Raw genomic sequence first — 144,179 nt, forward strand, 5'->3', positions numbered from 1 at the left:
TGGATAAAATAAAATGGGATAAAAAAAAATTAAAAATAAAGGATAAATAAAATAAAGGGATACAAATAAATTAATAAAGGGATAAATATAAAGGGACAAAAAATAATATTTTTTTTTTGTTTGTAGATATTTTGGAAGTTCGACAGAAGCCAATCCTGATGTCATAGCAGATAACGTTGGCACTGCCTTTGGGAAAACTGAATTTTCACTGCCATAGTGCCTAACCTGACCTGCAGTGTTTTTCATGAGCAACACTACCACCTAGTGTCCACCCAGTGTACCTGCACCGAACAAAAGACCAGCGACGAGAAGCTTGTGCTCCCTGCTGCTGACGACCACAGTAGGAAGGAATTACCAGCCAGTCTAAAGTGCCTCTTTTTAACCCTTTCACCCAACCTCGCTCGCGCCATCTAGTGGTCCGGTGGGACTTTCTATCGAAAAAATAAAAAAAAGAACAAAAAAAAAGGGGCCGCGTTTAGAGACGATCACGCTTTATAAACGATTTCTTATACCTTCTTTTACTGCGGGGGGAGGAGGGGAGAGCAGGCTGTGTACGGACGCCGGTCCAAGATTTTCAGTGAATGTGGGCTATGGACTACGCTGTGTTTCCGTGTCTTCGTCCCCCTCCTGTTCTGCGAGAGAGCGAGAACACAAGTCGTGTGCAGATGTCCGCGTCCGGTATTATTTTTTTTTTGTTCCGTATTTTCTATACTTTTTTTGTGTGTAAAAGGGAAAAATTGAGCAAAAGGACAATTTTCATCTTTGACTTTTTTTTTTGGCTTTGTGAATTTAAAAAAAAACAAATTTATAAATGTATTAATGATGTGATTGTTGTACCTTGCGCAATACAGACGAGGTCTCCATAACTGGAATCCAGTGACTTATTGGTAAGCAAAGATGTAATGGAAGTGATGATACCAGATCACTGTGATGAGGGGCGGCCATTGGTGACCCGGACTATAGGATGGAAAGGAACACTGAACCCAAAAATGACTGACATTAACGCACCATGCTCAGTACTCGTAACTAGTGATGAGCGGGTACTACCATGCTCGGGTGCTCTGTACTGGTAACTAGTGATGAGCGGGCACTACCATGCTCAGGTGCTCTGTACTGGTAACTAGTGATGAGCGGGCACTACCATGCTCAGGTGCTCAGTACTCGTAACTAGTGATGAGCGAGCACTACCATGCTCGGATGCTCGGTACTGGTAACTAGTGATGAGCGGGCACTACCATGCTCAGGTGCTCGGTACTCGTAACTAGTGATGACCGGGCACTACCATGCTCGGGTGCTCAGTACTCGTAACTAGTGATGAGCGAGCACTACCATGCTCAGGTGCTCAGTACTCGTAACTAGTGATGAGCGGGCACTACCATACTCAGGTTCTCAGTACTCGTAACTAGTGATGAGCGGGCACTACCATGCTCGGTACTGGTAACTAGTGATGAGCGGGCACTACCATGCTCAGGTGCTCGGTACTCGTAACTAGTGATGACCGGGCACTACCATGCTCGGGTGCTCAGTACTCGTAACTAGTGATGAGCGAGCACTACCATGCTCAGGTGCTCAGTACTCGTAACTAGTGATGAGCGGGCACTACCATACTCAGGTTCTCAGTACTCGTAACTAGTGATGAGTGGGCACTACCATGCTCGGATGCTCGGTACTGGTAACTAGTGATGAGCGGGCACTACCATGCTCAGGTGCTCGGTACTCGTAACTAGTGATGACCGGGCACTACCATGCTCGGGTGCTCGGTACTCGTAACTAGTGATGAGCGGACACTACCATGCTCGGGTGCTCAGTACTCGTAACTAGTGATGAGCGGGCACTACCATGCTCAGGTGCTCGGTACTCGTAACTAGTGATGACCGGGCACTACCATGCTCAGGTGCTCGGTACTCGTAACTAGTGATGAGCGGACACTACCATGCTCGGGTGCTCAGTACTCGTAACTAGTGATGAGCGAGCACTACCATGCTCAGGTGCTCAGTACTCGTAACTAGTGATGAGCGGGCACTACCATGCTCAGGTGCTCAGTACTGGTAACTAGTGATGAGCGGGCACTACCATGCTCAGGTTCTCAGTACTCCGTAACTAGTGATGAGCGGGCACTACCATACTCAGGTTCTCAGTACTCGTAACTAGTGATGAGCGGGCACTACCATGCTCGGATGCTCGGTACTGGTAACTAGTGATGAGCGGGCACTACCATGCTCAGGTGCTCGGTACTTGTAACTAGTGATGACCGGGCACTACCATGCTCAGGTGCTCGGTACTCGTAACTAGTGATGACCGGGCACTACCATGCTCGGGTGCTCAGTACTCGTAACTAGTGATGAGTGGGCACTACCATGCTCAGGTGCTCAGTACTGGTAACTAGTGATGAGCGGACACTACCATGCTCGATACTCATAACAAACAGTCAGGTGCTTGGGCGGGCCTAACTTGTGTACCGAGTACAGTAAAAGTCATGGGGAACTTGAGCATTTTGCAGGGAAATCTTCTGTATTTTATCTTTCACGAACGACACATCCGAGCACCTGCGCTACTCAGCCCGATGATCGCGAATCAAGCTGCACCGAGCTCATCACTACTGCTTACGTAAAAAGTTGTTACTGTGTATATACATTACACTACTTATCTGTATTATACTTCAGAGCTGCACTCACTATTCTGCTGCTGCAGTCACTGTGTACATACATTACATTACTGATCCTGAGTTACATCCTGTATTAGGCTATGTGCGCACTGGGAAATGGAATTTTCTTGAGAAAATTCCGCATGTCCTCAAAGATTACCGCACCCGCGGTAAAAAACCGCGGGAAACCGCAACCGAAAACCGCATGCGGTTTGCTGCGGTTTTACCACGGTATTATTCGCGGTATTGCCGCGTGCGGGTTGGGATGTGCTTTATTGCATTCAATGCAATAAAGCACATTGAGAAAAAAAAACAAAACTTAATTCTGAGATAGTAGACAGATGAATAGATAGAGGGATAGATAGATAGACAGAGGGATAGATAGAGGGATAGATAGATAGAGGGATAGATAGAGGGATAGATGGATAGATAGATAGATAGATAGATAGAGGGATAGATAGAGGGATAGAGGGATAGATAGATAGATAGAGGGATAGATAGATAGATAGATGGATAGATAGAGGGATAGATAGAGGGATAGATAGAGGGATAGATAGAGGGATAGATGACAGATCGCTGCATTTCTCCCGGTTGGCAGTGAGTTCACATTACCGGCCGTGGGAAATGACCGGTAATTACCTCTGCGGTCTGCTGCATTCAGCGCTGTGTCTGTGACAGTCGCGGCTGGATGGAAGCAGCGCAGGACGCCGGAGCGGTGGATTACGCCGGAGCTTTGGTGCGGGAGGGGTTAATAAAAATGGTGAACGAGGCTTGTTTGTTTTATTTAAAATTAAAGGATTTTTCGGTGTCTGTGTTTTTTCCACTTTACTTACGGGTTGATCATGTCAGCTGTCACATAGACGCTGCCATGATCAAGCCTGGAGTTAATGGCGGTGGTCCCTCACCATCATTAACCCCTTGTATTACCTTGCTGCCACTGCTACACGGTGGCAAGAAGAGCCGAGGACACGCCGGTAGTGCCGCATAATGCATGCGACAGTGCCGGGGCAGCTGCGGCTGATATTCTCGGCTGCGGGAGGTGGGAGTGAGGCGGGGGACATTATCCCTGCCCCTCTCCCTCCCCAGCCTGAGAATACCGGGCCGCCGCTGTGTGCTTACCTCGGCTGGACGGTGAATATGCAGCGGAGCCCACGTTCTTTGTTTTCTATATTTCCGTTTTCTTTCTATGTGTCTGTGTGTGTGTGTGTGTGTTCACTCTCTGCTTTGCTTCCTCTTCCTGTAATGACATCACTTCCCTGCAAAACCGCAGACAAGCGATGTACATTACCGGAGGTAAACCGCAAAATACCGCAGGGAATAACGCAGGAAAACGCAGTGAACCGCACAGAATTTGCTGCCTGCGTTATTCCCTGCGGGATTTTATGATTAACATTGGAGTCAATGGAGTGAAATCCCGCAGCGATGTGCGAAAAAGAAGTGACATGCACTTGTTTTTGCTGCGGGATTCCCGCAGCAAAACAAGCAGCTGTCAAATTCCGCCCAGTGCGCACAGGATTTTTTTTCCCTCCATAGGATTTGCTGGTGATTCACTGCAGAGATGTTATGAACATATTTTCTGCAGCGAAACATGCAGCAAATCCGCGGCAAAGAAGGGAATTTTGTTTACTTACCGTAAATTCCTTTTCTTCTAGCTCCAATTGGGAGACCCAGACAATTGGGTGTATAGGCTATGCCGCCGGAGGCCGCACAAAGTATTACACTTAAAAGTGTTAAGCCCCTCCCCTTCTGCCTATACACCCCCCGTGCTCCCACGGGCTCCTCAGTTTTGGTGCAAAAGCAAGGAGGAAAAGAATTAAAAACTGGTTTAAAGTAACTTCAATCCGAAGGAATATCGGAGAACTGAAACCATTCAACATGAACAACATGTGTACACAAAAAAACAGGGGCGGGCGCTGGGTCTCCCAATTGGAGCTAGAAGAAAAGGAATTTACGGTAAGTAAACAAAATTCCCTTCTTCTTTGTCGCTCCATTGGGAGACCCAGACAATTGGGACGTCCAAAAGCAGTCCCTGGGTGGGTAAAATAATACCTTGTAAGAGAGCCGTAAAACGGCCTCTTCCTACAGGTGGGCAACCGCCGCCTGAAGGACTCGTCTACCTAGGCTGGCATCCGCCGAAGCATAGGTATGCACCTGATAGTGTTTCGTGAAAGTGTGCAGGCTCGACCAGGTAGCCGCCTGACACACCTGCTGAGCCGTAGCCTGGTGCCTCAAAGCCCAGGACGCGCCCACGGCTCTGGTAGAATGGGCCTTCAGCCCTGAGGGAACCGGAAGCCCAGCCGAACGGTAGGCTTCGAGAATTGGCTCCTTGATCCACCGAGCCAAGGTTGATTTGGAAGCCTGTGACCCTTTACACTGGCCAGCGACAAGGACAAAGAGTGCATCCGAGCGGCGCAGGGGCGCCGTACGAGAAATGTAGAGTCTGAGTGCTCTCACCAGATCTAACAAGTGCAAATCCTTTTCACATTGGTGAACTGGATGAGGACAAAAAGAAGGTAAGGAGATATCCTGATTGAGATGAAAGGGGGATACCACCTTAGGGAGAAATTCCGGGACCGGACGCAGAACCACCTTGTCCTGGTGAAAAACCAGGAAAGGGGCTTTGCATGACAGCGCTGCTAGCTCAGACACTCTCCGAAGTGAAGTGACTGCTACTAGAAAAACCACTTTCTGCGAAAGGCGTGAGAGAGAAATATCTCTCATTGGCTCGAACGGTGGTTTCTGAAGAACCAGCAGCACCCTGTTCAGATCCCAGGGTTCTAACGGACGCTTGTAAGGAGGGACGATGTGACAAACCCCCTGCAGGAACGTGCGTACCTGTGGAAGTCTGGCTAGGCGCTTCTGGAAAAACACAGAGAGCGCTGAGACTTGTCCCTTAAGGGAGCCGAGCGACAAACCCTTTTCCAGTCCAGATTGAAGGAAGGACAGAAAAGTGGGCAAGGCAAAAGGCCAGGGAGAAAAACCCTGAGCAGAGCACCACGACAGGAAAATTTTCCACGCCCTGTGGTAGATCTTGGCGGACGTTGGTTTCCTAGCCTGTCTCATAGTGGCAATGACGTCTTGAGATAACCCTGAAGACGCTAGGATCCAGGACTCAATGGCCACACAGTCAGGTTGAGGGCCGCAGAATTCAGATGGAAAAACGGCCCTTGAGATAGCAAGTCTGGTCGGTCTGGTAGTGCCCACGGTTGGCCGACCGTGAGATGCCACAGATCCGGGTACCACGACCGCCTCGGCCAGTCTGGAGCGACGAGGATGACGCGGCGGCAGTCGGCCCTGATCTTGCGTAACACTCTGGGCAACAGTGCCAGCGGAGGAAACACATAAGGGAGCTGAAACTGCGACCAATCCTGAACTAAGGCGTCTGCAGCCAGAGCTCTGGGATCTTGAGACCGTGCCATGAACACCGGTACCTTGTTGTTGTGCCGGGACGCCATGAGGTCGACGTCCAGCACCCCCCAGCGGCAACAGATCTCCTGAAACACGTCCGGGTGAAGGGACCATTCCCCTGCGTCCATGCCCTGGCGACTGAGAAAATCTGCTTCCCAGTTTTCCACGCCTGGAATGTGAACTGCAGAGATGGTGGAGGCCGTGACTTCCACCCACATCAAAATCCGCCGGACTTCCTGGAAGGCTTGCCGACTGCGTGTGCCGCCTTGGTGATTGATGTATGCCACCGCTGTGGAATTGTCCGACTGAATTCTGATCTGCTTGCCTTCCAGCCACTGCTGGAACGCCTTCAGGGCAAGATACACTGCCCGTATTTCCAGAACATTGATCTGAAGCGAGGACTCTTGCTGGGTCCACGTACCCTGAGCCCTGTGGTGGAGAAAAACCGCTCCCCACGCTGACAGACTCGCGTCCGTCGTGACCACCTCCCAGGATGGGGGTAGGAAGGATTTCCCCTTCGATAATGAAGTGGGAAGAAGCCACCACCGAAGGGAAGCTTTGGTCGCCTGAGAGAGGGAGACGTTCCTGTCGAGGGACGTTGGCTTCCTGTCCCATTTGCGTAGGATGTCCCATTGAAGTGGACGCAGGTGAAACTGCGCGAACGGAACTGCCTCCATTGCTGCCACCATCTTCCCCAGGAAGTGCATGAGGCGCCTCAAGGGGTGTGACTGGCCTTGAAGGAGAGATTGTACCCCTGTCTGTAGTGACCGCTGCTTGATCAGTGGAAGCTTCACTATCGCTGAGAGGGTATGAAACTCCATGCCAAGATATGTCAGCGATTGGGCCGGTGTCAGATTTGACTTTGGAAAATTGATGATCCACCCGAAACTCTGGAGAGTCTCCAGGGTAGTGTCGAGGCTGTGTTGGCATGCCTCTAGAGAGGGTGCCTTGATCAACAGATCGTCCAAGTACGGGATCACCGAGTGACCCTGAGAGTGGAGGACCGCTACTACAGTAGCCATCACCTTGGTGAAAACCCGTGGGGCTGTTGCCAGGCCGAACGGCAGTGCCACGAATTGCAGGTGTTCGTTTTCTATGGCGAAGCGCTGGTGCTCTGGAGCAATCGGTACGTGGAGATATGCATCCTTGATATCGATCGATGCAAGGAAATCTCCTTGGGACATTGAGGCGATGACGGAGCGGAGGGATTCCATCCGGAACCGCCTGGTCTTTACGTGTTTGTTGAGAAGTTTCAGGTCCAGGACAGGACGGAAAGACCCGTCCTTCTTTGGGACCACAAACAAGTTGGAGTAAAAACCGTGACCCTGTTGCTGAATAGGAACAGGGACCACCACTCCTTCTGCCTTCAGGAGTGCCCAGCGCCTGCAGAAGAGCCTCGGCTCGCTCGGGAGGCGGGGATGACCTGAAGAATCGAGTCGGGGGACGAGAGCTGAACTCTATCTTGTAACCGTGAGACAGAATGTCTCTCACCCAACGGTCTTTTACCCGTGGCAGCCAGGTGTCGCAAAAGCGGGAGAGCCTGCCACCGACCGAAGATGCGGAGTGGGGAGGCCGAAAGTCATGAGGAAGCCGCTTTGGTAGCGGCACCTCCGGTGGCCTTTTTAGGACGTGACTTAGACCGCCATGCATCAGAGTTCCTTTGATCTTTCTGAGGCCTTGTGGACGAGGAGAATTGGGACCTGCCCGCGCCCCGAAAGGACCGAAAACTCGACTGCCCCCTCCTCTGTTGGGGTATTTTCGGTTTGGGCTGGGGTAAGGATGTATCCTTTCCCTTGGATTGTTTGATGATTTCATCCAAACGATCGCCAAACAATCGGTTGGCAGAAATTGGCAAACTGGTTAAGCGCTTTTTGGAAACAGAATCTGCCTTCCATTCCCGTAGCCACAAGGCCCTGCGGAGTACCACCGAATTGGCGGCTGCAACCGCCGTACGGCTCGCAGAGTCCAGAACAGCATTAATAGCGTAAGACGCAAATGCCGAAGTCTGTGGTTATGGACGCCACCTGTGGCGCGGATGTGCGTGTGGCTGCGTCGATTTGCGCTTGACCTGCTGAGATAGCTTGCAGCGCCCATACGGCTGCGAATGCTGGGGCAAAAGAAGCGCCGATAGCGTCATAGATGGATTTCAACCAGAGCTCCATCTGCCTGTCAGTGGCATCTTTGAGTGAAGCCCCGTCTTCCACTGCAAGTATGGATCTAGCTGCCAGTCTGGAGATTGGAGGATCCACTTTGGGACACTGAGCCCAACTTTTGACCACGTCAGGGGGAAAGGGATAACGTGTATCCTTAAGGCGCTTAGAAAAACGCTTATCTGGACAAGCATGGTGATTCTGGACTGCCTCTCTGAAATCAGAGTGGTCCAGAAACATACTCTGTGTACGCTTGGGAAACCTGAAACGGAATTTCTCCTGCTGTGAAGCTGACTCCTCCACCGGAGGAGCTGAGGGAGAAATATCCAACATACGATTGATGGACGCAATAAGGTCGTTCACTATGGCGTCCCCGTCCGGAGTATCAAGATTGAGAGCGGCCTCAGGATCAGAATCCTGATCAGCTGTGTCCGCATCATCAACTAGAGATTCCCCCCGCTGAGACCCTGAACAATATGAGGATGTCAAGGGAATTGTCAAGCGAGCTCGCTTAGTCGGTCTGGGGCCGGGGTCTGTGTCAGAACCCTCAGCCTGGGATCCATGAGACACCCCAGGAGGACATTGTTGGTCCAACTGAGGTGGGCCAGGGGACAAAGATTCAACAGAGTCCCTGTGCTGAGATACCGGCCTGGACTGCAAGGCTTCTAGTATCTTAGCCATAGTCTCAGAGAGTTTTGCAAACTCTGTCCCCGTCACCTGAACAGTGTCAGCAGGTGGCTCCCCCTGGGCCCCCCTTAGCAGAGGCTCTAGCTGAGTAAGTGCCACAGGGGCCGAACAGTACACAATGAGGGTCAGTGGAACCTGCCGGTAGCGGGGTCATACATGCGGCGCAGGCAGCATAATAAGCCTGTGTTTTGGCACCCCTGCCTTTCGTGGGCGCCATGCTATTATCTTCCCTGAGTAACACAATAGGGTATATAGCCAGAAATCAACTGTGCACCATACAGTGTAAAACATATATACCATAAACATATAATGTTACACTACTGCACAATGGGGCTAGCACCACAGGTGCTGCTTACCACCTGCTTAAAGCGGTTGTGAGGCCACCAGAGTCCCTGCCTGAGTCTCCCAGACTTTGTCCCCCTCTGTAGCGTCCAAGGAGCTGACAGGAATGGCTGCCGGCGTCCTGAGGAGAGGTGGGAGCCTGGGCGTGGCTCAGAAAGTGCGGGAGCTGGTGCCTGCACTGTGCACAGTGAGGGGAGTGGAGTATGCAAAGCATGCTCCAGCCCTCAGTGCTGCTCGTTCTGTGCAGCGTCCCGCCCTTCCCCTGCCTGTCAGGGCTGTGGGCGGGAGGAAAGGAAACTAGGCCGCAAAAAGCCGGGGACTCTAGTAATAAACGCGGCCGCCGTAAAAGCGCGGCCGGCGCGAAAGTCCCCGGCGCACTACAAGTCCCAGCCGCGCCGCAGTGTTTCCCTGGCAGCGGCGGTTAGTGCGGCAGTCCCTATACATAAACACACTCAGCAGCGCTGAGTGTGTAATGGCACATATTAACCCGGTCAGCGCCGCGGTCCCCGGTGCACTAGCACACCCAGCAATGCTGGAGTGTTGCTGTGCGCGGTCCCCACGGGGACACAGAGTACCTCCAAGTAGCAGGGCCATGTCCCTGAACGATACCCGGCTCCTATCCAGCAGTCTCCCAGGAGTTGTGGATGAAGCACGGTCTCAGTGCCTGGAGACCGATAGGATCCCACTTCACCAGAGCCCTGAGGGGGATGGGGAAGGAAAGCAGCATGTGGGCTCCAGCCTCCGTACCCGCAATGGATACCTCAACCTTAACTACACCGCCGACAAGAGTGGGGTGAGAAGGGAGCATGCTGGGGGCCCTATATGGGCCCACTTTTCTTCCATCCGATATAGTCAGCAGCTGCTGCTGACCAATCTGTGGAGCTGTGCGTGCGTGTCTGACCTCCTTCGCACAAAGCAAAAAACTGAGGAGCCCGTGGGAGCACGGGGGGTGTATAGGCAGAAGGGGAGGGGCTTAACACTTTTAAGTGTAATACTTTGTGCGGCCTCCGGAGGCATAGCCTATACACCCAATTGTCTGGGTCTCCCAATGGAGCGACAAAGAAATCCGGTAAGTGCGCACATAGCCTTATACTCCAGAGCTGTACTCATTATTCTGCTGGTGCAGTCACTGTGTACATACATTACTGATCCTGATGAGGGAGCGTGCTTGCAGCTTTTTTTCAGCTAGTAAACATGCTGCCATTACCTGTCAATCACAGTAATACTATAGCTATATGAGCCACTGGCATTACTGTGATTGGTCTTAGTGACCCAATGCTTGGCAAACTCCACCCCAGAAACAGTATAGGGCGAGCTGCTGGAGAAGGGATAGTGTATTAGTTTAGTATTAATGACATATAGGCAGGGATTGTTGCCTTACAGGTCTTGTGGCTGCTGCAACGTAAAAGCAAAAGTCCTTTTCTTTGTCGCTCCATTGGGAGGCCCAGACAATTGGGTGTATAGCTATGCCTCCGGAGGCCACACAAAGTATTACACTAAAAGTGTAAAGCCCCTCCCCTTCTGCCTATACACCCCCCGTGCCTCACGGGCTCCTCAGTTTTTATGCTTTGTGCGAAGGAGGCAGACATGCACGCATAGCTCCACAGCTTAGTCAGCAGCAGCTGCTGACTAGGTCGGATGGAAGAAAAGAGGGCCCATAACAGGGCCCCCAGCATGCTCCCTTCTCACCCCACTGTGTCGGCGGTGCTGTTAAGGTTGAGGTACCCATTGCGGGTACACAGGCAGGAGCCACATGCTGTTTTCCTTCCCCATCCCTTAATGGGCTCTGGGTGAAGTGGGATCCTAATCGGTCTCCAGGCACAGGGACCGTGCTCCCTCCGCAGCCCCTGGGAATCTGCTGGATAGGAGCTGGGTATCGTCAGGGACAAGGCCCTGCTACTGTGAGGTACTCTGTGTCCCCGTGGGGACCGCGCATGGAGCGCTTGTGCCATACACATTACAGCACTGCTGGGTGTGTTAGTGCGCCGGGGACTACCGCGCATGGAGCGCTTGTGCCATACACATTACAGCACTGCTGGGTGTGTTAGTGCGCCGGGGACTACCGCGCATGGAGCGCTTGTGCCATACACATTACAGCACTGCTGGGTGTGTTAGTGCGCCGGGGACTACCGCGCATGGAGCGCTTATGCCATACACATTGCAGCACTGCTGGGTGTGTTTGTGCGCCGGGGACTACCGCGCGGCCGCGCTTATTGTCGGCCGCGCTTATAACTTTAGTTCCCGGCTTCTGCGGCCTAGTGTCGTATATTCCCGCCCACAGGCCTGCCAGTCAGGGGAAGGGCGGGACGCTGCACAGATCGTCAGCGCCGAGGGCTGGAGCATACATTAGTATCCTCCCCCCTCCTCACTCAGTACCCTGGGGCACTGGATTCCCGCACTTTTCTTGGGCACGCCCACGGTCCCCTCCTCCCCACAGAACGCTGGCAGCCATTCCTGTCAGCGATTCAGACGCTGGAGAGGAGAGATAACACAGGGAGACCCAGGCAGGGAATCCGGTGATCACACAACCGCTCTAAGCGGTCGGTAAGCAGCACCTGTGGTGCTGGCCCCACTGAGTACCGAAGTGTATATATATATATATATAGGCTTAAGGCTATACATTTGCACTGTACGGTCGCTCTGTCGATTTTTGGCTATATACCCTCCTGGTTGCTCTCAGAGGAGACAACATGTCATCCGCAAAAAGCAAGGGTGCCAAAGCACAGGCGTACTTTGCAACCTGTACCTCATGTACAGCTAGACTACCGGCAGGTTCCACTGACCCTCATTGTGTGCAATGCTCGGCCCCTGTGGCACTTACTCAGCCGGAGCCTCTGCTACTGGTGGCCCAGGTGGAACCACCTGCTACCACTGTCCAGGTGACAGGGACGGAGTTTGCAGCCTTTGCTGACAAACTGTCTGAGAGTATGGATAAATGGTCTGCTAAAATACTGGAAGCATTGCAGTCCAGACCGGTGATTCAGGCCCCGGGCACTGTCCAATCCTTGACCCCTGGTCCCCCTCAATTGGAACAGCAAAGTGCCCCTGGGGTGACCCATAGGTCCCAGGGTGAGGTCTTTGACACGGACCGCAGTCCCAGGCCGCCCAAGCGGGGTCGCTGGGAAATTCCCTCCACTTCATCACACTGTTCAGGGTCCCAGCAGGAGGACTCTCTGGAGGATGAAGCGGAGGTATCAGATCAGGATTCTGATCCTGAAGCCGCTCTCAACCTAGATACACCTGAAGGTGACGCAGTAGTGAATGACCTTATAGCGACCATCAATCAGGTGTTGGATATTTCTCCCCCAGCTCCTCCAATTGAGGAGTCAGCTTCTCAGGAGAAATTCCGTTTCAGGTTTCCCAAGCGTACATTAAATATGTTTCTGGATCACTCTGACTTCAGAGAGGCAGTCCAGAAAAACCGAGACTGTCCAGACAAGCGTTTTTCCAAGCGCCTTAAGGACACACGTTATCCCTTCCCCCCCGAGGTTGTCAAGGGCTGGGCTCAGTGTCCTAAGGTGGATCCTCCAATCTCCAGACTGGCGGCTAGATCCATAGTTGCAGTGGAAGATGGGGCTTCACTCAAAGATGCCACTGACAGACAGATGGAACTATGGTTGAAATCCATCTATGAAGCTATCGGCGCGTCTTTTGCTCCAGCATTCGCAGCCGTATGGGCACTCCAAGCTATCAGCTTGTCAGGCGCAGATTAATGCAGTAACACGTACATCTGCCCCGCAAGTGGTGTCCTTAACTACCCAGGCGTCGGCGTTTGCGTCCTACGCCATTAATGCTATCCTGGACTCGGCGAGCCGTACGGCGGTGGCATCCGCCAATTCGGTGGTACTCCGCAGGGCCATGTGGCTACGTGAATGGAAGGCAGGCTCTGCTTCCAAAAAGTTCTTAACCGGTTTGCCATTGTCTGGCGACCGCTTGTTTGGTGAGAGATTGGATGAAATCATTAAACAATCCAAGGGAAAGGATTCATCCTTACCCCAGTCCAAACCAAACAGACCTCAACCACGGAAGGTACAATCGAGGTTTCGGTCCTTTCGGACCGCGGGCAGGTCTCAATTTTCCTCGTCCAAAAGGCCTCAGAAAGGTCAGAGGAACTCCGATGCATGGCGGTCTAAGTCACGTCCTAAAAAGACCGCCGGAGGAACCGCTCCCAAAGCGGCCTCCTCATGACTTTCGGCCTCCTCAAACCGCATCCTCGGTCGATGGCAGGCTCTCCCGCTTTTGCGACGCCTGGCTGCCACAAGTAAAAGACCGATGGGTGAGAGACATTCTATCTCAAGGTTACAGGATAGAGTTCAGCTCTCGTCCTCCGACTCGTTTCTTCAGAACATCTCCGCCCCCCGACAGAGCCGAGGCTCTTCTGCAGGCGGTGTGCACTCTGAAGGCGGAAGGAGTGGTGATCCCTGTTCCTCTTCAGCAACGGGGTCACGGTTTTTACTCCAACTTGTTCGTGGTGCCAAAAAAGGACGGATCCTTCCGTCCTGTTCTGGACCTAAAACTGCTCAACAAGCATGTGAAAACCAGGCGGTTCCGGATGGAATCGCTCCGCTCCGTCATCGCCTCAATGTCCCAAGGAGATTTCCTGGCATCAATCGACATCAAAGATGCTTATCTCCACGTACCGATTGCACCAGAGCATCAGCGCTTCCTGCGTTTCGCCATAGGGGACGAACACCTTCAGTTCGTGGCACTGCCTTTCGGCCTGGCAACAGCCCCACGGATCTTCACCAAGGTTATGGCAACAGTGGTGGCAATCCTACACTCTCAGGGACACTCGGTGATCCCTTACTTAGACGATCTACTTGTCAAGGCACCCTCTCAAGGGGCATGCCAACACAGCCTGAACATTGCTCTGGAAACTCTCCAGAGTTTCGGGTGGATCATCAATTTTCCAAAGTCAAATCTGACACCGGCCCAATCACTGACATATCTTGGCATGGAGTTTCATACTCTCTCAGCGATCGTGAAGCTTCCGCTGAACAAACAGCGTTCACTACAGACAGGGGTGCAATCTCTCCTTCAAGGTCAGTCACACCCCCTGAGGCGCCTCATGCACTTCCTAGGGAAGATGGTGGCAGCAATGGAGGCAGTTCCTTTTGCGCAGTTTCATCTACGCCCACTTCAATGGGACATTCTCCGCAAATGGGACAGGAAGTCGACGTCCCTCGACAGGAACGTCTCCCTTTCTCGGGCAGCCAAAGCTTCCCTTCAGTGGTGGCTTCTCCCCACTTCTCTGTCGAAGGGGAAATCCTTCCTGCCCCCATCCTGGGCGGTGGTCACGACGGACGCGAGCCTGTCAGGGTGGGGAGCGGTCTTTCTCCATCACAGGGCTCAGGGTACTTGGACTCAGACAGAGTCCTCCCTTCAGATCAATGTTCTGGAGATAAGGGCAGTGTATCTTGCCCTAAAGGCATTACAGCCGTGGCTGGAAGGCAAACAGATCCGAATTCAGTCGGACAACTCCACAGCGGTGGCATACATCAACCACCAAGGCGGGACACGCAGTCGGCAAGCCTTCCAGGAAGTCCGGCGGATTCTGCTGTGGGTGGAAGCCACAGCCTCCACCATATCCGCAGTTCACATCCCGGGCGTAGAAAACTGGGAAGCAGACTCTCAGTCGCCAGGGCATGGACGCAGGGGAATGGTCCCTTCACCCGGACGTGTTTCAGGAGATCTGTTGCCGCTGGGGCATGCCGGACGTCGACCTAATGGCGTCCCTTCTTGTACATAGGGGGCAGTATTATAGTATATTCTTGTACATAGGAACAGTATTATAGTAGTTATATTCTTGTACATAGGAGCAGTATTATAGTAGTTATATGCTTGTACATAGGGGCAGTATTATAGTAGTTATATTCTTAAACATAAGGGCCGTTTTTCAACCTGACTGTGTGGCCATTGAGTCCTGGATCCTAGCGTCTTCAGGATTATCTCAAGAGGTCATTGCCACTATGAGACAGGCTAGGAAACCAACGTCCGCCAAGATCTACCACAGGACGTGGAAAATATTCCTGTCGTGGTGCTCTGCTCAGGGTTTTTCTCCCTGGCCATTTACCTTGCCCACTTTTCTGTCCTTCCTCCAATCCGGATTGGAAAAGGGTTTGTCGCTCGGCTCCCTTAAGGGACAAGTCTCTGCGCTCTCTGTGTTTTTTCAGAAGCGCCTAGCCATACTTCCACAGGTACGCACGTTCCTGCAGGGGGTTTGTCACATCGTCCCTCATTACAAGCGTCCGTTAGAACCCTGGGATCTGAACAGGATGCTGATGGTTCTTCAGAAACCACCGTTCGAGCCAATGAGGGATATTTCTCTCTCACGCCTTTCGCAGAAAGTGGTTTTCCTAGTAGCAGTCACTTCACTTCGGAGAGTGTCTGAGCTAGCAGCGTTGTCGTGCAAAGCCCCTTTCCTGGTGTTTCACCAGGACAAGGTGGTTCTGCGTCCGGTTCCGGAATTTCTCCCTAAGGTGGTATCCCCTTTTCATCTCAATCAGGATATCTCCTTACCCTCTTTTTGTCCTCATCCAGTTCACCAATGTGAAAAGGATTTGCACTTGTTAGATCTGGTGAGAGCACTCAGATTCTACATTTCTCGTACGGCGCCCCTGCGCCGCTCGGATGCACTCTTTGTCCTTGTCGCTGGCCAGCGTAAAGGGACACAAGCTTCCAAATCAACCCTGGCTCGGTGGATCAAGGAACCAATTCTCGAAGCTTATCGTTCCTCGGGGCTTCCGGTTCCCTCAGGGCTGAAGGCCCATTCTACCAGGGCCGTGGGAGCGTCCTGGGCCTTGCGGCACCAGGCTACGGCTCAGCAGGTGTGTCAGGCAGCTACCTGGTCGAGCCTGCACACTTTCACGAAACACTATCAGGTGCATACCTATGCTTCGGCAGATGCCAGCCTAGGTAGGCGAGTCCTTCAGGCGGCGGTTGCCCACCTGTAGGACGGAGCCGTTACGGCTCTATTATGAGGTATTATTTACCCACCCAGGGACTGCTTTTGGACGTCCCAATTGTCTGGGTCTCCCAATGGAGCGACAAAGAAGAAGGGAATTTTGTTTACTTACCGTAAATTCCTTTTCTTCTAGCTCCAATTGGGAGACCCAGCACCCGCCCGTTTTTTGTGTACACATGTTGTTCATGTTGAATGGTTTCAGTTCTCCGATATTCCTTCGGATTGAATTTACTTTAAACCAATTTATAATTTTTTCCTCCTTCTTGCTTTTGCACCAAAACTGAGGAGCCCGTGATGCACGGGGGGTGTATAGGCAGAAGGGGAGGGGCTTTACACTTTTAGTGTAATACTTTGTGTGGCCTCCGGAGGCATAGCCTATACACCCAATTGTCTGGGTCTCCCAATTGGAGCTAGAAGAAAAGGAATTTACGGTAAGTAAACAAAATTCCCTTCTTTAATCCTTCTCTATCCTAGTCCCTATCATCTAGACTTAAGTTCCTGTCTTCTTTTGCTGGTTGATGCAGGACACCACTGTTGAAGCCTGAACAGTGCGAGCAGGTTGTGGGCTGGATGGCAGATGTTTCCAGTCTGTGTACCACCACCACCCGGTCTTCCACCACATAATCTGGACCACATAATCCTCATTCCTCCTACCAGGGTGAGTCTCAGGAGACAGGTGACCTCACACTTGGCCATTCCGAGCTTTTTACCTTTCCATTAATGGCTCCTCCAGGTCTCTCGTCGCACACGTTTCAAGAGGAACAGGAGATCGTGTGCAGTGACACCCAAATATTTGAGTAGCCATGGTCATAAGAAGCTGAAGAAGGGCAATTACTGTCTGAAGAGGTGGATGATCATGAGACACAGTTGGCAGCAAAGTCAGATAAAGTCTATGTCAGGAGGAGGAATAGAGTGTGGAAGACGAGGTGGTGGATGATTACAGGGAACCTGTCAGGTGTAATATGCCAGCAGAACCTCGAGCAGTTCTGGGTGTACATTACTAATCCCTGCCTAACCGTCCCTGTGTACACTAGCATACAGTCATATGAAAAAGTTTGGGCAACCCTATTAATGTTAACCTTTTTTCTTTATAACAATGTGGGTTTTTGCTATTTCAGTTTCATATATCTAATAACTGATGGACTGAGTAATATTTCTGGATTGAAATGAGGTTTATTGTACTAACAGAAAATGTGCAATCCGCATTTAAACTAAATTTGACCGGTGCAAAAATATGGGCACCTCAACATAAAAGTGACCTTAATATTTTGTAGATCCTCCTTTTGCAAAAATCACAGCCTCTAGTCGCTTCCTGTAGCTTTTAATGAGTTCCTGGATGAAGGTAGATTTTACAAAACAATTCCAGTTCAGTTAAGTTTGATGGTCGCCGAGCATGGACAGCCGCTTCCCATCATCCCACAGATGTTCAATGATATTCAGGTCTGGGGACTGGGATGGCCATTCCAGAACATTGTACTTGTTCCTCTGCATGAACGCCTGAGTAGATTTGGAGCGGTGTTTTGGATCATTGTCTTGCTGAAATATCCATCCCCTGCGTAACTTCAACTTCGTCACTGATTCTTGCACATTATTGTCAAGAATCTGCTGATACTGAGTTGAATCCATGCGACCCTCAACTTTAACAAGATTCCCGGTGCTGGCATTGGCCACACAGCCCCAAAGCATGATGGAACCTCCACCAAATTTTACGGTGGGTAGCAAGTGCTTTTCTTGGAATGCCGTGTTTTTTTGCCTCCATGCATAACGCCTTTATGACCAAACAACTCAATCTTTGTTTCATCAGTCCACAGGACCTTTTTCCAAAATGTAACTAGCTTGTCCAAATGTGCTTTTGCATACCTCAGGCGACTCTGTTTGTGGCGTGCTTGCAGAAACGGCTTCTTTCGCATCACTCTCCCATACAGCTTCTCCTTGTGCAACGTGCGCTGTATTGTTGACCGATGCACATTGACACCATCTGCAGGAAGATGATGCTGCAGGTCTTTGGAGGTGGTCTGTGGATTGTCCTTGACTGTTATCACCATTCTTCTTCTCTGCCTTTCTGATATTTTTCTTGGCCTGCCACTTCTGGGCTTAACAAGAACTGTACCTGTGTTCTTCCATTTCCTTACTATGTTCCTCACAGTGGAAACTGACAGTTTAAATCTCTGAGACAACTTTTTGTACCTTCCCCTGAACAACTATGTTGAATAATCTTTGTTTTCAGATCATTTGAGAGTTGTTTTGAGGAGCCCATGATGCCACTCTTCATAGGAGATTCAAATAGGAGAACAGCTTGCAAGTGGCCACCTTAAATACCTTTTCTCATGATTGGATACACCTGCCTATGAAGTTCAAAGCTCAATGAGGTTACAAAACCAATTTAGTGCTTTAGTAAGTCAGTAAAAAGTAGTTAGGAGTGTTCAAATCAAGAAAGTGATAAGGGTGCCCATACTTTTGCACCGGTCAAATTTTGTTTAAATGCGGATTGCACATTTTCTGTTAGTACAATGAAGGGAATTTTGTTTACTTACCGTAAATTCCTTTTCTTCTAGCTCTAATTGGGAGACCCAGACAATTGGGTGTATAGGCTATGCCTCCGGAGGCTGCACAAAGTATTACACTTAAAAGTGTTAAGCCCCTCCCCTTCTGCCTATACACCCCCCGTGCTCTCACGGGATCCCCAGTTTTGGTGCAAAAGCAAGAAGGAGGAAAAAATTATAAACTGGTTTACAGTAGATTCAATCCGAAGGAATATCGGAGAACTGAAACCATTCAACATGAACAACATGTGTACACAAAAAAACAGGGGCGGGTGCTGGGTCTCCCAATTAGAGCTAGAAGAAAAGGAATTTACGGTAAGTAAACAAAATTCCCTTCTTCTTTGTCGCTCTATTGGGAGACCCAGACAATTGGGATGTCCAAAAGCAATCCCTTGGTGGGTAAAATAATAAAATAATACCTCGTAATAGAGCCGAAAAAACGGCCCCTTCCTACAGGTGGGCAACCGCCGCCTGAAGGACACGTCTGCCTATGCTGGCATCCGCCGAAGCATAGGTATGAACCGGATAGTGTTTCGTGAAAGTGTGCAGGCTCGACCAGGTAGCCGCCTGACACACCTGCTGAGCCGTAGCCTGGTGCCTCAAAGCCCAGGACGCGTCCACGGCTCTGGTAGAATGGGCCTTCAGCCCTGAGAGAACCGGAAGCCCAGCCGAACGGTAGGCTTCGAAAATTGGCTCTTTGATCCACCGAGTCAAGGTTGATTTGGAAGCCTGTGACCCTTTACGCTGGCCAGCGACAAGGACAAAGAGTGCATCCGAGCGGCGCAGAGGCGCCGTACGAGAAATGTAGAGTCTGAGTGCTCTCACCAGATCTAACAAGTGCAAATCCTTTTCACATTGGTGAACTGGATGAGGACAAAAAGAAGGTAAGGAGATATCCTGATTGAGATGAAAGGGGGATACCACCTTAGGGAAAAATTCCGGAACCGGACGCAGAACCACCTTGTCCTGGTGAAAACCAGGAAAGGGGCCTTGCATGACAGCGCTGCTAGCTCAGACACTCTCCGAAGTGAAGTGACTGGTACTAGAAGAACCACTTTCTGCGAAAGGCGTGAGAGCGAAATATCTCTCATTGGCTCGAATGGTGGTTTCTGAAGAACATCAGCACCCTGTTCAGATCCGAAGGTTGTAACGGCCGCTTGTAAAAAGGAACGATGTGACAAACCCCCTGCAGGAACGTGTGTACCTGTGGAAGTCTGGCTAGGCACTTCTGGAAAAAACACAGAGAGCGCTGAGACTTGTCCCTTAAGGGAGCCGAGCGACGAACCCTTTTCCAGTCCAAATTGAAGGAAGGACAGGGAAGGGGGCAAGGCGAATGGCCAGGGAGAAAAAAGCCTGAGCAGAGCACCACGACAGGAATATTTTCCGCGTCCTGTGGTTAGACCTTGGCGGACGTTTGTTTACTAGCCTGTCTCATAGTGGCAATGGCTTCTTGAGATAATCCTGAAGACGCTAGAATCCAGGACTCAATGGCCACACAGCCAGGTTGAGGGCCCCAGAATTCAGATGGAAAAAACGGCCCTTGAGACAGCAATTCTGGTCGGTCTGGCAGTGCCCCCGGTTGGCCGACCGTGAGATGCCACAGATCCGGGACCACGACCTCCTCGGCCAGTCTGGAGCGACGGGGATGACGCGGCGGCAGCCGTGGCAGTCTGCCGTGATCTTGCGTAACACTCTGGGCAACCGTGCCAACGGTGGGAGCACGTAAGTAAGCTGAAACTGCGACCAGTGTTGAACGAAGGCGTCTGTCGCCATAGCTCTGGGATCTTGAGACTGTGCCATGAACGTCGGAACCTTGTTGTGGTGCCGGAACGCAATTAGGTCGACGTCCGGCATGCCCTAGTGGCAACATATCTCGTGAAACCCGTCCTGGTGAAGGGACCCTTGCTCTGCGTCCATGCCCTGGCGACTGAGAAAGTCTGCCCCAAGTGTTCCACGCCTGGGATGTGAACTGCGGATATGGTGGAGGCTGTGGCTTCCATCCACAGCAGAAGCCGCCGGACTGTAAGCCACCGCTGTGGAGTTGTCCGACTGAACTCGGATCTTCTTACCTTCCAGCCACTGCTGGAACGCTTTTAGGACGAGATACACTGCTCTGATCTCCAGAACATTGATCAGAAGCGAGGACTCAATGGTGAGTCCACGTACCTTGAGCCCTGTGGTGGAGAAAAATTGCTCCCCACGGAAACCTACTCACGTCCGTCGTGACCACTGCCCAGGATGGGAGAAGGAAGGAATTTCCCCTCGACAATGAAGTGGTATGCCTGAGAGAGGGAGACGTTCCTGTTGAGGAATGTCGGTTTCCTGTCTCCTTGCGTAGGAGTCCCTTTAGGACGCTGATGAACACTGCGTGAAAGGGACTGCCCCCATTGCTGCCACCATCTTCCCGAGGAAGTGCGTGGGGCGCCTCAAGGGGAGTGACTGACCTAGAGATTGCACCCCCGTCTGTAGTGAACGGTGTTTGTTCAGCGGAAGCTTCACTATCGCTGAGAGGGTATGACAACTCCATGTCAAGATATGTCAGCGATTGGGCCGGTGTCAGATTTGACTTTGGAAAATTGATGATCCACCCGAAAGTCTGGAGAGTATCCAGAGTAGCGGTGAGGCTGTGCTGGCATGCCTCTTGAGAGGGAGCCTTGACCAGCAGATCGTCTAAGGAAGGGATCACCGAGTGACCCTGAGAGTGTAGGATCGCAAGTACTGCAGCCATGATCTTGGTGAAAACCTGTGGGGCTGTCGCCAGGCCGAACGGCAGTGCCACGAACTTCAGGTGTTCATCTCCGATGGCGAAGCGCAGGAAGCGCTGATGCTCTGGAGCAATAAGTACGTGGAGATAAGCCTCCTTGATATCGATCGATGCAAGGAAATTTCCTTGGGACATTGAGGCGATGACGGAGCGGAGGGATTCCATCCTGAACCGCTTGGCTTTTACATGTTTGTGGAGCAGTTTTAGGTCCAGGACAGGACGGAAAGATCCGTCCTTCTTTGGGACCACAAACAGGTTGGAGCAAAAACCGTGACCCTGTTGCTGAAGAGGAACCGGGATCAGCACTCCTTCTGTTTTCAGAGTGCCCAGCGCCTGTAGAAGAGCATCGGCTCGCCCGGGAGGCGGGGATGTTCTGAAAAATCAAGTCGGAGGACGAGAGTTGACTCTATCCTGTGACCGTGAGACAGAATGTCTCTCACCCAACGGTCCTTAACCTGTGGCAGCGAAATGTCTGAAAGGCGGGAGAGCCTGTCTCCGACCGAGGATGGGGTGTGAGGGCCGTAGGTCATGAGGAAGCCGACTTGGTGGCGGCACCTCCGGCGGTCTTTTAAGGGCGTGCCTTAGACCGCCATGGATCGGAGTTCCTCTGACCCTTCTGAGGACGTTTGGGCGAGGAGAATTGGGACCTGCCCGCACCCGGAAAGGACCGAAACCTCGACTGTCCCATTCTGTGTTGGGGTAATCTTGGTTTGGTCTGGGGTAAGGATGTTTCCTTTCCCAGGATTGGTTGATGATTTCATCCAGCCTCTCACCAAACAAACGGTCGCCAGAAAATGGCAAACCGGTTAAGCACTTTTTTGGAAGCTGAGTCTGCCTTCCATTCCCGAAGCCACAAGGCCCTGCATATTGCCACCGAATTGTCGGCTGCAACCGCCGTACGGCTCGCAGAGTCCAGGACAGCATTAATAGCGTAGGACGCAATGCCGAAGTTTGAGAGGTTACAGACGCCACTTGCGGCGCAGACGTACGTGCAAGTGCATCAATTTGCGCCTGACCCGCTGCAATAGCTTGGAGCGCCCATAGGGCTGCGAATGCTGGAGCAAAAGGCGCGCCGATAGCTTCATAGATGGATTTCAACCAGAGCTCCATCTGTCTGTCAGTGGCATCCCTGAGCGAATCCCCATCTTCAACTGCCACTATGGATCTAGCCGCCAGTCTAGAGATTGGAGAATCCACCTTGGGACACTGAGTCCAGCCCTGACCACGTCAGGGGGGAAGGGATAAAGTGTATCCTTAAAGCGCTTGGAAGAAACGCTTATCCGGACAAACTCGGCGTGTCTGGACTGCATCCGAGACGTCAGAGTGATCCAGAAACCTACTCGCTGTACTCTTGGGGGACCTTGAGACGGTGACCCTTCTGCTGGATGAGCCTGAGAGAGAAACATCCAGCATCATTTTTATGGACGCAATAAGAGCATTCACTATGGCGTCCGCCTCAGGGATATCAAGGTAGAGAGCGGCATCAGGATCAGAATCCTGATCAGCCACCTCCTCTTCTGATACAGAGAGTCATTTCTCGGAGACCCTGAACAATGTGATGAGGTCGAGGGGGTGTCTAAGCGAGCTCGCCTAGGCGGTCTGGGACTGCGGTCCGTGTCAGAGCTTCACCCTGGGACCTATGAGACACCCCTGGGGAACATTGTTGTTCCAACTGAGGGGAATAGAGGGCAGTGATTGTACAGTGCCCATGGTCTGAGATACCAGTCTGGACTGCCAGCTTCTAGTATTTTAGCCATAGTCTCAGAAAGTCTGTCAGTAAAAACTGCAAACTCCGTCCCTGTCACCTGGATCTGTTTGGTTGTTGTCCCTGGGACCCCTTGAGCAGAGGCCAGAACAAATGCCACAGGGGTCCACCATGAGGGTCAATGAAACCTGCCGGTTTGCACATGCAGCGCTGGCAGCTCAGTAAGCCTGTGTTTTGTTGCCCCTTGAGCCACACCACAGGGTATATGACCAGAAAGAAGGGAATTTTGTTACTTACCGTAAATTCCTTTTCTTCTAGCTCTTATTGGGAGACCCAGACGATTGGGGTATAGCTACTGCCCTCCGGAGGCCACACAAAGCACTACACTAAAAAGTGCAAGGCCCCTCCCCTTCTGGCTATACCCCCCCCGTGGTATCACGGGTACTCCAGTTTTAGTGCCAAAGCAAGAAGGAGGAAGCCAATAACTGGTTTAAACAAATTAACTCCGAGAAACATCGGAGAACTGAAAAACCGTTCAACATGAACAACATGTGTACCCGCAAACAACAAAAAAATCCCGAAGGACAACAGGGCGGGTGCTGGGTCTCCCAATAAGAGCTAGAAGAAAAGGAATTTACGGTAAGTAACAAAATTCCCTTCTTCTTCAGCGCTCTATTGGGAGACCCAGACGATTGGGACGTCCAAAAGCTGTCCCTGGGTGGGTAAAGAAATACCTCATGTTAGAGCTGCAAAAACAGCCCTCCCCTACGGGGATGTCACTGCCGCCTGCAGGACTCTTCTACCTAAGCTGGCATCCGCCGAAGCATAGGTATGCACCTGATAATGCTTGGTGAAAGTGTGCAGACTGGACCAGGTTGCTGCCTGGCACACCTGTTGAGCCGAAGCCTGGTGTCGTAATGCCCAGGACGCACCCACGGCTCTGGTTGAGTGGGCTTTTAGCCCTGAAGGAACCGGAAGCCCCGCAGAGCGGTAGGCCTCTAGAATTGGTTCTTTGATCCATCGAGCCAGGGTGGCTTTAGAAGCCTGCAATCCCTTGCGCGGACCAGCGACAAGGACAAAAAGTGCATCGGAACGGCGTATGGGCGCCGTTCGGGAAATGTAGATTCTGAGTGCTCTCACCAGATCTAGCAAACGTAATTCCTTTTCATACCGGTGAACCGGATGAGGGTAAAAGGAAGGCAAGGATATATCCTGATTAAGATGAAACGAGGATACGACCTTAGGGAGAAACTCCGGAATGGGGCGCAGCACTACCTTGTCCTGGTGGAACACCAGGAAAGGAGCCTTGGATGACAAAGCTGCCAGCTCAGACACTCGCCGAAGCGATGTGATCGCGACAAGAAACGCCACTTTCTGTGACAGGCGAGAAAAGGAAACGTCCTTTAGAGGCTCGAAGGGCGGCTTTTGCAGAGCAACAAGTACTCTGTTCAGATCCCATGGATCTAACGGCCGCTTGTACGGGGGCACAATATGACAGACCCCCTGTAGGAACGTGCGCACCTTAGGAAGACGTGCTAGACGCTTCTGAAAAAACACCGACAGTGCCGAGACTTGCCCTTTAAGGGAGCTGAGCGACAAGCCCTTTTCCAACCCCGATTGCAGGAAGGAAAGAAAGGTGGGCAATGCAAATGGCCAAGGGGATACTCTCTGTGCAGAGCACCAAGATAAGAAAATCTTCCACGTTCTGTGGTAGATCTTAGCAGACGTTGACTTCCTAGCTTGTCTCATTGTGGCTACGACTCCTTGAGATAATCCTGCAGACGCTAGGATCCAGGACTCAATGGCCACACAGTCAGGTTCAGGGCCGCAGAATTCTGATGGAAAAACGGCCCTTGGGACAGTAAGTCTGGTCGGTCTGGCAGTGACCACGGTCGACCGACCGTGAGATGCCACAGATCCGGATACCACGATCTCCTCGGCCAGTCTGGGGCGACGAGTATGACGCGGCTGCAATCGGATCTGATCTTGCGTAACACTCTGGGCAAGAGTGCCAGAGGTGGAAAGACGTATGGGAGCCGGAACTGCGACCAATCTTGAACCAATGCGTCTGCCGCCAGAGCTCTTTGATCGCGCGACCTCGCCATGAATGCCGGGACCTTGTTGTTGTGCCGGGACGCCATTAGGTCGACGTCCGGCACTCCCCATCGGCGACAGATTTCCTGAAACACGTCCGGGTGAAGGGACCATTCCCCTGCGTCCATGCCCTGGCGACTGAGGAAGTCTGCTTCCCAGTTTTCTACGCCGGGGATGTGAACTGCGGATATGGTGGAGGCCGTGGCTTCCACCCACATCAGAATCCGCCGGACTTCCTGGAAGGCTTGCCGACTGCGTGTCCCCCCTTGGTGGTTGATGTATGCCACCGCTGTGGAGTTGTCCGACTGAATTCGGATCTGCCTTCCTTCCAGCCACTGCTGGAAGGCTAGTAGGGCAAGATACACTGCTCTGATTTCCAGAACATTGATCTGAAGGGTGGACTCCTGCGGAGTCCACGTCCCCTGAGCCCTGTGGTGTAGAAACACTGCTCCCCACCCTGACAGACTCGCATCTGTCGTGACCACTGCCCAGGATGGGGGCAGGAAGGATCTTCCCTGAGACAATGAGGTGGGAAGGAGCCACCATTGTAGAGAGTCCTTGGCCGTCTGGGAAAGAGAGACTTTCCTGTCCAGGGACGTTGACTTCCCGTCCCATTGGCGGAGAATGTCCCATTGAAGTGGGCGCAGATGAAACTGCGCAAAGGGAACTGCTTCCATGGCTGCCACCATCTTCCCGAGGAAGTGCATAAGGCGCCGTAAGGGGTGCGACTGGCCCTGAAGGAGGGATTGCACCCCTGTCTGTAGTGACCGCTGCTTGTTCAGCGGAAGCTTCACTCTCGCTGCTCGAGTATGGAACTCCATGCCAAGATACGTTAGTGACTGTGTCGGAGACAGATTCGACTTTGGAAAGTTGATGATCCATCCGAACGTCTGTAGAGTCTCCAGTGTAGCATGTAGACTGAGTTGGCATGCCTCTTGAGAGGGTGCCTTGACAAGTAGATCGTCTAGGTAAGGGATCACCGAGTGTCCCTGAGAGTGCAAGACTGCTACCACTGCCGCCATGACCTTGGTGAAAACCCGTGGGGCTGTCGCCAGACCGAATGGCAGAGCTACGAACTGAAGATGTTCGTTTCCTATCACAAAACGTAGAAAACGTTGATGTTCTGTAGCAATTGGCACGTGGAGATAAGCATCTTTGATGTCTATTGAGGCAAGGAAGTCTCCTTGAGACATTGAGGCCACGACAGAGCGGAGGGTTTCCATCCGGAACCGCCTGGCGTGCACATGTTTGTTGAGCAGCTTTAGATCCAGAACAGGATGGAACGAGCCGTCCTTTTTTGGAACCACAAAGAGATTGGAGTAAAACCCTCGCCCTTGTTCCTGAGGCGGTACAGGAACCACTACTCCTTCCGCTCTTAGGGAGTCCACCGCCTGCAGCAGGGCATCTGCTCGGTCTGGATGTGGGGAGGTTCTGAAGAACCGAGCTGGAGGACGAGAACTGAACTCGATTCTGTACCCGCGAGACAAAATGTCTGTCACCCACCGGTCTTTGACCTGTGACATCCAAATGACGGAAAAGCGGGAGAGCCTGCCCCCGACCGGAGATGCGGAGGGGGGGAGCTGGAAGTCATGAGGTAGCCGCTTTGGAAGCGGTTCCTCCATTTGCTTTCTTGGGGCGCGCGTGAGCCCGCCAGGAATCTGAGCTTCTTTGCGTCCTCTGAGTCCCTTTGGACGAGGAGAATTGTGTCTTGCCCGAACCTCGAAAGGACTGAAACCTCTGCTGCCACTTTTTCTGCTGAGGTTTGCTTGTTCTGGGCTGGGGTAAAGAAGAGTCTTTACCCTTGGACTGTTTAATGATGTCAGCCAATGGTTCGCCAAACAGTCTATCTCTAGATAAAGGCAGGCTGGTTAAACATTTTTTGGAACCAGCATCTGCTTTCCAGTCCTTTAACCACAAGGCTCTGCGCAAAACTACCGAATTGGCGGACGCCATTGAGGTGCGGCTGGTAGATTCTAGGACCGCATTGATAGCGTAAGACGCAAACGCGGACATCTGCGATGTAAGGGACGCCACTTGCGGCACCGCTGGATGTAAGATAGCATCCACTTTTGCTAAACCAGCTGAAATAGCTTGGAGTGCCCATACGGCTGCGAATGCTGGAGCAAACGACGCGCCGATAGCTTCATAGACAGATTTTAACCAGAGGTCCATCTGTCTGTCATTGGCATCCTTAAGTGAAGCGCCATCCTCCACTGCAACTATGGATCTAGCTGCAAGTTTGGAAATCGGGGGGTCAACTTTTGGACACTGGGTCCAGCGCTTGACCACATCAGGGGGGAAAGGAAAACGTGTATCCTTAGAACGTTTAGAGAAACGCCTTTCTGGATGAGCGTCGTGTTTCTGGATTGACTCTCTGAAGTCAGAGTGATCCAAGAAAGCACTTAATTTACGCTTGGGATAGAGGAAACGAAACTTCTCCTGCTCTGCAGCTGCCTCCTCTGCTGAAGGGGCTGGGGGAGAAATATCTAACAGTCTATTGATGGCTGAGATAAGATCGTTTACCATGGCGTCCCCATCCGGGGTATCCAGATTGAGAGGGGTTCCAGGATAAGACTCCTGATCACTCTCATCAGACGCATCACAGGGAGACTGATTGCGCTGAGACCCTGAGCAGTGTGATGACGTTGAGGGTCTTTCCCAGCGAGCTCGCTTAGGGTGGCTGGGGCTATCATCTGAGTCATAATACTCAGCCTGTGAAGCCGGGGACCCCCTTGTAGTCTGGATTAAATCCAACTGAGGGGGATTAGAGGACAGAGACCTCGCCGTGTCCATAGACTGAGCCCCAGGCATGGATTGCAAAGTTTCAAGGATTTTTGCCATAGTCACAGACATATTATCAGCAAAAGCTGCAAAGTCTGTCCCTGACTCCGGGGCAGGACTTACAGGCGTCTCAGCCTGGGTCACTATCTCTCCTGACTCCGGCTGGCGAAGCAGCACCGGATCTGAGCATTGCACACAATGGGGGTCCTTGGAGCCTGCTGGTAGAGCAGCCCCACATGCAGCACACGCAGTGTACACAGCCCTAGCCTTGGCAGCCTTGCGTTTTGTGGATGACATGTTGCTGCCTCCTCAGAGCGATCTGGGTATACAGCCAGGAAGCGACCTCACAGTGCAAGCAATAAGGAAATATATATATGTCCAGTGACACAGTACACTAATACACAGTGAGGCACTAGAGGGGCCAGCTGAAAAGCCGCTTACCGCCCGCTTAAGAGCGGGTGTGTGATCTCCAAAGCCCCCTAGTCCAGGTCTCCCAGAGCCTTGCGTCCTTCCTCCAGCCAGACATGCATGTAATGGCTGCCGGCGTCCTGAGAGAGGAGGGGGGGCGGGCCCTGGGCGTTCCTGACTAAGAGCGGGAAGCCTGCTTCCCTCTGTGCCTAGTGAGAGGGCTGGAGCATGTAAATCAGGCTCCAGCCCTCGTCGCTGCCGTGAAACAGCGTCTCTCCCCTACCCTGATTGACAGGGTGGGGGCGGGAACGAATCGGAGATGCCGGCGTCCTAGGCCGCAAAAGCCGGGGACTCGATTTATAAACGCCACCGCCGTAAAAGCGCGGTCGGCGTGTCCCCGGCGAACTAAAAGTCACAGCAGCGCCGCCGGTCCAGCGGGGGTCGGCGCTGCGTTCCCACAACACAGAAAAAAGTCCCCCAGTTAAACTGTAGGAACACTAGCTCTAGCGTTACGGTCCCCGGCGCACTACAACACCCAGCCAGCCCGGAGTGTGTCTGTGCCTGCCGGGGACACAGAGTACCTGTATGATGCAGGGCCATGTCCCTGATGGTACTCCTGCTCGGCATCCACCAGGTTCTATGGGTCTGTGGATGGAGCCCGGCGTCAGAGCTTTGAGGCCGGCAGGATCCCACTTCCACAGAGCCCTACAAGGGGATGTGGAAGGAAAACAGCATGTGGGGCTCCAGCCCCTGTACCAGCAATAGGTACCTCAACCTTACAACACCATCCACGGGTGAGAAGGGAGCATGCTGGGAGCCCTATATGGGCCCTCTTTTCTTCCATCCGAAATAGTCAGCAGCTACTGCTGACTAAAATCTGTGGAGCTATGCATGGAATGTCTGACCTCCTTCGCACAAAGCTTGAAAACTGGAGTACCCGTGATACCACGGGGGGGTATAGCCAGAAGGGGAGGGGCCTTGCACTTTTTAGTGTAGTGCTTTGTGTGGCCTCCGGAGGGCAGTAGCTATACCCCAATCGTCTGGGTCTCCCAATAGAGCGCTGAAGAAATTGACTGTGCACCATACAGTGTAAAGTATAGCAAAGATATAAACTCTAAACACACTACTACACCAGGGAAATCAGCACCTCAGGTGCTGCTTACCGCCCGCTGAAAGCGGTCGTGTGGCCCCCTGAACTCGTGCCTGGGTCCCCCAGAGTTTGTCTCCCCTCTGCAGCGTCCTAGGAGCTGACAGTAATGGCTGCCGGCGTCCTGAGGAGATGAGGGAGTCGTGGGCGTGACCGAGAAAGAGCGGGAGTTGGAGTCACAGTGTGCACAGTGAGGGGGGTGGAGTATGCAAAGCATGCTCCAGCCCTCAGTGCTGCTCGACCTGTGCAGCGTCCCGCCCTTCCCCTGACTGGCAGGGCTGAGGGCGGGAAGAACGGAGACTAGGCCCAAAAAGCCGGGGACTCTAGTTATAAGCGCGGCCGCCGTAAAAGCGCGGCCAGCGCAGAGTCCCCGGCGCACTACAAGTCCCAGCCGCGCCTCAGTAAAAACAATGGCGGCGGCGGTCAGCGCGGCCGTCCCCATACACAAATACACTCAGCACCGCTGCAGTGTATAATGGCACCAAAGGCGGTCAGCGCCGCAGTCCCCGGTGTACTAGCACACCCAGCAATGCTAGAGTGCTGCTGTGCGCGGTCCCCACGGGGACACAGAGTACCTCAAAGATGCAGGGCCATGTCCCTGATCGATACCCGGCTCCTATCCAGCAGGCTCCACAGGAGTTGTGGATGAAGCACGGTCTCAGTGCCTGGAGACCGATAGGATCCCACTTCCACCAGAGCCCTGAGGGGGATGGGGAAGGAAAGCAGCATGTGGGCTCCAGCCTCCGTACCCGCAATGGGTACCTCAACCTTAACAACACCGCCGACAAAGAGTGGGGTGAGAAGGGAGCATGCTGGGGGCCCTATATGGGCCCTCTTTTCTTCCATCCGAAATAGTCAGCAGCTGCTGCTGACTAATCTGTGGAGCTATGTGTGCAGGTCTGCCTCCTTCGCACAAAGCAAAAAACTGGGGATCCCGTGAGAGCACGGGGGGTGTATAGGCAGAAGGGGAGGGGCTTAACACTTTTAAGTGTAATACTTTGTGCAGCCTCCGGAGGCATAGCCTATACACCCAATTGTCTGGGTCTCCCAATAGAGCGACAAAGAAAAACCTCATTTCAATCCAGAAATATTACTCAGTCCATCAGTTATTAGATATATGAAACTGAAATGGAAAGAAGGGAATTTTGTTTACTTACCGTAAATTCCTTTTCTTCTAGCTCCTATTGGGAGACCCAGACAATTGGGTGTATAGCTTCTGCCTCCGGAGGCCACACAAAGTATTACACTTAAAAGTGTAAACCCCTCCCCTTCTGCCTATACACCCCCCCGTGCATCACGGGCTCCTCAGTTTTGGTGCAAAAGCAGGAAGGAGGAAACTTATAAATTGGTAAATTCAATCCGAAGGATGTTCGGAGAACTGAAAACCATTCAACATGAACAACATGTGTACACAAAAGAACAACAGCCCGAAGGGAACAGGGGCGGGTGCTGGGTCTCCCAATTGGAGCTAGAAGAAAAGGAATTTACGGTAAGTAAACAAAATTCCCTTCTTCTTTGTCGCTCCATTGGGAGACCCAGACAATTGGGACGTCCAAAAGCAGTCCCTGGGTGGGTAAAATAATACCTCGGTAATAGAGCCGTAATACGGCCCCTTCCTACAGGTGGGCAACCGCCGCCTGAAGGACTCGCCTACCTAGGCTGGCATCTGCCGAAGCATAGGTATGCACCTGATAGTGTTTCGTGAAAGTGTGCAGACTCGACCAGGTAGCCGCCTGACACACCTGCTGAGCCGTAGCCTGGTGCCGCAATGCCCAGGACGCACCCACGGCTCTGGTAGAATGGGCCTTCAGCCCTGAAGGAACCGGAAGCCCAGAAGATCGGTAGGCTTCAAGAATTGGTTCCTTGATCCACCGAGCCAAGGTTGACTTGGAAGCCTGCGACCCTTTACGCTGGCCAGCGACAAGAACAAAGAGCGCGTCCGAGCGGCGCAGAGGCGCCGTACGAGAAATGTAGAGTCTGAGTGCTCTCACCAGATCTAACAAGTGCAAATCCTTTTCACATTGGTGAACTGGATGAGGACAGAAAGAAGGTAAGGAGATATCCTGATTGAGATGAAAAGGGAACACCACCTTAGGGAGAAATTCCGGAACCGGACGCAGAACCACCTTGTCCTGGTGAAACACCAGGAAGGGGGCTTTGCATGACAGAGCTGCTAGCTCAGACACTCTCCGAAGTGATGTGACTGCCACTAGGAAGACCACCTTCTGCGAAAGGCGTGAAAGAGAAATATCCCTCATTGGCTCGAAGGGTGGTTTCTGAAGAGCCGTTAGCACCCTGTTAAGATCCCAGGGTTCTAGCGGACGCTTGTAAGGAGGGACTATGTGACAAACCCCCTGCAGGAACGTGCGTACCTGTGGAAGCCTGGCTAGGCGCTTTTGAAAAAATACAGAGAGCGCCGAGACTTGTCCCTTAAGGGAGCCGAGAGACGAAGGGAATTTTGTTTACTTACCGTAAATTCCTTTTCTTCTAGCTCTAATTGGGAGACCCAGACAATTGGGTGTATAGGCTATGCCTCCGGAGGCAGCACAAAGTATTACACTCAAAAGTGTTAAGCCCCTCCCCTTCTGCCTATACACCCCCCGTGCTCCCACGGGCTCCTCAGTTTTGGTGCAAAAGCAAGAAGGAGGAAAAAGAATTATAAACTGGTTTAAAGTAACATCGATCCGAAGGAATATCGGAGAACTGAAACCATTCAACATGAACGACATGTGTACACAAAAAAACAGGGGCGGGTGCTGGGTCTCCCAATTAGAGCTAGAAGAAAAGGAATTTACGGTAAACAAAATTCCCTTCTTCTTTGTCGCTCTATTGGGAGACCCAGACAATTGGGATGTCCAAAAGCAATCCCTGGGTGGGTAAAATAATACCTCGTAAGAGAGCCGTAAAACGGCCTTTTCCTACAGGTGCGCAATCGCCGCCTGAAGGACTCGTCTACCTAGGCTGGCATCCGCCGAAGCATAGGTATGCAACTGATAGTGTTTCGTGAAAGTGTGCAGGCTCGACCATGTAGCCGCCTGACACACCTGCTGAGCCGTATCCTGGTGTCTCAAAGCCCAGGACGCACCCACGGCTCTGGTAGAATGGGCCTTCAGCCCTGAGGGAACCGGAAGCGCAGCCGAACGGTGGACTTCGAGAATTGGCTCCTTGATCCACCGAGCCAAGGTTGATTTGGAAGCCTGTGACCCTTTACGCTGGCCAGCGACAAGGACAAAGAGTGCATCCGAGCGGCGCAGGGGCGCCGTACGAGAAATGTAGAGTCTGAGTGCTCTCACCAGATCTAACAAGTGCAAATCCTTTTCACATTGGTGAACTGGATGAGGACAAAAAGAAGGTAAGGAAATATCCTGATTGAGATGAAAGGAGGATACCACCTTAGAGAGAAAGTCCGGAACCGGACGCAGAACCACCTTGTCCTGGTGAACAACCAGGAAAGGGGCTCTGCATGACAGCGCTGCTAGCTCGGACACTCTCCGAAGTGAAGTGACTGCTACTAGAAAAAACCCTTTCTGCGAAAGGCGTGAGAGAGAGAAATATCTCTCATTGTCTCGAATGGTGATTTCTAAAGAACCAGCAGCACCCTGTTCAGATCCCAGGGTTCTAACGGCCGCTTGTAAGGAGGGACGATGTGACAAACCCCCTGCAGGAACGTGCGTACCTGTGGAAGTCTGGCTAGGCGCTTCTGGAAAAAACACAGAGAGCGCTGAGACTTGTCCCTTAAGGGAGTTGAGCGACAAACCCTTTTCCAGTCCAGATTGAAGGAAGGACAGAAAAAATGGGCAAGGCAAAGTGCCAGGGAGAAGAACCCTGAGCAGAGCACCACGACAGGAAAATTTTCCACGTCCTGTGGTAGATCTTGGCGGACGTTGGTTTCCTAGCCTGTCTCATAGTGGCAATGACGTCTTGAGATAATCCTGAAGACGCTAGGATCCAGGACTCAATGGCCACACAGTCAGGTTGAGGGCCACAGAATTCAGATGGAAAAAACGGCCCTTGAGATAACAAGTCTGGTCGGTCTGGTAGTGCCCACGGTTGGCCGACCGTGAGATGCCACAGATCCGGGTACCACGACCTCCTCGGCCAGTCTGGAGCGACGAGGATGACGCGGCGGCAGTCGGCCCTGATCTTGCGTAACACACTGGGCAACAGTGCCAGCGGAGGAACACATAAGGGAGCTGAAACTGCGACCACTCTTGAACTAAGGCGTCTGCCGCCAGAGCTCTGGGATCTTGAGACCGTGCCATGAACGTCGGTACCTTGTTATTGTGCCGGGACGCCATGAAGTCGACGTCCGGCACCCCCCAGCGGCAACAGATCTCCTGAAACACGCCCGGGTGAAGGGACCATTCCCCTGTGTCCATGCCCTGGCGACTGAGATAATCTGCTTCCCAGTTTTCCACGCCTGGAATGTGAACTGCAGAGATGGTGGAGGCCGTGGCTTCCACCCACATCAAAATCCGCCGGACTTCCTGGGAGGCTTGCGGACTGCGTGTGCCGCCTTGGTGGTTGATGTATGCCACCACTGTGGAATTGTCCGACTGAATTCTGATCTGCTTGCCTTCCAGCCACTGCTGGAAAGCTTTCAGGGCAAGATACCCTGCCCGTATTTCCAGAACATTGATCTGAAGCGAGGACTCTTGCTGGGTCCACGTACCCTAAGCCCTGTGGTGGAGAAAAACCGCTCCCCACCCTGACAGACTCGCGTCCGTCGTGACTACTTCCCAGGATGGGGGTAGGAAAGATTTCCCCTTCGCTAATGAAGTGGGAATAAGCCACCACCGAAGGGAAGCTTTGGTCGTCTGAGAGAGGGAGACGGTCCTGACGAGGGACGTCGGCTTCCTGTCCCATTTGCATAGGATGTCCCATTGAAGGGGACGCAGGTGAAATTGCGCGAAAGGGACTGCCTCCATTGCTGTCACCATCTTCCCCAGGAAGTGCGTGAGGCGCCTCACGGGGTGTGACTGGCCTTGAAGGAGAGATTGTACCCCTTTCCGTAGTGACTGCTGTTTGATCAGCGGAAGCTTCACTATCGCTGAGAGTATGAAACTTCGTGCCAAGATATGTCAGCGATTGGGCCGGTGTCAGATTTGACTTTGGAAAATTGATGATCCACCCGAAACCCTGGAGAGTCTCCAGGGTAGCGTCAAGGCTGCGTTGGCATGCCTCTACAGAGGGTGCCTTGATCAGCAGATCGTCCAAATACTGGATCACCGAGTGACCCAGGGAGTGTAGAAGCGCTACTACAGTAGCCATAACCTTGGTAAAAACCCGTGGGGCTGTCGCCAGGCCGAACGGCAGTGCCACGAATTGCAGGTATTCGTGTCCTATGGCGAAGCGCAAGAAGCGCTGGTGCTCTGGAGCAATCGGTACATGGGGATAAGCATTTTTGATATCGATTGATGCAAGGAAATCTCCTTGGGACATTGAGGCGATGACGGAGCGGAGGGATTCCATCCGGAACCGCCTGGTTTTTACCCGTCTGTTGAGCAGTTTCAGGTCCAGGACCGGGCGGAAAGACCCGTCCTTCTTTGAGACCACCAACAAGTTGGAGTAAAAACCGTGGCTCTGTTGCTGAAGAGGAACAGGGATCACCACTCCTTCAGCCGTCAGAGTGCGCCGCGCCTGCAGAGGAGCCTCGGCTCGCTCGGGAGGCGGGGATGACCTGAAGAATCGAGTCGGGGGACGAGAGGTAAACTCTATCTCGTAACCGTGAGACAGAATAACTCTCACCCAGCGGTCTTTTATTTGTGGCAGCCCGGTGTCGCAAAAGCGGGAGAGCCTGCCACCGACCGAGGATGCTACTAGCGGAGGCCGAAAGTCATGAGGAAGCCGCTTTGTTAGCGGCGCCCCCGGTGGTCTGTTTAGGACGTGACTTAGACCGCCATGCATCAGAGCTCCTTTGTCTTTCTGAGACCTTGTGGACGAGGAGAATTGGGACCTGCCCGCGCCCCGAGAGGAGCGAAACCTCGACTGCCCTCTCCTCTGTTGGGATATGTTTGGTTGGGACTGGGGTAAGGATGTATCCTGTCCCTTGGATTGTTTGATGACTTCATCCAGACGCTCGCCAAACAACCTGTTGCCACAAATTGGCAAACTGGTTAAGCGCTTTTTTGGAAGCAGAATCTGCCTTCCATTCCCGTAGCCATAAGGCCCTGCGGAGTACCACCGAATTGGCGGCCGCAACCGCCGTACAGCTCGCAGAGTCCAGGACAGCACTAATAGCGTTGCCGAGGTTTGGGAGGTAATGGATGCCACTTGTGGCGCGGCCGTGCATGTGGCTGCTTCAATTTGCGCTTGACCTGCTGAGATAGCTTGTAGCGCCCATACGGCTGCGAATGCTGGGACAAAAGAAGCTCCGATAGCTTCATAGATGGATTTCAACCAGAGCTCCATCTGCCCGTCAGTGGCATCTTTGACCGAGGCTCCATCTTCCACTGCAAGTAATGATCTAGCCGCCAGTCTGTGAGATTGGAGGGTCCACTCTGAGACACTGAGTCCAACCTTTAACCACGTCAGGTGGAAAAGGACAACGTGTATCCTTAAGGCGCTAAGAAAAAACGCTTATCTGGACAAGCATGGTGATTCTGGACTGCCTCTCTGGAATCAGAATGGTCTAGAAACATACTCGGTGTACGCTTGGGGAACCTGAAGCGGAATTACTCCTGCTGATAATCTGACTCCTCCGCCGGAGGAGCTGAGGGAGAAATATCCAGCATTTGATTGATGGACGCAATGAGATCGTTCACTATGGCGTCCCCGTCTGGAGTATTACGATTGAGAGCGCCCTCAGGATCAGAATCCTGATCAGCTGTCTCCGCATCATCAACCGGAGATTCCCCCCGCTGAGACCCTGAACAACATGATGTCGAGGGAAATTCTAAGCGAGCCCGCTTAGTCGGTCTGGGGCTGGGGTCTAAGTCAGAACCCTCAGCCTGGAATGTATCCCGGGAGGACATTGTTGGTCCAATTGAGGGGGGCCAGGGAACAATGATTCAACAGAGTCCCTTTGCTGAGATACCGGCCTGGACTGCAAGGCTTCTAGTATCTCAGCCATAGTCTCAGAGAGTTTTGCAAACTCCATCCCCGTCACTAAGGACCGTGTCAACAGGTGTCTCCCCCTGGGCCCCTCTTAGCAGATGCTCTGGCTGAAGAAGAGAGTCACAGGGGCCACACATTGCACACAATGAGGGTCAATGGGACCTGCCGGCAGCTGGGTCGTACAAGCGGCGCAGGCAGCATAATAATCCTGTTTTTTGGCACCCCTGTCTTTGTGGGCGCCATGCTATTGTTTTCCCTGATTAACACAAAAGGGTAAATAGCCATAATGAACTGTGCTCATACAGTGTAAAGTATATAGTAATAACACAGAATGTATCAATACACTACAGCACCATGGGGCTAACACCACAGGTGCTGCTTACCAGCCGCCTAAAGCGGTTGTGAGGCCACCAGAGACCGTGTCTGGGTTTCCCAGGGTTTGTCCCTCTCTGCAGCGTCGGAGGAGCTGACAGGAATGGCTGCGGCGTCCTGACGAGAGGAGGGAGCCGTGGGCGTCTCACACAGTGCACAGTGAGGGGAGTGGAGTATGCAAAGCATGCTCCAGCCCTCATGCTGCTCGTTTGTCCCTCTCTTCCGTGCAGCGTCCCGCCCTTCCCTGCCTGTCAGGGCTGAGGGCGGGAAAAAGGAAGCTAGGCCGCAAGAAAGCCGGGGACTCGAGTATAAGCGTCGCCGCCGAAAAAGCGCGGCCGACGCCGAAGTCCCCGGCGAACTACAAGTCCCAGCCGCGCCGCAGTTTCACATGGCAGCGGCGGTTAGCGCGGTAGCCCCTACATATAAACACACTCAGCGACGCTGAGTGTGTAATGGCACATATAGACCCGGTCAGCGCCGCGGTCCCCGGTGCACTAGCACACCCAGCAAAGCTGAGGTGTTGCCGTGCACGGTCCCTACAGGGATACAGAGTACCTTCAAGATGCAGGGCCATGTCCCTGAACGGAACCCGGCTCCTATCCAGCAGTCTCCACAGGAGTTGTGGATGAAGCACGGTCTCAGTGCCTGGAGACCGATAGGATCCCACTTCACCCAGAGCCCTGAGGGGGATGGAGAAGGAAAGCAGCATGTGGGCTCCAGCCTCCGTACCCGCAATGGATACCTCAACCTTAACAACACCGCCGACAAGAGTGGGGTGAGAAGGGAGCATGCTGGGGGCCCTATATGGGCCCACTTTTCTTCCATCCGACCTGGTCAGCAGCTGCTGCTGACCAATCTGTGGAGCTGTGCTGTGCATGTCTGCCTCCTTCGCACAAAGCATAAAAACTGAGGAGCCCGTGGGAGCACGGGGGGTGTATAGGCAGAAGGGGAGGGGCTTAACACTTTTGAGTGTAATACTTTGTGCTGCCTCCGGAGGCATAGCCTATACACCCAATTGTCTGGGTCTCCCAATAGAGCGACAAAGAAAAACAACCTTTTTCCATTCCGGATTGAAGGAAGGACAGAAAAGTGGGCAAGGCAAATGACCAGGGAGAAAACCCTGATCAGAGCACCAGGATAGGAATATCTTCCACGTCCTGTGGTAGATCTTGGCAGACGTTGGTTTCCTAGCCTGTCTCATAGTGGCAATGACGTCTTGAGATAACCCTGAAGACGCTAGGATCCAGGACTCAATGGCCACACAGTCAGGTTGAGGGCCGCAGAATTCAGATGGAAAAGAAGGGAATTTTGTTTACTTACCGTAAATTCCTTTTCTTCTAGCTCCAATTGGGAGACCCAGACAATTGGGTGTATAGCTACTGCCTCCGGAGGCCACACAAAGTACTACACTTAAAAGTGTAAGGCCCCTCCCCTTCTGGCTATACACCCCCCCGTGGGATCACGGGCTCCTCAGTTTTAGTGCAAAAGCAAGAAGGAGGAAAGCCAATAACTGTTTTAAATACAAATTCAACCCGAGAAACAACCTCGGAGAACTGAACTGTTCAACATGAACAACATGTGCACCCGAAAAAAACAAACTTCCTAAGAAAACAGGGCGGGTGCTGGGTCTCCCAATTGGAGCTAGAAGAAAAGGAATTTACGGTAAGTAAACAAAATTCCCTTCTTCTTTGTCGCTCCTAATTGGGAGACCCAGACAATTGGGACGTCCAAAAGCAGTCCCTGGGTGGGTAAAGAAGGGAATTTTGTTACTTACCGTAAATTCCTTTTCTTCTAGCTCCTATTGGGAGACCCAGACGATTGGGTGTATAGTACTGCCTCCGGAGGCCACACAAAGCATTACACTAAAAAGTGTAAGGCCCCTCCCCTTCTGGCTATACACCCCCAGTGGGATCACTGGCTCACCAGTTTTAGTGCAAAAGCAAGAAGGAGGAAAGCCAATAACTGGTTTAAACAAATTCACTCCGAAGTAACATCGGAGAACTGAAAACCATTCAACATGAACAACATGTGGACCCGAAAAACAACCAAAAATCCCGAAGGACAACAGGGCGGGTGCTGGGTCTCCCAATAGGAGCTAGAAGAAAAGGAATTTACGGTAAGTAACAAAATTCCCTTCTTCTTCGGCGCTCCATTGGGAGACCCAGACGATTGGGACGTCCAAAAGCTGTCCCTGGGTGGGTAAAGAAATACCTCATGTTAGAGCTGCAAAGACAGCCCTCCCCTACGGGGCGGCAACTGCCGCCTGCAGGACTCTTCTACCTAGGCTGGCGTCCGCCGAAGCATAGGTATGCACCTGATAATGTTTGGTGAAAGTGTGCAGACTCGACCAGGTAGCTGCCTGGCACACCTGTTGAGCCGTAGCCTGGTGTCGTAATGCCCAGGACGCACCCACGGCTCTGGTAGAATGGGCCTTCAGCCCTGATGGAACCGGAAGCCCAGCAGAACGGTAGGCTTCAAGAATTGGTCCTTTGATCCATCGAGCCAGGGTGGCTTTGGAAGCCTGCGACCCTTTGCGCTTACCAGCGACAAGGACAAAGAGTGCATCCGAGCGGCGCAGGGGCGCCGTGCGGGAAATGTAGATTCTGAGTGCTCTCACCAGATCCGACAAATGTAAATCCTTTTCATACCGATGCACTGCATGCGGATAAAAGGAAGGCAAGGAGATATCCTGATTAAGATGAAAAGAGGATACCACCTTAGGGAGAAACTCCTGAATGGGGCGCAGCACTACCTTGTCCTGGTGGAACACCAGGAAAGGAGCTTTGGAAGACAGCGCTGCTAGTTCAGACACTCTCCGAAGAGACGTGACCGCTACCAGAAAGGCCACTTTCTGTGAGAGTCGAGAAAGTGACACATCCCTCAGAGGCTCGAAGGGCGGCTTCTGGAGAGCAACAAGGACCTTGTTTAGATCCCACGGATCTAACGGCCGCCTGTACGGAGGTACGATATGACAAACCCCCTGCAGGAACGTGCGCACCTGAGAAAGTCGTGCTATACGCTTCTGAAAAAACACGGATAGTGCCGAGACTTGCCCTTTAAGGGAGCCTAGCGACAAGCCCTTTTCCAACCCAGATTGCAGGAAGGAAAGAACGACAGGTAACGCGAATGGCCAGGGGGATACTCCTTGTGCAGAGCACCAGGATAAGAAAATCTTCCACGTTCTGTGGTAGATCTTAGCAGAAGTGGACTTCCTAGCCTGTCTCATGGTGGCCACGACCCCTTGGGGTAATCCTGAAGACGCTAGGATCCAGGACTCAATGGCCACACAGTCAGGTTCAGGGCCGCAGAATTCCGATGGAAAAAAGGCCCTTGGGACAGTAAGTCTGGTCGGTCTGGTAGTGCCCACGGTTGGCCGACCGTGAGATGCCACAGATCCGGGTACCACGACCTCCTCGGCCAGTCTGGGGGGCGAGTATGACGCGGCCGCAATCGGATCTGATCTTGCGTAACACTCTGGGCAAGAGTGCCAGAGGTGGAAACACATAAGGGAGCCGGAACTGCGACCAATCTTGCACTAAGGCGTCTGCCGCCAGAGCTCTTTGATCGCGAGACCGCGCTATGAAGGTCGGAACCTTGTTGTTGTGCCGAGACGCCATTAGGTCGACGTCCGGCACCCCCCAGCGGCGGCAGATTTCCTGAAACACGTCCGGGTGAAGGGACCATTCCCCTGCGTCCATGCCCTGGCGACTGAGGAAGTCTGCTTCCCAGTTTTCTACGCCCGGGATGTGAACTGCTGATATGGTGGATGCTTTTTCCTCCACCCACATCAGAATCCGCCTGACTTCCTGGAAGGCTTGCCGACTGCGTGTCCCTCCTTGGTGGTTGATGTATGCCACCGCTGTGGAGTTGTCCGACTGAATTCGGATCTGCTTTCCTTCCAGCCACTGCTGGAAGGCTAATAGGGCAAGATACACTGCCCTGATTTCCAGAACATTGATCTGAAGGGTGGACTCCTGCTGAGTCCACGTCCCTTGAGCCCTGTGGTGGAGAAAAACTGCTCCCCACCCTGACAGACTCGCGTCTGTCGTGACCACTGCCCAGGATGGGGGCAGGAATGATCTTCCCTGTGATAATGAGGTGGGAAGAAGCCACCATTGCAGAGAGTCCTTAGCCGTCTGAGAAAGGGAGACTTTCCTGTCTAGGGAAGTTGTCTTCCCGTCCCATTGGCGGAGAATGTCCCATTGAAGTGGGCGCAGATGAAACTGCGCGAACGGGACTGCCTCCATTGCTGCCACCATCTTCCCTAGGAAGTGCATGAAGCGCCTTAAGGGGTGCGACTGACCGTGAAGGAGAGACTGCACCCCTGTCTGTAGTGACCGCTGCTTGTCCAGCGGAAGCTTCACTATCGCTGAGAGAGTATGAAACTCCATGCCAAGATACGTTAGTGATTGAGTCGGTGCCAGGTTTGACTTTGAAAAGTTGATGATCCACCCGAAAGTCTGGAGAGTCTCCAGCGCAACATTCAGGCTGTGTTGGCATGCCTCTTGAGAGGGTGCTTTGACAAGTAGATCGTCTAAGTAAGGGATCACCGAATGTCCCTGAGAATGCAAGACTGCTACCACTGCCGCCATGACCTTGGTGAAAACGCGTGGGGCTGTCGCCAGACCAAATGGCAGAGCTACGAACTGGAGATGGTCGTCTCCTATCACGAAACGTAGAAAACGTTGGTGCTCTGTAGCAATCGGCACGTGGAGATAAGCATCTTTGATGTCTATTGATGCAAGGAAATCTCCTTGAGACATTGAGGCAATGACTGAGCGGAGGGATTCCATCCGGAACCGTCTGGCGTTCACATGCTTGTTGAGCAGCTTTAGGTCCAGAACAGGACGAAACGAGCCGTCCTTTTTTGGAACCACAAAGAGATTGGAGTAAAAACCTTGCCCTTGTTCCTGCAGAGGAACAGGGATCACCACTCCTTCTGCTTTTAGTGAGCACACCGCCTGCAGAAGGGCATCTGCTCGGTCGGGATGTGGGGAGGTTCTGAAGAACCGAGGCGGAGGACGAGAACTGAACTCTATCCTGTACCCGTGAGACAAAATGTCTGTTACCCACCGGTCTTTGACCCGTGGCAGCCAAATGTCGCAAAAGCGGGAGAGCCTGCCACCGACCGAGGATGCGGAGGGATGAGGCCGAAAGTCATGAGGCAGCCGCCTTGGAAGCGGTTCTTCCGGTTGCTTTCTTGGGGCGTGAGTGAGCCCGCCAGGAATCTGAGCTCCTTTGCTCCTTCTGAGTCCCTTTGGACGAGGAGAATTGGGTCTTGCCGGAGCCTCGAAAGGACCGAAACCTCGACTGCCACTTCCTCTGTTGAGGTTTGCTTGATCTGGGCTGGGGTAAGGAGGAGTCTTTACCCTTGGATTGTTTAATGATTTCAGCCAATTGTTCACCAAACAGTCTATCTACAGATAGTGGCAAGATGGTTAAACATTTTTTGGAAGCAGAATCCGCTTTCCATTCCTTTAACCACAAGGCTCTGCGCAAAACCACAGAGTTGGCAGACGCCATTGAGGTACGGCTTGTAGAGTCCAGGACAGCGTTGATAGCGTAAGTCGCAAACGCAGACATTTGCGAGGTTAGGGACGCCACTCGCGGCACTGCTGGACGTATGATAGAGTCCACCTGTGCCAGACCAGCTGAAATAGCTTGGAGTGCCCACACGGCCGCGAATGCTGGAGCAAACGACGCGCCGATAGCTTCATAGACAGACTTTAACCAAAGGTCCATCTGTCTGTCATTGGCATCTTTAAGTGAAGCCCCATCCTCCACTGCAACTATGGATCTAGCCGCAAGCCTGGAGATTGGGGGGTCCACCTTTGGACACTGGGTCCAGCGTTTGACCACGTCAGGGGGAAAGGGATAACGTGTATCCTTAAGACGTTTGGAGAAACGCTTGTCTGGGTAAGCATGGTGTTTCTGGACTGATTCTCTGAAGTTAGCGTGGTCCAGAAAAGTACTCAGTTTACGCTTGGGATACCTGAAATGGAACTTCTCCTGCTGTGCAGCTGCCTCCTCTGCAGAAGGGGCAGGGGGAGAAATTTCCAATAGACTATTGATGGCCGCTATAAGGTCATTTACCATGGCGTCACCATCAGGAGTATCCAGATTGAGAGCGGTTTCAGGATTAGACTCCTGATCACCCTCCTCTGTCTCATCATGTAGAGACTCTTCTCGCTGAGACCCTGATCCGCGTGATGACGTGGAGGGTCTCTCCCAGCGAGCACGCTTAGGCTGCCTGGGACTGTCATCTGAATCAGAGCCGTCAGGCTGAGATGCCTGGAACCCCCCTGAAGCACGGATTAACTCCAACTGAGGGGGACCGGGGAACGTTGCCGCAGCAGTGTCCATGGTCTGAGTAACTGGCCTGGCCTGCAAGGTCTCTAGGATCTTTGTCATAGTGACAGACATCTTGTCAGCAAAAACTGCAAACTCTGTCCCCGTCACCGGGACAGGGTTCACCGGCGACTCTGCCTGGGCCACTACCACCATAGACTCCGGCTGACGAAGTGGCACAGGGACCGAACATTGCACACAATGGGGGTCATTGTAACCTGCCGGTAGATCAGCCCCACAAGCGGCACAAGCAGCGCTTACAGCCTGTGTCTTGGCACCCTTGCGTTTTGCGGATGACATGTTGTCGTCTCCTCAGAGCAAGATAGGGTATACAGCCAAGAAGCGACCTTACAGTGCAATATATATATATATATATATATATATATATATATATATATATATATATATATATATATATATATATATATATATATATATATATATATATATATATATATATATATTAGTATAGAGAAAAAAAGGTACACTAAAATAACACTGTGGCACTAGTGGGGCCAGCACTAAAGTGCTGCTTACCGCCCGCTTAACGCGGGTGTGTGGTCGCCAGAAATCCCTTGTCTGGGTCTCCCAGAGCCTGTGTCCGTTCTCCAGCCAGACTGCATGTAGGAATGACTGCCGGCGTCCTATGGAGAGGGGCGGGCCCTGGGCGTGTGCAGACAAAGAGCGGGAAACCTGCGTCCCACTGTGCTCAGTGACAGGGCTGGAGCATGTAAATAAGACTCCAGCCCTCGGCGCTGATTAATCGTACAGCGTCTCTCCCTTGCCCTGATTGACAGGGTGGGGGCGGGAACGAAGCGGAGCTAGGCCGCAGAAGCCGGGGACTAAATTTATAAGCGACGCCGTCGTAAAAGCACGGTCGGCGCTAAGTCCCCGGCGCACTACAAGTCGCAGCCACGCCGCCGCTCCAGGGGCGGCCGGCGCGGCAGTCCCCAACACATAAAGTCACTCAGACAAACTGTAGTGACTGTAACCCCAGCGCGCAGCGCTACTGTCCCCGGCGCACTAGCACACCCAGCAAGTCTGGAATGTGCGCGGCCTGTTTGAGACACAGAGTACCTGAATGTCGCAGGGCCTTGTCCCTGAACGGTACCCAGCTCCGTATCCAGCAGGTTCCATGGGTCTGTGGATTGAGCCCGGCCTCAGGGCTTGGGGGCCGGTAAGATCCCACTTCCTCAGAGCCCCTCAGGGGGATGGGGAAGGAAAACAGCATGTGGGCTCCAGCCTCCGTACCCACAATGGGTACCTCAACCTAAACAAACACCGCCGACATAAAGTGGGGTGAGAAGGGAGCATGCTGGGGGCCCTAGTATGGGCCCTCTTTTCTTCCATCCGACATAGTCAGCAGCTGCTGCTGACTAAACAGTGGAGCTATGCGTGGATGTCTGACCTCCTTCGCACAAAGCAGAAAACTGGTGAGCCAGTGATCCCACTGGGGGTGTATAGCCAGAAGGGGAGGGGCCTTACACTTTTTAGTGTAATGCTTTGTGTGGCCTCCGGAGACAGTACTATACACCCAATCGTCTGGGTCTCCCAATGGAGCGCCGAAGAAAGAATACCTCGTGATAGGGCCGTCAAACAGCCCTTTCCTACAGGTGAGCCACCGCCGCCTGAAGGACTTGTCTACCTAGGCCGGCATCCGCCGAAGCGTAGGTATGCACCTGATAATGCTTGGTAAAAGTGTGCAGACTCGACCAGGTAGCCGCCTGGCACACCTGCTGAGCCGTGGCCTGGTGCCGTAATGCCCAGGACGCACCCACGGCTCTGGTAGAATGGGCCTTCAGTCCTGATGGAATCGGAAGCCCAGCAAAACGGTAGGTGTGAAGAATTGGTTCCTTGATCCAACGCGCAAGGGTGGATTTGGAAGCTTGTGACCCTTTACGCTGACCAGCGACAAGGACAAAGAGTGCATCCGAGCGGCGCAGAGGCGCCGTGCGGGAAATGTAGATCCTGAGTGCTCTCACCAGATCCAATAAATGCAAACCTTTTTCAAATTGGTGAACTGGATGCGGACACAAAGACGGTAAAGTGATATCTTGATTGAGATGAAAGGAAGATACCACCTTGGGAAGAAATTCTGGAATTGGACGCAGAACTACCTTGTCCTGGTGAAACACCAGGAATGGAGATCTGCATGATAACGCCGCCAGCTCGGACACTCTCCGAAGAGACGTGACCGCCACTAGAAAGGCCACTTTCTGTGAAAGACGAGAAAGGGAAACCTCCTTCATAGGCTCGAAAGGCGGCTTCTGGAGAGCAATTAGAACCTTGTTCAGGTCCCAGGGCTCCAACGGCCGCTTGTAAGGGGGGACGATATGACAAACCCCTTGCAGGAACGTGCGTACCTGAGGAAGTCGCGCCAGGCGTTTCTGAAAAAATACGGATAGCGCGGAGACTTGACCCTTAAGGGAGCCAAGCGACAAACCTTTTTCCAACCCAGACTGCAGGAAGGAAAGAAAAGTAGGCAATGCAAAAGGCCAGGGAGAAACTCCCTGAGCAGAGCACCAAGATAGGAATATCCTCCACGTCCTGTGGTAGATCTTGGCGGAGGATGACTTCCTAGCCTGTCTCATGGTGGCAACCACTTCATGAGATAAACCTGAGGCCGCTAGGATCCAGGACTCAATGGCCACACAGTCAGGTTCAGGGCCGCAGAATTCAGATGGAAAAACGGCCCTTGAGACAGCAAGTCTGGACGGTCTGGTAGTGCCCACGGATGGCCTACCGTGAGGTGCCACAGATCCGGGTACCACGACCTCCTTGGCCAGTCTGGAGCGACGAGAATGGCGCGGCGGCAGTCGGACCTGATTTTGCGGAGCACTCTGGGCAACAATGCCAGAGGTGGGAACACATACGGTAGCCGGAACTGCGACCAATCTTGAACTAAGGCGTCTGCCGCCAGAGCTCGGTGATCGTGAGACCGTGCCATGAAAACCGGGACCTTGTTGTTGTGCCGTGACGCCATCAGGTCGACGTCCGGCATCCCCCAGCGGCGACAGATCTCCTGAAACACGTCCGGGTGAAGAGACCATTCCCCTGCGTCCATGCCCTGGCGACTGAGAAAGTCTGCTTCCCAGTTTTCTACGCCTGGGATGTGAACTGCGGATATGGTGGATGCCGTGTCTTCCACCCACGTCAGAATCCGCCGGACTTCCTGGAAGGCTTGCCGACTGCGTGTTCCCCCTTGGTGGTTGATGTATGCCACCGCTGTGGAGTTGTCCGACTGAATTCGGATCTGCTTGCCTTCCAGCCACTGTTGGAAGGCTTGTAGGGCAAGATAGACTGCTCTGATCTCTAGAACATTGATCTGAAGGGTGGACTCTTTCCGAGTCCACGTACCTTGAGCCCTGTGGTGGAGAAACACTGCTCCCCACCCTGATAGACTCGCATCTGTCGTGACCACCGCCCAGGATGGGGGTAGGAACGACTTTCCTTTTGACAATGAGGTGGGAAGAAGCCACCACCGGAGAGATTCCTTGGCTGCCTGAGAGAGGGAAACCTCCCTGTCGAGGGACGTCGACTTCCCGTCCCATTGGCGGAGAATGTCCCATTGTAGTGGACGCAGATGAAACTGCGCAAAAGGAACTGCTTCCATTGCTGCTACCATCTTCCCTAGGAAGTGCATGAGGCGCCTCAAGGGGTGCGACTGGCCCTGAAGGAGAGATTGCACCCCTATCTGTAGCGAGCACTGTTTGTCCAGTGGAAGTTTCACTATCGCTGAGAGAGTATGAAACTCCATGCCAAGATATGTTAGTGATTGGGTCGGGGTTAGATTTGACTTTGAAAAGTTGATAATCCACCCGAAACTCTGCAGAGTCTTCAGTGCCACGTTCAGGCTGTGTTGGCATGCCTCTTGAGAGGGTGCCTTGATAAGTAGATCGTCCAAATACGGGATCACGGAATGACCTTGCGAGTGCAGGACTGCTACTACTGCTGCCATGACCTTGGTGAAGACCCGAGGGGCTGTCGCCAGCCCGAAAGGTAGAGCTACGAACTGCAGGTGTTCGCTTCCTATAACGAAGCGTAGAAAACGCTGATGTTCTGGCGCAATTGGCACGTGGAGATAAGCATCCTTGATGTCTATTGATGCTAGGAAATCTCCTTGAGACATTGAGGCGATAACGGAGCGGAGAGATTCCATCCGGAACCTCCTGGTTTTTACGTGTTTGTTGAGCAGCTTTAGATCCAGGACGGGACGGAACGACCCGCCTTTCTTTGGCACCACAAACAAATTGGAGTAAAAACCGTGACCTTGTTCCTGAAGAGGAACAGAAGTCACCACTCCTTCCGCCTTTAGAGCGGACACCGCTTGTAGCAGAGCATCGGCTCGGTCGGGCGGTGGAGAAGTTCTGAAGAAGCGAGTTGGAGGACGAGAGCTGAACTCTATCCTGTACCCGTGAGACAGAATGTCTCTCACCCAACGGTCTTTGACCTGTGACAGCCAAATGTCGCCAAAGCGGGAGAGCCTGCCACCGACCAAGGATGCGGAGAGAGGAGGCTGAGAGTCATGAGGAAGCCGTCTTGGTAACGGTTCTTCCGGCTGGCTTTTTTGGGCGTGATTGAGTCCGCCAAGAATCTGAGCCCCTCTGATCCTTTTGAGTCCTTTTGGACGAGTAGAATTGGGACCTGCCTGAGCCTCGAAAGGACCGAAAACCAGACTGTCCCCTCCTCTGTTGGGGTTTGTTTTGTCTGGGCTGAGGTAAGGATGAATCCTTACCCTTGGAGTGTTTAATGATTTCATCCAAACGCTCACCAAACAATCGGTCACGAGAAAAAGGCAAACTGGTTAAGCACTTCTTGGAAGAAGAATCTGCCTTCCATTCTCTCAACCACAGGGCTCTGCGTAAAACCACAGAGTTGGCTGACGCCACCGCCGTACGGCTCGTAGAGTCTAGGACAGCATTAATCGCGTAAGACGCGAATGCAGACATTTGAGAGGTCAAGGGTGCCACCTGCGGAGCAGATGTACGTGTGACCGTGTCGACCTGTGTAAGCCCAGCTGAAATAGCTTGGAGTGCCCATACGGCAGCGAATGCTGGCGCCAACGACGCTCCAATCGCTTCATAGATGGATTTTAACCAGAGCTCCATCTGTCTGTCAGTGGCATCTTTAAGTGCCGCCCCATCTTCCACTGCAACTAGAGATCTGGCTGCAAGCCTGGAGATTGGAGGGTCCACCTTGGGACACTGTGTCCAGCCCTTGACCACGTCAGGGGGAAAAGGATAGCGTGTATCTTTAAGCCGTTTGGAAAAACGCTTATCTGGATAAGCGTGGTGTTTCTGGATTGCGTCTCTAAAGTCAGAGTGGTCCAGAAAAGTGCTTAATTTACGCTTGGGATACCTGAAATGGAATTTCTCCTGCTGTGAAGCTGCCTCCTCCGCAGGAGGAGCTGGTGGAGAAATATCTAACATCCTATTGATGGACGCTATAAGATCATTCACTATGGCGTCACCATCCGGGGTATCTAGATTGAGAGCGGCCCCAGCATCAGACTCCTGATCAGTTACATCCGCCTCATCACACAAAGAGTCGTCCCGCTGGGACCCTGACCAGTGTGATGAAGTTGAGGGTCGCTCATAGCGAGCCCGCTTAGGTTGTCTGGGACTGTCGTCCGAGTCAGAGCCGTCACCCTGGGGTGCATGTGACACCCCCGGAGCTAGGAAGTGGTCCAGCTGAGGGGGACAAGGTGGCAATGAATCAACAGTGCCCATGGTCTGAGTTACTGGTCTAGACTGCAATGTTTCAAGAATTTTAGACATAGTCATAGACAATCTGTCAGCAAAAGCTGCAAACTCCGTCCCTGTCACCTGGACAGCATTCACAGGTGGTTCTCACCTCTAGCAGCGGCCCCGGCTGAGCAATTGCCACAGGGGCCGAGCACTGCACACAATGGGGGTCAGTGGAACCTGCCGGTAGAGCAGCCCCACATGCGGTACAAGCAGCATATAAAGTCCGTGCCTTGGCACTTTTGCTTTTTGCGGACGACATGCTGTTGTCTCCTTGAGAATCTAAGGAGGGTATATAGCAGAAAATCACCAGCGACTGTACAGTGCAAAGTATTGTCAGCACAAAATACAAAGTACACTATGGCACAAGTGGGGGAGAGCCCTTGAGGGCTGCTTACCGCCCACTGAAAGCGGGTGTGAGGTCGTAGAATCCCTTGTCTGAGTCTCCCCGTCTCCCCTCTGCAGCTCAGCGTGCAGGCAGGAATGGCTGCCGGCGTCCTGTGAAGAGGGGCGGACCGTGGGCGTCACAAACAAAAGTGCGGGAAACTGCGTCCCACTGTGCCTAGTGTGAGGGCTGGAGTATGTAAAACAGACTCCAGCTCTTAGCACTGCTGGTCTGTACAGCGTCCCGCCCTCCTCCTGACTGGCAGGTCTGGGTGCGGGAACGATACGAACTCGGCCGCAAAAGCCGGGGACTGTAGTAATCTAGCGCGGCCGTCATATATGCACGGCCAGCGCGGAAGTCCCCGGCGCACCACAAATCCCAGCCGCGACGCAGTAAAAACTGACCCCCGCGGCCGGATCGGCCAATCGTACTAAGTCACCTCACTCAGCAGAGCTGTAGTGAGTAACGGCACAAGCGCAGCAGCGCTGTTTACCCCGGCGCACTAACACACCCAGCAATGCTGCAGTGTGCGTGCGATAAGCACGGGGACACGGAGTACCTTGATGGAGCAGGGTCCTGTCCCTGAGGAAACTCCGCCCCGAATCCAGCAGATCCTCCAGGGGCTGTGGATGGAGCACGGCCTCAGTGCCCGGAGACCGGTAAAGTCCCACTTCACCCAGAGCCCTAATGGGGATGGGGAAGGAATCAGCATGTGGGCTCCAGCCTCCGTACCCGCAATGGGTACCTCAACCTTAACAAACACCACCGACATAAAGTGGGGTGAGAAGGGAGCATGCTGGGGGCCCTAGTATGGGCCCTCTTTTCTTCCATCCGACATAGTCAGCAGCTGCTGCTGACTAAACAGTGGAGCTATGCGTGGATGTCTGGCCTCCTTCGCACAAAGCATAAAACTGAGGAGCCCGTGATCCCACTGGGGGTGTATAGCCAGAAGGGGAGGGGCCTTACACTTTTAAGTGTAGTACTTTTTGTGGCCTCCGGAGGCAGTAGCTATACACCCAATTGTCTGGGTCTCCCAATTAGGAGCGACAAAGAAATGGCCCTTGAGACAGCAAGTCTGGTCGGTCTGGCAGTGCCCACGGTTGGCCCACCGCGAGATGCCACAAATCCGGGTACCACGACCTCCTCGGCCAGTCTGGAGCGACGAGGATGGCGCGGCGGCAGTCGGACCTGATCTTGCATAACACTCTGGGCAGCAGTGCCAGCGGAGGAAACACATAAGGGAGTTGAAACTGCGACCAATCCTGAACTAATGCGTAAAAACTGAGGAGCCCGTGATGCACGGGGGGGTGTATAGGCAGAAGGGGAGGGGTTTACACTTTTAAGTGTAATACTTTGTGTGGCCTCCGGAGGCAGAAGCTATACACCCAATTGTCTGGGTCTCCCAATGGAGCGACAAAGAAAACCCAAATTGTTACGAGCACTGAGCACCCGAGCATGGTAGTGCCCGCTCATCACTAGTTACAAGTACCGAGGACCTGAGCATGGTAGTAGCCGCTCATCACTAGTTATGAGTACAGAGCATCCGAGCATGGTAGTGCCCGCTCATCACTAGTTACGAGTATAGAGCATCCGAGCATGGTAGTGCTCGCTCATCACTAGTTATGAGTATAGAGTACCAGAGCATGGTAGTGCCCGCTCATCACTAGTTACGAGTACCTGAGCATGGTAGTGCCTGCTCATCACTAGTTAGGAGTACAGAGCATCCGAGCATGGTAGTGCCCGCTCATCACTAGTTACGAGTATAGAGCATCCGAGCATGGTAGTGCTCGCTCATCACTAGTTATGAGTATAGAGTACCAGAGCATGGTAGTGCCCGCTCATCACTAGTTAGGAGTACAGAGCATCAGAGCATGGTAGTGCCCGCTCATCACTAGTTACGAGTACAGAGCATCCGAGCATGGTAGTGCCCGCTCATCACTAGTTACCAGTACAGAGCACCAGAGCATGGTAGTGCCCGCTCATCACTAGTTACCAGTACTGAGCACCAGAGCATGGTAGTGCCCGCTCATCACTAGTTACCAGTACTGAGCACCCGAGCATGGTAGTGCCCGCTCATCACTAGTTACCAGTACAGAGCACCAGAGCATGGTAGTGCCCGCTCATCACTAGTTATGAGTACAGAGCATCCGAGCATGGTAGTGCCCTCTCATCACTAGTTATGAGTTTTATTTGCATTTTTTCATCATTTTCATATTGGTAACATCTTATCCTCCCTCTGATTTCCCTCATTTCACCACTTTCACTGTTTAGTATTTTCTATATTTTGGCACAATATTGTTCAATATTGCAATTACAGTGAATCGTTTCATGGTGCCGTCCAGATCCAACTGGAAAAAAGCGGCCATATTTTACCATCGGCGTATAATCATTAATGACAGCGGCAGCAGCATCCAGGAATCAGGACTTCGCATCCTCCACATTTTCACAATCCAAATTTGCCCCCAACAAAAGAGTAAATGATCATAACCGCACATCACAAGTGACAGCTCTCAATTGGAATATTCATGATCAAACTTGATTTTTTATTAGTCAGATATTTTAGTATATTTCTGTGCAATCTGATGTAAAAGGTGGAAAACACAAAAAAAAAAAGGGGGGGGGGGGTAGAAGGAACCCATCCGGTCAAGTAATTGTACAAAGCTGTCCGTTGGGAGTTGTAATCCTTCACAGAAATAGTTTGCATATGTTACACCGGGGGGGCGGCCGGTAGCCTCGGGGGCGGTGCCTTCACACCCTCTACACAATTTGACTAATTGTCTAGTAGGCAGCGGTGGTCTCATCAGAACTACAAGTCCCAGCGAGGGCTACAAGATCGTGACTAGTCAACCGCAGGCTGATGTAAAGCATGGAGAAACGGATGTACGGATGAAGAAAGAAAAAGTAGGATCATTTTATACTCCCCGGTTTTGTTTACGCAACGCAGGACCCCCCCCCCCCGGCAAGTAGAATAAAGGGAACGTGGCACATTATACACCCGGCCTATATCCACAGGGCAGCTGTTCTGCTATATGTCCCTGCTGATCTAGTGATACTACAACTCCCAGCATGCACCAAGGAGCGCAAGGCACGGACGACTGCACTAAGACATATGTAACAGAAAAGGGGACCCTGCACCTGAATGTTGGGGGTCCCCATATGACCATTATATCATTGCCGGACCCTGCAGACTGCCTGGATGACAATGACACCACATAAGCCCTTTAATAAATTAGCCATAAAACCCATCCGTTCTATGGCCTGGGGGGGGAGGAAAAGAAAATAAGCTTAAATTACCTATAATTTTTAAAAATTAGGACTTGGGGGTTTCCACTGCCGCAATCTTAAAGTGCCCCTTATTTTTCTGCCCTCCTAGAATCATCTAAACACATTTACATTTCAATTTCACATGATATTAAACACATACAAAATATGATTAAGAGGGACCGGCCGCCAACACCGGAGCCACTCGTGCCCTATGTGACTTCAGCATTAGGTACCCGAGGAGTCCAGGACTTTCCTCCAGCGGCAGAACGTTTATCCTGAGCTCACTGACTAAATCGCCTGAGATCCTACTACCTAATCCCGAACTGACATGGGTAGGATTGGAGAACCAGAATCCAATATGGTAGGTCGGTGACTCTCCTCCTAGCTGCACAGGCCCCTTTTAAAGTAAGCCGTCTTGCGTCACTTCATAACCTCCTGATATTTTTTTTATTTTTTTTAGCAGCCCTCATACATGTAATAAAAAAAAAAATAAAAAAAAAGGGTGGGGAGGCACGAAAATGCTGACATTTTTAATGTCAATATTGTCAGCCCATGCTCCTCAGATATGTTCAGTCTTTTAGGCTATGTGCACACTAGAAAGTGAAGGATTAGCGCACCTGTGTTATTGTGCCATTATCTATGGTAACTAACGCAGTTAGCTGCAGAAAAGAAAAAGAATGAGCAGTCACTTAAGAAAATCTACTGAAAGAACTTTCTTAAGAAAAAGAACGCTGTGTGCGCACAGCTCATTTTTTTTTTTTGCCATAGGTTTGGCTAGGGAATATCTGCAGAAAGGTTACAAGAATTTCTCAAGAAATTTCTGCAGCAAAACACAGGTAAAAAAACACCAGTGTGTGAACACAGCCTAACATGTCTTAACACAAAGTCCCAGGAATTTCGAGCTCCATAGAGTTTCAATGGTAGAAATGTTAAATGACCCCTCTCTGGGACTTCTAGTGTTAATAGAGAATAGTTAGGATCAGACAGTCTGAGATTTGAGAGGAGGGGGGGGATAAAAATGAGTTAACACTGTGGAATGGGGTCCTGATGGGCAGATTTACCCCCACTATTAACCACCAGGGCAGTTTTAGCCTCTTCTAAAGGCTTCCAACTGCGCCCGTAACCATAATATTGTACACTGTATATTTGACTGATCACCGGTGAACTAACGTGAGAAAAGTAACCACCAAATCTACAGTAATCAGAGCCAAAACAGTCAAATCGTCAACTCCGACCCCTTGGCCGAAATATCAAGGGTGTGTGGTTACTGCGGGGAAGGGGGCGGGAAGGAGCCTGGGGGGCGGGAGGTAACTGATAGCATGTGACAATATTAAGGCTAAGTTCACACGTTGTTTTGCATCAGTCACAATCCGTCCCCTTAAGGAATTACGGTATCCTGCAAAATATTATGCAGAAATCCGTTTTTCCCATAGACTTCTATTAGCGACGATTAGTGACGGATAGTGACTGATGACCCTGCGCTGCATCTGCCGCATAAATCAGTCGTTTACTGACTGACCGTTTGCCAGGAAAAGGCACGACGGAATCCAGTGCTGGACTCCATCATGCTTTACTGAGCATACCCAGCATGTTTGGTACAGGCCAGTGGGTGTGCCAAACACAAAGATCATAACAGATCCATCAAAAGAAATAAAAAAAAAAAAAAAAAAAAAGGGTGTAACGGACACGACAGATCAGTATTTTCACAGGATTCCTGTCAAATTACACATCCATTGCGTCAGTTAACATAAAAAAAAAACAAAAAAACGACAGATTTAAACCAGAAGTGTGAGCTTAGCCTAAATGAAATATTGCTTTACTACTGTATTTTTCCAGAAATAAACCCTACTCCAAAAAAAAAAAAAGCTCTACCAGGAGTTTTCAGCATTTTTGGTGTAAGGTGTGTGTCCTACTCCAAAAATAAGACCTAGTCATAGTTCAATAATGAAGGGTCCATGCAGCTAAAAACGTTAAAGAATACTGCAGGACACTCCATTATAGAAATCAGAGACCCCCCCAAAAGAGATAAGACCCTGCAATCATACTCAGACACAGAGCACCTGCAGACTATCACACATCGGATCGCACACTCACCACATCCAGCGATGCTTGCTTCTGAGCCACAGAGAAGCCTGGGACGTAGCGCAGTGGAGAGTGAGGACCCCACGAGTCCTCCATGTGCCCCTCCACTGCATCCCATCTTCCCCGGCTGGCCAGAAGCAAGCACCGCGTGTGTGCCTGTTGCCCAAAAGGAGGGGAAGACCGTGTGCAGCATACCTCGTGGGAGCGCTCGCCAAAAATCACAGGAGGAGTTGGGAGCTATGCAGACAGCCGGCCCTGGTCAGTAAAATTCTTCTTGGAAAAGGGGGGGGTTTGAGGAGGTGTGTCGGCTTTTTTTTTTCTTTTTTGGGAGGTTCTTAACTTACCTCCAACCGTGTTTCCCTAAGAATAAGGCCTACCTAAAAAATAATCCCTAGTATTTTTGGGGGCAAAAAAAAAACAAACAAAAAAAAACAAAACACAAGTATCTTACTTTTGGAAAAGCAAAGTATGATAGGGCTTTCTATTAGTTGGATTACAAGGGGGAATCATTCGGACAAGCCCCCTATAGCCATTGTATAGTTCCGATATATAGCCAGATAACATCCCGTCATAATTATGGCAGCCCCCAGAGATCCTGACAGCAATTAGGGCTTCAAGTGGGGGGGCTGGGGCTAATATAAAGAAAAATGATGGGACCCTGCCCTGTTTAGTCCCAGAGGTCGGACCCCCACCGATCGTCTCGCTTCACAATTTAGGAATAACCCCTTTACACCATGGGCCCTGATTTCCTTCAGAAGAGTAATGTAAAAAATAGACCATTTTGTGATTTAGTACAGAGTCTCCCACGATAAGGGGGGGGGAACCCCCCCCAAAAAACAAAACCATCCATCACGAGGGGTTCAGAGCAGAAGAAAAGCAACCGATGTCCCTAATGGTCACACGACCCTTTGTATTTCCACCCATTGGAGCGACTAAGGCTTCGGCTGTGATTAGCAGCCATTCACATTGACAGACGGAGGATTCCTTATTTTTTGACACCTTTCCTTAAAGCTTTGTTACCATCCAGACCAAAAAGAGGACATTTAAACGTACAAAAACCAATCTTTCTGCATTGAGAAGATCCGCGGCCGTAAGACCCCGACTTGAAGGATGGTAACCCCTAAGTTCAATAAATGAGCAGCAACTTGGCAAGAAAAAAAAAAAAAAATAATAATCCTGTGAAGGCATCTTTTTTTGGGTGGGGAGGTATTAAGCCCCATTTTTCTCCAAAAGGATTTTGTGCAGCTCGTCAGCATCCTCTGTGGTTTTGACTCGGATGAGCATGGTGACGGGGATGGTTGGGTTCTTCTCGTCGATGGGGGGGTTGGGGACGCACACAATCATCACGTTGTTCTTTCCCATTCTTGTACATGGCAGCGAGGGTTGGACCATAATGTTCAACAAGATGTTGCCTGAAATAAAAAAAAAAAAAAGGGGACATCAGTGTTAAAGAAAGGTCAGAAATAAATGGAGGAGTGCAAACAGGGAAAAAAAATGTAGAACTGGTGGAGGAAGGTAGAACTAGATGGACCTAGGTCTTTTTTCAACCTAAGTAACTGGAAGACGGAAGGGCGCAAACAGGAAGCCGCCGTGCGAGAGGAAGGAGGGGCGCAAACAGGAAGCCGCCGTCCGAGAGGAAGGAGGGGCGCAAACAGGAAGCCGCCGTCCGAGAGGAAGGAGGGGCGCAAACAGGAAGCCGCCGCCCGAGAGGAAGGAGGGGCGCAAACAGGAAGCCGCCGCCCGGGAAAACGGAGGGGCGCAGACAGGAAGCCGCCGTCCGGGAAGACGGAGGGGCGCAGACAGGAAGCCGCCGTCCGGGAAGACGGAGGGGTGTAAACAGGAAGCTGTGTGTTCTTGCAGCGCTGAGCTGGTGATCAATATATTTCTCCATTATTTCCCTGACTAAAGTCCTCAGTTATTTCCATCAGCAGAGAAACACTACGGCTTATAAAAGGAAGATTTTTCAGCAGCTGGTATAATGGGGCTGCAGTCTCCTTTACAGCAGCATCACAAAGGGATTTTTTTTTTGGGGGGTGGGGGGTGCGGACTCTGCAAATTATGGCATATTCTATATATCGTGATGAGACAAGCCTCTTATTACCGGATGTACAAATTTACAAAACCCACGTGGTGACCATGATGATGGCGCCACCTACAGGTGTGAATGAAAGCTGATATGCTGAGGATTTGGCACTCACCTAGGTTGGTATCGGCGCGGATCAGCAGCTGCACCTTTTGATCTCCCAACGTTTTCAGGTGAAGGGTGCCGACTCCTTTCTCCTTAAATTCGTTATCTTTTTTGTAGAATAGTTTGCACCTGGAAGTAAAAGAAGTCAATTATGACAATTTTATTTATTAAAAAAAAAGACGGTCGTGACGTTATCCACATCGGCTGGGCCGTGGTCGCCTAAACCCGAACTTAACAGCCTCATATCAGGCCTATGGCTGGGGCTCAGGAGACCTCAGCCTGTATATCACGCTCCTGGACTAAGAACTTCGGTTGCTGGTAATATTTTTTTTCTCACCCTTATTAATGCAAGGCTGTGACATCGAGTCTTGAAAAAGCAAAAAATATTTGACATGAAGATTTTATACATCATTTACAGAGGAGTTTTTAGCACTGAGGTGCCATCCTGACAAGCCACGATCAACCTGCCCTTGGTTGTGGCGCTGCCATTCAGCCAGACCGGAAGCAGCCACGTCTCCACCACTGGTCACTAGGCCTTACAGCCACGTAGTCGCCTTAGCAGTCCGGTCATGCCGGTTGTCACATCTCATCAGGATAGCAACCCATCGGTAACGTTTAAAGACCCATTAAGAACTGGTTACTAACTTTTTGGAATAGAAGGCATCATCTTCTTTCACTTCTTGAATAACTACTTTTGGCGGCTCCTCCACTTCTTCCTCATCGCCTCCTGAAATTTTAGAGAAGGGGTGAAAATGTAAAATAAATTAAAAAAAGCCAAAAAAAAAAATAAAGAGGATCGGGGGAAGTAAAGTTTTAGCTATGAACATTACAATAAAATTAAACCACTTTCCTATATTAAAAAGAAGGGAATTTTGTTTACTTACCGTAAATTCCTTTTCTTCTAGCTCCTATTGGGAGACCCAGACAATTGGGTGTATAGCTTCTGCCTCCGGAGGCCACACAAAGTATTACACTTTAAAAAGTGTAACCCCTCCCCTCTGCCTATACACCCTCCCGTGCATCACGGGCTCCTCAGTTTTGATGCAAAAGCAGGAAGGAGGAAACTTATAAATTGGTCTAAGGTAAATTCAATCCGAAGGATGTTCGGAGAACTGAACCATGAACCAAAAGAACAATTCAACAAACAGCCCGAAGGGCACAGGGGCGGGTGCTGGGTCTCCCAATAGGAGCTAGAAGAAAAGGAATTTACGGTAAGTAAACAAAATTCCCTTCTTTGTCGCTCCATTGGGAGACCCAGACAATTGGGACGTCCAAAAGCAGTCCCTGGGTGGGTAAAAGAATACCTTGATAAAAAAAGAGCCGAAAACGACCCCCTCTTACAGGTGGGCAACCGCCGCCTGAAGGACTCGCCTACCTAGGCTGGCATCTGCCGAAGCATAGGCATGCACCTGATAGTGTTTTGTGAAAGTGTTTTGTGAAAGTGTGCAGACTCTACCAGGTAGCCGCCTGACACACCTGCTGAGCCGTAGCCCGGTGCCGCAATGCCCAGGACGCACCCACGGCTCTGGTAGAATGGGCTTTCAGCCCTGAAGGAAGCGGAAGCCCAGAAGAACGGTGGGCTTCAAGAATCGGTTCCTTGATCCACCGAGCCAAGGTTGACTTGGAAGCCTGCGAACTCTTACGCTGGCCAGCGACAAGGACAAAGAGCGCATCTGAACGGCGCAGGGGCGCCGTGCGAGACACGTAGAGCCGGAGTGCTCTCACCAGATCTAACGATTGCAAATCCTTTTCACATTGGTGAACTGGATGAGGGCAAAATGAAGGTAAGGAGATATCCTGATTGAGATGAAAAGGGGATACCACCTTAGGGAGAAATTCCGGGACCGGACGCAGAACCACCTTATCCTGGTGAAAAACCAGGAAAGGGGCTTTGCATGACAGCGCTGCTAGCTCCGACACTCTACGGAGCGATGTAACTGCCACTAGAAATGCCACCTTCTGCGAAAGACGTGATAAAGAGACATCCCGCAGCGGCTCGGAAGGTGGTTTCTGAAGAGCCGTTAGCACCCTGTTAAGAACCCAGGGTTCCAGCGGACGCTTGTAAGGTGGGACTATGTGTCAAACTCCTTGCAGGAACGTGCGGACCTGCGGAAGCCTGGCTAGACGCTTTTGAAAAAAAAATACGGAAAGCGCCGATACTTGTCCCTTGAGAGAGCCGAGACAAACCCTTGTCCATTCCAGATTGAAGGAATGAAAGAAAAGTGAGTAAGGCAAACGGCCAGGGGGTAAAACCCTTATCAGAGCACCAGGATAAGAAGATCCTCCAAGACCTGTGATAGATCTTGGCGGACGTTGGTTTCCTGGCCTGTCTCATAGTGGCAATGACATCTTGAGATAACCCTGAGGACGCTAGGAGCCAGGACTCAATGGCCACACAGTCAGGTTGAGGGCCGCAGAATTCAGATGGAAAAACGGCCCTTGAGACAGCAAGTCTGGGCGGTCTGGGAGCGCCCACGGTTGACCCACCGTGAGGTGCCACAGATCCGGGTACCACGACCGCCTTGGCCAATCTGGAGCGACGAGAAAGGCGCGACGACAGTCGGACCTGATTTTTCGCAGCACTCTGGGCAGCATCGCCAGAGGGGGAAATACATAAGGCAGTCGAAATTGGGACCAATCCTGAACTAACGCGTCCGCCGCCAGAGCTCTGTGATCTTGAGACCGTGCCATGAACGCCGGGACTTTGTTGTTGTGCCATGACGCCATGAGATCGACGTCCGGCGTTCCCCAGCGGCGACAGATCTCTCGAAACACGTCTGGGTGAAGAGACCATTCCCCCGCGTCCATGCCCTGGCGACTGAGAAAGTCTGCTTCCCAGTTTTCTACGCCCGGGATGTGAACTGCAGAGATGGTGGAGGCTGTGGCCTCCGCCCACAGCAGAATCCGCCGGACTTCCTGGGAGGCTTGACGGCTGCGCGTGCCGCCCTGGTGGTTGATGTACGCGACTGCCGTGGCGTTGTCCGACTGTATGCGGATCTGCCTGCCCTCCAGCCACCGATGGAACGCCTTTAGGGCTAGATACACTGCCCTTATCTCGAGAACATTGATCTGAAGGGAGGGCTCTGTCGGAGTCCAGGTTCCCTGAGCCCTGTGGTGGAGAAAAACCGCTCCCCACCCTGACAGACTCGCGTCCGTCGTGACCACAGCCCAGGATGGGTCAGGAAGGATTTTCCCTGCGACAGAGAAGAGGGAAGAAGCCACCACTGAAGAGAGGTTTTGGCTGCCAGGGAAAGAGACGTTCCTGTCTAGGGACGTCGTCCTCCTGTCCCATTTGCGGAGAATGTCCCATTGGAGTGGGCGCAGATGGAACTGCGCAAAGGGGACTGCCTCCATTGCTGCCACCATCTTCCCCAGGAAGTGCATGAGGCGCCTCAAGGGGTGTGACTGGCCCCGAAGAAGAGAGTGCACCCCTGTCTGCAGCGAAAGCTGTTTGTCCAGCGGTAGCTTGACTATCGCTGAGAGAGTATGAAACTCCATCCCGAGGTAAGTCAGTGATTGGGTCGGTGTCAACTTGGACTTTGGGAAATTGATGATCCACCCGAACCGCTGGAGAGTCTCCAGAGCGACGGTCAGGCTGTGCTGACACGCCACCCGGGAGGGTGCCTTGACTAGGAGATCGTCTAAGTAAGGGATCACCGAGTGGCCCTGAGAGTGTAGGACCGCTACAACGGATGCCATGACCTTGGTGAAGACCCGTGGGGCTGTCGCCAGACCGAAAGTGCATCGGCTCGCTCGGGGGGCAGAGATGTTCTGAAGAAACGAGTCGGGGGACGAGAGCTGAACTCTATCCTGTAACCGTGAGACAGAATGTCTCTCACCCATTGGTCTTGGACATGTGGCCACCAGGCGTCGCAAAAGCGGGAGAGCCTGCCACCGACCGAGGATGCGGTTTGGGGAGGCCGAAAGTCATGAGGAGGCCGCCTTGGAGGCAGTGCCTCCGGCGGTCTTTTGGGGACGTGACTTAGACCGCCACGAATAAGAGTTCCTCTGGCCCTTCTCTGGCCTGTTGGACGAGGAGGATTGGGACTTGGCTGAGGGCCGAAAGGACCGAAACCTCGATTGTATTTTCCGTTGCTGAGGTCTCTTCGGTTTGGACTGGGGTAAGGACGAGTCCTTTCCCTTGGATTCCTTAATAATTTCATCCAATCGCTCGCCAAACAATCGGTCGCCAGAAAACGGCAAACCGGTTAAGAACCGCTTGGAAGCAGAGTCTGCCTTCCATTCGCGTAGCCACATGGCCCTGCGGACTGCCACCGAATTAGCGGATGCTACCGCCGTACGGCTAGCAGAGTCCAGGACGGCGTTCATGGCGTAGGACGAAAAAACCGACGCCTGAGAAGTCAAGGACGCAACTTGCAGAGCAGAGGTACGTGTGACCGCATTAATCTCAGACAGACAAGCTGAGATAGCTTGGAGTGCCCACACGGCTGCAAAGGCCGGGGCAAAAGACGCGCCTGTGGCTTCATAGATGGATTTCATCAAGAGCTCTGCCTGTCAGTGGCATCCTTGAGCGATGAGCCATCTGCAACTGATACTACAGATCTAGCCGCCAGTCTAGAGACTGGAGGATCCACCTTGGGACATTGGGCCCAACCCTTAACTACGTCAGAGGGGAAGGGGGTAACGTGTGTCATTAAGGCGCTTAGTAAAGCGCTTGTCCGGAAATGCTCTGTGCTTCTGGACAGCATCTCTGAAGTTAGAGTGATCGAAAAACGTACTCCGTGTACGTTTGGGAAGAAGGGAATTTTGTTTACTTACCGTAAATTCCTTTTCTTCTAGCTCCTATTGGGAGACCCAGACAATTGGGTGTATAGCTTCTGCCTCCGGAGGCCACACAAAGTATTACACTTTAAAAAGTGTAACCCCTCCCCTCTGCCTATACACCCCCCCGTGCATCACGGGCTCCTCAGTTTTGGTGCAAAAGCAGGAAGGAGGAAACTTATAAATTGGTCTAAGGTAAATTCAATCCGAAGGATGTTCGGAGAACTAAAAACCATGAACCAAGAACAATTCAACATGAACAACATGTGTACACAAAAGAACAAACAGCCCGAAGGGAACAGGGGCGGGTGCTGGGTCTCCCAATAGGAGCTAGAAGAAAAGTAATTTACGGTAAGTAAACAAAATTCCCTTCTTTGTCGCTCCATTGGGAGACCCAGACAATTGGGATGTCCAAAAGCAGTCCCTGGGTGGGTAAAAGAATACCTCGATAAAAAAGAGCCGAAAAAACGGCCCTCTCTTACAGGTGAGCAACCGCCTCCTGAAGGACTCGCCTACCTAGGCTGGCATTTGCCACAGCATAGGCGTGAACCCGAAAGTGTTTCGTGAAAGTGTGCAGACTCGATCAGGTAGTGCTGACACACCTGCTGAGCCGTAGCCCGGTGACGCAATGCCCAGGATGCGTCTGCGGCTCTGATAGAATGGGCTTTCAGCTCTAAAGGAATCGGAAGCCCAGAAGAACGGTAGGCTTCAAGGGTCAGTTCCTTGATCCACCGAGCCAAGGTTGACTTGGCAGCCTGCGACCTCTTACGCTGGCCAGTGACCAGGACAAAGAGCGCATCAGAACGGCGCGGGGGCGCAGTGTGCGAAACGAAGAGCCGGAGTGCTCTCCCGAGATCTAACAAGTGCAATCCTTTTCACAATTGTGAACTGGATCCAACAGAAGGTAAGGAGATATCCTGATTAAGAAGAAAAGGAGGATACCACCCTAAGTAGGAATTCCGGGACCGGACGCAGAACCACTTCATCCTGGCGAAACACCAGGAATGGGGCTTGCATGACAGCGCTGCTAGCTCAGACACTCTCCGAAGTGATGAGCCTGCCACTAGGAAGACCACCTAATGTGAAAGGCGTGATAGAGATAACTCTGAGAACTCTAAGAGCCAGGACTCAATGGCCACCCAGTCAGGTTGAAGACCGCAGAATTCAGATGGAAAATGGCCCTTGAAACAGCCAGTCTGGTCGGTCCGGGAGTGCCCACGGCCGACCCACCGTGAGGTGCCACAGATCCAGGTATCACGACCTCCTCGGCCAGTCTGGAGCGACGAGGAAGGCGCGGCGGCAGTCGGACCCGATCCTGAGTAACACTCTGGGCAGCAGCACCAGAGGAAGAAATACATAAGTCAGTCGAAATTGCGACCCGCCTTGAACTGATGCGTCCGCCGCCAGCGCTCTGTGCTGGTGGTTGATGTACGCGACCGCCGTGGCATCGTCCGACTGTATCCGGATCTGCCTGCCGTCCAGCCACCGCTGGAACGACTTTAGGGCTAGCTACACTGCCCTTATCTCCAGAACATTGATCTGAAGTGAGGACTCTGTCAGAGTTCAGGTTCCCTGAGCCCTGTGGTGGAGGAAGACTGCTGTCCACCCTGACAAACTCTCGTCCGTCTTGACCATAGCCCAGGATGTGAGCAGGAAGGACCTTTCTTTCGACCCAGAAGTGGGAAGAAGCCACCACTGAGGAGAGGTTTTGTCTGCCAGTGAAAAAGAGAGACGTTCCTGTCTAGGGACGTCGACCTCCTGTCCCATTTGCGGAGAATGTGCCATTGGAGTGGACGCAGATGAAACTGCGCAAGGGGAACTGTCTCCATTGCTGCCACCATCTTCCCTAGGAAGCACGTGAGGCGCCTCGAGGGGTGAGACTGGGCCCGAAGGAGAAAGTGCACCCCTGTCTGCAGTGAACGCTGTTTGTCCAGCGGAAGCTTCACTATCTCTGAGAGAGAATGAACTCCATCCCGAGGTAAGTCAGTGAATTGGGTCGGTGTCAATTTTGACTTTGGGAAATTGATGATCCACCCGAACCTCTGGAGAGTCTCCAAAAGAATGTTCAGGCTGTGTTGACATGCCACCCGGGAGGGTGCCTTGACTTAGGAGATCGTCTAAGTAAGGGATCACCGAGTGTCCCTGAGAGTGTAGGCTCATCGCCACTGATGCCATGACCTTGGTGAAGACCCGTGGGACTGTCGCCAAGCTGAAAGGCAGAGTCACGAGCTGAAAGTGTTCGACCCGGATGGCGAGACACCGGGAGCGTTGATGCTCTGGTGTAATCGGCACATGGAGATAAGCATCCCTGAAGTCGATTGATGCTAGGAAGACTCCCTGGGACATCGAAGCGATGACTGAGCGGAGAGATTCCATCCTAAACCGTCAGGTTGTCACGTGTCTGTTGAGCAGAATGAGGCCCGGAAACGGACCGGAATGATCCGTTCTTTTTTGGTACCCCGAACAAGTTGGAGTAAAGACCGCGACCACGTTCTTGAAGCGGAACGGGGATCATAACTCCATTTGCAGAGACAAGTCGGAGGATGAGAGCTGAGCTCTATCCTGTAACCGTGAGACGGAATGTCTCTCACCCATCGGTTTTTCATGCAATTGCTCGCCAAACAAACGGTCGCCAGAAAATGGCAAACCGGTTAAGAACTTCTTGGAAGCAGAGTCCGCATTCCAGTCGCGTAGCCACATAGCCCTGCGGACTGCCCTGAATTGGCGGATGCTACCGCTGTACGGCTCGCAGAGTCCAGGACGGCATTCATGGCGTAGGACGAAAAAGCCGACGCCTGAGAAGTGAAAGACAGAACCTGCGGAGCAGAGGTACGTGCGACCGCATTAGTCTCAGACAGACAAGCTGATGATAGCTTGGAGTGCCCACTCGACTGCGAAGACCGGAGCAAAAGACGCGCCTATGGCTTCATAGATGGATTACATCATGAGCTCTATTTGCCTGTCAGTGGCATCCTTGAGCGATGAATCATCTGCCGCTAATACCACGGATCTAGCCGCCAGTCTGGAGACTGGAGGATCCACCTTGGGACACTGAGCCCAACCCTTAACTACGTCAGGGGGGAAAGGGTAACGTGTCGCATTAAGGCGCTTAGTAAGCGCTTTTCCGGAAATGCTCTGTGCTTCTGGACAGCATCTCCGAAGTTAGAGTGATCGAAAAACGCACTCTGGGTACGTTAGGGAAACCTAAACTGGTGTCTCTCCTACTATGAAGCCGACTCCTCTATATGGAGTTGGGGGAGAAGGACTAGCACCTGGTTGATGGACTTTATAAGGTCATTTACTATGGCGTCCCCTTCAGGTGTGTCCAGATTGAGAGCAACGTCAGGATCAGAGCCCTGAGCTGCGACCTCCGCTTCATCCTGCAGAGGGTCCTCATGCTGAGACCCCGAATGGCGTGATGCAGCCGGGGAAGGTTCCCAGCGAGCCCGCTTAGCCTGTCTGAGGCTGCGGTCCGTGTCGGAGTTCTCACCGTGGGATCTGGGTGCCACCCCAGGAGCCCTTTGCTGTACCGACCGAGAGGGGCCTGGGAATGATGAATTCACCGTGCCCTGGTCCTGTGTTACCGATCTGGACTGCCAAGCTTCTAGTATCTTAGCAGGCCATCTGTCCATAGACTGAGCCATGGAATGTTCTCTTCCATCTGTGCAGTGGAAACCGGCAGTAGCACCTGAGCCGAGGGTCCCACCAGTGCCGGAGGCTCCGGCTGAGTGAGTGCCACAGGGGCCTAGCCTTGTCACAATAAGGGTAGGCGGAACCTGCAGGTAACAGCCGCACAAGAGGTACAGGTCGCAAAATAAGCCTGTGCCTTGGCACCCTTGCTTTCTGCGGACGACATGCTGAGATATAGCCAAAGGCAAATAATGCTGCCGAATAGAGAAAATGTATACAATGAAGGGAATTTTGTTTACTTACCGTAAATTCCTTTTCTTCTAGCTCCAATTGGGAGACCCAGACAATTGGGTGTATAGCTACTGCCTCCGGAGGACACACAAAGTATTACACTTAAAAGTGTAAAGCCCCTCCCCTCTGCTATACACCCTCCCGTGCATCACGGGCTCCTCAGTTTTGGTGCAAAAGCAGGAAGGAGGAAACTTATAAATTGGTCTAAGGTAAATTCAATCCGAAGGATGTTCGGAGAACTGAACCATGAACCAAAAGAACAATTCAACAAACAGCCCGAAGGGCACAGGGGCGGGTGCTGGGTCTCCCAATAGGAGCTAGAAGAAAAGGAATTTACGGTAAGTAAACAAAATTCCCTTCTTTGTCGCTCCATTGGGAGACCCAGACAATTGGGACGTCCAAAAGCAGTCCCTGGGTGGGTAAAAGAATACCTCGGTAAAAGAGCCGTAAAACGGCTCCTTCCTACAGGTGGACAACCGCCGCCTGAAGGACTCGCCTACCTAAGCTGGCATCTGCCGAAGCGTAGGTATGCACTAGATAGTGCTTCGTGAAAGTGTGCAGACTCGACCAGGTAGTCGCCTGACACACCTGCTGAGCCGTAGCCTGGTGCAGCAATGCCCAGGACGCACCCACGGCTCTGGCAGAATGGGCCTTCAGCCCTGAAGGAACCGGAAGCCCAGCAGAACGGTAGGCTTCAAGAATTGGTTCCTTGATCCACTGAGCCAAGTTGACTTTGAAGCCTGCGACCCTTTATGCTGGCCAGCGACAAGGACAAAGAGCGCATCCGAGCGGCGCAGGGGCGCCGTACGAGAAATGTAGAGTCTGAGTGCTCTCACCAGACCTAACAAGTGCAAATCCTTTTCACATCGGTGAACTGGATGAGGACAAAAAAGAAGGTAAAGAGATATCCTGATTGAGATGAAAAGAGGATACCACCTTCGGGAGAAATTCCGGAACCGGACGCAGAACCACCTTGTCCTGGTGAAACACCAGGAAGGGGGGCTTTGCATGACAGTGCTGCTATGTCAGACACTCTGCGGAGTGACGTGACTGCCACTAGGAAGACCACCTTCTGCGAAAGGCGTGAAAGAGAAATATCCCTCATTGGCTCGAAGGGTGGTTCCTGAAGAGCCGGTATCACCCTGTTCCGATCCCAGGGTTCTAGCCGACGCTTGGAAGGAGTGACTATGTGGCAAACCCCCTGCAGGAACGTGCGTGCCTGAGGAAGCCTGGCTAGACGCTTTTGAAAAAAAAAAAAACACAGAAAGCGCCGAAATTTGTCCCTTAAGGGAATCGAGAGACCACCCCTTTTCCATTCCGGATTGAAGGAAGGACAGAAAAGTGGGCAAGGCGAATGGCCAGAGTAAAACCCTGATCAGAGCACCAGGATAAGAAGATCTTCCACGTCCTGTGGTAGATCTTGGCGGACGTTGGTTTCCTGGCCTGTCTCATAGTGGCAATGACCTCTTGAGATAACCCTGAAGACGCTAGGATCCAGGACTCAATGGCTACGCAGTCAGGTTGAGGGCCGCAGAATTCAGATGGAAAAACGGCCCTTGAGATAGCAAGTCTGGCCGGCCTGGTAGTGTCCACGGTTGGCCTACCGTGAGATGCCACAGATCCGGGTACCACGACCTCCTCGGCCAGTCTGGAGCGACGAGGATGGCGCGGCGGCAGTCGGATCTGATCTTGCGTAACACTCTGGGCAGCATCGCCAGAGGAGGAAATACGTAAGGCAGTGGAAACTGCGACCAATCCTGAACTAATGCGTCTGCCGCCAGAGCTCTGTGATCTTGAGACCGTGCCATGAATGCCGGGACCTTGTTGTTGTGCCGGGACGCCATTAGGTCGACGTCCGGCTTCCCCCAGCGGCAACAGATCTCTTGAAACACGTACGGGTGAAGAGACCATTCCCCTGCGTCCATGCCCTGACGACTGAGAAAGTCTGCTTCCCAGTTTTCTACGCCCGGGATGTGAACTGCGGAGATGGTGGAGGCTGTGGCTTCCACCCACAGCAGAATCCGCCGAACTTCCTGGAAGGCTTGCCGACTGCGTGTGCCGCCTTGGTGGTTGATGTATGCCACCGCCGTGGCGTTGTCCGACTGAATTCGGATCTGCCTGCCCTCCAGCCACGGCTGGAACGCCTTTAGGGCTAGATACACTGCCCTTATCTCCAGAACATTGATCTGAAGGGAGGACTCTGGCTGAGTCCAGGTACCCTGAGCCCTGTGGTGGAGGAAGACCGCTCCCCACCCTGACAGACTCGCGTCCGTCGTGACCGCAGCCCAGGATGGGGGCAGGAATGATTTCCCCTTCGACAAGGAAGTGGGAAGAAGCCACCACTGAAGGGAGGCCTTGGTCGCCCGAGAAAGGGAGACGTTCCTGTCGAGGGACGTCGACTTCCTGTCCCATTTGCGGAATGTCCCATTGAAGTGGACGCAGATGAAACTGCGCAAATGGAACTGCCTCCATTGCTGCCACCATCTTCCCTAGGAAGTGCATGAGGCGCCTCAAGGGGTGCGACTGGTCTCGAAGGAGAGATTGCACCCCTGTCCGTAGTGAACGCTGTTTGTCCAGCGGAAGTTTCACTATCGCTGAGAGAGTATGAAACTCCATCCCGAGATATGTCAGCGATTGGGTCGGTGTCAATTTTGACTTTGGGAAATTGATGATCCACCCGAATCTCTGGAGAGTCTCCAGAGCAATGTTCAGGCTGTGTTGGCATGCCACCCGAGAGGGGGCCTTGACAAGAAGATCGTCTAAGTAAGGGATCACCGAGTGTCCCTGAGAGTGTAGGACTGCTACCACTGTTGCCATGACCTTGGTGAAGACCCGTGGGGCTGTCGCCAGGCCGAAAGGCAGTGCCACGAACTGAAGATGTTCGTCCCCAATGGCGAAACGCAGGAAGCGCTGATGCTCTGGTGCAATCGGCACGTGGAGATAAGCATCCCTGATGTCGATTGATGATAGGAAGTCTCCTTGGGACATCGAGGCGATGACGGAGCGGAGAGATTCCATCCGGAACCGCCTGGTTTTCACGTGTCTGTTGAGCAGTTTGAGGTCCAGAACGGGACGGAAAGATCAGTCCTTTTTTGGCACCACAAACAAGTTGGAGTAAAAACCGTGACCCCATTGCTGAAGGGGAACCGGGATCACCACTCCTTCTGCCTTCAGAGTGCTCACTCGCCTGAAGAAGAGCATCGGCTCGCTCGGGGGACGGAGATGTTCTGAAGAAACGAGTCGGAGGACGAGAGCTGAACTCTATCCTGTAACCGTGAGACAGAATGTCTCTCACCCATCGGTCTTGGACATGTGGCAACCAGGCGTCGCAAAAGCGGGAGAGCCTGCCACCGACCGAGGATGCGGTTTGGGGAGGCCGAAAGTCATGAGGCCGCTTTGGGAGCGGTTCCTCCGGCGGTCTTTTTAGGACGTTACTTAGACCGCCATGAATCAGAGTTCCTCTGACCCTTCTGTGGCCTGTTGGACGAGGAGAATTGAGACCTGGCTGAGGGCCGAAAGGACCGAAACCTCGATTGTACCTTCCGTTGTTGAGGTCTGTTTGGTTTGGACTGGGGTAAGGACGAATCCTTTCCCTTGGATTGTTTAATGATTTCATCCAATCGCTCGCCAAACAGGCGGTCGCCAGAAAATGGCAAACCGGTTAAGAACTTTTTGGAAGCAGAGTCTGCCTTCCATTCACGTAGCCACATGGCCCTGCAGACTGCCACTGAATAGGCGGATGCTACCGCCGTACGGCTCGCAGAGTCCAGGACAGCATTCATGGCGTAGGACGCAAACGCCGACGCCTGAGAGGTTAAGGACACAACCTGCGGAGTAGAGGCACGTGTGACTGCATTAATCTCAGACTGACAAGCTGAGATAGCTTGGAGTGCCCAGACGGCTGCGAATGCCGGAGCAAAGGACGCGCCTATAGCTTCATAGATGGATTTCATCCAGAGCTCTATCTGCCTGTCAGTGGCATTCTTGAGTGATGCCCCATCTGCCACTGCAACTATGGATCTAGCCGCCAGTCTAGAGACTGGAGGATCCACCTTGGGACACTGAGCCCAACCCTTGACTACGTCAGGGGGGGAAGGGGTAACGTGTGTCATTAAGGCGCTTAGTAAAGCGCTTATCCGGAAAAGCTCGGTGTTTCTCGACTATCTCTGAAGTCGGAGTGATCAAGAAACGCACTCCGTGTACGTTTGGGAAACCTAAAGCGGAATTTCTCCTGCTGAGAAACTGACTCCTCAATCGGAGGAGCTGGAGGAGAAAGTTCTAACACCTGATTGATGGACGCTATAAGGTCGTTTACTATGGCGTCCCCCTCAGGTGTATCAAGGTTGAGAGCAGTGTCAGGATCAGAGCCCTGATCTGCCACGTCCGCTTCATCCTCTAGAGAGTCCTCATGCTGAGACCCTGAACAGTGAGATGAAGTCGAGGGAATCTCCCAGCGAGCCCGCTTAGCCGGTCTGGGACTGCGGTCCGTGTCGGAGTCCTCACCGTGGGACCTATGAGTCGCCCCAGGAGCACTTTGCTGCTCCAACCGAGGGGGGCCTGGGGGCAATGATTCAACAGTGCCCGGGGCCTGTGTTACCGGTCTGGACTGCAAAGCTTCTAGTATCTTAGCAGACCATCTATCCATAGACTCAGAAAGTTTGTCAGCAAATACTGCAAACTCTGTCCCCGTCACATGGACAGTGGCAGCCGGTGGTTCCAACTGGGCCGAGGGTCCCACCAGTGGCTGAGGCTCCTGCTGAGTGAGTGTCACCGGGGCCGAGCATTGCACACAAAGAGGGTAGGTGGAACCTGCAGGTTGCATAGCCGCACATGAGGTACAGGTTGCAAAGTAAGCCTGTGCCTTGGCACCCTTGCTTTTTGCGGACGACATGCTGTTGTCTCCTCTAGAGCAATCAGTGAGGGTATATAGCCAAAAGCAATAGTGCGGCCGTACAGAGTAAATGTATACAATATAAGCATATAAATATACACTTCGGCACCCAGGGGGGCCAGCACCTAGTAACAGGTGCGGCTTACCGACCGCCCTCAGCGGTTGTGTGACCACCAGATTCCCTGCCTGGGCCTCCCAGAGCTGTGGAGCTCGTCCTTGTAGTTCTCCAGCGTCAGAAGTGCTGATAGCAATGGCTGCCAGCGTTCTGAGAGGAGGGAGCCGTGGGCGTGCCTCAGAAAGTGCGGGAATCTGGTGCCCCACGGTGCTCAGTGAGGGGGGAGGAGGATACCAAGTATGCTCCAGCCCTCAGCGCTGACGTCCAGTGCAGCGTCCCGCCCTTACCCCTGACTGGCAGGCTCGGGGGCGGGAGTATGCGGTACTAGGCCGCAAAAGCCGGGGACTAAAGTTATAAGCGCGGCCGGCAAACAAGCGCGGTCAGCGCGGTAGTCCCGGCGCACAAACACACCCAGCAGCTGCTGCAGCGTCCATTACACAGGCGCTCTATGCGCCGTCCCCAAGGGGACACAGAGTACCTCAGAGGAGCAGGGCCTGTCCCTGACGATACCCGGTCTCCTGTCCAGCAGATTCCCCCAGGGGCTGCGGAGGGAGCACGGTCCCAGTGCCTGGTGACCGGTTAGGATCCCACTTCACCCAGAGCCCCTAAGGGATGGGGAAGGAAAACAGCATGTGGCTCCCGCCTTTGTACCCGCAATGGGTACCTCAACCTTAACACCGCCGACCAGAGTGGGGTGAGAAGGGAGCATGCCGGGGGCCCTGTTATGGGCCCTCTTTTCTTCCATCCGATAAAGTCAGCAGCTGCTGCTGACTAAATTGTGGAGCTTGCGTGCATGTGTGCCTCCTTCAACACAAAGCATAAAAACTGAGGAGCCCGTGATGCACGGGGGGGTGTATAGGCAGAGGGGAGGGGTTTACACTTTTAAGTGTAATACTTTGTGTGGCCTCCGGAGGCAGAAGCTATACACCCAATTGTCTGGGTCTCCCAATGGAGCGACAAAGAAACCTAAATTGGTGTTTCTCCTGCTGCGAAGCAGACTCCTCTATAGGTGGAGTTGGGGGAGAAAGATCTAGCACCTGGTTGATGGACGCTATAAGGTCATTTACTATGGCGTCGCCTTCAGGTGTATCAAGATTGAGAGCAACGTCAGGGTCAGAGCCCTGAGCTGCGACATCCGCCTCATCCTCCAGAGAGTCCTCAAGCTGAGACCCCGAGCAGCGTGAGGAAGTCGGGGAAGATTCCCAGCGAGCCCGCTTAGCCGGTCTGGGACTGTGGTCCGTGCCGGAGTCCTCCACGTGAGACCTAGGGGCCACCCCGGGAGCACGCTGCGGCGCAGACCGAGAGGGGCCTGGAGGCGATGATCCAACAGTGCCCGGGGCCTGTGTAAGGACCGATCTGGACTGCAAGGCTTCTAGTAGCTTAGCAGACCATTTGTCCATAGACTGAGCCATGGATTGTGAAAGCGACTCAGAGTTTCTCAGCAAAAAACTGCAAACTCTGTCCCTGCCACCTGGACAGGGGAAGCAGGCGGTTCTGCCTGAGCCGAGGGTCCACAAGTGCCCGAGGCTCCGGCTGAGCGAGTGCAACAGGGGCCGAGCATTGCTCACAGTGAGGGTAGGTGGAACCTGCAGGTAACATAGCCGCACAAGAGGTACAGGTTGCAAAATAACCCTGTGTCTTGGCACCCTTCTGTCCCTGATGATACAAAGTCTCCTGTCCGGCAGATTCCCACAGGGGCTGCGGAGGGAGCACGGTCCCAGTGCCTGGTGACCGGTTAGGATCCCACTTCACCCAGAGCCCCTAAGGGATGGGGAAGGAAAACAGCATGTGGCTCCCGCCTTTGTACCCGCAATGGGTACCTCAACCTTAACACCGCCGACCAGAGTGGGGTGAGAAGGGAGCATGCCGGGGGCCCTGTTATGGGCCCTCTTTTCTTCCATCCGATAAAGTCAGCAGCTGCTGCTGACTAAATTGTGGAGCTTGCGTGCATGTGTGCCTCCTTCAACACAAAGCATAAAAACTGAGGAGCCCGTGATGCACGGGGGGGTGTATAGGCAGAGGGGAGGGGTTTACACTTTTAAGTGTAATACTTTGTGTGGCCTCCGGAGGCAGAAGCTATACACCCAATTGTCTGGGTCTCCCAATGGAGCGACAAAGAAACCTAAATTGGTGTTTCTCCTGCTGCGAAGCAGACTCCTCTATAGGTGGAGTTGGGGGAGAAAGATCTAGCACCTGGTTGATGGACGCTATAAGGTCATTTACTATGGCGTCGCCTTCAGGTGTATCAAGATTGAGAGCAACGTCAGGGTCAGAGCCCTGAGCTGCGACATCCGCCTCATCCTCCAGAGAGTCCTCAAGCTGAGACCCCGAGCAGCGTGAGGAAGTCGGGGAAGATTCCCAGCGAGCCCGCTTAGCCGGTCTGGGACTGTGGTCCGTGCCGGAGTCCTCCACGTGAGACCTAGGGGCCACCCCGGGAGCACGCTGCGGCGCAGACCGAGAGGGGCCTGGAGGCGATGATCCAACAGTGCCCGGGGCCTGTGTAAGGACCGATCTGGACTGCAAGGCTTCTAGTAGCTTAGCAGACCATTTGTCCATAGACAGCCATGGATTGTGAAAGCGACTCAGAGTTTCTCAGCAAAAAACTGCAAACTCTGTCCCTGCCACCTGGACAGGGGAAGCAGGCGGTTCTGCCTGAGCCGAGGGTCCACAAGTGCCCGAGGCTCCGGCTGAGCGAGTGCAACAGGGGCCGAGCATTGCTCACAGTGAGGGTAGGTGGAACCTGCAGGTAACATAGCCGCACAAGAGGTACAGGTTGCAAAATAACCCTGTGTCTTGGCACCCTTCTGTCCCTGATGATACAAAGTCTCCTGTCCGGCAGATTCCCACAGGGGCTGCGGAGGGAGCCCGGTCCCAGTGAATGGATGACCGGTTAGGATCCCACTTCTCCCAGAGCCTCTAAGGGATGGTGAAGGAAAACGGCATGTGGCTCCAGCCTCTGTACCCGCAATGGGTACCTCAACCTTAACAGCACCGCCGACTTAGTGGTGTGAGAAGGGAGCATGCCGGGGGCCCTGTTGGGGGCCCTCTTTTCTTCCAACCGATAAAATCAGCAGCTGCTGCTGACTAAAATGGGAGCATGAATGGATGTGTGCCTCCTTCCACACAAAGCATAAAACTGAGGAGCCCGTGATGCACGGGAGGGTGTATAGGCAGAGGGGAGGGGTTACACTTTTTAAAGTGTAATACTTTGTGTGGCCTCCGGAGGCAGAAGCTATACACCCAATTGTCTGGGTCTCCCAATGGAACGACAAAGAAAAATTATGGAATCCTGAAAAACAAAAGAACCATGCAACACATCACTAGTATGTTGTTGCACCACCTCTGGCTTTTATAACAGTTTGCAGTCTCTGAGACATGGACTTAATGAGTGACAACAGTCCTCTTCATCAATCTGGCTCCAACTTTCTCTGATTGCTGTTGCCAGATCAGCTTTCCAGGTTGGAGCCTTGTCATGGACCATTTTCTTCAACTTCCACCAAAGATTTTCAATTGGATTGAGATCCGGACTATTTGCAGGCCATGGCATTGACCTTATGTGTCTTCTTTCAAGGAATGTTTTCACAGTTTTTGCTCTATGGCAGGATGCAGGATTTCATCGTCCCCAAACATCCTTTCAATTGATGGGATAAGAAAAGTGTCCAAAATTTCAATGTAAACTTGGGCATTTATTGAAGATGCAATGACAGCCATCTCCCCAGTGTCTTTACCTGACATGCAGCCCCATATCATCAATGACTGTGGATATTTACATGTTCTCTTCAGGCAGTCATCTTTTTATTGTTTAGCTTTTCTGTATGTAAATCCCATTTCCTTTAGGCGGTTTCTTACAGTTCGGTCAGACTGACTCCAGTTTCCTCCCATTCATTCCTCGTTTGTTGTGCATTTCCTGTTTTGGAGACATATTGCTTTAAGTTCCTGTCTTGACACTTTGATGTCTTTGGTCTACCAGTATGTTTGCCTTTAACAACCTTCCCATGTTTGTATTTGGTCCAGATTTTAGACACAGCTGACTGTGACCCACCAACAACTTTTGCAACATTGCGTGATAATTTACACTCTTTTAAAAGTTTGATAATCCTCTCCTTTGTTTCAATTGACATCGCTTGTGTTGGAGCCATGATTTGTGTCGGTCCACTTGGTGCAACAGCTCTCCAAGGTGTGATCACTCCTTTTTAGATGCAGACTAGCGAGCAGAACTGATTTGTTGGTATTGGGAATGAAAATTTACAGGGTGATTCCATTATTTGTTCCTCATAATTGAGTGATTCCATAATTTTTTTTCCCTGTTTGGTCTTGAAAACTAACCGTTACTGACTAGCACATTATGTTTTCATGATTTTTTTTTAGTATTTCTTAAAGCCAGAAAGTAGACATTTGAAATGACTTGTTTTGTGCCATGTCTGATCTGATTTTACTGAAAGAACATCCTCAGAGCTAGGGGAGTCCAGAATTTTTGCCAGGAGTTGTAAAATTTGTGCAGAGCCATAATCTGGCAAACTATGAAGGAGACCCCCGTACAAGCTAGTGTCAGTCAGGGGTAGCTTTGGGCTTTCGTTCCATCTCCCCACCCCATTCCTATATGTTTGCCAGGGGTTGTAGCCATAAAACCAGGCAGGGCGACTACTAAGATAACAGATGAGACCACCTAGCACTCTACATAAAAAGCAGATGGGCCAGGACTAAGATCAAATCGGACAATTCATCGAGAGACCGAGACCAGAGCCAGAGGCCAGAGACAGAACAAAAAAAAAAAAAAAAACCTCTCCTGGAAGACTAATTAACAACCCTGATAAATGGTAACCCCCCTTATGGTCAGCCGTGACGATCTACTTGGCCACCATAGGGTTAAACCTTTCCATACATCCATATTTACCTGAGTCTTCGCTCTTTTTTGTAGACACTGATAAATCAGTACACCCCCCGATACTGGTCTTCTTTGTATCTTTACCGAAAAGACTGGCAGCCCCGGCCGAAAAAGAGAATCCGGTTGCAGTCCCGGAGCCGAAGGAAGCAAAGCTACCAGTGTCCGCCTTCTGGCCGAATGAGAAGAGGGGGGTTGCCGATGCCGGCGGAGCCTTCTTCTCTGGAGAGAATCGAACCGGCTGTTCGGATTTATTCACTTTACAAGTAAAAGTAAAAGAGGGTTTGGGCTCCGCCATGGAGGGGACAAAGGGTGGAATGGTCGGGGTGGCCTTGGAGTTGTCGCTCTCCGACCCGCTGTCGGAGCTTGTTCCGTATTGCTGCTCGATGGTGGCCAGGTGCTTTTCGTAGTCTTTAAATATTGGCGTCAGGTCGCACAGGGGATTGGTGTTCACGTGCTTCACGATCCAGTCGCGGACAGAGAAGTTCAGGGACGTTAACTGTTTGTTGTAGTCACTGGAGCCCACGGGCTTGTTTGGACCAGAACTAGAGGTAGATGACGAACGCTCGCCATTGGTTTTCGCAGTGATGGACGCTCCAGAAGGGGAAGAGGCCGGACCATTCGTAAAAAGAGAAGACCCTGTGGGGCAAAAACAGACCACGCTGTGAGATGTGGAGCAGGACAGGACCCGGTACAGTACCCGGTACAGTACCCAGCGTTCTATTTATTTAGGACATACGTGAAAATCAGAAACTCCATTATTTTTTTTTTTTAAAAAAGGCGTCCACTTTTTTCACCCCCTGAACTGATCTTTCATTCTCAGGATTTTCCCCATTACTGAGATAGGAGGACAGTTGGTGCTTATAATATTCTATGGAGAGAGGGAGGAGCTAGAGGCCGACACTGACATTACTGAGATAGGAGAGGACAGTTGGTGCTTATAATATTCTATGGAGAGAGGGAGGAGCTAGAGGCCGACACAGACATTACTGAGATAGGAGGACAGTTGGTGCTTCTAAAGTTCTATGGAAAACAGTAATTGTCAATTCAGAGGAACTTTCAGTCTTTAGGTGTGTGGGGGTACAGTTTTGTGTATATTGAGCAACCAGGCGCAGACTGACAGTATCAGTACAGGGCCGGCTGTCAGTCAGTGCTGCGCTCACTATGCTCAGAACGGTGACTGAAAACACGCTAGGGCTTCCCTGATGACTGACAGTCCGAAAGCTGCCCGGAGGAATAAATCATTTCCCCCCCGGCAGCGGAGCTCTCCGAATGATATTAATCTGCACATTAATCCCATATGTGCAGGTTAATAGACTACACGACTACAACAGCCGATGGGAGCGAACTTTACAGCGGACTTAGACCATTTAATGCAGACAACTTTGTAGCAATTCTGCATCGATTCGATGCGAGACCTCCTGTAACACGGGCTAAATGGATGGATCCGTACAGAAAGCAGAGTTGTGTGTAGCAGAGCTGTGACGCCTCCGCACTCACCGACAGATGCTTTGCTTTCCCCCGGAGGCTTCGAGGTGAACACTGAGGGCGTGCGGCTCCCGTTGGTCAGACCGTCGAGGGGTTTTCCAGCAGATTCACTTCCAAATCCACCAAAACTGGCTGCAGAGGGGGCGAATAAACCTTTAAATCCTTTAAAGGCTCCGCTGTTCTCAGACTAAAAAGGGGGGAAAACAAAAACGTAGGTTGAGCCTCCAGCAGACGCAGGCGACACGTCACAGACTTCTCTATCTCAGTCGTTACCTCACTTCCTTGATTCCTCCTCTTCGCCTTCTTGATTTCTCTGCTCTTCAAAACATCCTGACTGGCGACAGAGAACGTTCCTGCCTGCGAGATAAAACGGACGGAGTGTAAAACGGCCATCAGAAAGGGTTAATCATTCAGAGCTGAAAGAACACTGCGGCCTCTGCATCTTACAAAACCAGTAACAAAGGCTCCAAACTGGAGAGGGGGCAATGGCGACCAGTAAAGGGGTTTACGCTAAATACGTTTATTGCTTAGAAGTGATAAATCATCATTAGTGTTATTAATCAAAAGAAAACAAAAAAAAAAACAAAAATAAACAAACAACGAACATTTATCGGGGGGGGGGGGGGGGGGGGGGATAGCAGTAAAAATAAAGCACCGTATTTTTCAGATTATAAAGGCGCACTTTTCCTCCGAAACGTTTGGGAGGAAAACGCGGGGAGAGTCTTAAAATCCGAATATAGCTTACCGAGGTACCGGGGGGGGCTGTATATGTGGCTAAATGTGCGGGCGGCCGGGTGCCTGTCAGTGCGTGCGAGCGGGCGGCTGTGCGGACTGCGGTGGCTTTGCTGCGGGTGTCCCAGTCTGTTCACGGTCCTGGCTTAAAATGATGGCGCCAGGAGTCAGCGCATGCGCAGATGGAGCTCTTGGATGAGAGCTCCATCTGCGCATGTGCCGCTGCGGGCGCCATCATTTGAAAGCGGGACCGTAGACAGACTGGGACACTGGCCTGCTCCACCACTCACCCGCCGCCGCTGCCAGCACAGCCTCCTCTGACCCCGCTCCATCAAATTCGGGACCCACGGCAGATCCGGAAATCACAGTCCATACACAGAGCATGAAACTTGGTGTTTTTACACATCCAGACCAGCCCATGGCTACATGATCTCCGCCAGGTATGTGGGACCGAGCTGCGTTGGGACTCAGGCGGGTGCCCGGCGGCTTCGCAGGTGGCTTTGTATGATTCTCTCTGAAACGCTGCAGCTTTTCATGATCACACAGACCTGGCAGAGATCATGTAGCCACGGGCTGATAGACGCTCTGTGGAGAGAAAAGAAAAAAAAAAAAAAAAAAGACAAAACCAAAAAAAAAGGAAAAAAACAAAAAAAGAAAACCAAAACCCCAATTCTTGTAAGGAGCAGCATAGTTTGGCCCCATCACCCATAGACATATGGGAACGGACACAGCACTCACATCCTCGGTCTCCTCCTCCTGATCCCAGTTCCGGTCCGTCAGCTCCTTGTCCGCCACTCTCTTCGCCATTTTTTTTTGCCTGCACTGAAAAGACACAAAGGGTATATTTTAGTGTAGATTGTGCAATAGTTCTCTCCGGAGTGTCAGGCTCACCAGCGCCTGCTCTGCCAGAGAGCCAGATGTATAACTATAACTCTCAGCACACCAACACTGCAGAATCTTGCCCCTGCAAAAATCAGTGTCCTCGTGTGCGGTGACCCGGCCTCTGCAGCTGGTGCGCGCCCGTCCTGTGACCATTAATGCATTGCTGAAAAACCCTGCATTTATTCTTCGGATTAACAGGGACCCCAGAGGTGAGACCTCAGGTCATACAGTGAGGGCACATTGGGGCAGGTGTAATGCCCACTCACATGGACGAGTGTGATCCTCGCAGCTCAGGATACATTCACCGCCCGGCAGAGACCTGATCTCCGGCCACAGCACATCTGTGACTGCGCTCTCCGGTGTCCTATTACCCTTACTACAGCAGGGAGCAGAGGCCAGGCCCGGAGATGGCGGGGGACACGTGTCAGGAGGGGGGGGGTCACACTGTAAAGACTGGAGGGGAGATCTGATCACCGCAGAGGTGTCATTAATCTGCACGAAAATCAGACGCCCCCGTCATTACAGATCAGAAACCCCCGCATCCCAGATTAACTTCTCACTTCAATTCTCCTAAATGTGAAAGCGGATTATTGCACATAACATTACACTGCTTTTTGGAAAATGCTGTAGTTGATTTACTGTGAACTTGTGACTGAAGAGCTGGGGGAGGGGGGGGGGGGGCAGCCGCAGAAGAGCTGGGGGAGCTAAGGGGGGAGGGGGGGGGCCAGCCGCAGAAGAGCTGGGGGAGCTAAGGGGGGAGGGGGGGGGCCAGCCGCAGAAGAGCTGGGGGAGCTAAGGGGGGAGGGGTCAGCCGCAGAAGAGCTGGGGGAGCAAAGGGGGGGAGGGGGGGTTAGCCGCAGAAGAGCTGGGGGAGCAAAGGGGGTGAGGGGGGGGGGGGTCAGCCGCAGAAGAGCTGGGGGAGCTAAGGGGGGAGGGGGGGGTCAGCCGCAGAAGAGCTGGGGGAGCTAAGGGGGGAGGGGGGGGCCAGCCGCAGAAGAGCTGGGGGAGCTAAGGGGGGAGGGGTCAGCCGCAGAAGAGCTGGGGGAGCAAAGGGGGGGAGGGGGGGTTAGCCGCAGAAGAGCTGGGGGAGCAAAGGGGGGAGGGGGGGGGCCAGCCGCAGAAGAGCTGGGGGAGCTAAGGGGGGAGGGGGGGGGCCAGCCGCAGAAGAGCTGGGGGAGCTAAGGGGGGAGGGGTCAGCCGCAGAAGAGCTGGGGGAGCAAAGAGGGGGAGGGGGGGGTTAGCCGCAGAAGAGCTGGGGGAGCAAAGGGGGGAGGGGGGGTCAGCCGCAGAAGAGCTGGGGGAGCAAAGGGGGAGGGGGGGGGCCAGCCGCAGAAGAGCTGGGGGAGCTAAGGGGGGAGGGGGGGTTAGCCGCAGAAGAGCTGGGGGAGCTAAGGGGGGAGGGGGGGGGGCCAGCCGCAGAAGAGCTGGGGGAGCTAAGGGGGGAGGGGGGGGGCCAGCCGCAGAAGAGCTGGGGGAGCTAAGGGGGGAGGGGTCAGCCGCAGAAGAGCTGGGGGAGCAAAGGGGGGGAGGGGGGGTTAGCCGCAGAAGAGCTGGGGGAGCAAAGGGGGTGAGGGGGGGGGTCAGCCGCAGAAGAGCTGGGGGAGCTAAGGGGGGAGGGGGGGGGGCCAGCCGCAGAAGAGCTGGGGGAGCTAAGGGGGGAGGGGGGGGGCCAGCCGCAGAAGAGCTGGGGGAGCTAAGGGGGGAGGGGTCAGCCGCAGAAGAGCTGGGGGAGCAAAGAGGGGGAGGGGGGGGGTTAGCCGCAGAAGAGCTGGGGGAGCAAAGGGGGGAGGGGGGTCAGCCGCAGAAGAGCTGGGGGAGCAAAGGGGGGAGGGGGGGGGGGGCAGCCGCAGAAGAGCTGGGGGAGCTAAGGGGGGGGGGGCCAGCCGCAGAAGAGCTGGGGGAGCTAAGGGGGGAGGGAGGGGGCCAGCCGCAGAAGAGCTGGGGGAGCTAAGGGGGGAGGGGTCAGCCGCAGAAGAGCTGGGGGAGCAAAGGGGGGGAGGGGGGGTTAGCCGCAGAAGAGCTGGGGGCGCAAAGGGGGGAGGGGGGGGGTCAGCCGCAGAAGAGCTGGGGGAGCTAAGGGGGGAGGGGGGGGCCAGCCGCAGAAGAGCTGGGGGAGCTAAGGGGGGAGGGGTCAGCCGCAGAAGAGCTGGGGGAGCAAAGGGGGGGAGGGGGGGGTTAGCCGCAGAAGAGCTGGGGGAGTAAAGGGGGGAGGGGGGGGTCAGCCGCAGAAGAGCTGGGGGAGCAAAGGGGGGAGGGGGGGTCAGCCGCAGAAGAGCTGGGGGAGCAAAGGGGGGAGGGAGGGGTCAGCCGCAGAAGAGCTGGGGGAGCAAAGGGGGGAAGGGGGTTAGCCGCAGAAGAGCTGGGGGAGCAAAGGGGGAGGGGGGGGTCAGCCGCAGAAGAGCTGGGGGAGCTAAGGGGGGAGGGGTCAGCCGCAGAAGAGCTGGGGGAGCTAAGGGGGGAGGGGTCAGCCGCAGAAGAGCTGGGGGAGCTAAGGGGGGAGGGGTCAGCCGCAGAAGAGCTGGGGGAGCAAAGGGGGGAAGGGGGTTAGCCGCAGAAGAGCTGGGGGAGCAAAGGGGGAGGGGGGGTCAGCCGCAGAAGAGCTGGGGGAGCTAAGGGGGGAGGGGGGGTTAGCCGCAGAAGAGCTGGGGGAGCAAAGGGGGGAGGGGGGGGTCAGCCGCAGAAGAGCTGGGGGAGCAAAGGGGGGAGGGGGGGTCAGCCGCAGAAGAGCTGGGGGAGCAAAGGGGGGAGGGGGGGTCAGCCGCAGAAGAGCTGGGGGAGCAAAGGGGGGAGGGAGGGGGTCAGCCGCAGAAGAGCTGGGGGAGCAAAGGGGGGAAGGGGGTTAGCCGCAGAAGAGCTGGGGGAGCAAAGGGGGAGGGGGGGGTCAGCCGCAGAAGAGCTGGGGGAGCTAAGGGGGGAGGGGTCAGCCGCAGAAGAGCTGGGGGAGCTAAGGGGGGAGGGGGGGGGCAGCCGCAGAAGAGCTGGGGGAGCAAAGGGGGGAGGGGGGGCAGCCGCAGAAGAGCTGGGGGAGCAAAGGGGGGAGGGGGGGGGTCAGCCGCAGAAGAGCTGGGGGAGCAAAGGGTGGAGGGGGGGGGGTCAGCCGCAGAAGAGCTGGGGGAGCAAAGGGGGGAGGGGGTCAGCCACAGAAGAGCTGAGGGAGCAAAGGGGGAAGGGGGGAGGGGTCAGCCGCAGAAGAGCTGGGGGAGCAAAGGGGGGAAGGGGGGTTAGCCGCAGAAGAGCTGGGGGACCAAAGGGGGGAGGGGGGGGTCAGCCGCAGAAGAGCTGGGGGAGCAAAGGGGGGAGGGGTCAGCCGCAGAAGAGCTGGGGGAGCTAAGGGGGGGGGTCAGCCGCAGAAGAGCTGGGGGAGCTAAGGGGGAGGGGGGGGGGGTCAGCCGCAGAAGAGCTGGGGGAGCAAAGGGGGGAGGGGGTCAGCCGCAGAAGAGCTGGGGGAGCAAAGGGGGGAGGGGGTCAGCCGCAGAAGAGCTGGGGGAGCAAAGGGGGGAGGGGGTCAGCCGCAGAAGAGCTGGGGGAGCAAAGGGGGGAGGGGGTCAGCCGCAGAAGAGCTGGGGGAGCAAAGGGGAGAGGGGGTCAGCTGCAGAAGAGCTGGGGGAGCAAAGGGGGGAGGGGGAGGGGGTCAGCCGCAGAAGAGCTGGGGGAGCAAAGGGGGGAGGGGGGGGGGTCAGCCGCAGAAGAGCCGGGGGAGCAAGGGGGGTTCGGCCACAGAAGAGCCAGGGGACCAAGGGTGTGGGGGGCGTCAGCCGCAGAAGAGCTGGGGGACCAGGGGGGGGGGGGGGGGTGTTGTCAGCCACAGAAGAACTGGGGGGAGGGTAGTGCACAGAAGAGCTGGGGGGAAGGGGGGGTGTCAGCCGCAGAAGAGGCGGGGGAGCAAGGGGGGGGGGTGAATCAACGACAGCACGCTGCATGATGATTTTACTAATTGGCAGGGGTTTGCTTTATATTGGGGTTATCTGAGGATTGGGGACTCGTCTGCACTCATCCCAAGAACATAGGAACCTGCGGACTCTGATCACTCCAATATCCAGGACATTGTATCAGATCAGTGCATGGACAGGGGACGGAGCACCACAGCGGCCAGTATCGGGTACTGCAGCTCTGCTCTTATGCAGTGTAATAGGTGCGGAGGTGCAGTACCCGAGAACTGCCACTACACAGAGGGCGGTAGGTACTGCGGGGCCGCTTCCGCTCTTTGCCATTTTGGGCCAATTATGACTAATGTTCTGTAAAAGATCCAGACACAGTTCAGAAAGAAGGGAATTTTGTTACTTACCGTAAATTCCTTTTCTTCTAGCTCTTATTGGGAGACCCAGACGATTGGGGTATAGCTACTGCCTCCGGAGGCCACACAAAGCACTACACTAAAAAGTGCAAGGCCCCTCCCCTTCTGGCTATACCCCCCCGTGGTATCACGGGTTCTCCAGTTTTAGTGCCAAAGCAAGAAGGAGGAAAGCCAATAACTGGTTTAAACAAAATTAACTCCGAGTAACATCGGAGAACTGAAAAACCGTTCAACATGAACAACATGTGTACCCGCAAACAACAAAAACATCCCGAAGGACAACAGGGCGGGTGCTGGGTCTCCCAATAAGAGCTAGAAGAAAAGGAATTTACGGTAAGTAACAAAATTCCCTTCTTCAGCGCTCTATTGGGAGACCCAGACGATTGGGACGTCCAAAAGCTGTCCCTGGGTGGGTAAAGAAATACCTCATGTTAGGGCTGCAAAACAGCCCTCCCCTACGGGGGTGTCACTGCCGCCTGCAGGACTCTTCTACCTAAGCTGGCATCCGCCGAAGCATAGGTATGCACCTGATAATGCTTGGTGAAAGTGTGCAGACTGGACCAGGTAGCTGCCTGGCACACTTGTTGAGCCGAAGCCTGGTGTCGAAATGCCCAGGACGCACCCACGGCTCTGGTTGAGTGGGCTTTAAGCCCTGAAGGAACCGGAAGCCCCGCAGAACGGTAGGCCTCTAGAATTGGTTCTTTGATCCATCGAGCCAGTGTGGCTTTAGAAGCCTGCAACCCCTTGCGCGGACCAGCGACAAGGACAAAAAATGCATCGGAACGGCGCATGGGCGCCGTGCGGGAAATGTAGATTCTGAGTGCTCTCACCAGATCTAACAAACGTAAGTCCTTTTCATACCGGTGAACCGGATGAGGACAAAAGGAAGGCAAGGATATATCCTGATTAAGATGAAATGAGGATACGACCTTAGGGAGAAACTCCGGAATGGGGCGCAGCACTACCTTGTCCTGGTGGAACACCAGGAAGTGAGCCTTGGATGACAGAGCTGCCAGCTCAGACACTCGCCGAAGCGATGTGATCGCAACGAGAAACGCCACCTTCTGTGACAGGCGAGAAAGGAAACTTCCTTCAGAGGCTCGAAAGGCGGCTTCTGGAGAGCAACTAATACCCTGTTGAGATCCCATGGATCTAACGGCCGCTTGTACGGGGGTACGATATGACAGACCCCCTGTAGGAACGTGCGCACCTTAGAAAGACGTGCTAGACGCTTCTGAAAAAAAAACACGGATAGTGCCGAGACTTCCCCCTTAAGGGGACCGAGCGACAAGCCCTTTTCTAACCCCGAGTGCAGGAAGGAAAGAAAAGTAGGCAATGCAAATGGCCAGGGAGACACTCCCTGAGCCGAGCACCAGGATAAGAAAATCTTCCACGTTCTGTGGTAGATCTTAGCAGAGGTGGACTTCCTAGCCTGTTTCATGGTGGCAACGACCCCTTGGGATAATCCTGAAGACGCTAGGATCCAGGACTCAATGGCCACACAGTCAGGTTCAGGGCCGCAGAATTCCGATGGAAAAACGGCCCTTGGGACAGTAAGTCTGACCGGCCTGGTAGTGACCACGGTCGGCCGACCGTGAGATGCCACAGATCCGGGTACCACGATCTCCTTGGCCAGTCTGGGGCGACGAGTATGACGCGGCTGCAATCGGATCTGATTTTTTGCGCAGTACTCTGGGCAAGAGTGCCAGAAGTGGAAACACATATGTGAGCCGGAACTGCGACCAATCTTGCACGAAGGCGTCTGCCGCCAGAGCTCTGTGATCGCGCGATCGTGCCATAAATGCCGGGACCTTGTTGTTGTGCCGAGACGCCATTAGGTCGACGTCCGGCACCCCCCAGCGGCGACAGATTTCCTGAAACACGTCCGGGTGAAGGGACCATTCCCCTGCGTCCATACCCTGGCGACTGAGGAAGTCTGCTTCCCAGTTTTCTACGCCCGGGATGTGAACTGCGGATATGGTGGATGCTGTGTCCTCCACCCACATGAGGATTCGCCGGACTTCCTGGAAGGCTTGCCGACTGCGCGTCCCTCCTTGGTGGTTGATGTATGCCACCGCTGTGGAGTTGTCCGACTGGATTCGGAACTGCCCTCTGTCTAGCCACTGCTGGAAAGCTAGTAGGGTAAGATACCCTGCCCCGATTTCCAGAACATTGACCTGAAGGGTGGACTCCTGCTGAGTCCACGTCCCCTGAGCCCTGTGGCGGAGACAAACTGCTCCCCACCCTGACAGACTCGTATCTGTCGTGACCACTGCCCAGGATGGGGGTAGGAAGGATCTTCACTGTGACAATGAGGTGGGAATAAGCCACCATTGCAGAGAGTCCCTGGCCGTCTGGGAAAGGGAGACTTTCCTGTCCAGGGAGGTTGACTGCCCGTCCCATTGGCGGAGAATGTCCCCTTGCAGTTGGCGCAGATGAAACTGCGCAAAGGGAACTGCCTCCATGGCTGCCACCATCTTCCCTAGGAAGTGCATGAGGCGCCTTAAGGGGTGCGACTGGCCTTGAAGGAGAGACTGCACCTCTGTTTGCAGTGAACGCTGCTTGTTCAGCGGAAGCTTCACTATCGCTGATAGAGTGTGAAACTCCATGCCGAGATACGTTAGTGATTGAGTCGGTGACAGATTTGACCTTGCCAAATTGATGATCCACCCGAAAGTCTGGAGAGTCTCCAGCGTAACATTCAGGCTGCGTTGTCATGCCTCGAGGGAGGGTGCTTTGACGAGTAGATCGTCCAAGTAAGGGATCACCGGGTGTCCCTGAGAGTGCAAGACTGCTACCACTGCTGCCATGACCTTGGTGAACACCCGTGGGGCTGTCGCCAGACCGAATGGCAGAGCTACGAACTGAAGATGGTCGTCTCCTATCACAAAACGTAGAAAACGTTGGTGCTCCGTAGCAATTGGCACGTGGAGATAGGCATCTTTGATGTCTGTTGAGGCAAGGAAGTCTCCTCGAGACATTGAAGTAATGACGGATCGGAGGGATTCCATCCGGAACCGCCTGGCGTTCGCATGCTTGTTGAGCAGTTTTAGGTCCAGAACAGGACGGAAGGAGCCGTCCTTTTTTGGAGCCACAAAGAGATTGGAGTACAAACCCTCGCCCTCGTTCCTGAGGGGGGACAGGGATCACCACTCCATCTGCTCTTAGAGCGTCCACCGCCTGCAGCAGGGCATCTGCTCGGTGGGGAGGTGGGGTCGTTCTGAAGAATGGAGTCGGAGGACGAGAACAGAACACTGTCCTGTGCACGTGAGCACAATGTCCGTCACCCACCGGTCTGTGACCTGTGGCAGCTAAATGTCGCCAAAGGCGGGGGAGTCTGCCATCAACCGCGGATGCGGAGAGAGAGAGAGAGAGAGCTGAGAGTCATGAGGAGACCGCCTTGGTAGCGGTTCCTCCGGCTGCCTTCCTTGGGCGTGATTGAGCCCGGCCGGAATCTGAGCCCGTCTGAGGTTTTGTAGCCCTTTTGCACGAGGACAATTGGGACCTGCCCGAGCATGGGAAGGACCGAAACCTCGACTGTACTTTTAGGACAGCATGAATAGGGTAAGTCGCAGTGCAGACATTGCGGGATTACGGACGCCTCTGCGGTACAGATGTACATGTGCTCAAGGCCAGCTGCGCAAGAACAGCTGAAAAGGTTAGGTTGCCTATACGGCTGTGAATGCCGGAGCAACCGACACGCCGATAGCGTCCTAGACAGATTTCAACCAGAGTCCATCTGTCTGTGAATGACATCTTTAAGTGAAGCCCCATCTCCAGTGCAACTATGGCTCTAGACGCAAGCCTGGAGATTGGAAAATCCACCTTTGTACCCTGGGTCCAGCGCTTGACCACGTCAGGGGAAAAGGGATAACGTGTATCTTAAAAAACGTTTGGAGAAGACGCTTATCTGGTAAGCGTGGTGTTTCTGGACTGCTTCTCTGAAGTCAGCGTGGCCAGAAAAATACTCAATATCCGTTTGAGATACTGAAAAGGGACTTCTCCTGCTGGGAAGCCGACTCCTCCACTGGGGGAGCTGAGGGAGAAAGATCCAACCTTCCATTGATGGACGCTATAGGATCATTCCGTATGGCGTTACCATCCAGTGTATCCGGATTGATAGCGATGTCAGGATCAAAGTCCTGGAGAGCTGCCTTATCATACAGAGAGTCCTCCTGGGACCCCCCCCCCGTTCCAAATGAGGTTGGTCAGGAAGATTGCCCATGGCCTGTCTGGACTGCAAGTCTCTATCTTATGACAATATATCTGTCGAAACTACAACTCCGTCCCTGTCCTTGGACAGGGATGACAGGTGGTTTCTTTGGCCACGACTAGTAGAGACCCCGGCAGACGAAGTGCTAGAGACTCCGGCAGACGAGGTGCTACAGGGGAGCATGCACACAATGGGACGGTGCCATGAACAGCATCCCATGTAGTAAAAACAGCACTGAAAATCTGTGTTGCTTTTTTGCCGCTGCCGACTAGCCATCTAGAAGTATATAGCCAAGATTGGTGACCGTACAGTGCAATGTATAGCATACAAGCATAAAGTACAAATGAACACTGCAGCACAAGCAATACAAGCAGCATAGAAGCCTGTGCCCTGGCACCTCTGCTCTTCTGCTGCTGTAGACTAGTCATCTAGGGGAATATAGCCCAGAAGAGTGACCATACAGTGCAATGTATAGCATACAAGCACGAGTACAAATGCACACTGCAGCCCATGCAATACAAGCAGCATAGAAAAAAACCTGTGCCCCAGCACCCTTGGTTTTCTGCTGCTGTAGTCTAGCCATTCCAGGAGAATATAGCTAAGACTAGCGACTGTACAGTGCAGTGTATAGCATACAAGCATAAATACAAATGAACACTTCAGTACGTGCAATACAAGCAGCATAGAAAGCCTGTGCCTTAGCACACCTGCTTTCCTGCTGCTGATGTGTCGCTCTCCAAGCGGGCATATAGCGACCTATGCAGTTAAAATACACATGTATACACTGCAGTATATATTGGGGTCAGCACTATGTGTGCCGCTTACCGCCCGCCTATAAGCGGGTGTATGGTCGCCACCGTCCTGCCTGGTTGCCGAAAGTCCGAGCTCGGACTGCAGTAATGGCTGCCGGCGTCTTCCCCAGCTCGTGTGAGGAGGGGCGGGCCGTGGGCGTGCCCCAAGTCAGAGCGGGAATCCGGCGTCCGACAGTGTGCAGTGAGAGGGCTGGAGCATGTAAATAAGGCTCCAGCCCTCGGCGCTGCTGATTGCTCAGCGCCTGTCCCCTTCCCTGAGTGACAGGGAGGGGGCGGGAACGAAGCGGCACTAGGCCGCAGAAGCCGGGGACTGGATTTATAAGCGCCGCCGCCGTAAAAGCGCGGTCGGCGCCCAGTCCCCGGCGAACTACAAGTCCCAGCCGCGCCGCCGCTCCCGGAGCGTCCGGCGCGGTAGTTCCCAATACACAAAGTCACTCAGCAAAGCTGCAGTGACTGTAACCCTTTACTGTCCCCGGCGCACTAGCACACCCAGCAAGTCTGGAGTGTGCTGTGCCTGTGTGTACGGGGACACAGTACCTGTAATGGTGCAGGGCCATGTCCCTGAACGGTACTCCAGCTCCGTATCCAGCAGGTTCAAATGGGTCTGTGGATGGAGCCCGGCGTCAGAGCTTTGAGGCCGGCAGGATCCCACTTCCTCAGAGCCCCTCAGGGGGATGTGGAAGGAAAGCAGCATGTGGGCTCCAGCCGCCGTACCAGCAATAGGTACCTCAACCTTACAACACCATCAACGGGTGAGAAGGGAGCATGCTGGGGGCCCTATATGGGCCCTCTTTTCTTCCATCCGAAATAGTCAGCAGCTACTGCTGACTAAAATCTGTGGAGCTATGCATGGATGTCTGACCTCCTTCGCACAAAGCTTGAAAACTGGAGAACCCGTGATACCACGGGGGGGTATAGCCAGAAGGGGAGGGGCCTTGCACTTTTTAGTGTAGTGCTTTGTGTGGCCTCCGGAGGCAGTAGCTATACCCCAATCGTCTGGGTCTCCCAATAGAACGCTGAAGAAACTATTTGCTCTCCTATAATCTGATGTGTGCTGTGACTACGGCTGGGGCACGGGGACCAAAGGGCGCTCACATCCCTGCACACCGCAAATATCTCCCAACTACAGCAGCCAAAGCTTTACAATGTCCGGCCCCCCATACAGGACAGGAGTCAGATGGCATCAGATTTCCATGCGATCGGCCGCTGCCAAGACCCCGGGTGTGGGGGTCGAAAACTGTCGACCAAAAGGGGGTGTGGGGGGGGGGGGGGCACGGATGTTGCGAATCGAAAGGTTGTGGGGGGAGCCGGATCCTGTGAATCGAGAGGGGAGGGTGGGAGCCGGATCCTGTGATTCGAAAGGGGTGTGTGGGGGGGGCGGATGCTGTGAATCGAAAGGGGTGTGTGTGGGGGGGCGGATGCTGTGAATCGAAAGGGGGGGGGGGGGGAGCCGGATGCTGTGAATCGAAAGGGGGGGGGGGGGGGGAGGGGGGAGCCGGATGCTGTGAATCGAAAGGGGGACGTAATAGACCACTGCTCCAAACAAGAGACCCTCAGGACCCCCCACCACCACCCATCGAAAAATGTCCAAACCGGAGAATAACCCTTTAAACGCCTCCGTCAATCTCTGTCAGAGGCATTTAAAGGGATCAAGTTGAGCCAGAAGACCATCCTGACACCCCACCAATGCATGGGTTGCCATGGTAACCAAGGGGGTCCCATCACCGACACGAAGCCCAGGAATATATATGGTCGTCATTTCCATTTCTCTATTCTGCAGTAGTGACTATAAAACAAAAACGCGTAGACGGATCTGTCAAAATCGCAAATGGAGTTTTTATTTGAAGCGCGGTGAAGAGAAGTTTTAATGAAAATTTGACAAAATTAATATTTTTTTTATTGGTCGCCGCATGTAACCCTCAAAAAACGGCGATACAAATGTCGTGCGGCGACAAAGACAATATAGATAGAAAGCGTCATCTCGAGGCGCAAAAAAACAAGTCGCCGTCCGGCCCCGAAGACGGAGAAATACGGACGTTACAGCGCGAGGAAATAAAAGGGGGCGCAGACAGGAAGGGGTTAATGTAACGTACAGCGGCAGCCGGCACACAGCGCACAGTGTATACCGCCCCCTACAGCCGCCATGCGGCAGCGTCACCCGCCCGCACCGCCACATTTACCTCCGCAGCCTCCCCCTCCGCACACACGACCTCCGCCCGTCCGCGCCGGCTCTGACTCTCCGCCCGGCGACACGAAGAAGGCGGGAAACGTCTTCAAGCCGCCATTTTGTAAGAGCGCCGACAGGTCCTGCGGCCACTGCGCAGACTCCAACGCCAACGGCCGGAAGAAGGAGGAGCAAAGCAAGAGGAAGAAGGCGGGGCTGCGGCGGGATCATTCATGAAAACGATAAGTCCGACTGCGCATGCGTTGGCAGAGTGCGTGACGTCATTTCTCATTAAACAGGAAAAAGAAAATGGGTGAGGCGCATGCGCAACTTATTCTTCCAAAACAGTGAAGAGCAGAAGTTATTCTGCTGCTGTTGAACTACAAGTCCCAGCTGTGAGGTTCCTGAAGGAATTTTCAAATATATGTGTGCTGCTTATTTGTATGGTAGGAGGAAATTACTTATAGCCTCCACTAGGGGGAGCTCACTTACATATAGCTTTATCCACATGTAGCAAGCTCCCCCTAGTGGTGACTGCAGGAAACTAGAATATTATTATTACACTTACATATAGTGAGCTCCCCCTAGTGGTCACTGCAGGAAACTAGAATATCATTATTACACTTACATATAGTGAGCTCCCCCTAGTGGTGACTGCAGGAAATTAGAATATATATATATATTGTGAGCTCCCCCTGGAGGTGACTGTATGAAGCTAGAATATTATTATTACACTTACATATAGTGAGCTCCCCCTAGTGGTGACTGCAGAAAACTAGAATATATATATATTGTGAGCTACCCCTAGTGGTGAATGCAGAAACTAGAATTATATATTGTGAGCTCCTCCTAGTGGTGACTGCAGGAAACTAGAATATATATACTGTATATATATATATATATATATATATATATATATATATATATATATATATATGTATATATATATATATATATAAATAAAAATATATATATTATATATATATATATATATAGTGAGCTCCCCATGGAGGTGACTGTATGAAGCTAGAATATCATTATTACACTTACATATAGTGAGCTCCCCCTAGTGGTGACTGCAGGAAACTAGAATATTATTATTACACTTACATATAGTGAGCTCCCCCTAGTGGTGACTGCAGAAAACTATAATATATATATTGTGAGCTACCCCTAGTGGTAACTGCAGGAAATTAGAATATCATTAGTACATTTACATATAGTGAGCTCCCCCTAGTGGTGACTGCAGGAAGCTAGAATGATATCATTATTACACTTACATATAGTGAGCACCCCCTAGTGGTGACTGAAAGAAACTAGAATGATATTATTATTACACTTACATATTGTGAGCTCCCCCTAGTGGTGACTGCAGGAAACTAGAATGATATCGTTATTACACTTACATATTGTGAGCTCCCCCTAGTGGTGACTGCAGGAAACTAGAATGATATTATTATTACACTTACATATAGTGAGCTCCCCCTAGTGGTGACTGCAGGAAGTTAGAATGATATCGTTATTACACTTACATATTGTGAGCTCCCCCTAGTGGTGACTGCAGGAAACGAGAATGATATCGTTATTACACTTACATATTGTGAGCTCCCCCTAGTGGTGACTGCAGGAAACTAGAATAATATTATTATTACACTTACACATAGTGAGCTCCCCCTAGTGGTGACTGCAGGAAACTAGAATGATATTATTATTACACTTACACATAGTGAGCTCCCCCTAGTGGTGACTGCAGGAAGCTAGAATGATATCATTATTACACTTACATATTGTGAGCTCCCCCTAGTGGTGACTGCAGGAAACTAGAATGATATCATTATTACACTTACATATAGTGAGCTCCCCCTAGTGGTGACTGCAGAAAACTAGAATATATATATTGTGAGCTCCCCATAGTGGTAACTGAAGGAAACTAGAATGATATTATTATTACACTTACATATAGTGAGCTCCTCCTAGTGGTGACTGCAGGAAAGTATTATTACACTTACATAGTGTAGTGATAATCTCCTGCTGATAAAACACTGATTTTATTGAAACAGCAACACACAGCCTAGTAAGTGACACATCTCTGGAATCAGGGTCTCTGCACCTAGATTGTGCTGCTCTCAGGATAGATTCTCTTACATAATGAAAGCAAAGCTCTGGAATGTCTTTGCCTTTTTTTTAAGACACATACTGTTCACTTTAGTGGTACTAAGCTGCAATACCAGTCACAGCCTAAGATCAGAGGGGGCGCTGTTTAAGCTAAAGTAATCATGAGTAACTAGACATCACACATCCTAGCGAAGTATACCTTCCGTAGTTTATCTCCATTAACCCAATGCTGCCATTGCAATTATCCCACATCCCTAACTATGGATAAGTGCTGCCCCAGGCAAGTGAAGACTGCCGGCAATCATTATATAAAGGGGTTGTACATGATTATTAAAACTAGATTGCTTTCTTAAAAGAAAAAAAAAAACAGTGCCACACCTATGCGCAGGTTGTTAGTGGTATTGCATATCGGCCCTGTTCACTTCAATAGAGCTGCAGTACCAGACACAGCCAGCAGACAGATGTGGCGCTGTTTCTGGAAAAAAGATGTGCTGTTTTTTTTCTAAACTTGGAAGAAGATATACTCTACTGACACTGACAACACCTCCTGATGTACGCGTTCTTCTCGGGACTTTATATCTGGTCCCATGGAGGCTCGCATCATTATAACTGGTCTGTAATAGCACTGAGGACATTATCTCGGCCCTCTATTCTCAGGAGGCGGTAGATATAAGTGGCAGCATTAGCGCGGAGCCGCGAGCAGACGCCGAGCTGTCCGTCATCACATGTTCGGACTGTTAAACCCGTAATGAATGATCGACACTGATATCCCAGGCAAATCTATAATGGGATCTGCTGTAATAGAGGCAGAGACATCGGGAAATATCCAGGAACGGCCCATGAATGAGAATGAAGGTCTCGGGTATTCACACAGGACGTTCCTCCAATACGTGAAGAACTTCAGACATTCATGATTAAACTGTGGCTTAAAGGGGTTGTCCTATTCTTAGGACAGGTGATCAATACCCAGACATCTAATGAAGGTGCCACAAGGGTCCACCTCTGTACATGGTGTAGGTGCCGAGAATGGATATAGAGGACCACATGGACCATTCCCTTTAAATATGATGGAGAGAAAAGCTGTGAGGCCACAGTGTCCGGGGGTCAACAAGGAGGAGGAGAGGTAACTAGACAGTAATTGGATTTAGATATGGATTTTGGTGCCTGAGAGAGCTCCAATACATAGCTTTGGGTTGGTGGAGACCCTGAGACAGCCCAGGAGAAGACGGGACAGAAGCAATGTGTAGGATGACTTATGCCGGCGTCACACGGGACGATCTATCGTGCGATCGCACCCCCCCCCCCCGTCGTTTGTGCGTCACGGGCAATTTGTGCCCGTGGAGCACAAAGTCGTTAACCCCCCCCCCGTCACACGTACTTACCTCCCGGGCGACGTCGCTGTGGGCGGCGAACATCCACTTCCTGAAGGGGGAGGGACGTTCAGCGTCACAGCGATGTTACACAGCGGCCGTCCAATCGAAGCGGAGATGAGCAGGACGTAACATCCCACCCACCTCCTTCCTTCCGCCTTTCCGGCGGGACGCAGGTAAGCTGTGTTCGTCGCTCCCGGGGTGTCACACGGAGCAATGTGTGCTGCCACGGGAGCGACGAACAACCGAAGGAGGAACGAGATTATGAATATGAAGAACGTGTCAACGAGCAACGATAAGGTGAGTATTTTTGCTCGTTCACAGTCGTTCGGAGGTGTCACACGGTACGACATCTCTAACGATGCCGGATGGGCGTCACGGAATCCGTGACCCCGACGACATATCGCCCGATATATTGTACCGTGTGACGCCGGCATTAGACCTGCGGGGAAGTCGGACTAGCCAGGGGTCAAGAGCCAGGAGATAACGTCAGTATCAGAGGGCGAGAGAGAAGCCGAAGTCAGTGTGCGAGCCGAGCGTCTGTAAACCAGGAAGTCACGTAACGTACCAGGAGCTGGGATCAGAGTACAAGCCAAGGTCGGTAGATACCCTAGTGGAGGAGATCTGCAGGGAAATCGGACTAGCCAGGGGTCAAGAGCCAGAAGATAGCATCAGTATCAGAGGGCGAGAGAGAAGCCGAAATCAGTGTGCGAGCCGAGGGTCTGTAACCAGGAAGTCACGTAAAGTACCAAGAAGAGAGCGGAGACGGGATCAGAGTACAAGCCGAGGTTGGTAGATACCCTAGTGGAGGAGATCTGCGGGGAAGTCGGACTAGCCAGGGGTCAAGAGCCAGAAGATAACATCAGTATCAGAGGGCGAGAGAGAAGCCGAAATCAGTGTGCGAGCCGAGGGTCTGTAAACCAGGAAGTCACGTAAAGTACCAAAAAGAGAGCGGAGTCGGGATCAGAGTACAAGCCGAGGTCGGTAGATACCCTAGTGGAGGAGATCTGCGGGGAAGTCGGACTAGCCAGGGGGTCAAGAGCCAGGAGATAACATCAGTATCAGAGGGCGAGAGAGAAGCTGAAATCAGTGTGCGAGCCGAGGGTCTGTAAACCAGGATGTCACGTAAAGTACCAGTAAGAGAGCAGAGCCGAGGTTGGTAGCCAAGAGGACAAGTAAGGTACATGGAAGAGAGTGGAGGTCAGGAACAAGCCAAAGGTCAGAGAGGCAGGGAGTCAAGATGGAGTAAGAGAGGAAATGGGACAGGGTACAAGGAACTAGGAAGCAGGACAAGATCAGATGAGTCACTTACAGGAACCAGAGACGTGCACTGCAAAACAGAAACTATCACTGGTGGCGTTCGGGGTGGACTGGCTCCCATATAAAGCAAGCCATACCCTTCAAAGATTAGACCCCTCCCACACCACACAGGACTTAAGGGTGCTTTACACGAGACGAGCTATCGTGCGATAGATCGTCGGGGTCGCGGTTTTTGTGACGCACATCCGGCATCGCTTGCGACATTGGCCTGTGTGACACCTCCTAGCGACGCAGTTTCGCTCACAAATCATGAGTCGTGTACTCGTCGCTAGGTTTCATAAAATCATTTATGAAACATGGCGCCGCTTGTTCATCGTTTCCGTGGCATCGCACGTTGCTCCGTGTGACACCCCGGGAACGATGAACATCGCTTACCTGCATCCCGCGGCTCCCACCGGTTATGTGGAAGGAAGGAGGTGGGCGGGATGTTTACATCCCGCTCATCTCCGCCCCTCCGCTTCTATTGGCCGGCCGCCGCGTGACGTCGCTGTGATGCCGAAGTCCCTCCCACTTCAGGAAGTGGATGTTCACCTCCCACAGCGAGGTCGCACGGGAGGTAAGTACATGTGACGGGGGGTTAACGAGTTTGTGCGCCACGGGCAATCAATTGCCCGTGACGCACAAACGACGGGGGCGGGTACGATCGATCGTGAAATCGCACGATCGGTCGTCCCGTGTAAAGCAGGCTTTAGACCGGGAATGACGAATTAACGAATTCCCTGGAAGAAAATACGAAGCCCAATAGAGCAAAGCACCACCCAGAAGAATCATGCCATAAGCTTTATCAGCTGAGTCATGTATCTGCACCAACTCTGTATATGTTCTCTCAGTTTCTTCTGTAAACTAAGCTTTAGTATACCAGAGTGACTCCTTCCATAGCAGTAATGTGGGTTTAAGATGTATACCGTATAATAATTATTAGCAGGTGTGCCGCCCCCACGTCAGCAGCAGCCGGGCTGCTCGGCTCCGGATCCGCAGTGGCTCGAGGGGACTCCGGACCCGGGGGTCACGCAGACTCTCAAATAAAAAAAGGGGGCGTATATGCACGGGGATTGCTGTGGATAGTTTGTGACGCCACCCACGGTGTGCGGTAAGATGTAGTACACCGATGCCATTGGAGAGCGCCTGGGGCAATAGGATGGCAGCTGGATGTTAACCCCTCCGTGGGTAGGGGTGGATGCCCCGAGGCTCAGTGTCCAGAACATGGGTATTGTTGTAGGCCGGAGGTGGCATGCCAGGCCGGACTGAGGAATGTTGGTGTACTCACTGTTGAATGATTGCACACGAGTCTGCTGGTTAAACAAGGTGTCAGTGTCTGGCGGCCGTGTACTCGGGTCCCACACCCGGCTGGTGTACCAATGTCCCTTCCTCTGGCACTCTGTAACTTTCTTAATTCTGGACAACTCCGTATGGAACGGGGAAGTCCACTCCCGGTTCTGTTCTAGTTGGGAGTCGTGCCCGCGAAAACTGACCCTTGGGATCTCAGTGGGTGTTTGCGGATACCCTCATGCATGGAGGACATTATACAGTAGTACTGAGCAGTATAACTGTGAATCCAGATAGCAGCAGCATGGAGGACATTATACAGCAGTACTGAGCAGTATAACTGTGAATCCAGATAGCAGCAGCATGGAGGACATTATACAGCAGCACTGAGCAGTGTAGCTATGAATCCATATAGCAGCAGAATGGGGGATAATATACAGCAATACTGAGCAGTGTAGCTGTGAATCCAGATAGCAGCAGCATGGAGGACATTATACAGCAGTACTGAGCAGTGTAGCTGTGAATCTAGATAGCAGCAGCATGGAGGACATTATACAGCAGCACTGAGCCGTGTAGCTGTGAATTCAGATAGCAGCATCATGGATGACATTATACAGCAGCACTGAGCAGTGTAGCTGTGAATCCAGATAGCAGCAGCATGGAGGACATAATACAGCGGTACTGAGCAGTATAACTGTGAATCCAGATAGCAGCAGCATGGAGGACATTATACAGCAGTACTGAGCAGTGTAGCTGTGAATCCAGATAGCAGCAGCATGGAGGACATAATACAGCGGTACTGAGCAGTGTAGTTGTGAATACAGCAGTATGGAGGACATTATACAGAAGTACTGTGCAGTGAGACTCTGAATCCAGATAGCAGCAGCATGGAGGACATAATACAGCAGTACTGAGCAGTGTAGCTGTAAATCCATGTAGCAGCAGCATGGAGGACATTATACAGCAGTATAGTTGTAAATTCAGTTATCAGCATCATAAAGGAGATTATACAACAGTATTTAGCAGTGTTGCTGTGATTCCAGATAACAGCAGCATGGAGGACATTATATAGCAGTACTGAGCAGTGCAGCTGTGATTCCAGATAGCAGCAGCATGGAGGACATTATACAACAGTACTGAGCAGTGTAGCTGTGAATCCAGATAATAGCAGCATGGAGGACATTATACAGAAGTACTGAGCAGTGTAGCTGTGAATCCAGATAATAGCAGCATGGAGGACGTTATACAGCAGTACTGAGCAGTGTAGCTGTGAATCCAGATAATAGCAGCATGGGGGACATTACACAGCGGTACTGAGCAGTGTAGTTGTTAATCCAGATAGCGGCAGTATGGAGGACATTATACAGCAGTATTGAGCAGTGTAGCTGTGAATCCAGATAACAGCAGCATGGAGGACATTATACAACAGTACTGAGCAGTGCAGCTGTGATTCCAGATAGCAGCAGCACGGAGGACATTATACAGCAGCACTGAGCAGTGCAACTGTGATTCCAGATAACAGCAGCATGGAGGACATTATACAGTAGTACTGAGCAGTGCAACTGTGATTCCAGATAGCAGCAGCATGGAGGACATTATACAACAGTACTGAGCAGTGTAGCTGTGAATCCAGATAATAGCAGCATGGAGGACATTATACAGAAGTACTGAGCAGTGTAGCTGTGAATCCATATAATAGCAGCATGGAGGACGTTATACAGCAGTACTGAGCAGTGTAGCTGTGAATCCAGATAATAGCAGCATGGAGGACATTACACAGCAGTACTGAGCAGTGTAGTTGTTAATCCAGATAGCGGCAGCATGGAGGACATTATACAGCAGTACTGAGCAGTGTAGCTGTGAATCCAGATAACAGCAGCATGGAGGACATTATACAACAGTACTGAGCAGTGCAGCTGTGATTCCAGATAGCAGCAGCACGGAGGACATTATACAGCAGCACTGAGCAGTGCAGCTGTGAATCCAGATAGCAGCAGCATGGAGGACATTATACAGCAGTACTGAGCAGTGCAACTGTGATTACAGATAACAGCAGCATGGAGGACATTATACAGTAGTACTGAGCAGTGTAGCTGTTAATCCAGATAGCAGCAGCATGGAGGACATTATACAACAGTACTGAGCAGTGTAGCTGTGAATCCAGATAATAGCAGCATGGAGGACATTATACAGAAGTACTGAGCAGTGAAGCTGTGAATCCAGCCCTGGGGGTGAGATAAACACTTACTAGAAAACAGCAGCATGATCTGTCCCTCTTCCTTTTTCACTCTGTCCCTCTCATCTCAATATATCCAAGCAATGAAAACCTCCTTTAGCCCACACATAAAAAAAGGCCCTTTATGCCTGCCCTCACCCATAGATTTTAATAGGCTGCTGAAATCTGATCCCTGACTGATCAGCCGGTTTTCTTGTTTTTGACCAATATGGATTTGACCAGTTTTTTTTTTTTAAACTTTGAATTTTTATTGAGATTTTCAATTTACGTTTTTCATACATAAAATAAAACATAAAATTCACAATTCTTATCGAACCTAGACAAACAATGACAGGACAGGTGAGGAGGGTTAGGAGGGGAGAGGAGAAATAGGAGGGAAGAGGGAAGGGTTTCAAGAGTCCATGCTCCTTCCATAGGACCCATAGGCCTCAGTCTCACAGATCCTCCTGTCCCGCAAAGTAGTCCCATGGTGCCCACACGGCCTGGAAGCGGTCAACTGTGTCATGCAATAGTGCCGTGAGATGTTCCATGCGTCTAACGTCCAGTAATCTATACTTGAGGCTCTGGAGTGAGGGTGTCCCTGGCTGCCTCCAATTCTTTGCAATTAAGCATCTGGCCGCCGTAAGGATGTGGGACAAAAGCTTAGAGGCCGTTTTTCCCAATCCCCCATTCCCAAGACCCAGAACATAGATCAGGGGATCAAGATCAACCTCTATATATAGTACTTTATGGATCAACCCTCTAACCCGCTCCCAGAAGGGGACTATCCCTGGACAGGACCAGAATATGTGCAGAATGGTGCCCCTGCCTCCCCCGCATCTCCAGCAACAAGCCGGTATGGAGGGGTCTATGCCATGAAGGAAATCTGGAGTGTGGTACCAAAATAGCAAAATTTTATAGATATTTTCCTTATATAGTGTGCATATTGACGTCTTGGCGGCGTTTCCCCAGATTGCTGCCCATTCCTGAGGAAGTATCCGCCTTCCCAATAGAGACTCCCATTTCCGCATGTATGGAAAAGACCCCTCGGGCCCCTCCCGTGAATCAGAAAGCAAAATGTAAATTTCCGAAATCAGCCCCTTAGTATCAGTGCCCCTTCTGCAAATTTTCTCAAAATCTGTGGGAATCGAGGCCCCTGCCCTGCCAAACAAGGAGCCAGCCAAGTCTCTGATCTGCAGATATTGGAAAAACTCTCGATTAGAGAGAGAGAATTTATCTCTAAGGTACTCAAAGGAATGGATCTGCATTGTACTTCCATCTATAATGTCTGCAAATCTGAATAGACCTGCCTTGAGCCAGGGGTGCACCATGTCCGACTCCAGACTGCTTGGGAGCAAGGGTTGGTATATGAAGGACACCAGAGGGGAGCAGGGGGATGCCAAAGGAAATCTTCTAATGCAAAATGCCCAGAGGTCCCTAGTGAACTGCATCGGTCCAAGAAGAGGGGGGGGCGAATCACACTGGGCCGGGGGCCACAGGAGCGCGTTTGGATGTATAGGCGCCAGCCAAAGTTTTTCAATCTCAGTCCACCTGTTGTATGCCCAAAGGGACACCCAACAGGGGATCCTCCTAAGATGGGCCGCCCAATAGTATTTTAGGATGTCCGGGACAGAAAGCCCCCCCCTGTTTCTCCGAGCCATCAACACCTCCCTGGCCACCCTATGACGTTTGTTACACCAAATAAATCTAAGGATAGCCGCCTGAAGGGACTTCAGCTCCTTTATTGGTACCTTAACTGGGAGGGTTTCAAAGAAATATAATAATTTTGGGAGCAAGCTCATTTTAACCGCAACAATGCGCCCCATCCACGAAAGAGGGAGGGGCAACCACTTGCTCAAAAGAGTTCTCAGCTCTCGGAAAAGGGGGGGGAAGTTAAGGTTATAGAGGGAATCATAAGTAGATGTGAGGTTAACCCCCAGGTACTTGACCGCATCTGTCTTCCAACGAAACTTAAAATTCAAACGCAGGTAATCCAGGGCCACCGGGTCGAGATTCAAGGGCATTGCCTCCGTTTTGCTAGAGTTGATCTTATACCCCGAAAGGCTCCCGTACCTACCCAAGGTGCACATTAAAATTGGAAGGGACACATGGATGTTAGTAAGTGTAATGAGCACATCGTCGGCAAAAAGTGAGATTTTAAACGGTTTATTCCTGACCAGGACCCCCGAGATGTCTGGGTTGCTCCTGACCGAGGCCGCGAGGGGCTCTATGCATAGTGCAAAAAGGAGGGGGGACAGGGGGCACCCCTGCCTGGTGCCATTGGAGATGAGAAAAGGCTTAGAGATGTGGAGGGGGAGTTTGATAGAGGCCGTAGGAGCGCTATACAGGGACTTCAAGGCTCGCATAAAGCCACCCGAGATCCCAAAGACCTCCATTGTCTTGAAGAGAAAAGGCCACGCAAGGCGGTCAAAAGCCTTCTCTGCATCTAGACTCAACACCAACGCCTGTTGCTTCGTCCGATTTGCCACATCCACCAGGTCTATGACCTTCCTGGTGTTGTCCCCCCCCTGACGGCAAGGGACAAAACCCACCTGGTCTTTATACACGAGTTGGGGCAACCATCGATTAAGCCTGGCCGCCAAGAGCTTGGTGAACATCTTCAAATCGGAGTTCAAAAGGGCTATTGGTCTATAATTAGCACAGTCCAATGGGTCCCTGGGTGGCTTGGGCAGGAGGATTAAATGGGAGTGTAGCATGGATGGAGGGATAGGGTCACCCTGAAGGAAAGAGTTAAACAAGGCGGCCATGTGTGGGAGGAGCTCCGCCGCAAACACCTTGTAATAAAAATAAGTAAAGCCGTCCGGGCCCGGTGACTTCCCGCCAGGCAGGGCTTCCAGAACTTGCTCCAGTTCCTCTGTAGTAATCTCTTCATTCAAAGCCGCGGCTGCTCCGCAAGGCAGTGAAGGGAGCTCAAGGGCCGAAAAATAGTCCCCAAGTGCCCCAGCCCCGCGCGAAGCCATGCCCGGGGGAACCGGAAGGTTATAAAGCTTGTTGTAGTAATTGAAAAAAATGTCAGCTATTGAAGCGGGGTGATAGTGGATAGTGCCCTTTTCGTCGCGCAGAGCCTGAGGGCATGAGGATGTAACGCGCTCCTTAAGCTGCCTGGCGAGTAAGGTATGAGCCTTATTACTCCTTTCATAGTATCTTTGTTTGGAAAAGGTTAGCAATTTTTCTGCTCTGCCAATTGCCAAGTCTCTCAACTTTTCCCTAAGGCTGATGACTCTCCTAAGAATAGTCAGTGATGGGGCAGCCGCCAGTCTCCCCTCCTGTAGCTTAAGATGGGCCGTTATAGAGTCCCGCTGGCTTGTGGCATTCTTTTTAGCCCTGGCGCCCTCTCTAATGCATAGTCCCCTCATCACTGCCTTGTGAGCTTCCCAGAGTGTTGCCGGCGACGTGACCGTGCCCGTGTTCAACTGAAAGAATTCGACCAGTTGCTTATTTAAAAAGGCCCTAGTGTCGGGATTTTTGATCAGAGATTCATTAAGGCGCCAATGCTGAGGCCTAGGTCGAGGACCATCTTTCTTGAAGTCCATTATGAGTGGGGAATGGTCTGACCATGTAATGGATCCCATTTCCACCCTCTCAAGACGCCCCAGCAGCTGTGAGTCAATGAAAAAATAGTCTATTCTGGTGTGCGTCTGATGCGGATGCGAGTAGAAGGAAAAGGCCTTCTCTCCCGGGTGGTCCACCCTCCAAGCGTCGTATAAAGCCCCTGATCTAATGAGCCTACGAAAGTCCCGGGACAAATTTTTCAAAGCACCCGATGGAGGGTGTCCACCCACAGAGAGTCTGTCGGCCACCTCCGAAAAAGGGATGTTAAAGTCTCCCCCCAACACCGTAGAGGCCGGTGCCAGTCCGCCTATCAGATCGAGTATTTTCTTAAGAAAGCGTATCTGCCCTTCATTAGGTGCATAAATGTTGGCCATTATGTGCGGGGATCCCCCCAGTTGGCCCTCCAGAATCACATATCTACCCTCTGGATCGCAGTGAGAACCCGTAATTTGTAGAGGACAACTGGAGGATATTAAAATAGCAACTCCCCCCCTCTTGGAGCCCGAGTAAGCCGAGTAATGGATGGGAAAGCGGTGGGACGCAAATTTGAAAGTGTTTGATTCCACAAAATGTGTTTCTTGGATAAAGGCTATGTCTGCACCTGATGTTTTCAGTTCCTGTAGCAGCAATTTCCTCTTACGGGGTGAATTCAGACCTTTTACGTTAAGAGAGATAATGCGGGTCATATCTAAAACTTAGAAGTAAGAAAAAGCTAATGGCACACCTATACCGTCGGGGGCATGACTTCCCCTGTGAAGCCGGCCAGAGGAGATGGTCCATACGACAAAGGGCCGCAGCTCCCAGGGACTCTAGAAGGGGTGGTACCTGAAAGGACACATAAGGAAAAAACATCGGGGAGGGGGGAAGACAAGGACAAACATAGAAATGAACATGAATTAAGAACATTAACCAAAATGCATAAACCTTAGGCATAGATTCCCGGGGGGTCAACCCGGAAGGGAGAGACCTAGAGGGAGGTTCCCCAACCCGTCTGAGCTAAGAGAGCCACCCACCTCACTCCCCAGTAGCCCTCCCACGGGGGTCAGTCCAGTGGGCACGGGCCCGTGCCAAAAGGAAACAAGGGAAAAAAAAAACAAAACAAAAAACCTCAACCACTAACTCCAAGTAAGGGGACCGGGCTCCCGCCAACCCCCCTACCACCCACGGCATCATTGTGGCTACAGCCCCCCCCCTTATGCAGCTCAACAGACCCAGAGGGCCGCAGATGACACAATGGACAGTCAGAGGCTTGCTGTAGAGAGAGTCACAGTATCACAAAGCATGCTCAGCCACTGGAACTCAGAGGGTATAAGAAATAGGCACCAACCAGGTTAAGAAGTGTCCTCAACGGTGAGCCGGGGAGGGGGGCGACCCGCGGCCCCTACCTCCTCTCCCCCCCAAAGCCCCACGCCCTCCACCCCTCACCTTGGACCACACGGGAGGGGGCGGCCCTTCCAACCTTTGCAAGTCCCAATCTGGGATACAGACCGCTGGAATGTCCAGTGCTTCACAGAACAGAGTGGTATCTGCTGGAGTGCGAAGGGTCGCCGATTTACCCCCTCTGCGCGCTGTTAGTGCAAACGGGTAACCCCAGCGGTATGGAACCTGGTGCTCCTTCAGGCTCGTGAGAAGGGGTTTGAGGTGCCGCCTTTTCTGGAGTGTGATGCGAGAAAGATCCGGGAAAAGCTGGATTTCCTTGCCATTGAACACAGGTGCCGTGCGCCTCATTCTAGCCTTAGCCATGATCAGTTCTTTGGTGGAGAAGTCGTGAATGCAACAAATGATGTCCCGGGGTTGGGTGGATAAATTCTTCGGCTGTAAAGCCCTGTGTGCCCTGTCCAGCTTGATGATGTTAGAAGGGGGAGCGTCCAACACTTCATTAAAGATGGATTGTAGTATGGAGTTTGTGTCCTCGGGCCCATCTGACTCTGGGACCCCCCTCACACGGACATTGCAACGGCGTCCTCTGTTGTCGAGATCCTCTATGTGAGACTGCATATCCTCCATTATTTTTTGTTGCGATGTTGCCAGTTTGTGTAATTCTGATACATGGGATCTGGTGATGTCATGCTCTTCCTCCAGGGATTCAATTCTGCCAGACAATTGCTGCAAATCTCTCCTCACTTCAGCTATTTCTGACCTGCAAGTTGCTTTAACCTCATGTATGAGGCATTGAAAGTCCTCTTTAGAAGGAAGTTTACTTATGAAATCATGCATGTCCTTATAGAAGGTGTCTGGCCCTTTAAGGTGAGCACCTGCAGTAATAGACACTGGAGTTTTAGTCTGGTGCTGGGGAAGCTGGGGAAGTTGATCTCCACACCGAGGCCCAGAGGGGGGAAGCAGGCTGCTCTGTTCCCTGATATTACCAGCTGTAGCTGCAGTCCCTTCTCCCGGCAGTGGGGAGGGCTGCCCCCCGACCTCCACCTTATCTCCCACAGCCACTATGTGCTCCTGGGCCTGCTGCTGCTGTGCCTGAGGATCCGATGCAGTGCAGGGCTGCTGAGCCAAGGCATCCCCTGTTGGATCTGCTGCAGGGATTCCTCCACTCCCCCCTGTGTCCCCGCTCACCCACTCCTCCTTCTCTTGCTGCTTAGCAGGCCGGGCCAGTGCCTCCATTTCCCCTCCATGTTCCTGGAAAGATGGCGTCCGGGCCTCCCCTGGACCCTGTTCCAGGCCCAAGAAAGTATCCAGCGCCGTGGTGTGCAGCGGGGGGGCCACCGATGCCTGCTGCGATGGTTTAATCCTCCGTGGTCCCATCCTGAGAGCCGGTGAGTAGGTTTGTGCTTATGATAAGTGCTGATTTAGCTGAGGGTCAACAGGAGCTCCTCTTCCCCACGTCCACTCAGCTCAGCATCCTGGACACGCCCCCATTTGACCAGTTTTTTAACGTGACTGACGCGTTCAGGAGGAAGAGAGAAAAGAAGTGGCTCATAAGTGGAGAAAGAAGCAGATTTCTCTGATAAGATATATTAGAAAGTTTCTTATTTTCACTTGTATAATTGATTGATGCATATTTTTCATCTTGGATTTTTCCGTTATCCTCAGGGCCGAGCTTCCTTAAATCCCCTCAGACAATGAGCGCTCATTCATTTGTGTTCCCGGGTATGGGTGTATAAACAAGGCTGACTTCACACTTCGGGGATATATCCGGAGAACATTTTGCTTTGATTATACCATTGAAAACGTCGTCATAGAGGAGAAGTCATTACCTGTCACGTTTATAATCCAGTAATGGCCCGTAAACAGTGCGGTACTGCGGCGCCGTCTCCCGTAATGACTCTCTGATGGTTATAATCCCCCCCACTCACCGCAGCTTTACGGCACAAGCACTAACACTTTCGCTCTTCACGTTCTGATCAAATGATGCTTGAAAGATTAAGGTGGGAAAGTAAATTGCAAGGTGTTCAGCCCACATAGACTTCACGATCGTCCGCAGTGCTTGGGATATGACCAGCTCTTGTTATGGTCAAGTACTGAAAAGTGGAACATCTAAATCACAATCCATTTGGCTAATCCCGGGTCTGTAATCTAAGAAATCCAAGAAAGCTTCTTGTTTTCCCTCGTAAGAAGGTGTTGACTTTGCTCCAAGAGGTTAAGGTCCATGAGATAGTCGGTGGTGCCTAGGGACCAAGTCAACGGCCAACGACTCCCTGAAAGTGTTTGGCTCAAAAAATCTTCAAGAAACATTGCTTTCTGAGAAGTTTTGGTGGCACCCAAAGGTCCTTCGTTTTTCCAGTCTCTTCACGGATTTATCAGGAGATGTATGGATGATAACCCACCGGATTGGCCGCCTCACCAATATTAGGAGATGATATTAGCCATGACAACCTGACACCAAGGACCAAGAGAAGGAGAACCATGTCCTGGAGTAGAGGGAATGACCAGGCTACCCAATATAGATCACAAAACCAAGGACCAGGAGAAGGAGGTCAGGGTCCTGGAGTAGAGGGAAGGACCAGGCTGCCCGATAACCCAATATAGATCACAACACCAAGGACTAAGAGAAGGAGGTCAGGGTCCTGGAGTAGAGGGAAAAAGGACCAGGCTACCCAATAACCCAATATACATCACAATACCAAGGACCAGGAGAAGGAGGTCAGGGTCCTGGAGTTAAGGGAAAAAGGACCAGGCTACCCAATAACCCAATATACATCACAATACCAAGGACCAGGAGAAGGAGGTCAGGGTCCTGGAGTTAAGGGAAAAAGGACCAGGCTGCCCAATAACCCAACATAGATCACAACACCAAGGACCAGGAAAAGGAGGTCAGGGTCCTGGAGTAGAGGGAAAAAGGACCAGGCTGCCCAATAACCCAATATAGATCACAACACCAAGGACCAGGAGAACGAGGTCAGGGTCCTGGAGTTAAGGGAAAAAGGACCAGGCTGCCCAATAACCCAATATAGATCACAATACCAAGGACCAGGAGAAGGGGGTCAGGGTCCTGGAGTAGAGGGAAAAAGGACTAGGCTGCCCAATAACCCAATATAGATCACAGCACCAAGGACCAGGAGAAGGAGGTCAGGGTCCTGGAGTAGAGGCAAAAAGGACCAGGCTGCCCAATAACCCAATATAGATCCCAACACCAAGGACCAGGAGAAGGAGGTCAGGGTCCTGAAGTAGGGGGAAGAAGGACCAGGCTGCCCAATAACCCAATATAGATCCCAACACCAAGGACCAGGTGAAGGAGGTCAGGGTCCTGGAGTAGGGGGAAGAAGGACCAGGCTACCCAATAACCCAATATAGATGACAACTGGTATCCATTGCTGGAGTAAGGAGTTGTGAGTATGGATAATATATGCTCCTTATTTTCGCATGCCACCATACAGCACCTCCCCATGGCTCAGCAATTGTAAACTGAAGGTGTCCGTGCTGAGTCAGTACCTACTTTCTTCTGATGGTGAATGGGTTATGGACATTACTCTAAAGAGGGCTTTACACGCTACGATATCGTTAATGTTTTATCGTCGGGGTCACGTTGTTAGTGACGCACATCCGGCGTCACTAACGATATCACAGCGTGTGATACTTACCAGCGACCTTAACCGACCTCAACAATAGTGAAAATCGTTCACCATGGAGAGGTCGTCCCAAAACTAAAAATCGGTAATGGTTGATTATCGATGTTGTTCCTCGTTCCTGCGGCAGCACACATCGCTGTGTGTGACACCGCAGGAGCGGGGAACGTCTCCTTACCTGCCGCCGGCCGCAATGTGGAAGGAAGGAGGTGGGCGGGATGTTACGTCCCGCTCATCTCCGCCCCTCCGCTTTGATTGGTCGGCCGCTTAGAGACGTCGCTGTGATGCCGAACGTCCCTCCCCCTTGAGAAAGGGATTGTTCGGCAGTCACAGCGACGACGCCGACCAGGTAAGTGCGTGTGACGCTGCCGTAGCGATAATGTTCGCTGCGGCAGCGATCACACGAAATCGCATACACGACAGGGGCGGGTGCTTTTGCGTACGATATCGCTAGCAATTGATAGCGATATCGTAGCGTGTAAAGCCCGCTTGAGTCTTATTCACAGCTGTAGCATTTTTTCATCATGCCCTTCCGCTATATATACCCAGTCCTGGCTTTACTCCATGCCGGTGATAGATATTCTCTATACTAACCACATTGCAGGAGCTTGTATCTGCATAGCTGTAGTGTTGTTTCAGTTGCAGCTGCAAAGATTCCTGCTCAAGAAACCAAGTAGTGCTTTTTCTTGTGTCTTACCCTACCCATTATTCTTACCATTCTTGTGTTGTTTTATTGTAGTACCCTAGTCAGGGTTAGTTCAAGGTCAACGGGAGCCTAGGCATCTGTGCACGGGGGAAGAACCCGTCTAGGGACATTACAGAGCGTATGGACCAGCCACATGTGAGTGTGAAGTGCTGACCCCTCTCCCTTCTCCCTACTGACAGTGCCTTCCCTTAGATCTTCCCTGTTTTTCCTCTGTGTTGCGCAGCACACCGGACGTTCCGTCTCCCCATTGTGACAGATATCTTATGAACCTAATCACAATATTTTGGACCTATAAGTATAATAGCGGAAATTAAGATGGTAAAGCAAATTTGACAATGTTAAGGGATCCTATGATTTCTGCGTGGTCCTCATTTCTTTAGGTGACACACTAGTAGAAAGTCACAGGCTTACTGTTAGCGCTTCTGCCTTCCATATCCTCTCTTATGTAGCTAGCAACATAAAATTTTGGTTTAGTTCATTAACCGGTAATTTGTTTTTTTTTTCTTTTCCCATGAGGGAAACAACTTGACACTGTCCTGTTTTCAGTGCTTTCAGTGACACTGTCATAGTAGCTACCAGATTCTGCCACTAGGTGGCGCTTGCTACATACAAATGTATAGATTATTTAATATACACAAATAGCTCCCTCTAGTGGTGACTGCATATTTCTAGAAATAAATATTTTATCAATTCAGAGCTTATCATTTATCAACCAAAGCTTCATTACACAGACTACAGTTAGGTCCAGAAATATTTGGACAGTGACACAAGTTTTGTTATTTTAGCTGTTTACAAAAACATGTTCAGAAATAGAATTATATATATAATATGGGCTGAAAGTGCACACTCCCAGCTGCAATATGAGAGTTTTCACATCCAAATCGGAGAAAGGGTTCAGGAATCATAGCTCTGTAATGCATAGCCTCCTCTTTTTCAAGGGACCAAAAGTAATTGGACAAGGGACTCTAAGGGCTGCAATTAACTCTGAAGGCGTCTCCCTCGTTAACCTGTAATCAATGAAGTAGTTAAAAGGTCTGGGGTTGATTACAGGTGTGTGGTTTTGCATTTGGAAGCTGTTGCTGTGACCAGACAACATGCGGTCTAAGGAACTCTCAATTGAGGTGAAGCAGAACATCCTGAGGCTGAAAAAAAAGAAAAAATCCATCAGAGAGATAGCAGACATGCTTGGAGTAGCAAAATCAACAGTCGCGTACATTCTGAGAAAAAAGGAATTGACTGGTGAGCTTGGGAACTCAAAAAGGCCTGGGCGTCCACGGATGACAACAGTGGTGGATGATCGCCGCATACTTTCTTTGGTGAAGAAGAACCCATTCACAACATCAACTGAAGTCCAGAACACTCTCAGTGAAGTAGGTGTATCTGTCTCTAAGTCAACAGTAAAGAGAGGACTCCATGAAAGTAAATACAAAGGGTTCACATCTAGATGCAAACCATTCATCAATTCCAAAAATAGACAGGCCAGAGTTACATTTGCTGAAAAACACCTCATGAAGCCAGCTCAGTTCTGGAAAAGTATTCTATGGACAGATGAGACAAAGATCAACCTGTACCAGAATGATGGGAAGAAAAAAGTTTGGAGAAGAAAGGGAACGGCACATGATCCAAGGCACACCACATCCTCTGTAAAACATGGTGGAGGCAACGTGATGGCATGGGCATGCATGGCTTTCAATGGCACTGGGTCACTTGTGTTTATTGATGACATAACAGCAGACAAAAGTAGCCGGATGAATTCTGAAGTGTACCGGGATATACTTTCAGCCCAGATTCAGCCAAATGCCGCAAAGTTGATCGGACGGCGCTTCATAGTACAGATGGACAATGACCCCAAGCATACAGCCAAAGCTACCCAGGAGTTCATGAGTGCAAAAAAGTGGAACATTCTGCAATGGCCAAGTCAATCACCAGATCTTAACCCAATTGAGCATGCATTTCACTTGCTCAAATCCAGACTTAAGACGGAAAGACCCACAAACAAGCAAGACCTGAAGGCTGCGGCTGTAAAGGCCTGGCAAAGCATTAAGAAGGAGGAAACCCAGCGTTTGGTGATGTCCATGGGTTCCAGACTTAAGGCAGTGATTGCCTCCAAAGGATTCGCAACAAAATATTGAAAATAAAAATATTTTGTTTGGGTTTGGTTTATTTGTCCAATTACTTTTGACCTCCTAAAATGTGGAGTGTTTGTAAAGAAATGTGACAATTCCTACAATTTCTATCAGATATTTTTGTTCAAACCTTCAAATTAAACGTTACAATCTGCACTTGAATTCTGTTGTAGAGGTTTCATTTCAAAGCCAATGTGGTGGCATGCAGAGCCCAACTCGCGAAAATTGTGTCACTGTCCAAATATTTCTGGACCTAACTGTATATAATGAAATTTATCACAGAATTTTGAAACTAAATCGCTTTACCCCCAGGCTATTATACGTTTTTCATTTTTTTTGCTCCCTTTTTCCAAGACCCGTAACTTTTTTATTTTTCCGTCAATCTTGCCATATGCGGGCTTGTTTTTTGCGGGATGAATTGTACTTTTAAATGAAACCATGGGTTTTATCATGTAGTGTACTTGAAAATGCTAAAAAAAAATCCAAGTGTGGAAAAATTGCAAAAAAAGTATGATTGTATGATTGTTTTTGGGATATTTTATTCATCGTGTTCATTATATTCTAAAACTGATGTCTCGGTGTGATGTGTCAGGTCGGTATGAGTTTTGAGACACCAAACATGTATAGATTTACTTTTATTTAAGGGGTTAAAAAATCAGACTTTTGTCCACAAAAAGTGGCACACTTTTTGTGCCATTTTCCGAGACCCATAGCGTTCTCATTTTTTGGGATGGCTTATTTTTTGCGTCTCAAGCTGACATTTTTAAAGGTACCATTTTTGCACAGAAGCTATGTTTTGAACGCCTGTAATAGCATTTTGCACAAAATCTGCAACAACGAAAACCCGCAATTTTGGCATTTGGAATTTCTTTAACATTACGCCATTTATCTATCAATTTAATTGATTTTATATTTTAATAGATCGGGTATTTCTGAATGCAGCAATACCAAATGTGCGTATATATACGGTATATATTTTTTTTTAACAGTTTAATTTTCAATAGGGCAAATGGGGGTGATTTGAACTTAAGTTTTTTTAATTTTTTAAAACATTTCTTTATACATTTTTTATTTATTTTACTAGTTCCCCTAGGGGACTATAAGCATCAGCAGCCTGATCACTGATTCATTTCTGCTGATCAGAGCTGTAAATCTCTGATAGCAGAAATGCTGCATTCCGGTTAGAGCCACTAGCGGTCCCCCTAGGGGACTACAAGGGTCAGGAGTCTGATCGCTAATTCATTTCTGCTGATCAGAGCTGTGCAGCTCTGATCAGCAAAAATGCAGTATTCCTGTTAGTGCCACCAACTACCAGTCCCCCTAAGGGACTACAAGGGTCAGCAGTCTGATCACTGATTCATTTCTGCAGATCAGAGCTTCACAGCTCTGATCAGCAGAAATGCAGCATTCCTGTTAGAGCCACTACCAGTCCCCCTAGGGGACTATAAGGATCAGCAGTCTGATCGCTGATTCATTTCTGCTGATCAGAGCTGCACAGCTTTGATCAGCAGAAATGCAGCGTTCCTGTTAGAGCCACTCTCCCTAGGGAACTATAACAATCAGCATTCTGATCACTGATTCATTTGGTTGATCAGAGCTGCACAGCTCTGATGAGCAGAGATGCTGCATTCCTGCTATAGCTGCTGCTCTGCCGGATGTAACAGGAACTACATCATGATAGTGACAGGAGTCATAACATGACCCGTCGCTACCATGACCATGACAACCATCGACTCCTCATGATTACGTCACGAGGCCTCCATGGTGGTGGGGAAAGGCGCGTTCCCCATTGCGGCAATTTAAGGGGTTAACAGGAGTGGGTGGAACGCGGATTCACCTGTGCCTGCGAGGCACATATGTCTGCTGTACAAATGAGCTGACATATGCAGGGATCACCGCTGTCTCGCTGCAGCAGCCGATAGTGATCACCCCTTCAATGTCCTCGGTTGTGAAGAGGTAAAAAATGGAATAGTGGACCTTAAATGATTTGTGTAGTAAATAAGGGTCCCTATGATTTATTTGTCTGTCCCAGTTGTTTAGGCAGAAACACTAAGAGTGAGCCATAGTCTTACTATTAAGTGTTTCCGACTTCTGTTCCCTTTGTGTTCCTTGCAGACAAAAATCAAGGTACAATTTAGTATGAAGACTTCGAATCGGAGTATCCCCTTAAATGAACAGCCTAATAGAGAGGTAATGTCGTATTGGCGTAGTATATGGTTTATTTTACAAGGCGGTGTGAATTTCATGCACTTTTCATTCTGTGTTCTTTATGCGCCCGTCACAAATAAAACTTTTTCAAGTGTTAAACCTTCGCCGAGAAGAGATTCACCTTCTCCTGTCGTATTAGACGCAGATAAATATAATTTTATGGATGGCCGACATAAAGTAAGAGGCAGTATCTTTTCTGAGGACCTCGGCTGGCATCATAAACCATGAGAGGGAGATGTGCCGTTTTAAATGTCACCGCCAGACAGATAGAAACGTTTCATTTTTATCTCTGCCTTTCATATCGGGTCGCATTATGTACTGAAAATTTCCAAAAGAAGGCGGAAAACTGATAAGAGAAGCAAAGATATGCAGAAATGATGGGATGTCTGGAGAGACAACAGGGAGAAGATGCTCAGTCTGTTGTATCAAGTCTATACAGAGAGATATATACCCTTAAAGGGGAGAATCATTTGTGTTTCCACGACAGTATAGAATATATATATACTAGCTGTACTGCCCGGCTTCGCCCGGGTTAATAACTGCTGTTAACAAAATAGAATGTATTAACAAAAATGTATTCTGCACACAAACACCACAAAACAAATAGATAGAAATGTAATTATGTCTGTCTCCCCCTCTGTATATATCTCTCTATCTCTTTGTCTGTCTGTCTCTTTCCCTGTCTGTCTCTGACTGTCTCTGTCTCTTTCTCCATCTGTCTCAATCTCTTTCCCTGTCTGTCTATCTATCTTTTCCTGTCTGTCTATCTATGTCTGTCACTTTCCCGGTCTGTCTCTTTCCCTGTCTGTCTCTTTCCCTCTCTTTCCCTGTGTCTCTTTCCCTCTCTTTCCCTGTGTGTCTCTTTCCCTCTCTTTCCCTGTCTGTCTCTTTCCCTGTCTGTCTCTGACTGTCTCTGTCTCTTTCTCCATCTGTCTCAATCTCTTTCCCTGTCTGTCTATCTATCTTTTCCTGTCTGTCTATCTAGCTCTGTCACTTTCCCGGTCTGTCTCTTTCCCTGTCTGTCTCTTTCCCTCTCTTTCCCTGTGTCTCTTTCCCTCTTTCCCTGTGTGTCTCTTTCCTTCTCTTTCCCTGTCTATCTCTTTCCCTGTCTGTCTCTTTCCCTCTCTTTCCCTGTCTGTCTCTGTCTTTGTCTGTGTCTGTCTCTTTACCTGTCTGTGTCTGTCTCTTAACCTGTCTCTCTCTTTCCCTCTCGTTCCCTGTCAGTCTGTCTCTTTGTCTGTGTCTGTCTCTTTGTGTCTGTCTCTTACCCTGTCTATGTCTGTTTCTTACCCTGTTTGTGTCTGCCTCTTTGCCTGTCTGTGTCTGTCTCTTTCCCTGGCTGCATTGTGACACACCAACATTCCATATAAGGGCGTGGCTGCGCATTCTTATGAAGTTCTGGCTGCACTGTGGCTCCCAGCTCCATTCGCTTTAATGGAGGCAGGTTTTTTGGCGAATAACTGTAAAGCGCAGGGTTAAAATTTCCCCTAAAAAAATAGCCAATGACACTCTTGGGGTCCAGACGTGTGAGTGTGCAAAATTTTGTGGCTGTAGCTGCGATGGTGCAGATGCCAATCCCGGACACACACACACATAAACACACACACACACACACACACACATTCAGCTTTATATATTAGATACTAATACCCAACGTTCTAGAAGTAACTTGTAATATTATATATGAATTTATAATAACAGTATACCTTTTAACTCTACTTTTATCATGACCATTTTTTATTATTATTATTATCATTATCATTATTAATAATAATAATAATAATAATTTTTGGTTCTGATAATTTTAGGACTACCTCCAGCCATCACTAGAGGGAGCTCACTGCAGTAGCTGCATTAAACTCTATGGTACTGTGAAAATATACAATGAGCTCCCCCTAGTGGAGGCTGGCTGGAAACCATGAACATCATAGTAGTTTCATGTCTGGGGGTGCGTGAGTGCGGTTGAAGGAGCGGAACCCGCGAAATTAGAGCTCCATCTTGGGTAAAGAGAAGACTCCAGACCAAAAAAACTAAGGCGGGCATTGCACGTTGCGACATCGCAAGCCGATGCTGCGATGTCGCACGCGATAGTCCCCGCCCCCGTCGCAGGTACGATATCGTGTGATAGCTGGCGTAGCGAAAATTATCGCTACGCCAGCTTCACATGTACTCACCTGTCCTGCGACCGTCGCTCTGGCCGGCGACCCACCTCCTTCCTAAGGGGACGGGTCGTGCGGTGTCATAGCGACGTCACACGGCAGGCGGCCAATAGCGGCGGAGGGGCGGAGATGAGCGGGATGTAAACATCCTGCACACCTCCTTCCTTCCGCATATCCTACGGAAGCCGCAGTGATGCCGGTAGGAGATGTTCCTCGCTCCTGCGACTTCACACACAGCGATGTGTGCTGCCGCAGGAACGAGGAACCACATCGGACCGTCGCGTCAGCGTAATTATGGATTACGCCGACGCTGTACCGATGATACGATTACGACGATTTTGCGCTCGTTAATCGTATCATCGAACCTTTACACACTACGACGTCGCCTGCGATGCCGGATGTGCGTCACTTTCAATTTGACCCCACCGACATCGCACCTGCGATGTCGTAGTGTGCAAAGCCCGCCTAAGAGTCCAAGAACTTACCACTTCCTTATGGCTGGACAAACCTGGCGTCACACCGCAAACCTTGGCGAGTGCCTCAACACACAGGGTACACCAGGAACACGATACAATGGTGGTCCCTGGTGCTAGGAAGAGAGGAGCGGGGTCACCTCCTACACTCACCTGAGGCTGATCCCTGCACTTAATAATGTTTCTATATGGGTCCTTCATGCTGTCGCCTATCACGTGTCTAGGTTTTCACTTGCCCTGAACTCACCCTGGCTAGTGAGAAGGCCATACAGATCACTAGTCTCACCACTACAATAATACAACACAAGGGGAAGGAGACAGCTAGCGGGAAAATTGACACAAAAAGGAAAACACTCAAAGCTCCTCCAATGCAGCTAAACACCACTGCTGCAATATTCACCACTCCTCAGCTTCTTCCAGAGACAGGCTCCTTCCAAAGTGGTCAGCATAAGAATGACATTCTATAACCGGCATAAAATATTTGACTATTTACAGTGATGTGATCACGAAGAGCTGCACCTGAGATTAAGGCTCCAAAGGATAGCCAGATAGGAAAGAGTCCTTAACCCCTAGAGCACCAAAAAAAATAGAAGATTCACTCAGACACAAGCTGCAGACCTGTGCATAATAAGGTCTTGTGACTTTTTGGTCCCAGACCCTCCAGAGGTCTCCCCGGAGTGGGACACACTCATGACACCCGGTGAGAGCATACTTGCCAACAGTCCTGATTTTTCGAACTGGTGAGGCTTAGCCAAACCATGTTCAAAAGTTTTGGTGATTTACTGGGTGTTATGGGCGTTTTCCTTAGGACAAGGCCTAAATATTGATAAATATGTGAGAGAGGGACAAAGAACTAAATTCAGAGGTAAATGCTTGGAGGTGCCCTTTTGAAATTTTCTATAGGACCCTCCCCAGTATTATCCCATCTACTGCGTCCCCTTTTTTCCCATAACCTGGAAAGTCTGTGATTAAAAAGGAATGGTCCAGGCTAAATAAAGTCTCTACTTTGGGCATGCATGTAATGAAAATAACACCCTAAGCCATATTCATGTGCTGTCACCCTCATGGAACCAGATCTAGCCGCGCAGGTGGTCCCTCTTGTCCACAAAGCTCTCCACAGTGCTGCACCGCCCTATATCAATGCCCTTATCTCTGTATATCACTTTATTTGTGCTCTTTGTTCTCCCAACGATCTAATATTAACATGCTCCATAATCCCAAACTCCTCCGCTCGTCTCCAAGACTTCTCTTGTGCTGCACTATTTCTCTAGAATGCGCTACCCCAGGCAATCAGATGAATTCCCAACATTATTTCCCATCAAATGGGTTCTAAAAACAACATTTCTGTACTATGTGACTGTATTGGGCTTATTTTAGTTGTTAAACTTTATATAATTCCATAAATCTACAGTTATAAAAAACAAAAGCCTACATCTCTTTATCACATTTACTAATATGAGTCCTGTCGTTTTAGCCTCTTCCACTTTTACATAATTCCTTTTATATTATAAACCTATGTAAGCTCTTTCCGCTTCACATGTCCTGAAGGTTTCTCCGAACCTTCTCTCCAACATAGGACGAGAAATGAAGAGCAAGTGGTACAGCTCCATTGCACTGTATAAGAGCGCTGTTAGCTCCCCCTAGTGGTGACTGCAGGCAGCCTGAATTTTATCACTTTACCCTAAAAATTCGTGGTTACATACACTAGTTTGGTCCGTAAATCATACCAAAGTAGTGCATGCTGAGATTTTTTTCACAGAGACTGGGTGGAAAATTGGCACATTGGCTATAATGGGTGCATGCGCCCTCCATACCTGCATACTCCAGTATAATACGTTCGTCTGAACAAGCCTCAAAAGTTGCTAAAGGTGTAACATGTATTGCCTTTCCCATCCTAAAAAAGGGAGTTCATGGAGCATCCCTAGGACTTAACAAGGGCACAGCTTACCCTCCCCCTCACGGCACAGCTTACCCTCCCCCTCACCGCTGCCAATTTCCATTCCTGCATTTTTGGTTTTTCTCCCCTTCCTCCAGAAGTGTCACAAGTGTGTCACGGCCAGATGTGATCTCGGGGGGGGGGGGGATCTGGGATCAGAACGTCATAGCGTATTGTGGATCGCAGAGAAGGCCCGCTCATCGCTTACCCAGAGTTGGAGCGTATTCAATTCAATCCAGTACTGAAGGGGTTAAAGTGCATTGCTATCCTGCAGGTAGTTGTAATCTCAGGTGCAGCCACTCCCTTCTACTAGAAATATCCACTCCTCATTCTTTCCTATGTCGGCTATAGCTCATACTTATGCTGCCCACTTGGAACGAGCCAGTCTCTGGAGGAAGCTGAGGTGTCACTTCAGTTGCAGCTGAGAAGTTCCTGTTGGAGTCTTATATGTTGTGTCTTTCTCCCCTGTTTGTGTTAACTACCCTGTGTTGTCTTATGTCAGTAGCGAGACTAGTATCTCGCTTGCCTGCATTAATCAGAGCAAAGTTGAGGCACATGATGGAGTTGTTTGAGGAAACACATTTCCCTGCCTGTTTTATCACAGGAGCGAGTGCTTCTAAGGCATCTTCAGCCCTCTGAGCTCATCAGAAACCAAGTCAGTAATGTTGGAACTCCAGCGGCCACTGAGCTAATGTAGTGTAGAGTAGTGATGATGAGCGAATGTTGAATATTCAGGTTCTTCATACCGAATACCTAGTGCTGTTCCAGTATTCAACACTAATATCAAAGCTAATGCAAGTCAATGGGGACCTGAGCATTTTTCTGGGAAATCTTCAAGAAAATTGCTCGGGTTCCCCATTGACTTGCATTAGGTTTGTTATTCGTGACAAATACTGCAACAGTACTAGGTATTCGGTATGAAGCACCCGAATAATTAGTATTTGCTCATCACTAATGATGAGCACAGAAATTCGGCACAAACACTTGCTCCTGTGACAAAACAGGCAGGGACATGTGTTCACTCGCACAAACAGCTGCGAACCCCTGCCGTTTTGTCTGTATACTCACATATCATGAGGGAATTATACTGCCCTGTTGTGAATGCCAGTTATGCTTTGGCTGCTGGGAGGCTCCCTCTTGTGGCCAGGAATGGCTTGCACATAGACCAGGTGTGTTGAGCAATGGGCATTTCCATTGCTAACTCTCTGCCTATTTAATCCCTGGTCTGATAGCAGGCTATGCCGGATGTCAGTTGTTCTTTGTTCACCAGCCTGCTTCATTCTGCTCCACACCACATCTGCCCCAGATAAGTGCTTTGCTCTTTATTTGTTGTTTGGTTCTTTTACTCTTATCTGAGTTTGTCATTTGCTGTGGTTGTTTTCAGTTTATTTGCATGCAGGGATTTTCTCTCTCAGTTGCTTAGCTGGGAAACTCCCTGCAGTTTTGTTTGGAGTATTGCTCCTATAAGTCCATGTGTTTGTGGCTTTTTGAATTTGTAATGATTCTTGTTTTCTGTTCATTGGTATGACAAGAGCGCCTGGTATAGGACGGAGTGTAGATCGTGCGATCTGAGGGCCTTTTTGTACTATCAGGAATTTGGAATTTTGCAGGGTTTTTCTCTGGCCACCATCAGCCCCTTTCCTGTCCTTTCCTATTTTAGTCAGTGGGGGCCTCACCTTTTGCTAATCCTATCATCTACCTGCGTATTGTGTTTTTCCTATATCACCGCAGTCTTTGAATGTGGGGGGGCTTGCTATTCTTTGTCTATTTTCTGAGGCAGAGAGTTATTCATCTTTCCTTCCTTTAGGATAGCTAGTTCTCCGGCTGGGTTCGCGGTGCACAGGATGTTAGTTCACCCCTCGGCTACTTCTAGTTGTGATGGTTAGTAAGGGGATGGCGGCCAGATTAGTTGCCAATGCTCTTGTCACCTTTTACCAATGAGTTATGGTGGTCTTCCATGGTTCCGGATCATAACACTCCCCCCATGGAGAGGAGATGTTGTATTTGCCGACCATGAACTGGAGCAGCTTAGCAGGGTCAGACACAGCCATTACACAGTACACAACAGGGGTGCATTAATAAGATTATCTCAGCACAGGAACATTTTATTTTAACACATCTAATTATGGAACCTATTATTATTCCAAGATCTATTAATAACAATGTACTTTGTTGACCAACCCCTTTAATTGGCCCAGTGAGTAGCATTAAAGTGGTTAAACGGCAGAGATGTAGGCATGGGGGAGTTCCAAGCGAAGGGCGAAAGGGAAATTGAAGGGGAACCCTACATCTAGGGAAGGGGGGGAGATGGTGACCCCTGACCAAACCTACCACTGGCCCTTGGGGTCCCTCACCAACCCGGGATCAGTTCTTTAACTATGCGCTGAACTGGATACCTGACCCTAGTTATCCCTAGTGTTGGGTACTAAATAGGGAACGGATGGGATGAGCACTTTGTCAACCCCACTAAACACTATAGATGACACAAGGAGAACACATGGGGGAAAAGCATGAACTACTTATCTACAGATAACACAGGTAGAAGTTCAGCAAAGTTTCACAAATGAGTACAAGCCACCTGCTTGCAACCAGAGCTTGAATGAAGTGAATAATATCACTAAATAGGGAACGGGTGGGATGAGCTCTCCGTCAACCTCACTGAACATTAAAGAAGACACTCAGGGGGAAAATGTGCCAATTTTCCTCAGTTAGAGGTTTAGCAAAGTTTTCAGCAATGACACCAGAGATGAGCACAAGCCACCTGCTTGCAACCAGAGCTTGAATGAACTGAATATTATCACCAGCACCAGTCCAAGGATGATGGGAGCATTTAAGTACTAAGAGAATACTGATAATTAGAACTGAAGGGAAGAGGAGCTCTGCTGGGTCTTAAAGGGGAAGAAATGACAACCCAGCAGGAAAGCTACCAAGTACAACAAAAACTAACAGCAGGAAGAATAGAAAGTCAGAAAGCACTTTGCAAAGCCAAATGCAGTGACCTTTTATTGCCAGAAACCACATGACTGTCTGTCATCCGTGACAAGACATTGGAGGTAACTCTGTTGTTAGAAGCAGGTGCCAGCTGTATAACACAGTCGGCATCCCATGCACCTGTGTGTATCGTACTTGTAAAGCAGCTGTCAAGAAGGGGTCTGGAATTATAGTTTGGAACACCATTCTAAGTCCGAACTGGGTGCAAAAACCTAAAAAAACATCACTATGGGGAGATAAGGTATGCACACCAGTGACTATGTAAGGGCAATACATGAAATAGCAGAAACTGCTGTGTGAATACTGACTTGAAAAATCCAATAGCTATATGTAAGAGTGAAAATGTGAAAAATGGAATCTGCATTACTGCCATGAACATATGAATCAAGACAAATTTAGCTACTGAATTGATCAATGCAATAGAGCCCCAACACTACGCCAAAGTATTTCTCTACGTTGGATTTTTCAAGTCAGTATTCACACAGCAGTTTCTGCTATTTCATGTATTCCCCTTCCATAGTCACTGGTGTGCATACCTTATCTCCCCATAGTGATGTTTTTTTAGGTTTTTGCACCCAGTTCAGACTTAGAATGGTGTTCCAAACGTTATTCCTATTTGTTAGTAGTTTTTCGTTTGTGAACCCTCCCCAACCACACCTATTGCCAATCCATATCATACGCATAAATAGCCTGGGTCTCAGCTTCCCATACACGGTAAGTTTTTTAACTGCATGAGAGGACACACACAAGCTAGGGACCCCAACGTAGAGAAATACTTTGGTGTAGTGTTGGGGCTCTATTGCATTGATCAATTCAGTAGCTAAATTTCTCTTGATTCATATGTTCATGGCAGTAATGCAGATTCCATTTTTCACATTTCCACTCTTGCATATAGCTATTGGATTTTTCAAGTCAGTATTCACACAGCAGTTTCTGCTATTTCATGTATTCCCCTTACATAGTCACTGGTGTGCATACCTTATCTCCCCATATTGGAATTATAGTTCAACTGTCATGCTGTACAAAGGGCTGGTGAGAAGTAGTATAGCGTACTACCCACTAGGTGGCAGCAGTGTAGTGAAGGAGAGTCAAAGTAACACTGTAACTGAAGGGAGGCTGAAACACAGCGGAATAACTTCAGCAGGCAGTTTGCAGACGAACCACCAGGGGGCAATAGAGTAGTCAAGCAGTCAGGGTCAAGCCGGGAAGTCAAGTCGGTGCAGAGGGAGGATAAAGATCAGGTCAGAAAACAGAACCGAGGTCGGATGCCGGGAGATCAGGTATGCAGAGGGAAACACAAAGGGCACAGGGAACAGAAGACAAGACCGGAGGGTGAGGAGACACAAGCATGGGAAGAAGATGAACCAGGATGGGTAAACAAATGACAGGAGAGAGAAGTCAGGGACTGAGACAGACGGACGAACAGGGTACAGGTCAGGGCACGGTAACTAGGAGTCAGATCAAACAGGAAATCTCGCCAGAGCCAGTCACAGGCTGCAGAGCAAAACTATAACCAGCGCTGAAATGCAGGTGCGACACCCAGATATAGTGTCTCCTGAAAACTGGAAAGCGGCCGGTGGTGGTTAACCCCTGACATGACCAGGCCGGGTCTGGGAAACTCTGAAACGGGGAATACCGGTCCAAGACATCAGCTTTAATGAAATGACTAAGGAAGAGATGCAATACCATGCATAACCTGTGGACAGGTGTGGCACTGTTTCCGGAAGTAAGCAGGCATTTATTTTAATCCTAAAATAACTCCCGAGTACTCGTACCTGTGAATTAATTGCTGACTTCGCTGGATGCATCCGTAGAGAGAGAATCCCCCTCGTTTCGAAAATCCACAAAGCTCGGAGCCAGCGCCGCGCATGGAGAAGTCATTTGTAAATCCTCCAGATAACTGGCACGCTGACTTCCATATGGCCGGGAACAGCAGTTGTTAACTACGGGGGGTGCCGGGATCACGCCGGCAGACGACACCGCAATTATTCCAACCTCTACTTCAGGGTGTGTGACAAATGAAACAAATTAGATTTGAGGTTCAATGTGTCTCGTGGAAGTTTCCTTCTGTAATTAACATCTAAAGCTTTAATGCCGCCACTTGCTCTTTTTCCCCGCGGCGCATAATCATCCGCCATTCCTAAGGTGCTAAACCTGACCCCGGCGTTCTTGTATTACAAGGAGTTTGTGTCTGCGAAGAAAACTGGGACATGGTGAATTCAGACGAGGAACACATGGGGTGTACAACGGCAATCTGGATGAGGCTGCGTTTCCCGGTCGTTTGAACTGTAAGCTCTTGGGTCAAGTGATAAAGTTATGGCAGCCAAGATTTTGGATGTAGAGGTTGCAAATCGGTTAATTTTACAATAAAAGACACAAATAAACTCGAAGACCAGGATATGGGGCACGTGAGCTGGGGATGGTGGTGTAGCCCCCTTGAGCCATCAGGAGCTACAAGGAACTGCATCCTGTTAAAGATGCAGGGCCTACCTCCAGGAACCCAGAAGACCAGTGCCGGTTACACCAAAACATTCAAAACTGGTGACGGGCTAGGGTTGGACCCAATGGATGGCCACTTGGGGGTGGAACCGATCCAGTCCACTAGACGACAACCAGGGAGGAGGGGTCAGACAGTCAGTATGTGGAAGTGAAAGGAGACGGACGTAACGGTACTGACGGGAGAGTGTTGCAGTGACCTGTCAGGCTCAGGCGTGTGGTTGACGGTGGAGTACGGTGGAGTACTCTTGGAACCATAGCACCAGAGCCCTAGGTCAGGAAAACGCTCCAGGCAGACCTGATAAAATGTGCACGGTGAGGTGACCATCAAGGACCTCACCGATCTAAAGGTTCGGGGCACAGTAACGACGGGAGAACCTGGGAACGAGACAGAGATCTGGCCCAACAGGGTTCAAGTTACCTGCCGTACGGACTACGACTGAAAGACAACCAGGAGGGGACCCCCAGACGCTCCAAGCCACGGGGACCCACCAACCAGACACAGGTGCAGGGAAGAAAGCCACCAGGTCACCACACCGGCAATGGAGCTAAGGGGACCAGTGGTGAGGACCAGCCTCCATCGGGTTGCCAGCAACAATAACGCTGTGAGTAAAAAGAACCAGTTACACTGTAATCCCTTGTGTGGCCTACCTTCTTTCCGCACCCAGTATTATTAGCAAACCCCAGCAACAAACACCATCATCGATTCCCTGGGGCCTGGCCCTACTTGCGGAGGGCCAACATCCAGGCTGCCATTAACATCAACCCCAGCAGCGAGAGACTGTGCAGCGGCGGCTCCATCTAAGTAGCCACAACCCACAAGTGGCATCACGATAAAAACTTTCATATCATTCCCATGTACATAACCCCTTTTAAGAGACCCCCAGGGTCACGGAACCAGGCAATGGCCACCCAGTGATCTGTCCCAGTAAATATTCTGCCCAGGACTGAGTACCCCAAAGCCCTGGGGTGCGTCAGTGGCATTCAAGTCATCCTCTCCACGCCATGCTTGGATTTCAATGGTATCTAAATCTGTTCCACTATTCAGCCTGTGCGCCTGAGTCAGTACAGCAGGCACAAGGACGTCAATACATCGCACCTTATGTGTGCAGCCTTAGGCCACTGTCACGCTAGGTACGGGGAAGTACCAAGCGAACGGTGAAAGGGAAGGGAAACCCTGTGTCTAGTGAAGGCGGAGATAGTGACGCCTGATCAAGCCTACCACTGGGCCCTGGGGTCCCTCACCACCCTAGATAAGTTCTGCACCTATACACCGAGCTGGATACTTGACCCTAGGTATCCCTAGCGCTGGTCCCTGGGGTCCCTCTCCACCCTAGATAGGTTCCGCACCTGTGTGCCGAGCCGGATACCTGACTGTTATGATTCAGGGACCGAGGAGGATCAAAAAATGCGGAATCCCAAATAGTAACAGAGTGGCTGGAACCTTAAAGGACTGCAGACCTAATCCTGACACACAACTAAAAGTAGCCATGGGACGAGCCTACGATGACCTAGTCGTCTCAACACAGCCGGATAACTAAATATTTTCACATATAGAAATATAAAAAAGTTAATCTGCCTCGGAGCAGTCCCCAAAGATAGATAGATAGCCCCCCACATGTAAAGGCTACGGTGATATAGAAAAACACAATACAAAGCTAGAAAAGACAGATTCAACAAAGGTGAGGCCCAAACTATCTTTATAGGAAAGGATAGGAAGAAGCATTGTCTGCAACCCTAAAAAAAACCCCTAATAAATAACAGCACTTCTGATATGGAAAAATCCTGAGGTCTCACAACCTCTCCCCCACTGTATCAGCACTCAAATGTTACTGGGATCAAAAAACACTAACACAGATGAGGGACTGAATTAATACCAAGCATGACAAACACAATACCTTGCAGAATCATGGAGCTAAGTATACAGACACTCCCAGCAGGGAATGATCCCATTCCACCAAGAACTCCACACAAACAAAATAGGAATCAAGCAATAGTATAAAAGCATAAAAAAACAACAAGAAAGTGGAAAACAAACAGCAGAGGTACAAAGACCACTTATCTGAGAGGAGTTCTGGTAGTGAGCAGGGCTGGTTACAGAATGTCCTTAACACACAGGAGACCATTGAGCACCAGCAAGTAACAGGAGAAAACTACTCAGTTATATAGTCCCAATCTGACCCTGATTGCCAGTCCTCTGCAGGTGTGTGACTTTTATTCCACAAATCAACTGCACCACCAGCACTGACCACAAGAGGGAGCCCCAAACTGGAAACCGTATTCACAACACCTGACACTAGGTATCCCCAGTGTTGGACCCGAAATAGAAAACCGGTGGGATGAGCTCTTCGACAACCCCACTAAACACTAGAGAAGACACAAGGAGAACACACAAGTGGAAAATGAATGAACTACTTATCCACAGATGACTCACATAGAAGTTCAGCAACAATAGTACAGATGAGTACAAGCCACCTGCTTACAATCAGAGCTTGAATGAACTGAATAATATCACAAGTCCAGGGAAGATGGGAGTATTTAAGCACAATGAGAATAATGATACTCAGCAGCTGGACAGAAGCAGAGCTCCGCCGGGTCCTAAAGGGGAAGAGATGAAAACCCAGCAGGAAAGCTACCTAATACTAACAGCAAGAACAATAGAAAGTCAGGGAGCATTTTGCACAGCCAAATGCTGTGACCTTCTATTGCCAGAAACCACCCGTGACACATCCGTGACAGCCACATGCTGCAAAGACTGGAACAGTTCATCAGGGGATCGGGCTAGGTAAGTAGGACCTTTTATGTTGTCAATCCGTACTTGAAGGTGGCTGTGGGTACCAGACTACTTTATGGTAGAGAGGTTGTAGGGGACATTATATTGTGTGTGGTGGGCAATAATAATAATAATAATAATAATAATAATAATAATAATAATTTTATCTCTATATCGCCAACATATTCCACAGCACTTTACAATTAAGCAGTGACATGTACAGAGAATATAGACATAATTAAAATCCAAACTTCAAGTTACAGGAGGAATGATGGCCCTTACAATCAATAAGGAAATCTTGTGGATTGGGGGTATCATACTGTGTAAAGGGCTGTGAATGCATCATACTATGTGGAGGGTTGTGTGGTGGCATCATAATGTGATTGGGGGAACTATGGGGACATATTCTATGTGGTGGAATTTTTAGGGGCATCATAGTATGTGTTAGGGGATGTGGGGGTACTATACTTTGTTGGGGGTCATTAAATTGTGCTGGGGGCACTGTGGCAGTATCATTCTGTGTTCTGGCACAATGCGGTCATCATACTGTAAGTGGCCTGTACCTTAATGTGATCCATCTGAAACCCCGATACAGAGAGCAAATGTCCTAAGTAGTGTAATTGCTGAACCTCAAATTGATATTTCTCCAGATTAGCAAATAAAATTTGAAATACCTGTTTTATTTTATTAACTGATCTATGTAGAAAAAAAATATATAAGAGAAATATATAAAATATAGAATAAAAAAAAAAGTCTATATGCATCAGAGGTAATTTCCGCTCGCTCATAAACCTCTCCCTCGTTGCAGCAGGAGCCTCTCCCTCAAGGCTCAGAAAAAAGGGAACCCTTGTGTGCTCTGCAAAAAAGATAAAAATCCATTAATCTGAGAAAAGTAATAATAATAATGCTAATATTGATCATAATAAATATAATAATAATAATATAAAAACACTATTAATAAAACAATAATAATGAAAATATAGATAATACATACAACTCAGTGGTTAGCACTGCAGTCTTGCAGCGCTGAGGTCCTGGGTTCAATTCCCACCAAAGACACCATCTGCAAGGAGTTTGTATGTTCTCCCCGTGTTTGCGTGGGTTTCCTCCGGGTACTCCGGTTTCCTCCCACACTCCAAAAACATACAGTTAGGGACCTTAGATTGTGAGCTCCAATGGGGACAGTGTTGCCAATGTATGTAAAGTGCTATGGAATTAATAGCGCTATATAAATGAATAAAATTATTATTATTATTATTACAACTATAATAATAATGCTAATAATATTATTACTAATGACAATATTAATAATTACGACAATAATAATAATAATATAGTAAAACATATAATAGTAGTAAATAATAATATAGAAATCATAAAATAAAAAAAATAATAAAAATAATTATAATGATAACGGTAATAATACTAATCAATTTAATAATAATAATAATAATAATATGAACATAATTACACTGATAGTAATAATAATAATAATAACAACAATCCATTTAATAATAATATAATAATAAAAAGCACATTGATAACAATGATAATAATATTAACAATAATTCTATATTAATAATAATAATAATAACAATAAAAATAATATACTATAGTAAAACATATAATACTAGTTATAATAAAAATAATTACAATTATAGTAGTAATAATATTACAAATAATAATAATATAGTAAATAGAATAATAATTACATTGATAGTAATATTTAATAATAATAATAATAATAATAATAAATAGTAAAAATAATAAAAGAATGACATTGCTAGTAATACATATAATAATAATAATAATAATAATAATAATAATAATCATAGTAAATGTAATAATAAAAATAAGTACAGTGATAGCAATGAGAATAATAATAATAATAATAATGATATTGTTGTTATTATTAGTATTTGTAGTAGTATCATTGCTATCAATGTACATATTATTTTCATTATTATATTTACTATTATTATGAAATGTATTATTATTAATATTATGATTATTAATAAATATAATAATAAATATATGAATAGTAAATATAATAATGAAAATATTATGTGCATTGATTGCACTGATACTACTATTACTACTACTTCTACTAATATTTTTTACTAAAATAAGTACATTTATATTAGTGATAATAGTACTGATAATAATTCTAATAATAATCATATTTATAAGAATAATAATGATACTAATAATATTCACAATAATAATTATAACAATCATGAAAATAATAATAATAACAAAATAAATAACTAAATAAAATAAATAAAAAACATATAATAGTAGTAAATAATTATATAAAAATCATAAAACAAAAAATAATAAAAATAATTATAATTATAATAATACTAATCCATTTAATAATAATAATAGTAATAATATGAACATAATTACACTGATAGTAGTAATAATAACAACAACAATCGATTTAATAATAATATAATAATAATAAAAATCACAATAACAATGATAATAATATTAACAATAATTCTGATATTAATAATAGTAATAATAAAAATAATTATACTATAGTTATAATAGTTATAATAAAAATAATTACAATTATATTAGTAATAAGATTACAAATAATAATATAGTAAATAATAATAATTACATTGATAGTAATATATTTAATAATAATAATAATAATAAATAGTACAAATAATAAAAGAATGACTGATAGTAATACATATAATAATAATCATAGTAAATGTAATAATACAAATAATAAGTACACTGATATCAATGATGATAATAATAATAATAATATTGTTGTTATTAATATTCGTAGTAGTATCATTGCTATCAATGTACATATTATTTTCATTATTATATTTACTAATGTTATTATTAAATGTATCATTATTATTTATATTATTATTAATAAATATAATAATAAATATATTAATAGTAAATATAATAATGAAAATATTATGTGCATTGATAGCAATGATACTACTAGTACTTCTACTAATATTTTTTACTAAAATAAGTAAATTTATGTTAGTGATAATAGTACTGATAATTCTAATAATAATCATATTTATAATAATAATAATGATACTAATAATATTCACAATAATAATAATAATAATAATAATAATAATAATAATAATAATAATAATAATAATAATAATAATAATAATAATAATAATAATAATAATAATAATAATATAACCCACGCAGGTGCTATGTATATTGGATCTTTCATGTCTTTATGAATCATGAACACTTTTGTGGTGGGGGTAGAATTATTTTGGCTTCCAACAATATAAAATTTCCTAAATAATCTGGAAGGAAAATTCGATTTCATTTTGCTTCGGGTAAACAAGTAATCATCATATTCGCTGATTTATGGCGGTTGTTGTGTTTTCTCCTTTTTTACGCATTTTTCTGCATTACTATGGAAATATCCTGATTTCCGATCTCTGCCTATCTCGTGTTATAAAAGTCTGACAGAGGCCCTGAGAATTATCATACGAGGGAGGGGAAGAGGAAGATGAAGGCTGCTCTGAATTGTAAAAATAAAAATATAACAAAACCCCCAGAAGATGCCCGGTAACAGCTTGCCGAGCAGATGAGCAGAGAGATTTATATATTCTGCACCAAAGACATCCTCGCGCTTCTTGCTGTTCCTTCATTGTATGACAAGGACCCTGCATATATGAGGCACGGTCCGGGGCTACAGACCCCACATCTCTGCTTCTTACTAATTTAATTTCTATTAAATGCCTAAAAACAAGATCATCCTCACTACTTATATTTTTAGGAATAATAAATAATTTTAGAATTTTTTTTATTTTTTTTTTATACTTTACGCCTCTGACCACTAGGTGTCACTGTTTCCAATGGTAAAAATGCAAAGAGCAGTGGAGAAGCAAAGCATTGCTGCACTGCTTTATCAGGTGCAGGGCCTAAAGGTGGGCGGCGCCATCTATCATGCTCCGCCCTTTCAAATATCACACTAGGCATAAAACCATGAATATTTTTTTCTGATGTGCCCCTTTAAGAGTAATGATAACACAATGTGGTATATTAATTATTTTAAAAAATTAATAATAATATGAAAATACAGTATATATATATATATATATATATATATATATACTTTATTTTCATGTTATTATTATTAGTATTTATTTTTTAAAATAATATATATATATAATAGTAAATATTTCAAATGCAATAGTCACATTAATAAATTACATTTGTTCACTATTTCTTGATATATGAATTTAATAACATTCCTATATCATTTACAAGCCCAGCTTCATAGAGGATCAGATGCTGGACAATAAGCAATATTGGGCCCTCATTGTTCAAAGAAAGTCGCATATTAAATAATACTGACATACAATGCATATAATTTATAAAGAATGCTCCCATATAGTGCTCTTAGATTGCTGCCATACATTGTCCATATAATGTCTACAGTGTCCATATAGTGCCACTATAGAGTGCCTAAAATAATACCCCATACACTGTCTAAATAGGAGGACCATAAAATGCCTAAAATAATACTTCCAGTGTTCAAATCGCAGCTCCATTTAGTGTCCAAAATAAGACCGCCATACACTATACAAGTAGTAGCTCTATTTAGTATCCAAAATAGTACCCGCATACACTGTGCAAATAGCAGCTCTGTGTAATGTCTAAAAATAATACCGCCATACACTGTACAAATAGCAGCTTCATTTAGTGTCCAAAAAATGCTGCCATACACTGGACAAATAGCAGCTCCATTTATTGTCCAAGATAATACCGCCACACACTGTACAAAGAACAGCTCCATATAATGTCCAAAATAATACCGTCACAGACTGTACAAATAGCAGCTCTATACAGCGCTTTAATGATATCTACTTCCATATAGTGTCCAAATAACACTGCCATGCAATGCCTATGTGAAATGCTCTTATACAGTGTTCATATAGCATCGCTATACAATACCTAAAATGATACTTCCGTATAGTATTCAAACAGCAGGTCCATACAGTGCCTAAAATAATAATCCCAGACAGTGTCCAAATAGCAGGTCCATATAGCGACTAAAGTAATTATTCCATACCATATCCATAAAGCAGGTCCATACCGTGCCTAAAATAATAATCCCATACAGTGTCCATAAAGCAGGTCCATACCGTGCCTGAAATAATAATCCCATACAGTGTCCATAAAGCAGGTCCATACCGTACCTAAAATAATAATCCCATACAGTCTCCGTAAAGCAGGTCTATACTGTGCCTAAAATAATAATCCCATACAGTGTCCATAAAGCAGGTCCATACTGTGCCTAAAATAATAATCCCATACAGTGTCCATAAAGCAGGTCCATACTGTGCCTAAAATAATAATCCCATACAGTGTCCATAAAGCAGGTCCATACCGTGCCTGAAATAATAATCCCATACAGTGTCCATAAAGCAGGTCCATACCGTACCTAAAATAATAATCCCATACAGTCTCCGTAAAGCAGGTCTATACTGTGCCTAAAATAATAATCCCATACTGTGTCCATAAAGCAGGTCCATACTGTGCCTAAAATAATAATCCTATACAGTGTCCATAAAGCAGGTCCATACTGTGCCTAAAATAATAATCCCATACTGTGTCCATAAAGCAGGTCCATACTGTGCCTAAAATAATAATCCCATACAGTGTCCATAAAGCAGGTCTATACTGTGCCTAAAATAATAATCCCATACTGTGTCCATAAAGCAGGTCCATACTGTGCCTAAAATAATAATCCCACACTGTGTCCAAATAGCAGGTCCATACTGTGCCTAAAATAATAATCCCACACAGTGTCCAAATAGCAGGTCCATACTGTGCCTAAAATAATAATCTCATACAGTATGCATAAAGCAGGTCCATACTGTGCCTAAAATAATAATCCCATACTGTGTCCATAAAGCAGGTCCATACCGTGCCTAAAATAATAATCCCATACTGTGTCCATAAAGCAGGTCCATACTGTGCCTAAAATAATAATCCCATACTGTGTCCATAAAGCAGGTCCATACTGTGCCTAAAATAATAATCCCATACTGTGTCCATAAAGCAGGTCCATACTGTGCCTAAAATAATAATCCCATACTGTGTCCATAAAGCAGGTCCATACCGTGCCTAAAATAATAATCCCATACTGTGTCCATAAAGCAGGTCCATACTGTGCCTAAAATAATAATCCCATACTGTGTCCATAAAGCAGGTCCATACTGTGCCTAAAATAATAATCTCATACAGTGTCCATAAAGCAGGTCCATACTGTGCCTAAAATAATAATCCCATACTGTGTCCATAAAGCAGGTCCATACTGTGCCTAAAATAATAATCTCATACAGTGTCCATAAAGCAGGTCCATACAGAGCCTAAAATAATAATCTCATACAGTGTCCATAAAGCAGGTCCATACTGTGCCTAAAATAATAATCTCATACAGTGTCCATAAAGCAGGCCCATACTGTGCCTAAAATAATAATCTCATACTGTGTCCATAAAGCAGGTCCATACTGTGCCTAAAATAATAATCCCATACTGTGTCCAAATAACACAGCCATACAATGACTAATATAATGCTCCCATTCATATAGCATCGCTAAACAATGCCTATAATAGTACTCCTATACTGTGTCCAAATAGCGGTTCCATACAGCGCCTAAAATAATACTCCCATATTAGTGATGAGACGAGATGTAAGGTGAAATTAGCTTTTCTCTGGGACGAGGATGGATGCACTTTCTTATATTCCTGAATAGTCTAGGTATGCTGCTTTTACGCGGCCATATAGTGCTTAAAATAATACTTCTAAACAACGTCCATTTGGGTTGTGCAGTTTTTGATTCTCTGTTTAACTCAATGTTAGGCTCATTTTAGGGTTAGGGGTCCTTTCTCTGAATATACAGTAACTAGTATATTCGGCCTCACATAGAACGTGATGAGAACCGACAAAGAAGAAAAAGCTGCTGGGTTTATAGTGAAAGCGCTGAGAGCCGGGACCACCATAAGGCCGCGGTAATGCCATATACTTAGGAGGTAATGACTATATTGGATATGTCACTCTGTGGACTGCAGGGTCATTTATGGCTAATGGCCACTGCATGGAGACACTTATTACCCCACCCCCGCTCCTGTCATACAGTTCTCATCCCAGGTCCAAACCACCCAACCATAAAGTCTGCGGTTATGGAGCCCGCACTCACATATAGAACCTGATGGAAGGGGTTAAGTAAAAAAAAGAACAAAAACATGAGGTGAAACCAAAAGGAATTGTGAGGTAGAGCAGAATGTATTGTAATAGTCAAATAGAAAGGCTCATCCCGGCCCAAGGAGGCCATAAATATCGGAAAAAGGGTGTTAGTTCAGGGACTATCGGGACAAATGGTGTTTCAGCCAATGTCGCATTAATACCGTAGTTTGGCGGAATTAGTACATGGCAATGATTGAGGCCTTACGACTTACACAGCAGCGGGCAGAAGCCTTTAACCACTGATAATGTGTGTGACGAGAGGCATAGACGTATCCAGGCCTACAGCATGGCCAGTGAAGGGCAGGTGTGTTATTGTGAGGTGTCTTGTAGCTGTCAAGTCGTGTGCCAAATGTAACTGCCAATCTATGTGCCAAAGACTGTGACCGCCCAGTATCTGTGCCATTGAATGTAACCGCAAATCATCTGTGCCAAAGAATGTAACCGCCAATCATCTGTGCCAAAGATTGTAACCGCCAATCATCTGTGCCAAAGAATGTAACCGCCAATCATCTGTGCCAAAGAATGTAACCGCCAATCATCTGTGCCAAAGATTGTGACCGCCAAGTATCTGTGCCAAAGAATGTAACCGCCAAGCATCTGTGCCAAAGATTGTAACCGCCAATCATCTGTGCCAAAGATTGTAACCGCCAATCATCTGTGCCAAAGATTGTAACCGCCAAGCATCTGTGCCAAAGATTGTAACCGCCAATCATCTGTGCCAAAGATTGTAACCGCCAAGCATCTGTGCCAAAGATTGTAACCGCCAATCATCTGTGCCAAAGATTGTAACCGCCAAGCATCTGTGCCAAAGAATGTAACCGCCAATCATCTGTGCCAAAGAATGTAACCGCCAATCATCTGTGCCAAAGAATGTAACCTCCAATCATCTGTGCCAAAGATTGTGACCGCCAAGTATCTGTGCCAAAGAATGTAACCGCCAATCATCTGTGCCAAAGAATGTAACCGCCAATCATCTGTGCCAAAGATTGTGACCACCAAGTATCTGTGCCAAAGACTGTAACCGCCAAGCATCTGTGCCAAAGAATGTAACCGCCAATCATCTGTGCCAAAGAATGTAACCGCCAAGTATCTGTGCCAAAGACTGTAACCGCCAAGCATCTGTGCCAAAGAATGTAACCGCCAATCATCTGTGCCAAAGAATGTAACCGCCAAGTATCTGTGCCAAAGACTGTAACCGCCAAGCATCTGTGTAAAAAACATTAGCCACCAATCTGTGTGCCAAAGACTGTAACCGCCAGACTGTGTCCCAAAGATTGTAACCTCTAAATATCTGTTCCAAAAACTGTAGCTTTCAAGCTGTCTGCTAAATACTACAACCATCAAGTATCCTGTACCAAAGGCTGTATCCACCAACCTGTGTGCCAAGTAATGTATCTATCAAGCTGTTTGCCAAAGACTGCAAACACCAATCTGTGGGTCAAAGACTGTAACTTTCAAACATCTTTGCCCAAGACTGTAACCACCAAGCTGAGTGTCATAGACTGTAACCACCAAGCTGAGTGTCATAGACTGTGACCTGATCTATTTGTTCTCACGGAAGATACACCGCTACCAGATTTCCATTTAGACCACATTTCTACGCAGCTAAGCCCAACGCACTTCTGTATGTTGAGTTGGGAAAAATACGGGAGTGATCACTAATGTATATAACCAGCTTAATATTTGGCGCAGAGGACAATGTGAAGCTCCATTGAGCAGAATACCTTTAACATTGGTTGACCACATACTTGCGCACATTCCTCATGCGCCACATTTCCACACGCTACACTGTGAGACAATGTCAGTGTGCTGGAGCCAGGACGGGTAAGAAGTAGCCAAGAGGAATTGTTAAAAAAAAGTAAGCTGACAAAAGAGGGCGAAAGGACGTGTCCATCCTCATCGGATCTTTTACTTTTTCCCAGCTTCGTTTCTTTTCCTCCAGGACATGTCCATCCTCATCAGATCGTTTACATTTTCCTGGGTCCATTTCTTTTTCTCCATGACGTGTCCATCCTCATCGGATCTTTTACACATTCCCGGGTCCATTTCTGTTCCTCCAGGAAGTGTCCATCCTCTTTGGATCTTTTACACATTACTGGGTCCATTTCTTTTCCTCCACACATGTCCATCCTCTTTGGATCTTTTATACGTTCCCAGGTCCATTTCTTTTCCTCCAGGACATGTCCATCCTTATCAATCTTTTAATGTCCCAGGGTCCATCTCTGTTCCTCCTGGATGTGTCTATCCTCTTTGGATCTTTTACACATTCCCGGGTCCATTTCTGTTCCTCCAGGAGGTGTCCATCCCCTTTGGATCTTTTAATGTTCCCGGGTCCATTTCTTTTCCTCCAGGAGGTGTCCATCCTCATCGGATCTTTTGCATTTTCCCGAGTCCATCTCTTTTCCTCCAGACGTGTCCATCCTCATCGGATCTTTTACATGTTCCCGGGTCCATTTCTGTTCCTCCTGGACGTGTCCATCCTGATCGGATCTTTTACATGTTCCTGGTCCATTTCTGTTCCTCCAGGACGTGTCCATCCTCATCGGATCTTTTACATGTTCCCGGGTCCATTTCTGTTCCTCCAGGACGTGTCCATCCTCATCGTATCTTTTACATGTTCCCGGGTCCATTTCTGTTCCTCCAGGACGTGTCCATCCTCTTCGGATCTTTTACATGTTCCCGGGTCCATTTGTGTTCCTCCAGGACGTGTCCATCCTCTTCGGATCTTTTACATGTTCCCGGGTCCATTTCTGTTCCTCCAGGACGTGTCCATCCTCTTCGGATCTTTTACATGTTCCCGGGTCCATTTCTGTTCCTCCAGGACGTGTCCATCCTCTTCGGATCTTTTACATGTTCCCGGGTCCATTTATTTTCCTCCTTACGTTTTGGCATGATAGGCCTCAGAAGAGGATCATACATTCTAACTATGTTCCATTGATTGCGGGTGGAATCTCTCCCTCATCCCTCTTTACCTGGATTTCTTTGGTAAATTATTCCCCTGCTGGGCCGCCGACAACAACACTGCAATCTTTTCTCAGTGGGGATTAATTGTGCCGCTTGTGTTGTACTATGTAGGGCGCAGCATGGGTGCCAGGAGTGAAGCTGCAGATTGAATCGGGGGAGGGGGGAAGTGTTTAGGGAATAGCTCAGCTCTTGTCTAAGACAAAAGAAAGGGTATTAGTAAAAACCAAGGCGACTACAGCCGTCCATCCTGCTACTCATAGTCTCTGGGTGTGTTTTTGGTAATATTTGAAGCATATATTAGCATCATACACAGATTTTATCTCTTATTTCCATTCGGTGATCTCCCAACTAACGAGCCTCAGTTGGCTTCGCTCCCTGTTGAGCAACAAATGATTGAGAGCAGCAAAAAAAAAAAAAGCCGCCAAAACATGTCCCCGTCCCTTTAAATATAACTTCCTACTTGACTCCTGATCGGTGGGAGCTCATTAACATATCAGCTCGAAATGTCCCTTTAAAGGGACGTCATCACCAGAAAGTGACCTATTGTTTAAATCAGATTTTTGTGTTATACCTATTTTATTTTATATTTTCACAATGTCCCCCCCCCCACATCATGATCTTTATTAAAAAAAAAACCCAAATTAATAATCTTGCAGTTTTCACACTGGCCATTGTTTCTTGTGCATTTCAGGAATAGTTTTCAGCAGTTTCATTTCCTGCAGAGGCAGGATTTTAATGACAGGTAACAGCTCTATACAGCACTGATAAAACAGGATCAACCAATCACAATAGGTCACATCACAGCTCACCTCCTCCCCTCCTGTACAATGACTGATAACACCTCTATATACAGTAGATAACATAGGATCCACCATTTACAATAGGTGATGTCACAGCTCACCTCCTCCCCCGCCTGTTCAATGACTGATAACACCTCTATATACAGTAGATAACACATGATCCATCATTCCCAATCAGTGATGTCACAGCTCACCTCCTTTACAATGAGTGATAATTCCTCTATATACAGTAGATAATACAGAATTCATTATTCATAATAGGTGATGTCACAGCTCACCTCCTCCTGTACAATGACTGATAACACCTCTATATACAGTAGATAACATAGGATCCACCATTTCCAATAGGTGATGTCACAGCTCACCTCCTCCCCCGCCTGTTCAATGACTGATAACACCTCTATATACAGTAGATAACACATGATCCATCATTCCCAATCAGTGATGTCACAGCTCACCTCCTCCTCCTTTACAATGAGTGATAATTCCTCTATATACAGTAGATAATACAGGATTCATCATTCATAACAGGTAATATCACAGCTCACCTCCTCCTATACAATGACTGATAACATCTCTATATACAGTAGATAACACAGGATCCACCATTTCCAATGGGTGATGTCACAGCTCACCTCCTCCTATACAATGACTGATAACATCTCTATATACAGTAGATAACACAGGATCCACCATTTCCAATGGGTGATGTCACCTCCTCCTCCTCCTGTAAATGACTGATAAGACCTCTGTATACAGTAGATAACACAGGATCCACCATCACAACAGGACAAGAACATTGCAAGACAAGAACATTGCAAAATGAAGACATGGCAAGACAAGAATATTGCAAGATAAGGACATTGTAAAACACAAGGACATTTCAAGTCAAAGACATTACGAGCAAAGGACATTGCAGGTTGAAGACATCGCAACACAAGGACATTTAAAGACATTACAAGACAAGAACACTGTCAGACAAGGACATTGCAAGACAAGAACGTTGCAAGAGAAGGACATTGCAGGACAAGGACATCACAAGACAAGACCATCGCAAGACAAGACCATCGCAAGACAAAGACATCGCAAGACAAGGACATTGCAGGACAAGACCATCGCAAGATAAAGACATCGCAAGACAAGGACATCGCAGGACAAGGATAGCGCAAGACAAGGACATTGCAGGACAAGGATAGCGCAAGACAAGGACATTGCAGGACAAGGATAGCGCAAGACAAGGACATTGCAGGACAAGGATAGCGCAAGACAAGGACATTGCAGGACAAGACCATCGCAAGACAAAGACATCACATAACAAGGACATTGCAAGACAAGGACATTGCAGGACAAGAATATCGCAAGACAAGACCATCGCAAGACAAAGACATCACAAGACAAGGACATTACAAGACAAGACCATCGCAAGACAAAGACATCACAAGACAAGGACATTGCAAGACAAGGCCATCGCAAAACAAGGACATTACAAGACAAGGCCATCACAAGACAAGGACATCACAAGACAAGGACATCACAAAACAAGGACATTGCAGGACAAGGATAGCGCAAGACAAGGACATTGCAAGACAAGACCATCGCAAGACAAGACCATCGCAAGACAAGACCATCGCAAGACAAGGACATCGCAAGACAAGGACATTGCAGGACAAGGAGAGCGCAAGACAAGGACATTGCAGGACAAGACCATCGCAAGACAAAGACATTGCAAGACAAGACCATCGCAAGACAAGGACATTGCAAGACAAGACCATCGCAAGACAAAGACATTGCAAGACAAGACCATCGCAAGACGAGGACATTGCAAGACAAAGACATTGCAAGACAAGACCATCGCAAGACAAGGACATCGCAAGACAAGGACATCGCAAGACAAGGACATCGCAAGACAAGGACATCGCAAGACAAGGACATCGCAAGACGAGGACATCGCAAGACAAAGACATTGCAAGACAAGACCATCGCAAGACAAGGACATTGCAAGACAAGGACATCGCAAGACAAGGACATCACAAGACAAGGATATTGCAAGACAAGACCATCGCAAGACAAAGACATCACAAGACAAGGACATTACAAGACAAGACCATCGCAAGACAAAGACATCACAAGACAAGGACATTGCAAGACAAGGCCATCGCAAAACAAGGACATCACAAGACAAGGACATCACAAGACAAGGACATCACAAAACAAGGACATTGCAGGACAAGGATAGCGCAAGACAAGGACATTGCAAGACAAGACCATCGCAAGACAAGACCATCGCAAGACAAGACCATCGCAAGACAAGACCATCGCAAGACAAGGACATCGCAAGACAAGGACATTGCAGGACAAGGAGAGCGCAAGACAAGGACATTGCAGGACAAGACCATCGCAAGACAAAGACATTGCAAGACAGGACCATCGCAAGACAAAGACATTGCAAGACAAGGACATCGCAAGACAAGGACATCACAAGACAAGGATATTGCAAGACAAGACCATCGCAAGACAAAGACATCACAAGACAAAGACATCGCAAGACAAGGACATTACAAGACAAGACCATCGCAAAACAAGGACATTACAAGACAAGGCCATCACAAGACAAGGACATCACAAGACAAGGACATCACAAAACAAGGACATTGCAGGACAAGGATAGCGCAAGACAAGGACATTGCAACACAACACCATCGCAAGACAAGACCATCGCAAGACAAGACCATCGCAAGACAAGACCATCGCAAGACAAGGACATTGCAGGACAAGGAGAGCGCAAGACAAGGACATTGCAGGACAAGACCATCGCAAGACAAAGACATTGCAAGACAAGGACATTGCAAGACAAGACCATCGCAAGACAAGGACATCGCAAGACGAGGACATTGCAAGACAAAGACATTGCAAGACAAGACCATCGCAAGACAAGGACATTGCAAGACAAGGACATTGCAAGACAAGGACATCGCAAGACAAGGACATCGCAAGACAAGGCCATCGCAAGACAAAGACATTGCAAGACAAGGACATCGCAAGACAAGGACATCACAAGACAAGGATATTGCAAGACAAGACCATCGCAAGACAAGGACATCGCAAGACAAGGACATCGCAAGACAAGACCATCGCAAGACAAGGACATCGCAAGACAAGGACATCGCAAGACAAGGACATCGCAAGACAAGGACATCGCAAGACAAGGACATCGCAAGACGAGGACATCGCAAGACAAAGACATTGCAAGACAAGGACATTGCAAGACAAGGACATCGCAAGACAAGGACATCACAAGACAAGGATATTGCAAGACAAGACCATCGCAAGACAAAGACATCACAAGACAAAGACATTACAAGACAAGACCATCGCAAGACAAGGACATCACAAGACAAGGATATTGCAAGACAAGGCCATCGCAAAACAAGGACATTACAAGACAAGGACATTACAAGACAAGGACATCACAAGACAAGGACATTGAAAGAAAAAGACATTGCAAGACAAGGACATTGCATGGTAAGAACATCAGACAAGGACATTGCAAGACAAGAACATAGCAAGACAAGACCATCGCAAGATAAGAACGTTGCAAGACAAGAATGTCAGAAGACAAAAACATTGCAAGACAAGGACATTACAAGACAAGAATATTGCAAAATGAAGACATTGCAAGACAAGGACATTGCAAGACCATGACATTGCATGATAAAGACATCGTAAAAAACAATGACATCGCAAGTCAAAGACATTGCAACACAAAGACATCACAAGATGAAGATATCTCAACACAAGGACATTGCCAGATGAAGACATCGCAAGACAAAGGCATCACAAGATAAGGTCATTGTAAGACAAGGACATTGCAAGACAAAGACATCGCAGTACAAGAACATTGCAAGATAAGGACATCGCAAGACATCGCAACACAAGGACATCGCAACACATGGACATCAGAACACAAGGAAATGGCAACACAAGGACATCAGAACACAAGGAAATCGCAACACAAGGAAATCGCAACACAAGGACATCAGAAAACAAGGAAATCGCAACACAAGGACATCAGAACACAAGGAAATCGCAACACAAGGACATCAGAACACAAGGACATCAGAACACAAGGACATCAGAACACATGGACATCGCAACACAAGGACCTTGCAACACAAGGACATTACAACACAAGAACATCAGAACACATGGACATCGCAACACAAGGACAACGCAACACAAGGACATCGCAACACAAGGACATCAGAACACATGGACATCGCAACACAAGGACAACGCAACACAAGAACATCAGAACACAAGGACATCGCAACACAAGGACATTGCAACACAAGGACATCAGAACACAAGGACATCGCAACACAAGGACATCAGAAAACAAGGAAATCGCAACACAAGGACATCAGAACACAAGGAAATCGCAACACAAGGACATCAGAACACAAGGACATCAGAACACAAGGACATCAGAACACATGGACATCGCAACACAAGGACCTTGCAACACAAGGACATTACAACACAAGAACATCAGAACACATGGACATCGCAACACAAGGACAACGCAACACAAGGACATCGCAACACAAGGACAACGCAACACAAGAACATCAGAACACAAGGACATCGCAACACAAGGACATTGCAACACAAGGACATCGCAACACAAGGACATCAGAACACATGGACATCGCAACACAAGGACAACGCAACACAAGAACATCAGAACACAAGGACATTAGAACACATGGACATCGCAACACAAGGACAACGCAACACAAGAACATCAGAACACAAGGACATCGCAACACAAGGACATTGCAACACAAGGACATCACAACACAAGGACATCAGAACACATGGACATCGCAACACAAGGACAACGCAACACAAGGACATTGCAACACAAGGAAACCGCAAGATGAAGACATCGCAACACAAGGACATCGCAAGATGAAGACATCGCAACACAAGGACCTCTCTAGACTAGAATATTGGAGGATGGAACACACGGACATCATAAAACAGAGACAATACAAGACACAGACATTGGAAGAATCGGGCAATGACAGGTATTGCCAGACAAGTACATTATAAGGCATCGACATAATAAGAAATAGACATGGCAAAAGAAGAAGATCAGAAAACAAACACATAAACTGACAAATACAGAACAAGGACACGACAGGACAAGAACATCACAAGTCATGGACACTGAAAGACATTGGGATAGTGTCAGACAAGGTCTAATTGAGAGGGTTCCTTGTTATAGACTGTAAGCTCTTAGGGACAGAGAACAGATCTATTTATCTATACTGATTAAGTATATAAATCTTATAATGCAGCGCTCGCATCCACCATCTAAATGTTTATGTAGAGTAGTATGAGTCAGGCCTTGCTTCCTAAGTGACCAATAAGGGTATCATGTACCTCCTTAAAGATCCGGGGGAAGGTGCAGAGTAAAAAATAATGCAAATCAAAAGTAACAATGTGCCAGGAAAAGCACTTGGCAGAAGGACTATAATTCCAGGCTGGATCCACTTCAGAAATATCACCAGCGGGTAGGATGATAGGACAGGCTGGATTACAGCATAGAAAGAAACACCTGTTTGGAAAAAGGCAATAAACACAAACAAAGATAATTAGAACCTGGACAGCGACAGAACTCAAAATTCAGTGAGCTCTTTATCACAAACTAATTCATGTACTTATGGAGCTGAACCTACAACATCACTTGGTGGCCTTGATTATAGTATATAGTATATATAGTATATAGTTGTCAACTGGCTTATAATGCTCAGGATCAGAGATAACTCATATCCCAACCATTTATGATTTAAAGGTGTTGTCCGGTCTAAGTCCATACGTTTGCAGTCCCTCTATGTGTCACTCTATGTGGCTCATCACCAGGCTACAAATGAGCTAACTGAGAATCCATCAGTGAGCTCGCCATGATGGTCTGAGAGGGAGTTCTTTTTATGTCTTATCTGTGTTTTTCTGAGCTCCTCTCAGCTGATCTATGACCACAGATCACATCGGAATTATGTGCAGGGAAACAAAGAGCCTGTTAAGAGCCGATCGGCAAAATATTGGTAACGAGATCATATTGCAAAAATGATTTTTAGCTGCAAATACACATATTTAAGTATATATATATATATTTTAAGAAAAAAAGTGTTTCTATTGTTAAAAACAAAAAAAAAAGTCAATCAGCCCCCTGCTGGACATGTCTGGAACTGCAGCACTATGGGCGCTGGTGTCTATGAATAACCCCTGCTCTGTGATTCATGCCCCCACTATGAACTTAGTCAGTATTTCGGTCTCCATAGTGTGAATCACATTGCAGTGTTAGGCGGTTTTACAAGTCTCTGGTGACATTTTGCGAAACCCGCTAATTACTGCCTTTCCAGGGTCTATTTCCAGCAACTATAGGTTAGCAAACGACACATATACATTGACTGATCATTTCATGCTTGCTGATCGCTGTTTGTTAGGACTGTTCCTCAGTTATTCCTCCTGGAAATATATAAATTAGGGTTTTCCCCCTCTGAAATATTTATGTCATTTCTGGAGGATTTTTTATATTCAGTTTATTGGAAGTAACAGAAAAAGCTGTGTTTCCTATTACCACCATAGACTTAAAGGGCTATACTCATCTTATAGTTGGATAGAGCTTGTCAAAAGAAGAATTTTTGCAATTTACTGCATATTAAAATTTGCAGCTGTTCTTGAGTTATTAACACTTTTCTCTTGTATTGTTTACAGTTCGTTGCCTAGGAGACCGACCACCCTTGTTTTTTAGTTTAGACGTTTGCAAGCACTGGGCTGAAATTAGCCGGAATTAGGAGGTAACAGATTCTGGCAAGCTTCAAAACAGTGCTTACAAGCTCAATAGAAAAGAATGTGTAAGTGGAGCACCCCACGGGATCTGGGGGGATAATCGTCACTGGGCCGGTGAGGGTCAGGGGGTTGTCACAGGTGGGCCTGCCCGGTTTCGTGACCCCGAGGTGTCCAATAAAAGGGGGATGAAGGATGGTGGGAAGGGGATGGGTGATGGATTAGGGTGTTTGTCTCGTGACGCCACCTGCGGTACGCGGCCAGGATTAGCCGCCGCTGCTGTCGCTGTCCTCCGGGGTGGATGGTTATAGCAGTAAAGATGGTTCTGCTCCCCACAGGTGGAGCGGGCCCCGGGGAGGATGATGAGGGGAGTAGTGATGGCGGGCGCAGAAGCGCGGGGCGCTGGCAAGGACAGGCGGACACAGTCTCTGCGGATTCAAGGTTTCTTTACTCACAGTTCTGTATTGCCCGGGAGATACCGGTCACCGCTGTGATGGACCCCAGTCAATCCCGGATCCGTTGAAGGCCAGAACCGGTACAGTGGACAGTGTGCCCTTCCTCCTTGCGTCTTTAAAGATGGATCACTGTGGCCCGAAGCTACTTGGGGACCCCGGTTGTTGAAAAGTTAGCTCATGTCCCGTATGCAGGTGCCGCGGGTCCGTGGTGAGGCCGGACTTGGATCACGACCCCAGACCCTATGTAGCACTGTGCTCCGGGGAACTGTGTTGGCCAGAGGGACATACAATCCCCCTGTCTTGCAGATTCTGGTGATACAACTTAAAGTCTGTTGCACCCTAGGATTCTGCACCCTGCTCTGCGCCGGTCCCGAGGAAGCAATGAAGCTCTCCCCTCGGCGACCGTATTGACTCCTGCGTTCCACCAGAGCCACCGGTAAAACCCGTCCGCTCTCTTCCTCTCCTGCTTGAGAACACCTAGCTGTTGTGTTGCTTCTCACTCCCCCTGGTGGCTGCTCCTCCCCTGATTCCCTGTCACTAGTGGGTGGCAGTCTGCCATGTTTGGTGACTAAGAATCGACCCTAGCCCGGTCCCCATTGGGGAAGGCAACCTAATTGTGTGTATGAGATTGTGTGTGGTGAAACCGGTACCGACCTTCTCTGGATCCAGGATGAGTACTGCACCTTAAGTGAGGTGCAGTACCCTGTGGCGACTGAAGACTCAGGGGCACCACATAAGAACTGCACATGTTCTGCTGTGTAGCCAAGGTGGTCAGTTTCCAAGGCAACGACCTGTAAACAAAAGAAAAGTGTTAATAGCTCAGGAACGGCTGAAAATTTTAACA

The 144,179-nt window shown here is 49.8% G+C and overlaps 2 protein-coding genes across 2 annotated transcripts in view; one reads left to right on the forward strand and one right to left on the reverse strand.

The window, feature by feature from the left end:
* KIAA0930 (KIAA0930 ortholog) overlaps positions 1-866 on the forward strand; it is a 31,891-nt gene extending 31,025 nt beyond the window's left edge. The window contains 1 exon segment of the mRNA XM_075344207.1: positions 127-866. Coding sequence (XP_075200322.1) covers positions 127-167 — 41 coding nt within the window. The 3' untranslated portion in view covers positions 168-866.
* Positions 867-52,064: 51,198 nt separating this feature from the next.
* Positions 52,065-90,428, reverse strand: NUP50 (nucleoporin 50). The gene is made up of 8 exons (XM_075344208.1): positions 90,269-90,428; positions 78,626-78,709; positions 77,429-77,512; positions 77,168-77,342; positions 75,680-76,306; positions 57,722-57,803; positions 57,087-57,205; positions 52,065-56,300 (listed from the first exon to the last, which is right to left on the reverse strand). The coding sequence occupies exons 2-8, from the start codon at positions 78,692-78,694 to the stop codon at positions 56,098-56,100; spliced, it is 1,359 nt and encodes a 452-aa protein (XP_075200323.1). The 5' UTR covers positions 78,695-78,709; positions 90,269-90,428; the 3' UTR covers positions 52,065-56,097.
* Positions 90,429-144,179: the final 53,751 nt, after the last annotated feature.

The sequence above is a fragment of the Anomaloglossus baeobatrachus genome, chromosome 4 (assembly GCF_048569485.1).
Source record: "Anomaloglossus baeobatrachus isolate aAnoBae1 chromosome 4, aAnoBae1.hap1, whole genome shotgun sequence".
NCBI lineage: Eukaryota > Metazoa > Chordata > Amphibia > Anura > Aromobatidae > Anomaloglossus > Anomaloglossus baeobatrachus.

Bases quoted from the DNA above. Each gene is read 5' to 3' on its own strand.
- NUP50 (XM_075344208.1), bottom strand. From the start codon at position 78,694: ATGGCGAAGAGAGTGGCGGACAAGGAGCTGACGGACCGGAACTGGGAT. The intron at 76,307-77,167 runs GTGAGTGCGGAG...TTTGCCCCACAG, and splicing joins GGAAAGCAAAGCATCTGTCG to GGTCTTCTCTTTTTACGAAT. The intron at 56,301-57,086 runs GTGAGTGCCAAA...TTTTTATTTCAG, and splicing joins CCGCGCCGATACCAACCTAG to GCAACATCTTGTTGAACATT.